Raw genomic sequence first — 144,179 nt, 5'->3', positions numbered from 1 at the left:
GGCTTGGCCTTGCGCCCTACAAATCCTATTTCCAATCCCTGTTTTTGTGTCCCTTCTGGTTGGGGCTCGCTCTTCTCTGTCTCGGATGTGCCTTCATAAAAGCCTGCATTCACAAGTTTTGTTGCCTCGGCCTACATCGCTTCACCCCCGAAGCGCATCCCCTCGTAGGTGGGAATGAAGAGTCGGACTCGGAAGTTTAGGTTTTCGGCCAAACTATTTCGGCCAGGGCACGGGGGCATGTTAGAATGGGTTCCTGTCTGCATCCTGTATCACTTGCCCATACCGGTATTGCCCTGGCCTCTTCCTTTGTCATTCAGTGTTGAACGCATTCTACAACAATATGCATTACCTCACCTTTGGGGGCAAAGCCAGACCTTTTGGCACCTGCTCCCCTATTTGGTGTAAACATTGCTTGTGCCAATCAGAGGCGAACACACACAGGTTTTGGGCCCTGTCCCCTATGACACTTCTGTGATGTCATAGTGGAGTATTTTAGGGGTTGCCCTGCCATGTGCAGGCAGAGAGAGGAAGAAAACGTGTCCCGTGTATCCCGTGTATGCCTGTGTATGCCGTAACCGAGCCTGATCAACTCGAAGCCTCTCTCTCAGCTCACGTGTTTCAAATAGAGCTTCTACGTTTGCCGGTCGTGATGCGTTGGTTTGTATTTGTAAGTATCAGTTATTACTAAATGCTGCATTTTGTTTGTAAATATTGTTAGTAGATATTTTAGGCATTGTGTGTTTTAGGTTTTGTTCTCTATTAGCTAATCATAAGCTGCTCCCTTACCCCTTGTAACTATCTCCAATAAAATTTAAAATTGATTAATTTTAGTTGTGTGTGTGTCTGCAGTTTGCCTCGTGACCCATACTCCCCTTGCATCTCTTACCTATATAGTCTGTTGCCACGTGCAGCCTGGTAAATAACAGGTCTGCATTTTCTTTTGCCCCTGCGAATACGTGGCAATCTACATATAGAAAGGCTGTAAAAAAACTGGAAAGGATCCAGAGGCAAGCGACAAAAATGACCAAAGGCAGTGGCACTGGAATAGTTTTTGGAATGGAGGTGCAGCCCTCTTACCCTTGTCTGAGCCCCCCACCACCCCAACCTGGGGCCAGGAGCAGGGCTGTGGCTCCGTAATGGAGTGATGTGGACAGGGGTAAGACAGTGGAGGCTGGGGTCACAGCTAGGGGCAGGTACAGAGCCCTGGGTGTAGGGCTGGTGGCCAGGACCCCAGATCCAGCAGCTGGGCCAGACCTAGTGGCCAGCAGTAGAAGCCCTGGGGTTGGTGGCCAAGCAGGACCCTGGGCCAGCAGCAGAGCCCTCAGACACTGGTCCAGCAGCTGAGCAGGACCCAGGGCAGGTGGCAGAGTGCCTGGGCAGCAGAGGGGCTGGCGGCCAGGACCCTAGGTGTCAAGAGCACAGGGCCAGGGGCCGGAATGCTGGGTGCAAAATCTGGAGGTGCTGTAGCACCCCCTGCACCCAGACTTCCCGCACCTATGACCAAAGGGATGGCATGCAAGTTGTATGAGCAAAGGCTGAAGGAACTGGGTATATTTAATTTGTTTGGAAAAGAGGAGGTAAAAGGGGGACACATCAGCAGTCTTCAAATACTTGTATGGTTGCCATTAGAAAGATGGAGAAAAAATGTTCACTTTTGTCACAGAGGGCTGGACAAGAGGCAATGGGTTCAATCATATCAGATTTAGATTAAAGCTCAGGAAAACCTTCCTAATTGTAAGACCAGTAGGACAATGGAACAGACTACCTAGGGAAGTTTTTGAAACCTTCAGTGAAGGAGATTCCACAAGATGCTGGGTAGCCATCTGTCCTGGATAGTTTAGACACAACAAATCCTGCATTAGGTGGTTAGACTAGATTACCTGTGTAGTCTCTTCTAACCCTGTGGTTCTATGATTCTAAGATATTACTCTTTTAAAGGACAGGCTGGATGGAGTCTAAAGCCTACAGCCTGAGGATAATCAAGGAGTACCAGCCCTACCTGGAGTCTGGGCCATATAACAGAAAATGGAGCAGAGAGAGAGAGCTCCTTGTAAGGATTCTTGAACTAAAGACTGATTAAAAAAAGATGGTATTTTTGTTAATGTGTGTCAGTTTCTTCTTGCCTCATGACAGTTAAATCTGAAATCTGTTGTTCCAGTGGGGGAAAATGAAGATGGGGCATAGCTCTAGTGTCACAAGGGGGGCATGCAGAGATTGTTCACCCATTCACAGTCTTATGACCCTAGTTTTCCTGGAAGACTCTGTGGACAACTAAAGACCTACCAGGTTTACATCATAGGCAGAGGTGAAAGTGGGCCGATACACAACCGACCATACCAGCGGAGGGCAGCTTCCCAAGGCCAGTGATGTAAAGAGCCCAGAGCTCCCCGCAGCAGCCGGAGTCCCAGGCCCTTTAAATTGCTGCCAGAGCCCCACTGCCAGAGCCCTCGGATAGCAGCCAGGAGCACCAGGGCTCCAGTGGTGATTTAAAGGGCCCGGGGCTCCTAGCCACCAGTACTGCAGTGATTTAAAGGCCTTGCCCCCTGCTGAGGACTCTGGCCCTGCGTATCAGTAAGTCCTTTAAATTACTTTATTCCTGATCATAAGTAACGAAAAAAATGGAAACTAACTGAGAGGGGAAGCATATTTTTATTCAAAATTGTTGGAAAAAAGCTGTTTTTGTTAAAGATTGATCATTTTCAATTAAGAGCTAAGGCTTTCCATCCACTTCTCTGGACCCTTTCAGGGAGACTTCCACTGAAGACAGAGTTGATATTTTTCAAGTTTTTAAAAAATACAATCCCATGCCTTTTTAATTGTCTAAACCTTCCAGGCATTCATACATTATTAAGAAACAAGAAAAGAGCATAAGCTCCATGGTTTTTAAACTTTCCAGGTCACCTTTAACATGTGTTATTATTAGAATCTCAGAGAGGAGAACGCAAATAACGTCATTAGCTACATAGTGGCAGCACTGACGTTACAGTATTGCACTACACAAATACATTAACTAACAGCAAACAATTCACTATTCTGTTTCAAGGACAGTATATTTGATTTCTAAATCTTTTGTACATGGTCCAAGCATCTGCAGAGCACACACCTTATGGGCTACACAAAGAATGTGACCTCTGTGTATTAATATATAATGTATATCCTGCAGTAATCAAGGCATGGTGTTAACATTTAACACAAGACACTCTGTGACTGCAGACAGCCTATAGTTTAATTCTAAGTTACAAGCTTCATTAGCAGCAGAGGCTAGATAATTTTCAGTCAACTCATTTTTCCAACAGCACCACCATCCTTCAGCAAGTCAGAGGGAAACAATCCAAAATAGTTTCTGACTGAAGAGTAATTCCTAGTTTAAGGACTAAAATTACTTAATTAACAAAGTGTTTAACTGAATTGTTTATATTCTGTTCTGTTTTTCATTAACAGTTTTGATATTTAGAGGAATACTCACGTTATTTTAAAGGAATGTTAAGGTAACAATCATATTTAAAATTGTTGATAACTATGTTATCAAAGCCTTAGAATAGATTAACACTGAAGGACAAATAAATTTCTATTTTTCTTTCTGGCATTTATGATACTTATTTAGTACACTTCACTCAGCTTGGGCAACAAAATTAGCATTGGTCAGTTTTACTTTTTGGACATGATTGTGGCCGTAAGCCACCATATGTGGAGATGTTTGTGCATGCATGAATGCAAGCACACACCTGGGCAGCTTAGGAGGGGCTGCAGGCATGTGGAATCTCCCAGAAGCATTGACCTGTTCAGGTAAAATGGCTCATGATGTATTGTAGAAGTGCAAACTTGTTCGGCTGCTGCTCTTCCATCTCTCTGCAAGGTATAGGATGCCAACATGATGTGTTCATTCTGAAGCCTAATGATGTCAGTATAGACATCAATCTTGTTAATTATTTCACTTCTAATTAAAAGAAAGATAATCACATTATGAATTTTTGCACAATCTATTGGGAGTGACATTTGAATTTGATATCTCATAGTGATGTCAAGAGTGTGTGCAGCATAGGTTATAGATAGAACTAGAGTTGTGGACAGAGCTTGGGAAAGTAATTTCCCCCCGCCCCTTTTTTTCCCCCTAATCTGACACTTGGTTAGTCGACCCAAAGTCTAACAAACAGAAGAAAACCACTTGATTTTACTCAACTCCATTGCCTCTATAACTGAGGCATAAGACAGCTCCTGATCCACATAGCTTGGTCATTTCAAGGTGACTAAAACAGGGAATACAAGAGTTACATTTTTTGAATTAAAAAGGCAGAAAAAAATTATTTTTGCTTGACAAAGACCTTTCAGCCCTTCTTTATGCCTCATATACATGCAAAAATGGGCACAAACCCATCCTCCCCGCCCACCCCCCTATTTGGCTTAGTGACCCAGAGAATGTGTTAAATATCATTAGCCCTCACTGAGATAACAAGAGAGCTGCAAGAATAAAAAGAGAATGCAGGCAGAAATCCAGCAACAGAGTGGGGGGTTATCCAGTTTATTGTACCCACCGAGGATACCTCTCCGGGGGAGGGAACTCAAGTTATTAGGAAGAGACAGGTAATAGTTGGGGGATTTGATCATTAGAAACAAAGATAGCTGGGTTTGCAATGACCGGAAGAACCACATGTTGACTTTCCCACCTGGTGTGAAGGTTGTAGATCTCTTGAGACATCTACATAGACTTATGTGTAGTGCTGGGGAGGAGCCAGTGGTCATGGTACACGTAGGTACCAGTGATGTAGGGAAGGATAGGAGAAAGGCCAAATGTAGGCTGCTAGGTAAGAGATTGAAGTCCTGGACCTCCACGTAGCATTCTCTGAAATGCTTCCAGTTCCACGCGCAGGGCCAGTTAGACAGCCAGAACTGCAGGGTCTCAATGCATGGATGAGACAATGAAGTAGGGAGGAGGAGGAGTTTAGATATATTAGGAACTGGGGAAACTTTTAGGAAAGGTGGAGCCTATACAGGAAGGACAGGCTCCGCTGAAACCAAAATGGAACCAGATTGCTGGCACTTAAAATGAAAAAGGTTGTAGAGCAGTTTTTAAAATAAAGGCTGAGGGAAAGCTGGTAAGTGCGAAGGAGCACGTGGTTCGGACAGAGACATCCCTTAGGGGAGGATCTAATAATGGCGATTCTCTATGTTCTAGTAAGGACGAGAGGATGGAAGATGATAAAATACAGGTAGGATCTGATCAGAAACAGTCAAATGAAAAAAAGCCCCACTCAATTACATATGTAATGGCAGACAGCTTTAAAAGTGACAAGTTACAAAGGATGAATATAAACAAACACATAACACAAGTATGTAGGGACAAAATTAGAAAGGCCAAGGCACAAAACGAGATCAAACTAGTTAGGGACATAAAAGGAAACAAAAAACATTCTACAAATACATTAGAAGCAAGAGGAAGACCAAGGACAGAGTAGGCCTGTTACTCAATGAGGGGGGAAAGACAATAACAGAAAATGTGGAAATGGCAGAGGTGCTTAATGACTCATTTGTTTCAGTTTTAACCAAGAAGGTTGGTGGCGACTGGATGTCTAACATAGTGAATGCCAGTGAAAATGAGGTAGTATTAGAGTCTAAAATAGGGAAAGAACAAGTAAAAAATCACTTAGACAAGTTAGATGTCTTCAAACCATCAGGTCTGATGAAATGCATCCTAGAATACTCAAGGAGCTGACTGAGGAGATATCTGAGCCATTAGCAATTATCTTTGAAAAGTCACAGAAGACAGGAGACATTCCAGAAGACTGGAAAAGGGCATATATAGTGCCCATCTATGAAAAGGGTAATAAGCACAACCCAGGGAATTACAGACCAGTCAGCGTAATTTCTGTACCCAGAAAGATAATGGAGCAAATAATTATGCAATCCATTTGCAAACACCTAGAATATAATAAGATGATAAGTAACAGTCAGCATGGATTTGTCAAGAACAAATCGTGTCACAGCAACTGATAGCTTTCTTTGACAGGGTAATAAGCCTAGTAGATGGGGCGAAGTAGTAGATGTGGTATATCTTGACTTTAGTAAGGCTCTTGATACTGTCTCGCATGGTCTTCTCATAAACAAACTAGGGAAATACAACCTAGATGGAGCTACTATAAGGTGGGAGTGTAACTGGTTGCAAAACAGTTCCCAGAGAGTAGTTATCAGTGGTTCACAGTCATGCTGGAAGGGCATAACGAGTGGGGTCCTGCAGCAGCCCAACACTGTAGCATTTAATTTCAAAAATGGGGACTACGCAAAAATGAGGAAGTTAGTTAAGCAGAAATTAAAAGGTACAGTGCCAAAACTGAAATCCCTGCAAGGCGCATGGAAACTTTTAAAAGACACCATTATAGAGGCTCAATTTAAATGTATGCCCCACATTAAAAAACATAGTAAGAGACCCAAAAAAGTGCCACTGTGGTTAAACAAAGTAAAAGAATCCGTGAGAGACAAAAAAGCATCCTTTAAAAAGTGGAAGTTAAATCCTAGTGAGAAAAATAGAAAGGAGCATAAACTCTGGCAAATGAAGTGTAAAATATAATTAGGAAGGCCAAAAAAGAATGTGGAGAACAGCTAGCCAAAGACTCAAAGTAATAGCAAAAAAAAAAAAAGTACATCAGAAGCAGAAACCTGCTAAACAACCAGTGGGGCAACTGGACAATTGAGATGCTAAAGGAGCACTCAAGGACAATAAGGCCACTGCAGAGAATCTAAATGAATTGTCTGCATCGGTCTTCATGGCTGAGAATGTGAGGGAGATTCTCAAACCTGAGCCATTCTTTTTAGGTGACAAATCTGAGGAACTGTCCCAAATTGAGGTGTTATTAAAGGAGGTTTTGGAACAAATTGATAAACTAAACAGTAATAAGTCACCAGGAACAGCTGGTATTCACCCCAGAGTTCTGAAGGATCTCAAATTTCAGTGAAATTTCAGAACTACTAACTGTAGTTTGTAACGTATAATTTAAATCAGCTTCTGTACCAAATGACTGGAGAATAGCTAATGCGATGCCAATTTTTAAAAACAGAGGTGATCCTAGCAATTACAGGCCTGTAAACTTGACTTCCGTATCGGGCAAACTGGTTGAAACTATAATAAAGCATAAAATTGTCAGACACATAGATGAACATAATTTGTTGGGGAAGAGTCAACATGATTTTTGTAAAGGGAAATCAGGCCTCACCAATCTACTAGAATTATTTGATCAACAAGCACATGGACAAGGCGGATCCAGTGGATATAATGTACTTAGATTTTCAGAAAGCTTTTGACAAGGTCCCACAACAAAGGCTCTTAAGCAAAGTAAGCTGTCATGGGATAAGAGGGAAGGTCCTCCCATAGATTGGTAACTGGTTAAAAGATAGGAAACAAAGGGTAGGAATAAATGGTCAGTTTTCAGAATGTAGAGAGGTACATAGTAGTGTCCCCCAGGACTCTGTACTGGGCCCAGTCCTATTCAAAATATTCATAAATAATCTGGAAAAAGGGGTAAACAGTGAGTTGGCAAAATCTGCAGATGGTACAAAACTACTCAAGATAGTTAAGTCCCAGGCAGACTGCAAAGAGCTACAAAGGAACTCACAAAACTGGGTGACTGGGGCAACAAAATGACAGATGAAATTCATTCGTGATAAATGCAAAGTAATGCACATTGGAAACCATAATCCCAACTATACATATAAAATGATGGGGTTTAAATTAGCTGTTACAAGTCAAGAAAAAGATCTTGGAGTCACTGTGGATAGTTCTCTGAAAACATTCACTCAATGTGCAGCGGCAGTCAAAAAAGTGAACAGAACGTTGGGAATCATTAAGAAAGGGATAGATAATAAAAGAGAAAATATATTGCCTCTGTATAAATCCATGGTATGCCCACATCTTGAATACTGCATGCAGATGTGGTCACCCCATTTCCAAAAAGATGTATTGGAATTGGAAAAGGTTCAGAAAAGGGCAACAAAAGTTATTAGGGGTATCGAACGGCTGTCATGTGAGGAGAGATTAATGACTGGGACTTTTCAGGTAGGAAAAGAGACAACTAAGGGGGGATATGATTGAGGTCTAGAACACCATGACTGGTGAGGAGAAAGTAATTAAGGAAGTGTTATTTACTCCTTCTCATAACACAAGAACTAAGGGTCACCGCATGAAATTAATAGGCAGCAGGTTTAAAACAAACAAAAGGAAGTATATTTTCACACAACGCACAGAGCCCCACTGACTTCAAAGGGTGTCCCTACAGGTATAATTGAAGGATCGGGCCATTAAAGTTCTGTTGTGATCCATTTGTAAGTACATTTGTAAATTATTATCAAAGGGTATGTAATTTTCTGACTAAATGCCTCTATGAAGTAAAACTACATCTCACTGATAGCAGGGGTCCTGAGCCGTGCCCTGCCAGCCCTCCTCCAGCAACAGCAGGGGTCCCAGGCTGCGTACCGCCACCCCACCCCACCCCAGAGCGCCTGCAGCACCCCCCAGCCGCACTCTGCCCTACACCACCCAAGATTTACTCAGGGGCATATAATACAAGTCATGGAGAGGTCACAGGCTGTGATTTTTTTGTTTATTGCCTGTAATTTAAGATTCCTTACCAAGAAAGTGGACTCTGTTCATAGTACAGGGAACAATTTCCAGATTAGGTAAAACAGATGCAGGCTTCTTGCCATACGGCAGCAGGGAGATCCTGGCTGCTGTGGTGTTCAGACTGCTTATTTGGTCTACCTCTGTCACCAGCAGGGCCGGCTTTAGGCCAATTCCACCAATTACCCCAAATTGGGCCCCACGCCTAAGAGGGCGCCGCGCCCAGTGAGAATCTCTTCCCTGGTTGGAGGCGCCTTTTTAATTTTTACTCACCTGGCGGCACTCCGGGTCTTTGGCGACACTTCAGGGGTGGGTCCTTCCCTTGCTCTGGGTCTTCAGCGGCACTTCGACGGCAGGTCCGTCAGTGCCACCGAAGACCTGGAGTGAGTGAAGAACCCGCCGCCAAAGTGCCGCCGAAGACTTGGAGCACTGCCTGGTGAGTACAAGCCCCATGTGTGTTTTACCTTTTTTTTTTTTTTTTTTTAATGAATAGTCATTCCTGCCGGGGCCCCATCAAAACTGTTTGAATTGGGCCCCGCAATTCCTAAAGCCGGCCCTGGTCACCAGTCACTGCTCTGAGAAAAAGACCATTGCTCCAGTCCTGCTTTTGGATCAGTGCAGACAGACCTGTGCCCCTGTGCAGAGCTTTTGGCTCTGGGGATCCAGCCTGTTTGTGACACCACCTTTGATATTCTCTCATTATTTCCATGATGCTTGAGTGCTTATAAAATTGAGCTGACTATAGCAAGCCCTTTGCCCCTTTTAACAAGTAAAGAAACATCCCACTAGCTCACTCTCTCTTTCCTCCTATATCCATCACACACACCCCGTCCTCCCCACCAAACCCCTCCATTGCTTCCCTGCAATGCTCTGAACCCTCATGATACATCCATCCCACTTTCCCCATAACATAGCCACCCTGCCTCCATCCCAGTGCTCCCCCACCATCCCTACAACAGTCACCTACCATCCCCCAACAGCCCTGTGTTCCCCAGGGCCACCCAGAGGATTCAGGGGACCTGGGGCAAAGCAATTTCAGGGGCCCCTTCCATAAAAAAAAGTTGCAATATTATAGAATACTATATTCTCATGGGGGCCCCTGTGGGGCCCAGGACAAATTGCCCCACTTGCCCCTCCCCCTCCCCCCGAGCTTGTCCCTGGGTGTTCCCCCTCCATCCCCAATAAAAAAAAGCCCCCCCCCCCCCCCAACCGCTCTGCCAGATGCCCACTATCTCCCGAAACTCCCTATCCCCACCAGTGCTCCATCCAATTCTCTCAATGCCTCCCACTTCCCCAACCCTCACTTCTTCCCAAGCTAACCTGTTCCCCCAATAATCCCACTGCTCTTTGCTATGCCCAAACTCTCCTCCCCAACAGCCCCTGCTCTCTGCAAACACTTGCACCGTCCCCTCTGACAGCCCCCTACTCTCGCGCATAATACCCACTATACCCCAATAGCTCTCTGATTTCAGCCAACGCCACACTTGTCCCCCGGACCAGCCCCTCCGCGTATTTTCAGCAACACCCCACTCATCCTCGAAGCTCCTCAACTCTCTCCCAACCCCACCCGTCCCCCACCAGCCCTCCACTCTCCCCAACCCTCACTCATCCCCCTACAACCTCCACTCACCCCACTGTCCCCCCAAGTCCCAAGCCTTCTCCCACACTTTGCAAATATCCCACACCTTCCTGAGCCCCTGCTCTCCCCAACCCCACCGCGTAAACCCACAGCCCCCTGCTTTTCCCACCGCCCTCCACAAACCTCCGCTCTCCCCTAACCCCCCACCCGCCCCCCACAGCCCCTTGCTTTCCCCATCCTCTCCCATTCCCCCACAAACCCTCATTCGTCCCAACCCCCCACCCGTTCCCCCCACAAACCCTCATTCTTCCCCAGCCCCCAAACAGCCCCTCACCCGTGCCCCGCTCTCCCCACAGGCCCCGCTCTCGGAGACACCCCCCCACAACACACACTGACACACGCACGCTCCCCCCTCCGCTGTCTCCCTTCCCAGTTCACCGCCGATTAGTTCCGATTTCCCTGGCCGGGGGGCGGGGCCGCGGCGCTCCGAGCCGGCTGGCCCCCGCTCCCGCGGCCCGGCTTATATAGAGGCAGTGGGCGTGCCGGGCTATGCCGGCTGGTGCGCTTGCTGGTGTGAGTGGCCGGCCTGAGAGGCCGAGCCGAGCCGAGCCGGCTGCTCCTTTGCGCACGGTCTGCCGCGCGGCCGGGGCCTGACTGAGTAACCCCTGTGCGCGGCCCCGGCGGCGCTCAGCGCCCTCCCTGCTGGGGCCCGCGGGCGCCGCACCGCGCAGCTGCAGGCTGGTGCTTGGAGCCGGCGCTGCTCCAGCCTGCGTGAGCCGCACCTGAGCAGCCATCCCGGAGCCGCTGCAGCGCGGAGCCCGAGAAGCGGCTCGTCACGTGGTGAGAGAGATGCGAGGAATAACCTTTGCAGCCTTTCTAATGAGCTGCCAGCCCGGGAGCGAGGGTCATGCCAGGCGCCCGCTGTGACTGCGAAGCTCGGTCCTAGAAGCGATGTCCAGAACAGGCCGTAGCATCCGTGGCAGTGACCTATGCCAGTGAAGTTGATTCAGTTGACTTGGCGCAATTCAGCCCCGTTAGAGCTGGCCGATAACTTACTGGACAACTTTGGCCCCTTCTGTTTGTGACTTGTCCGCAAAAGAGCTTGCTTCTCAGAGCAATTCCTTGTTCAGAACTGCCCGGCTTCCACCAGTAGTGCTTGGTCTGTAACTTGCAAGCAGATCGTTGTGTGTATTAGAAATTGGAGGTGTTTCAATTGAGTATATAGGTCTGAGTGCCTAATCTGAGAGTGGCCCTTAGAATTGTGCTTCTGATGTAAATAGTGGTGATTACAATTACCTAGTTTGCTTTCAGAGTGTATTCTGCAGCATTTGCTTAGAAATGTGTTCAGGCTAGAATATTCATGGAAGATAGAGATGTGCACATAACTAGTAAAAGCTTGTTTAAAAAAAAAAAAGCTGGCCTAAGTCCCCATTTAGACAGTGCTAGGTCAATGGAAGAATTCTTCTGTTTACCTAGCTACTGCCTCTTGAGGAGGTGGATTAACAACGCTGTCTGGAGAACTCCTCCTGTCACCATAATAAGTGTTTACTCTCAAGTGCTACAGTGGCACAGCTGACCTGGGGAAGCATTTTAAATGGAGTCATAGCCTAACATTCTCCCACCTTCCCCTTGTTTTATTAATGTAATGTGCATCAGTTGAATTTTTTTTTAAACTAAGCTAGTGTAGGAAAGGTTATCACCGTCTCTCTGTAAACTAACCTCTTCTACCTAAATTGAAACAGTAAAGACAACCTCGGGTTTATGCTGCTTCTCTTCTCAAAGCTTGCATTCTGACAATGAAAAAAACAAGTTCATATTGGGGTGAAGAATAAGAGCCACAGCCAAGAAATGGTACCTTTATGGCCCTTGTATTCAAATTCTACTTTGGCATTGGCCTGCTGTGTCCTTGACAAGTCAAAAGTCATGCCCTGTCTTCCGGGTCTCTGAAGTGGGGTCTTGTGGCTTAATCATTCAGTATTTGGAGAGTCCTTTGAGACCCTTGGATGGAAGACACTCAGGTCTAGGCAACAGAATTGTTAAATGTTAATTAACATCTTACCTAGATTTTTTTTTTTTGGATTTGCAGTATGAATGAGTGATTGTTGTTGTAACAATCTTTTGGTTATTTTTAGGGCACCAGTCATTTATTACTGCAAATTCAGAGAAATGTACAAGATTATAAATGGTATCAATAAACCAAGGTGGTCAATTATTTTTTTGTCAGGGCCCAAATTTCTTGGTCAAGGTACAGCGAAGGTCCAGACTTCAGAGAAATGGGGGGGGGGGGGGAGTAAAAAGATTTCAGGGTCTATTCAAAAGTGTCTGGTAGTCTGGATTTGGCCTGCAGTCTGCCTATTGACTACCTCTGCAATAAATGGTGGTTTTGATTTAATTATGTCATGTTAAATCTTGTGCTATGGCTGGGTACTTGTGTTGGTCAGGATACTTATAACTCTTTTTTCTTTGAAAAACTCTTCCTTGTTTTGCCTTCACTTTCCCAGTTTGTGATAAATCTCATCAGCAGGATGGAATGGAAATGAGCATATATTCAGTTTGTGGCTTGGTATGGTTTCCTTTACATTTAGTGCAGTGTAGCAATAATGCAAGTTGCACTGCAGTGAGAGACTCACTGCTTCATAGTGATTCCCTTCATTCAGAGACTCTGATTTTTTTTTTTCTTTTGCTCTTCTAGATCAAAGGGGCTAGATCACAAAGTGTTTTGAGGACAGTAATGACACTAATTTCAGGATAATTAAGTGCAACAATCTTGGAGCCTTTATCTTGAAATAACAGGAGCTAGTTAACTATGCTAATGGGAATAACATCTTTCAAATCTTTAAATATAATTCAGAAATACTATATGTACTTGTAATGGCTGATCTTTTTTTTTTTTTTTTTTTCATACAACTATATTCAGCCTAGTACAAGCCAGACCCTTCTAAAATGGAAAGAATCAGCACTTTCATAAGTGTAGTATCTGTTTGGCACACAATTTGTCAGCTGTCAAAATAATAAACAGGCATGTAGGAACAGACCTTTCAAAATGTTTCTTATAAACCCATGTCTCTCCATCACAGAACTTTAGAAAGGATGCGGTACAACTGTTCTTACACTTCCTTGTCCGAATTTATCCCTCCCTGCACGTTGAGTTGCTTTCCCCCTCATTTCTTTATCAGGTAGCCCCCCAAAACACTTTGGATGAAATATGTATACAGTACATATTAGGAGTAATTTAATTCCTCTGTAGATCTCCCCTTTACTTGAGGGAAAAAAAAGTAAGGAAGAGAATACTCTGGTAGTACAATTGCTCACTCTCCTTGTATCTCATTTTTAAAAAGTACAATGCTGAATATATGGCTGGCAGTATCGCTACCCCTGGATGTAGATCTCTAAATTTCAAACTAGTTTAAGTCTTTAATATTTAGTTTTTCTAACTTGGTTCTGTTGTCCAAAATAATCTTTTCCCCTCATGAAATAGCCTTTTGAATTGACCTGCAGATTTATTTTAATCAGTGGTGTTTTATTTGAAAACATTGTCCTTGTAGGGTATTTATTGTGCCAAACGCTTTCCTGAGACAAACCAAATAAAATCCACATTGGGCAGCATCCTGTAAATTAAATTTGTGGCTTCCATTAAAAAGACTTGTATTGGGAACACAAGACAACCAAACATCTTTCCAGATGTTTCCTCCGTATTCCTGTCCTTTGTGATACTGATATCTGTCTGAGGTATTTATATGGCTTCCACTCTAATACCTGAGCTCTTCACAATCTTTAGTGCAGTTATCTTAATGCATCCCTCTGAAGTAGGAAGATACCATTCTTCTCATTTGTAAAATGGGGAAGTGAGGCACAGAGGGACTAAGTAATGTGCCTGAGGTCACACTGAAAATCTTTGGTAGAGCAGGGAATTGAACCTGGGTTTCCAGGTACCAGGCTAGGGCCCTAACCATTGGACCATCCTTTCTCTGCCATAGAACTCTTGATTTAAGAGAAGATAAATAGAAGTGGCTATATGGGCATAGTGGGTGGTCTCCAGAAAGTAGTTTAGCTGAAATATGCAGGTTAACAGTAGTTTTTAATGTTTTTTTTTCTTTTCCATGTTAGGCATACATATCAGGACACCTTACCTGTCACTGGAGACTTCTTATTCCATAGCAACCAATAAGCAAGTGTGAAGCATGAGGACAAATCCTGCCATTCAAGCTGCCATCGATCTCACAGCAGGTGCAGCAGGTAATACTGGAGAAAACTCTCAAACTTTGAAAATAGAATCTGATACTCTACACTTGTGAGGAGACTTAAAAACAAGCTTGTGCTCGTAAAGACATTAATCTGATTTAGCAATCAACAGCCATTTAGCAATGATGGTGATTTGTCATGTTGGCACTGTTAATAACTGAAAATCTGTACAAGAGGCACATCTTCCACATTTGAAGAAAGATACTGAGATGAAGGAGGGAACTAACTGACCTAGCCCAGTGTTGCAAACATCTGATAGGTTGATATCACTCCACTGAAACCAATGCCAACAAGTAAATATATAACTTCTTTCAGACTAATGATTTTCTAAGAGTAGGTTTGAGTACATCTAATGTGTATTTTCATGCTCACATGAGTTTCAAAATGTCAGTCACAAGTAAAGTTTTGTAATAAAGGCAAACACCATGTGCAAGCAAAGTGATCGAGATAATGCTTCAGTCCTAGAAACTCTCTAATTGAATGGGGCAGAAAGCTATCTGAAGGGTTATCTCTTCAATCAACATTCAGAAAGTCTCTTTGGAAGATGAGGAAACATTATGGTATTCTGAATAATGTAACATAAGGTCAGCAGTTCACTCAGGTTGTTGTTCCAGTTAGTCACAAATGAAAATATCAGTTTCTCATATCACCTAAAACATGGTTAGTAAGGATGAAACATCAGGAGAAATAAATTAACTTTAAGTTGTTATACAAAAGGTTGGAAAATACATATCTATGTACAGTGCTTAACACTGCTGCTGATGCTCTGCTAATAACAAATTCAGCACATTAGCCATCTAATCCAGGGTTTCTCAAACAAGGGTTGCCGCTTGTGTAGGGAAAGCCCCTGGCAGCCAGGCCGGTGTGTTTACCTGCCCCATCCGCAGGTCCGTCCATCCTCAACTCTCAGTTTCTCAGCTTTAGATTCCCAATGCCATTTCCTATTTTCACCTCTCTCCAGGGAAGTCTTCTCCCTGGCCTCTTCCAGCAGTCATCAGCCAAGTTACTTCAAGACAACATTCCTGGCTCCCCCTCAGTGAGGAGCCACCCCCAGTCTCTCTCCAGACTCTTTGCTGCTCTTTCCCCACCCTCACCCTAGACTGCCTGAGGGGGCTTGACCAGAGCCCATCACAGGCACCTGCCCCAGCTCTCTCACCAGGGAGCCACATCTGCCCCAGTCAGCTTCTGCTGTCCTTAGTTAATCCCTCCCCTAGTGAGTGCAGGAAGTGTCATATCCTTCTTCCAAGCCTGGTTAGCTGTGTGGCCTGCAATCACCTGATCTGGGAGGAAAATGAAACAGTGTGGGAGCTCAGATTGGAGTTCCTCCGGCTCACCCTATGACACAGGAGCAGCAGTAGTGTAATACAAACTGGCTCCACTCAAAGTGTGGGTTGGTACTAATGAGAATCACCCCTTCAAAACAAAATGTACCTTCTCCCTGCCTCAAACAACTAATGGTGCTGGATTCACACATTCAGCTTCTTTAGTTTCTTGCAGTCTCTTCACATCATTCAGATCTGCTCATCCTTCATCTGATGAGGTGACTGCCTAACACACAGAGAATGTTATTTCCAACTGGTAACTCTTATTTCACCATCTATTCAATATAAGAATTGATGGCCTTCTGTTATGAACAGGTGTCTAAATGTTCTAAATCAGGCATTGATTTTTTTTTTTTTCCATTTGGTACTTCTGTAACTTAAAAAAAGTGTTGCAAGAGCCAATGTCATGGGTGTCACCAGAGTTGATTGAGTTGAGCCTAATTATGCCAGTGGTGAATTTGTCCCTCTCTGCATATAGCCTGTTTTGTGGGAAACACAAAAAAAAATGCATTCTTCATTATGTTGCATATTCTCTCACATGATCAGTAAGGGGCTGTTGAATGTTGATACTCTATTTCCTCAGGTGGGACTGCATGTGTGCTAACCGGCCAGCCCTTTGATACAGCTAAGGTGAAGATGCAGACATTTCCCAGCATGTATAAAGGACTCCTTGAATGTATTGTGAAGACATATAAACAAGTTGGATTGCGAGGCTTCTATAAAGGGACCACTCCAGCACTTGTAGCTAACATAGCAGAAAACTCAGTCCTGTTCATGTGCTATGGGTTTTGCCAGCAGATTGTGAGGCAAGTTGTTGGAGTAGACAGGAAAGCAAAACTGAGGTTAGTAACAGAAATTGTAATCTCCAGAATATTGTAAATATGAATGTGCTATATTTTAAAATGAAGTGCAGTCTCTTTCCATTATACGGGGTACCATTTTGTCACTGCAAGTGCTGACTTTATTCCACAAGACCTTGTCTCGGCAGTTGTGGTATATTCTTCATAAGAACAGATGGCTGGTCTATATGGGGTCATGTCCATTGCCAAAAAACCCAGATTGTGGGAAATGTGTTGGTTCTTTCAAACACCATGAATTGTTTTGGGAGGGAGAAGAGAATTCCATAAGCATCTTTCTTAAATCCCATGCTGTAGTATTTGTGAAGGAAAGGGGCTGAAACTACTGGAGCATTGGCAGCTGTAACTCATGCATCACTAAGAGGCTGCATCTTCATCGTCCGTGCACTGCTCCATGGATGGCTATCGATGGCTCAGGAGGTTTGAGATGACTGAGCACTGTCCCAACTATCCTTCCCTCCAGAGCAATGATTATGCTGAATAGCATTCACTTATTCGCTGTAACTCAGTGTTCCATCTTCACTAATTTGCCATCAGAAAGGGGTAGGGAGAGCTCTTGGTTATGATTCTGCAAACTGTATCCTCTTTAATACTTACAAGTTCTTGAAAGTAAAATGTGAAAAATCAGTGTCTTGTGTGTGGGTCAATGGTACCTTTTTCTTTCCTGTCAGGTTTTAGGAAATGAACCCAGACACTTGTGGATCAAATTTTGGTTTAAGGATATGAGAACATGCTTAGCTTCAGGCAGTTAAAGACAAATTTTATTACTTGCATTCCATCTGTATATACTTAAAATTAACAGAATGAGAAGGTGGAGGAAATTTACTACTCTTTAGTCCCTACTGATATAGTGTATTTAAATATTCTAGTCTTACCCCATATCTCATCTCTGAACACCAGGTCAGTTTTCTCTAGGTGATAGTCAGCATCAGTTTAGTATATAACTAGTCAGATTAGTGATTTCAAAATCCAAAGAGAACACACTATCAAGAAATTATGGGTTAATTGGAGAACAGATGACTATATGTAATATCTGATGGGGCAGGTCACTAGAGCACATAATGATACCAAAGCCAAGTGCCTCCAACAAAGTGCATTTATCAATCAGCTTTTATTTCCTGGAGTTTTGTACTAAATACAGAATGGTACTATTAACTTTAGTGGTTGTGGCTGGGTTTTTTTCACAAGTAAAGAGTGAGATTTTAGTACTGAGCAGTACACTGATACCAAAAAATGGTACAGGTTCAAACTCTCACCAGTCAGACATCTCCTTGAATTTTGCTTTTTTTTTTTTTTTTTCACATTTATAAGATGCCCCTATTACTATTATCTAGTTGCATGTACAGCCCAATCATAATACATTATTAAAGACTGCGTTAACTAATGTAATCCAAATAATGCACACCTCTGCCTTGCCAAACAAACTCAGTTAGACAGCCTCTTGGAAAAAGCCTGGTTAAACAGAGGCCTTGCAGCATGCCCTGCAGATCAGCAAATCTTCTGCTGGACCAATGTGAAGGGATTGAATTCCAGACTTGAGGGCCATCAACCAAGTTTACTTGGCCCCCAGATGTACAATTGAAGAGCTGTCCGCTTTAGTGTTCCAGCAGTCAGTCACTCAGGATCTCTTGGACTGAAGAGGGAAATATGAAGAGTAATGAACTGAGGTTAACTTGTGGCTTCTTAACCTCTGATCAGGTTCATATACCCTCCTACACATGTATTTTCTGGTCTGAGTTTCCGAAAATAAACTTCTCTGCTTCTAATTTAAGTTAATTTTTAAGTTGTGTTTTACACACAGATGCACTTTAATTTATGGGGCTTATCTAGCCCATGTGGCTAGATTAGCACCATTTAGCTTTTTGAGACATGGTTATAGTATGGATATCACAGCAGCAAAAGGAAAAATGTTTTTCCAGTTGAAAGTACGTGTGCCAAAGAGGTCTGTTTGGGGTTTGTTAGGAATGGAAGGGGATAGGAATACTTACTAAAAATCCTTAAGTCCCCCTCAACAAAGTACCTAGGTGTCAAATTCCCTCAGTGATAAATGTTTGCTAAATTATGATCCTAAAATATGTATTTGATTTAAACTAAAGAATGATTAACTGCAGACTGAAAGTTAGACACACATGCTCCCAATTTCATCTGTTTGCTACGCAACTTATAACTTGCAGAAAAGACTCTTCCTCCAAATGTTTTGTTTGCACATGTATGTAAATACACTGTATTTGTTTCTTGACCTTTCCTAGTATACTGTATACAATACCTGAAACATTAATTGAAAGGTCCTATACACTGGATTCATTGCCTCTGATTCCTATGTAATTAGCTAGGAAAATACACACCTCTACCTCAATATAGCGCTGTCCTTGGGAGCCAAAAAAAATCTTACCATGTTATAGGTGAAACCATGTTCTACTGAACTTGCTTTGATCCATTCGAGTGCGCAGTCCTGCCCACCCGAAGCACTGCTTTACTGCGTTATATCCAAATTTGTGTTATATCGAGGTAGCAGTGTACTAAGAGGGACTTCTCTGCATTTGGTATTTTTGCCTCAACATAGCTAGAAATGTGCTAGCCCTTGCTATTGACAGTGATACAATGCATAACTTTGCATTATTTTGGACTTGTAGCATCTCCCTTTTGAAGATCTCAGATCACTTTCCAAATGCTAATGCGTTAAGCTTTGCAACATTTGTGTGAGGTAGGCATTGTCCCTGTTCTGAGATAACAAAACTGAGATGAAGTTACTATTCTCTTGCTGCAGGAAGTCTTTGGCAGAGCCAACACTAGAAAGATCTGCTGATTCTCACTCTTCTGCTATGACTATTAAATCACCTTTTCCTTGCAGGAGACATAAACTCTAATGTGATATCTTTCCAAGAGTGAAGTTACACAAGAGTCAGAAAACTGAGTTATGGTTTCCATAGTAAAAGCCACACTGCATATTTAAAGAAAGTCAATCATGCAAAAATTAGGAACTCCTAAATTTAAGTTGCTTGTGCAGACTTAATTTGGGTCCTGTGAACCATAAAGCTGAGATACAGTCTTTAATTACATGACTACATACTTCCCAACCCCCCAAGATGCCTACCTCATTCAGTGCACAGGAAGCATGATGTTCAGAGTGAGCAGCTATTCATTATTTTGTTTTAGCCTCACTGTTCAATCTGTGGCCCCCTGCCTTATTTATTGCATCTACTCAAACTCTGCTCTGAAGATAGAAGGTTCTCACGGACACTTCTATTGTTCTCTACCCAAAACGTTATTGAAGCACTCACATACTCTTTGTTTAATCTTCACAACACCCTATGTGGCAAGAGGATAGTATTATCCTCATGTCACTGGTGGGGAGCTGAGGCACAGAGGTATGGTCAAAAATATCATCTAGTTTTGGGTCCCCAGTTTGAATCACCTAGGATGTGATTTTTTTTTTTCCCAAAGTTTCTAGCATTATAATAATCAGAGCTCAGCTCCTCTTGACTCAGTTGCAGCTGAGAGTGCTCAGCACTTCTGAAAGTCAGACCCAGAAAATGAGGAACACACAACTAGTGACCACTTAAGTTTCTTGCCCAGCATCATACATACAAACTCTGTGACAAAGCCAAGGATAGAAGCTAGTTCTCCAGAGTCGTATTGAACTGACTTAACCATGAGACCATCCCTTCTTTTCTTGCAATCTCCTGGCTCCTTAACCACACACCTTCCTACTTCTGCAGCATATGAAGTACGGGGCCCTACATCAAACAGCCGCCTTCACTTGACAGCCCAGAGTCATCTCCAGAACATGGTGATCCTGTGCATTGAATGAGGCAGGAAACCTCTTGGGGGGAGGGGGAGAGAAGAGCATGTAATTAGAGTCTTTCATTAAAATTTAAAATTCCCTGATAAAATTGGAAGCCTTTCATTCTAGAGGTTGACTGTGGGATCCAAAGCAAGATACTATGGGTTAAGTCACTATATTCCAAAGCTGGAAAAATCTCTCATTGAAGTGAATTTTGAGCCAAAACTGTTTACTTTTGCAGTGAACTTGCTTCCTTAAATAATTCTCAGTTCCGCCATATACTCCCATCTTAACAATAAATGAAACGATAAATACACTTGAATCTAGCACTGTTGGTTTTAAAGACTTTTTTTTAGCATGTTATTAATGCTCAGTACTAGCCCTAATGGAAGCACTTACTTTTCACAGCCTAGTTTCTTAAACAGATGCCAAAATTAAATGGAAGTAAGACTCCTCAGTATATTTAAAAATCTCATGGTCCATTTCCCAACAAAGCGCTTCTGCTCTTTTCATAGATTCAGAAAAAACTGCATCAATGCATATTTAGAAAACAGAAAAATTCTGCTTAGGCAGCACTCTGACACTTACTACATAATTTAAGATTAATATAGTCAAATTATAGTCCCTCTTCCAGTTTCCTAGGATCAAACGTTTTTTCATTTCTGGTTAGAGTACAAAGTAACAATGCTCCGGTTGTGTTCAATCAGTAGGCTCATGCAGTGTCTAATAAAAGCCATAGATGACCTAAATTATGAAGACATTGGCTTTCACAGTGTTTAAAAGTATTTGTGAAGAACCTAGATATAATGAACAGAGGTCCCAGTCTTTTAAATAGCTTCAAAATTACAATTTGTCATCATGAGACAGATGGATTTGGAGTCAGGGAAAACATGGAACTTTCAGATTTCTAAAGAATGTGTGACAATTTTGCTATTTTTAAAGATCAAAATAAAATCCTTGCAGTAATGCACAGAAAACAAGAGGTGGTAAACCCCTACTCCAGCACCTTCATGCCAGGTAAAAGGACCAGAGCGGCATAAAAGGACCCCAGAACCAACAGTTGTAATGACAGGAGGATTTCTCCCAGGGCAGGGATTGTGGGAGATAGTTGTAAGATTGCCTTCAGAGGATCCCATCGCAAGCCCTTGTGTGGGAGCATGTTGAGGACAGCCAGCCTGTGGAGGCTGCTGTAATTTACAGGCCGCAGGGAATCTGGGATTGTGTTACTCCAGGGCAGGAGTAGGCAACCTATAGCACATGTGCTTAAGACAGCACGTGAGCTGATTTTCGGTGGCGCTCACGCTGCCTGGGTCCTGGCCACCGGTTTTTAATTTAATTTTTAAATGAAGATTCTTAAACATTTTAAAAACCTTATTTACTTTACATGTCTGACAGAGTGGGTATTCACCCACAAAAGCTTATGCTCCAATACATCTGTTAGTCCATAAGGCGCCACAGGATTCTTTGTTGCTTTTTACAGATCCAGACTAACACGGCTTCCCCTCTGATACTTAACAATAGTTTAGTTATATATTATAGACTTATAAAAAGAGACCTTCTAAAATGTTGAAATGTATTACTGGCATGTGAAACCTTAAATTAGAGTGAATAAATGAAGACTTGGCACAGCACTTCTGAAAGGTTGCCGACCCCTGCTCCAGGGGATTCTCCAGCTCTGGGAGCATCCCAAGATGGGCGGGGGAAATGGGGGCGGGACATAAAGGTGGCTGAAAGCCATTATAAGTCTATCCCCCATGCCCCCGCCCTGTCTGTGAGTTCTGTACTGCACCCCATTAGAGGCTCAGCAGAGCAGCTCAGCCATGGTCTTTTACATTGTACCCAATTTCTTTGCTATGTCACTCATCTAAACTCTGGAAGGAGGGAAGAGTACCTTAGATCATCCTGCTCATTTTGCTCCACCACAGAACTCCCACTTGACGACAACACCAAAGTCTGAGGCTCTGTAGTGACATAATTTTAAACAAAAAAACAGTTACTCACCTTTCCGTGACTACTGTTATTTGAGCTGTGTTGCACATGTCCATTCAACTGCATGTGCTACAATTGTTAGAGCAGGAGCTGTTCTCTGAGCGCATGATCCTTTGTTGATCACAAGGACATATTGGTGCCAGGTATCTTTATAAAGGCACTGGTAAATAAACTAGTAAAGAATCCATGGCCTTGTGATACCATGGGTTAACAAAGCCATACAGTCTTGAATGTGAAATTACCAAAATTCACTTCAGGTTTTATTTGATTCATCTAATTGGTTGTGCTTTTTTTGTCAGCGAAATGGGAAAGATGATAATATACTTACATTTATATAGCTGTTGAAGGAGAAGCACTTATTTGAGTTGTATATGAAGATGGCTGGAGCTAGGTATTAAGTTGGTCACCTTATAAATGATTGCTTTTCCTTTTTTGCACTCTTGTTCAGTTTTTCTTTATTTGATAACACTTTCAGGAAATAGGTGAGTGCTCTTGCAGCAGGCTACCATGTGACTGAAGAGCAGTGCCTAAGTATCATCTGTAGTTTCTTTGTTACAGTGATCTGCAGAATGCAGCTGCAGGCTCTTTTGCTTCTGCATTTGCTGCCTTGGTCCTATGTCCCACAGAGCTGGTGAAGTGTCGGTTGCAGACCATGCATGAAATGCAGTTATCTGGAAAGATAATACAAGGACACAAGTAAGTATGTAACTTGCTCAATACCACTGAAATCTGTTTATGTTATGCCTATTTTAAAAGTCCATCCTAGCACACTTAAGGTCTAGCTTGTACTGTGCTATTAGTTGCACGAAGGGTGTGCTACTGATTGTCAAAATACATCCTGGGGAATACTAACTTAGGGTATGTCTTCACTGCAGAGTTAACACAGGCTGTTACTCAAGTGTTTCCCTTAACTCTCCTACCTCCTTCCCTCCCCCTGTCCACACTAACAGCCCCCTGACCTGAGTTTAGTGGTGTTTTCTAGCTGGTTCATCTGGGGCTGTAGGCTAAAAACCAAGTGAGGCTTTCACTCAGGCTAGTAACCTGCTTGCTTTCCAATGTGGACATGTGCTAAGTCACTTGAGTGGCAGTAGTCCTCCACTCCATTCCCACAATTCCATGTGTGGTGCTCAGGGGGACAGAGAAGTTCTCCCTCAATTCACTGGGAAAGAATCAGAGCAGCTCAGCTTACTGCAGCACAAAGAACCACTGGATATGCCCTCAGAAGTACTAGCCCCACAGAGTGCAGCCAGAATTGCTAGAACCAGGGTAGGACCTTGTAATGTGGCTGCTCACACTTGGGTGCCAATCACCTGGGTTAACCTTGTAGCGAAGACATACCCTTAATTGCTATCCCTGCTCCTGTCTGAGGTCTGGAAAAAACAAATGATTGGAGCTAGGAATTCCTCAGTTCTAATTCTTGCCTTGCAATTGATTCATTATTTGGCCTCTATTTCCCCATCTGTAAAATGGAGGTAATAGGATTTTGCAGATCAATATGTGTAAAGTTCTAAGTATTGTTAATTGTTTCAACCCCTCTATCAGTACAGTTTGGTCAGTAGTGAAAAGTATTATTCAAAAGGATGGCCCTCTCGGGTTCTACCATGGTCTGTCAAGCACTTTACTTCGGGAAGTCCCTGGTTATTTCTTCTTCTTTGGAGGCTATGAACTGAGTCGGACATTTTTTGCAGCGGAGAGACCAAAAGATCAACTAGGTATGTGCCAGTTTGTGGGTATGTGGAAAAGGTAGTCTCTCACTACAGAAAGTAACATACTGCTACTCTCAAAATCTCTCGTGCAATGCTAATTATACCTTATGCACTTGCTGTATATCTGCAGCCAAAAAATTGTGGTCCTTTAGAATAGCGATGTGGGAGCAAAACCAACACTATTCCTGTTTATGAGTGGTAAAGAACTGCTTAAACCAGCCATTTTCAGATTTGACATGCATCATCTTGTTTTATTCACTTATTTAGCTGATGTATGAGTTAACTGATCAGGAGAGGATAATTGTGCAAAAACTGTTGAATGTTCAAACACTCCATGATGTACCACCCAGGGCTGCCAAGAGGATTCAAGAGGCCTGGGGCAAAGTGGGGGAGCTGTGGCGCTTGTACTCACCCGGCGGCAGTCCAGGTCTTTGGTGGCAGGGGGCCCTTCAGTCGCTCAGCGTCGTCGGCAGCACTGAAGGGCTCCCCACCGTCAAAATGCTGCCGAAACCCGGTCCGCCACCAGGCCAGGGCTCGCGGGGCCCCTGGGGCAAATTACCCCACTTGCCCCCCGCCCCCCAGGCGGCCCTGGCACCACCGAACTGTTTATTGCAGCCAAGTTGTTCACTAGTTGTGCATCTTTTAAGGAATTTGAAATGCTCCCTTTGCACTGTGTTCAGTGCATGTGTCACAGATATTTCTCTCTCTCACACACCCACCCACACCACTGCATTAAAAGAACATTAATGTTGCAAAGTCAAGCACTCAAAACTTAGGAAATGACATAATTGTCTGTGCAACAGTACATTTGGTTTCCAGAAAAAAAAATCAGCTTGAGGTAGACACTGGGTATTTAAAACTTTAGCCCAAACAGTTTGGCAAATTATAAGCAACTGAAAACAGAGTCTTATCATGGAAAATGTTGAGCAACCTCAATAATAGGCAGTTCTGCCAGTCCTAGTTATAGTATGTAAGGGCCATCTGGTTGTTTAGGATTCAGACGTTAGTATTGCAGAATGTGAAATGTAATTTTCGGTATCATTCCAGTATCAACACAAACTTTTTTGGAAGTCTTGCATTCCTTATTTTGGACAAATGCTCTTTCCGTGCTCTGAAGTGTCAGCCTCTGTTTGCCAGAAGCTGGGAATGGATGACAGAGGATGGATCACTTGATGATTACCTGTTCTGTTCATTCCCTCTGGGGCACCTGGCACTGGCCACTGTTGGAAGACAGGATACTGAGGTAGTTGGACCTTTGGTCTGACCCAGTATGGCCGTTCTTACGTTTTAACTTCATATGCACTTTCAGAGAGGGATATTGAAGATAGAAAACCATTGGGTCTCTCTGGCTATTAAAATGCAAGATACAGGTCTTTGAAGGGACTTTTGGCATCAGTAGTTTGCTTTTTTTAGTATTTAAAAGTGCTTGCTTTTTCTGGCCACTATTGTTATCAAATTTTCATAAAATTCATGACATGCAAAATGTAATTGCATTCTGAAAATTGACTGGGTTTGTAACACTGCAATCTCACTCGATAGAGGCTCCCCTGTGTATATTCAGAGTCATAACTGCTGGCTTTACTCAAGAAATTTTTACAACCTTTTCACTTGTGCTAGCGCTGCAGAGTCAATCCAGCAATGGCAGCAGGAGTGAGAGGTTTTGTCTTAAGTATTAATTAAATTCTGACACGCTTTTTTTTTTTTTTTTTTTAATGGCCTGAACCATACATTTGCAGGGTACTTTCCGCCCTGGCAGGCAAGTTTCTGACTAATATTTAAATTTAGAAGGAATTGAGCAGAGCATAAGCGGTATCTCTTTCCCTATGTTACAAAATATTTAACGAAGCCTGCTTTCTAAACCAGACATTGTGTTGAAGGTTTGTGTACATAATAAATTTTAAACTCTTATTCTAAATGTGCTCGTGGAACTAGGGGCAGACTCTTTAGAAATCCTCTTGTTAAATCTTATACCTATGATAAAGTGCAAGCTTTATCGCCACAGAAAAACTGTCACCTCCTCAAACTCTGTGCATTCCGCGATTTCACATTACTCTTTACCATCAGATTTCGGGGTAGTTTGCCCTGTGTATAAAAGCTCTTTCCTGTTTTGGGCCTGTTCCTTTAATGGTGGTGTGGTTTTGGAGGTTGTGGATTTGTTTATCTCTGGACTGTGTCAAAATCTAGAATTCAGGTTCTTTCCATGTCTGGAAAACAGGCGGCTTCATGGGATTTCGCAATATTTTGCGAAATGAAGGTAAGCGTGTCCAATTACAAACTGAACCTGAAGGCTGATACGTGAAAACTTTACTCCAGTATGGAAATCCATTCTGAAACCTAGTCTGTTAAGTTATAGGGAATTAATTACGCTACTTCCTTTTTTGTAGACCAGCAAATTACTATTCTTGTGAAATTCTTCTCATTGCCACCTTTAAGACCCGCAAAATGATGTCTACTATAAAAATTTTGATGCTAACAATAATACAGAAACTAGTTTCAGAGTTTCAGGCTTATGCATCTACTACACTCAGGCCACGTCTATCGACGCGCCATATCGGCCGCGCTTACAATCGATTGCTCGGGCGATATCTTACGCGTTCATCTAGCGCGAATATATCGATCCCTGAGTGCGGCTTACTCGAGTTCCAGAACCAAAACCAACGGAGTTCCGGAATCGACATGGCGAGCCGCGCACATCAATCCCATGGCGGTGAAGACGGGTGAGTAGATCGATTTTAGATAATCGATTTCAGCTACGCTATTCTCGTAGCTGAAATTGCGTATCTAAAATCGATTTTCGCGCGTCGTGTAGACCTGGCCTCAGTTGTACTTCAGAGGGCAATCACTTAGTACTTACTGTAGTATCTTACCTGTTAAAGACAGATGAGTAAATGCACCTACTGTCCTGCAATGGCTAACTTGTAATTTAAACATTGAAACTCCAAGCAGGTACCAGAAATAGATTCACCACAATCTATGTTTGAAGAATTTATAGGGAACAGTAACTTATACATTTATAAGAGATGCTCACTTGACTAAGAAAGTAGAAATTGCCCTACTGGATCAGATCCAAGGTCCTGGATAGTGTATCTGACAGTGGCTAGCACAAGATGCTTCAGAGGAAGGTATTAGAACCTCGCAGCAGGAAGATGTGGGGCCAGCTGTCCCCCACATTAAGGCTTTTCTGAATCTAATAGTCAGATTGCCTGAAGCCCAAGGTTTAATATCCCTTCCAAAATTTTATTACAATGTCTCTGGATATTTATCCATATAGATGTCCAGTCTCTTCTTGAATCTTGAGTTGTTGGCTTCAACAACTTCCTATCTCAGTGAGTTCTACCCTCTGCTTCCTGATTCTTCTAATTAGTATCATTATTTTAAGTTCCTCTGCATGACTTCTAGAGACTAGAGCACCAGAACTATTGCCAGTTAGTCTTTTAAAGTTTAACATGCACATTTCTAATCAGTTCATGTTTCATTTTGCAGGAGTATTTGCCTTGTATTCTGGACTAAAGCCTACTTTGATTCGTGCATTCCCAGCCAATGGTGCACTCTTTCTTGCCTACGAGTACAGTCGCAAGATGATGATGGAACAGGTTGACATGTACTGACATCTTCCAGCAGCAGGTTTAGGCCAACCTTTTTAAAAAGAACTGTAAGGCTTGAACGGGTACAAAATCAGTAGCATGACATCAGAGAAACTCAGTCAGTTTAGGATTTTAAAAAAATCTTTTTAAAGTAAATGGGTTTTGTAGACCTTTGTATGTGGTTTTTACAGGTTTTTTTTTTTTTTTTTATTTTTAAGGGAGGATGGAGACGTGTTTAATGTTCTTTCCACCTATTGTGCTGCTCAAAAGATTTAATTATGTTGCCCTGGTGGAAGCGGTACTCAGTGTAAAGGGTAGTGATCTTTCACTTAAGAGAGTTAATCTCAAATTTTAAAAATCTAGTTCTGGAACAGCCATGGTATAAGTAGTCTGAATTTCCCTTTTTCATAGTTAGCAAACACAACTGACTCAAGGCCACATGGCACTGGTGCATTAGTAAAGTCGTGCTACTCTTCTCATCATCAATTTTAGGGCTTGTCTACACAGGGAGTGACTCCTGAATAGTTTCATCTGTGGATGCTCTTATTCTGGAATAAATCTCATTCCAAATTATTTTAATCCACTTTAGACAGCCTATCAGGAATAGTATCAGAGGGGTAGCTGTGTTAGTCTGGATCTGTAAAAGCAGCAAAGAATCCTGTGGCACCTTATAGACTAACAGACGTTTTGGAGCATGAGCTTTCGTGGGTGAATACCCACTTCGTCAGATGCATGTCATTTCACCCACAAAAGCTCATGCTCCAAAACGTCTGTTAATCTATAAGGTGCCACAGGATTCTTTGCTGCTTTAACTATTCCTGATAGGTAAATCTGCTATAAATTCATACCATATGTTATTTTGGATTCACTTGCATGCGTAGGTGAGCCCTTGGAAAGAGTATTCAATGGAAACAGCAAGCTGCTTGCATTTTATAGCTGTTTCACATCTTTGTAAGAGACTGTTCAACTACTTCAAGAAACAGTAGTTTAATACAAGGGAAGGTAGAAGGGGGAGGTTTAGTTTCCTGAAGTATTTAGTTTAAGCAATGCATGGCTAATACTTGCACTATTTTAATATGTTAAAGTTGTACAAATTCATAAACTTTGCCATCAATAGTTTTGCCAATAATGTGAAAACATTAAAGTAACTAGAGAAGAATGAATCTTGCAATCCTAATACCTCGTTTCTCTCTCCCCCCCGCCTTCTTCCCCTGCCCCCCCCCAAGAAAACAAAAACAAAACAAAACTTTCCTTTCTGTTTTAACTGCTGTCTCGAGGTAGCCTCCCTTCGATAGCTTTGCAAGCACAGTATGTCTGGTACTAGCCACCATCTTTGATGCTTTTAGGAAAGGGTCTACTTGTAGATGTACCCGTTTGAGAACCACTGTATTAGACAGTACCCCTGGAAGACCTCTAGGGGTAATCAGCTCACTTAGATATTTGCCTAGTTTTACAACAGGTTACATAGAAAGCACTAGTGAAGTCAGTACCAACTAAAATTTCAAACAGTGACTTGTTTATACTGCTCTATAGACCATACACTGAAATGGAAGTACAATATTTATATTCCAATTGATTTTTTTTATTATATGGTAAAGGAGAGTCAGCAATTTTTCAGTAATAGTGACTGAGACATTTTTGTATTTTTGTCTGATTTTGTAAGCAATTAGTTTTAAAGAGGTGAAATGTGGGGAAACACAAGACAAATTAGACTCCTGAAAGGGGTACAGTAGTCTGGAAAGGTTGAGTGTCACTGATTTAATATACACATCACCCTGCTGGCAACCTATTGGGCCTACATACTGTGGAGTGCAGGAGGGGGTTTAGGGCAGGGGGTTCAGGTTCCAGCCCAGCACTGCTTACCTCGAGTGACTCTGGGGTGGCAGCAGCATGCAGCGGGGCTAAGGCAGGGTCCCTGCCTTTCCTGGTCCTGCACCACTCCCAGAAGTAGCCAGCAGGTCCAGCAGTGGTTCCTGGGGGTGGGGTGGGGCAGGTGGCTCTGCCACACACTGCCTTTGCCTGTGGGTATCACCCTTTGGCCTGCTCCATACTTTGATCACAAGGATGGTTGGAGGAATGGTAATACTTCAGTCGTCATAATCCAAAAGGAACAAGATTTGGGGCCAGATGCAGTGGGTTAGGGACAGAAGTAGATACCCTTAAATATTTGCTTCCATTCTGGAAGTCAGATTCTTTGAGACTATGGCATTTAAAATAGCTGCCTGGCAGCTTTTGTGTTTACCAAACAGGAATGCTTTAGCTGCCTTGTCAAAATGCTCATAGCCACTCATATTTTCGCTAGAGTGCAGGTAGCTATAGCTCAGAGGTGGGCTATAGGTAGCCCACTGGCCAGATCCAGCTTATAAGCCACTTTAAGCTGGCCTGTGAGCTGTACCACATGGCTCAGCCCCACTGTAGCTCTTATGTGCTCCAATGGGAGCTGTAGGGGCTGTGCCTGTGGATGGGCCAGTGTGCAGACCTGCCTGGCCATGCTCCCGAATAGGAGACAGAAGGGACATGCCACTGCTTCCAGGAGGCATTTAGGTAAACGCGGTTCAGAGCCTCCCCCCCCCTGAGTCTCCTCCCACACCTCCTGCTCCAGCCTGATCCCCACACACATCTCTACAGACCCCTCAACTCCCAGCCCGAGCAACCCTCCTGCAAACCCAACCTCTCTCCCCCAAGCCTGCACCTCTCCTAACCCCTCAATCCCAACCCAGAGCTTCTTCTGGCACCCCAAACTCTTCATTCTACGCCAGTACCCAAGAGCCTGCACCACCTCCCAACACCCCACCCGTTCATGGCCAGCATACAATTTCTATTCCTTGATGTGGCCCTTAGCTATAACAGGGTGGGCAACCTTTTTAGACCATCTTGGTGATACTGCTGCTTCTTAGAGGGGGTAGAGTTTACCAGTGCTAAGGCATTCCTTCCTCTCAGTTGGTCCTAGTCACAGTTCAGGCAAGTCTTCCCTTTGCACGCTCAGAAGTAAACAAGCTTTTTTTGTAAACAAAACAAAACAAAACAACCACACACACCATTATGGCCTGATCTAACAAGATAGTTCAGGGTATTTGGAGTCACTGTTAATCTCTTGTATAGTACATGTAGGAATAATGGCAAACCATAAAAATGGTATACAGGTTACAAGATTTGACAACTTTTACATTTTTAATTTGAAAAATAGTAACAGTAGTGCAAGTCAAGTACTGAAAGCTGGGTTGGTAGAGCCTAGGTTAGTTGTATAGCAAGTGGAAGAGTGAAAAGATTTAATTCAGTGTCAGTAATGTCTTGGTTTGTAGTAATGTTTTTGTATTAGGCCAACTGAAAACATGCTTTGAAATAGCTTAGGGTCAACTTCAGGAAGTTAACTGTAGTAAAAAATTTTGAAAATCCTGATTCTGCTATAGCCAGGGCTTGATTTACATCAAGTATTCCAAATACAGCTGAAGCAGGTTTTTCAAAAACTTTTACTACAGTCAAGTTACTGAAGTTGACACTAAGCTATTTCAAAGCATATTTTCAGTTAGCTTAATACAAAATCAAAAAGTGTGAACTACTCACTACCAATGAGACTTAGTTGAAACAGCAGCACTATTCATACTGCCGCTGTTTCAACTATGTACCTGTATTTATTCATATGTAATTCTTTTGGTCTTCATCTTCCTGAATATTCCAGCAGTAGTGTTGCCAACTGTTGCTGAAAATAAAATGTTTATTTTACAAATGCTCTTACTGGAGACCTGATGAAGTTACCTATGTAGTCAGTAAAACTAAAATGTACTTAGAGCCACATGTCTAATCCATACAGCTAAAATTAAAAATTTAGTGACAAATCCTTAGTCTACCTGTGCTGTGGGTTTCTAGTGAATAATTGAGAATGTTTTCTAGGATAAATTTAAGTAGAGGCAAAGACTTGTGAATCTTCCTAGCTCTTCTACAATTCACTTAAACTAATAGGCAAAAAACCTTAAACTGCTGTGCAGTGCCCATGCTTAGTTTAATGTGGGTGAACAGGAGAGAATGTACTGGCTGGTAAGGACAATCATAACTAGAAGGTAGTTGTCCCCTTACTACAAATAGTCCTTGTGCCACTGGCACTAGGGACAAAGTTGATTTCAATTGAAAAGTGAATTACAAGTTTGTCAAAATGGTCAGGCAGAGTTTGAGTTACCATCCATGGATGAACACCACTTACAGTAGGTTTTAAAATATTAAGAGCAGAGATTAGTAAAATACTGCAGCTAGTTTAAATTTCAGTTACAGCAGTTTCACTTTCAAAGTGGCCAACAAGTGTTTTAGTTCTATTTATGTTTTCAGGAGAACAACCTATTACAAAAATCAGTTTCTCTCTTCTGGGTAGGAAAGATTCAGAATCAGTTAGCTATTCTACAGGGTAGTTTAAGCTGTGAGTGAAGCCAGCTTCTGAAGCTTTGGTAAAGTGAATGACTACTCTGCTTGTAATAGGAGGGAAGGGTAGCAGTCTGTCACTTTCTCCCCCACTGCACACATTCCTTTTTAAGTACCTCTAACATTAATGATTGTATACACATTTTGGGTTTCAGGCATAGATAGGGGGCACTTTAAGTGTCTTCCCAGTGGTGGTGATCTTTGACACTAATTCTACTTGCTACTTCCATCTTCAGTAAGTATTAGACGCTGCTTTTCAAATTGAAAAAAATATGATCTATTTTTGCCCAAAACAGTAGTTGCCTATCCTAAGTGTGGCCTACCTGGACTCTAGCCAACCAGAGCGAATTGTCAAGACATTTAAATAGCCAGTATACTAAGCTTCCTGTAGCACTCATCACTGCTGCCTGATCTGAGAGCTCACCTAATCCTCAACTTTGAGATTTAACTAGACAGCATCACTAAGCACTGGGCGCATCTGACTGCCAGATCAGGTTTGTTCACTTTGCAAGTAAAGATGGCTTATTGCAATTGCCAGCATGGTAGTCAGCTGAGAGTGGAAGTCAGGTAGGTTTGTCTCCTGCAGGCTAGCTTTTCCACTTGCCCCCTGAGACACTTCAGTGTATTTGTAGAGGCAAAAGGGCTATGCCCTTCTTCAAATAAATAGAGATCCACTCACTGTATGGGTTCTGTAGTGTTACAGGAGTATGAAAAACACTACCATTCACAATTTTGTGTGAAGTTACTTTTATTCTAGGCACTGTTCAAAGTAGAGCTGCCCTGCAAGACAGAGTTAAGATCTACATTCTTAGTACAGGCCTGCTACCATCAACCACCTAGTACATTTTCTATTATGGCTTTGACTTCAAGACACACTGAGGCCTATGAGGTTTTATAGTTGTTGGGTGTTTTCAGAAACCTTCTGAAAGTGTTTCCCTTTCTCAAAAAAACCTGTCACAATTTAACATGTAGAAGCTACAGCTACCTCATTTCCCACAAAATCCAACTAGTGGCTGGATGTGACTTGAGTTATAAATGTGAATAAAGTTTTTTTGAAGTTAATTGCAGTGTGGCAAGTTATTGCTCAAGTGTACAGGAAAGTATTGGAGAACACCAATGATTTTTACTCCTACATGTAGCTAGGACCAATCATTCTGGCTGGCACTACACCTAGAACAGAGTTTAGCATAGGCTGTAATCACAAAATCAGAATAGATGAGAATCCATTTCCTTGGCTAGTAAGTGTCAGACTACCAAGAATCTAAACCAGATTAGTGCTAGAGTTTTACTGTTAAAGCAGATTTATCCCCTAGATTGCTGTAATGTCCAGTGTTCTTGCACCAAGTATCCCAGCGAAGGCCCCTGCCTTGAACTTGTAGGCATTCAGCTGCTGTAGGCCTTCCATAAACCCTGTCCTTCCAACACTTACCGAATGTTTCATCTTCTCTTCCCCTGGGCACGTCAGTGGTTAGGTTGAGAGAAGTGGCCCTTGTTGAGTCTACCTAGCTGGATTTCACACCTCTCCTTCCAAAAGCTCTGCAGCTAGTCACATTATCAAAGACTGCTGCCATGCAAAAAGATCAGCACTACCCTTAAGTCTTAGAGCTTGCATTCATGTATTATAAATGGCACATGGTTAAAAAAAATGCATCACCTACAAGGCCCATATTGCTATGGCACAACTGAGTTAGATACAATAAGCATCACATGAAAACCGGTATTCAGCCTGACGGCTTATTAGCTCAGACAACATAAAGCTGACGCTCAAATGAAGTGAGGACTGATGCAGCAATCTTTGTAGAGGCACACAAGCAGCTCTTGAGCAGGGGAATGAGACTGTGTTTAGTTAAAGAATTAGCTAAAAATGAAAGCAGGGAATGTCTCAAACTTGAAAAGGATGGAAGCTTTTTGAACCTTTCAAACCCCAAAACCCAAACATCAGAAACAGGTAAGTTACTGTCCAAGAGAGTTTGGACATCCCACCCTGTCAGAGGGGAAGTGAGAAGTGTTTAAAAGAGCTTGGTCTGAATAGTTACATTTAACCAGCGCAGCCAGAGTTGATTTATTCCTTGTCATATCTAACCTGTCTTTGCCCTACCAGCTCTCAGGGCCTATGCCAGAAAGAGAGGCCACCATGCTCTGGGGATTGACTTGGCTTGAGACAATTCAGATTTAGTTTTTCTATCAGTGCACATTGTAGTTGCTAGCTCATTTGGTGGGAAAGAATGTATTTGAGATCCAGTGTCCCTCACTCCGCCTTAAGTTGTGAGGGCCCTTGTTCATTGTCATGTGTTCTAGTTAAAACCCTGCAGAGATCAGTTTAACAGCCTTGGGTTTTCCAACCACCTGTAGGGGACAACGTTCTCATGTTTTTGCAGGGTTCCCTAGCTATCAGGATATATCAGAGAGAGAGACAGAGAAAGAGGATGTTGTTTGTAAAGAAGTATGCATGTATAGGGTAGTGTATAGTTTGAACTCTGGATTTTGTTTTTAACTCAAATGTTGATATTGTAAAGATTGAGAATGTGGAATGTGCTTAGATCAAGAAATTCAGTTTTGGTATCATGCATAGTACAAATGTGTTTAACATTAAATTCTTCAGATAATGCCACATTAAGAAACTATACATGACAGTGCATACAAGAGGTATTTTTCCTTGTTTCAACATTTAATTGATACTGTATCTCCATACAAATACACCAAGAATTACATGACAGAGACTCTCAGAAGATGCCACCATATTGGTGAAGACCAGACATGATTCTTTGAGAGAACACTTTTTAAACAAAAGCTGACAACTTCTCATCATGGTTCTACAAAGTTCAACTCCACAGCAAATGTCTCCCTGTAGATTTTCCACATCTTGGATTTATGAGGGTTATCCAACTCATTTCTAGGAAGGTAAAGCCTGGAAAATAGAATTGTCATCTGTTTAGTTATTCTACAGACATGCTGCCCTCTTAATGTATGGTATGAAAGCAGGCTTGACAAGGAAGTGAAACATGAGCGCTAAGAACGTGTTTCATGTTTTGAATATTTTTGGTTTACTTCCAACCGCTGAAGAGTTGGCTAACCAAATGCATTACACCATTTTGACAACCATGGTGAGCTCGAAAATCAAGTTCAGCTATAAAGTGAATTATGAACATTTCTATTAGGCAAGGTGACTATCTGCTTTATGGCTAGTGCTTCATGACAAGCACCAGCCACATTTGGGGATAAAGTGGTACCAATTTTAAGTTCAGAGCCAAAAATTATTTTGCCGAAGTGCTTTGCTTTTTGGTGATCACTAAAAAACGGATACAATAAAATTTAACTCCCAACATCAGCTGCAGATACACGATTTATCCCAAATTTGGAAGATCTCTATGGGACAGTGACTTTAGGATATTTGAGGATTTGAACCTCATTTGAAAGGGCACGAGTGTCTCTTACTTCACCCATGCAGCGTTAAATCCAGACTAAGTCTCCAGCTCTGTTTCTGCAGCCACGGTAACAATGTTTAGCTTTTAATTGAATCAAGCCATGAAAGGGATTTAAAAATCCTTTTACCCAGGATCACATATCCTGATATCAACTCTTTTCATAGCTGATAATACCTCAAGGACACAGAGGCTTCCTTCCCACTGTTGTGTTTCACTAAACACTTTATTGAAGAGTGCCAAACAAGCATTTGTTTAGCTGGACAGTTGACACCACACTGCAAGTGCAATCTACTGCCAGAAATCCCTGATTAGTGACAGCACTAAGATTTAAACACACACAGGCGTTTTCACAGTACTGTACCGGAAGGAAGAAAGGAAGGAAGGGAGGGAGTGTGCCTTCCCCAGCCAAGAGAAAGGTGTTCTGGTAGGCATCTAAGTCATCTCAAGTACTTCAGGTAGCTCAAGACAACTAGAGGAGCATACCAACTCCTCAGTGGGTTTTATGGCATCTTCAATGTAGAGACAATACAAAGCACAGATTTAGGGCCATTGTCCATGAAATATTTAGGTTGTCTTTTCTTACCATTACACATTTCAGCTCACTTCACTCTTGGCAAAAGAAGAGGGGGAAAAAGGGAGCACCATTATTAAATACTTTAAAATCTGTTAACAGTAATGTATTGCCTATTGAGGGTACTGCCTAGTGCAGCTATTATTCTGAGCATCTGTCATGTTTAAGAATCACTAGTGTATATGTGGCCAGATGCAAGTCCTGATGATCATCAGCTTCCACATGCAGGGAACAGTGCCAAGACAATCTTCTCCAAAGCCTTCACTCCCAAGTTTGCAAACGTGGTGGCAAATTGTAAGTTGACCTTATGCCTCTGATTGTGCTTGCTAGAGACCCTGCCTAAGTTTGGAGCCTTAGCATGCTCTTGGCAAATGCTTCTATATATTGATGCAATACAAGTATGAAGACAAGGTCCCCACTCTATCACATGAGTGGATTAAGGAAAGCAGCAACAAAATGAGTTACAATTTTTAAGTTTTATTTTAGGCAACTAAACATTCAGCTTCAATACTTAGTCATGTGGAATGCTACAAAGATCCGTTTCCTGGATTTGTATGAGACAGACTACACTATTTAGGGTAAGGATCTCTTCAGCTCTGTATAATGCATCTTGTATTATGCAAACAAAATGCAGAGAGTTTGTTCCCAAGTCCTGGTTTAAAGCCAAACACTACAAGTTTCCAACTTATCGCATTATTACCTACCACAGGGTTAAACTCCAAGGCAGCAGTCCCCAGACTTTTGAAGGTCACCCCCCAGCCTTAACCATCTGCAGCCCCTGCCCTCTGGGGCTGGGAGCAGGGCCACAGCTGGGGGAGGGAGATGAGGAGGAGGAGAGAAGGGCACATGGCCAAGGGTAAGGGGACTGGGAGCAGGACCAAGGCCAATAGCTAGGCTGCAGTGGGGGCCAATAGTTGGGCCTGTGACCAGGTGTGGCTCCACTCCCGCCTCGCCCCTGGACTGGGAACAGAGCCACAGATGAGACTTGGGGCTGGCACAGAGCTGGGGACAAGACAGGAGGGTGCTCCTTCCTTGCCTTCTGTGGACGCTGGCCCAGGCCCTGACGTGTTCTCCTTCCTCCTCCAGACATTCCTCCACAAACCCTAAGAGGCACACCCCAGTTTGGGATCCTCTGTTCGAAGGTTTTGAAGTAGATGTTGCATTTTTCCAGATGTTTAAGATTCTCTTTAAATCTATTAAGATTTGCTCACACACAAAGTTCTGGCATTATGGATCTGCCACTCTGGTTGTCCTATTGTAATACATCTTACCTGTTATCTTCTATGAAAGAGGTGTTGAACCAGAAGAAAAACGGGCAGTCATCATAGCCTTTCGGAAGATCCTAAAGATAAGCAAAATTGTGTTTAAGACATTTCTTATATATTTGCTTCTAAAAAAAGTTTAGTACAGCACAGATTGTTCCTTGGCAGAACAGGCAAGAACTAATAGTTTAAGAATCACACAACCCTGAAAACTTGATGAGGGCCTGGTGCTTGCCCACATCAAAACAGTGTCACATAATTGATGTTAGCTAGAATTTTACAGTAGGGTCAATGAAAGAGGATCCAAGTTTGTGTCACCTTCATTACACCAAAGAAGAAAGCAACAAATGAGACAGCCAAAGTTACAACAAGAACAGGAATTGCCTATGTGCCCCTTGGCCTTGAGTAAAATTAGGAGCTACAGTACAGTCTGAGGTTACTTTGTCTGAAGTTGCTTTATGTGTCACAACACAAGGTCATGGAGAGAGAAAAGTGAAGCAGTCATGCAAGTGCTGAACTTTTGTACTCAAACATTTGCAAGTACTTGCTATGAAGTGTCTACCTTCATAAGAGGAAATACTTTTTAATCAAAGCTAAAGTTGTCCTACACAGTGGGTTTTCACATGGATGCCAATGATGTAGGATACCTATGCATCTCTTGGTATTGTACATCTCAAAGTTGGAAGTGTACCAGAAGAATGCAGTCTTTATTCCATTATACTTACACTTCGTGATTCAAATCGGACTTTCACATCACCGCATATAACAGGACAGTTTTCCAAGCCAATTACTGCAAAGTCATTTTCAGCATCAAAAAATAACTGAAGAAAAAAAGAACTGTTTGGAATAACTGTTTTCAAAATGAAAATAAAATGCACACAATCTAGTAGTGCTTATTAAGTGTTCCACTACTAAGTTACAGTGGCTCAGATGACAATACCCAATTACTTATTATTAAAGGTTCTACAGTGAAAAATAAGGAAAATGATTGACTGTTGCTCTCCTGTTGCCAAGGTACTCAGTTTTACTAAATGATCTAGAGTGACCTTTAGTTTCCTGGGAAATCCACATTCCTTTTGTCCTGTGAAAAACTTGTGAGCTTCAAGTCGCATGAAGATGTGCAGGAAATAAGACTGAAGTGTTCTATTCCTTGTACTGGTAAATTCCCTCATCAGAAAAAGGGAGAAATTTCTTATACCCAATATTTTCCCCACAAAAACCAACAGATGTAACAATTTAGTAAAATGTGCTCAAGTTCAGTATTGTGAAGACATTTTAGACAGACACCTCTGTTAGAGCCATTAGAGTTCTTACCCTACAGTTTTCTTGAGTGGCACAAACACAATGGAATACAATTTTCTTTTTCACAATTATCTGTACTTTAAGATCACTTCCATTGCCTTTTCCAACTCCTAGAAGGAATCAAAATTATATTATACCAGGGTTTTCATCTTTAAATTATAGTGCTGGAACAAAAAGCAGTTAAATGGAACAGGATACATCAAACCTATGCACTGTGTTATAATGATAATAAATGCACTCTTTAGTGTGCAAGTAGTTTATGTGGAACTTTCAGGAAGACAGTAGAAAAAAGGCAACCAAAATAAGTCTTCCTTAGTAGGCATAAGAGAATCATGCTTTGAAAAGTATCTAAATGAATCTGTTGAAGGGTCCCCAACAAACAACCCTGGAGAGCAATTCCTTTAGCCACAGAATAGCCATGGAGCAGCAGCGGCAATGTAAGGTGCCCCATGGGTGGGCAGCTGAACTTTAGTCCTTGGCTTCTCTGCAAAGACTGTTCAGATATAAAACTCAGAAGCACACTTGAAAGCATTTGATCCATGCCAGATATATCAGTCACTTATCTGTTGAAGAATTCTAGTCCCTGAATGCATGCACCTCACAGTCCCCCTCCCCATTCTAATGCCAGTTGGAGGGAATAAGCCATCACTGGAAAAAAAAGTCAGGCAGAAAGAACCCATTTAAAAGGGGGCACAGTCACAGAAGGTGTTCATTTTGCCTGCAACTGAGTTCCAAAGAACTTGAGTTTACATATATAGAATTTCATTATGTTTTACCTGGCTTCTAAGGAACAGCAAAGTTTTTTGTTTGTGGGTTTTTTTAAACTTATTCTAGTAATTCTGACCCCAGTAAGGTGTCTGTAGTGCACTCAATATATAGCTGTATGAATACAGAGTTGAAATAAAAGTGACTTGGAAAACATTCCAAAACTAGAAAAAGACTCAAGTGTCCACATAATTTGTATTCCTTCTTACCATTAATAGAGTAGATTTTGATGTTCTTTATTTTGAGCTGTCTCTCCGGTGGGAGTTTCAAGTTATACTTGTTCTTCAGGATCTCATAATACCCAACATACCTACTCTGCAATGCAAAATAAAGCTGCCTATGTTAAATATGGTCCTCACCACATTTGGTGCATATAGACTATTGCTTTCAGTGACCGATAGTTTGCCACTTCTCACTTGAGCTACCGGACAGAAATTTACAAAATTTTAATCCCATTTTTGCCACAGTTTTGCTCTGCATGGCCTTGGGGAAGTAACAGTCTGTGCCAGTTCCCCCCTACTCCTATCCATAAAATGGGATTAACACTTGTCCGACAGAAGCCTTGTTAAGGAAGTGTTGAGTAGTTGGTCAGCAGTCTTCTGATGGGAAGTGCCCTCTTCTCAGAGATCTGAGTTTGAAACAGCAGCTTACTGTCTGCCCTTCTAGAAGGCCCTTATCAATTTCCTTCATTTTTTGCCTGACTCAAAGCAAATGAAGTTGACAAAGGCCTTCCTTCTAGGAGGGAAGCTGAAAGGCAAAAATCTTCCATTTCCTTTCTTCCAAAATGGTATTTTTCCCAGAAATCCCTTCCTACTTTTTTTAAAAAATTCTATTTTGACTTTGTTCTGTTCAGCAAAAAAATAAAATTCAAAAACAATTTTTGCAGAATGTTGTTTTCCAGCTAGTTCTAGTTCTGAGCATCATTTGCTCAACACATGGTTAACATTAAGTGCTAGGTATTGAACTTTTATTTAAGTCTCTCTCTGCCTCTTCTCTCCCCCTCAACCCCCTGCCAAGCACATATGTTGGAACTACAGACGGGAAGTTTCCCCAAAGGGGAGGTCCTACTAGTAGAGGGAAGTCATTACATTCCTAAAAAGCACATTATTCAGACATATGGCAAAGAAGTTTGAAAGTTCTCAACTAAACTGCAGAAAGTACTTGAATTCTGGTTCTTCCATCCATTACATTTAAACAATTACAGTGGATTTGTGTGCGCTTTTTTGGTCTAACTCACCCTCCACAATCGTCTCACTTTGTTTAGGCTCTTACCTGGGATGGTGTTTCAACTCCTTGAAATTTGGAACTTGTACTTTTATCAGTTCTCCTCTCCCCAAAATAGTCCAAGCTCTCCTGCATACAAAGAGTCAGTTTCAAATGAAGCAACACGACAAATTTTTCAGCTGGCTCACAGTGAAGGTTGTGCTATTATATAATTATAACGGGAAACTAAAACCAAAAAGTATCAGATGTGAACAATGGTAAGAGGTTTGAAAGAGTTCAAGCCAATGCTGGAGAGCAGCTGCTTTGGAAGCTACAGTCAGTCAGTACAGTACTAGAAACACAAGGACTAGTCAATCCCTATTGTGACAGAGAAAGCTTCACGGTGGACAAAAATTTGCTAGTCAGAAAAATGACAGTATTTAAGTGGTTTTACTAAAGCACCCATCAGAAGTTCAGAAAACCCAGACCTTGTTAGAAACTCTTTACTCCCAATATGTCTCCATCACCCTCAAATAAAAACCTTGCACTCTAGAAAAATACCACAGATGTGGTTCCAGGGACCAAGATCATTCAGAACCCATTTTTGGAAGAAAAAACCCCACAATTTGAAAGTATCAGGGGGGAGCTGTGTTAGTCTGTATCCACAAAAACAAGGAGTCCCGTGGCACCTTAAAGACTAACATTTATTTGGGCATAAGCTTTCATGGGTTAAAACCACCATTTCTACCCACAAAAGCTTATGCCCAAATAAATCTGCTAGTCTTTAAGGGGCCACTGGACCCCACAATTCGGGGACATTCAAGCTACTATTGGAGAGAAGTCTGTAAAACTACCAGGTAGAAGAGAAGCTTAACCCAGTACATCAACTTTGAGGATTCTCATACAGATGCAGGTGATTCATACATATAGCATTTTTGCTATCCAAGCAGTAGGGCCACAAATCTAGCTATGCTGCATTACGGCAGCAGATGACCTGCTTTTAATTATGAGAATTGCCACTCTTAGGACGTACAGTTCATCTTCAAGAATGGCAAGTTCTAAAGGGAGATGTGCTTCCACCCTTCACACAGGTGCATGATGATAATAGGGATACGTGGGTCATTTTAAGATTTGATACTAAACTGAGGTCTTGCTTTAGAGTAAGATAAGCAGCTTAAATTCCTAGTTATAATTGTTTTAAAGGGAGAGGGTTTTTTTGAAGTCATTATTTTGACAGCTTAATCAAATGCTTCCACAGCTGGTATCATCTCAGCATAATCCAGTCAGTTTCTTCCCATTCTTCCTGGCTGCCATTTTCCATCCCATCAAGTTATGAACATTTAACTGTATGAACCACCATCACATTTGGCAAAGCTTTTTAAAAGTGGCTTATGCTCTCCATGGAGAATGAGAGATGTGTTTTGTAAAGGGCCTCTCCCTAGTCAATACACATGGTCTACTAGGAAGAGGTCTCATCTTTTTGGGGTCTAACAAGTTTTTTTTTTTTTAAAAAAAAGTGAATTTCAAATGGCTAATATTGATTTTTTCCTCATACCTTTGCACTCTCAAACTGGTCACTGTCAATAAGCCAAGTACAAACCATTGTTCCAGTCCTGCCTATTAGAAAGGCAAAAACAAAACAAAAAAATATACTACAGGTATATCACAGTATTTTGGGACATTATACATGAGTCAACATGCAAGATGAAAATTTAAAAACTCTAAACAGAGGCCGCATACATACATAAAGTAGAAACTAAAGTACAATCTTAGACAGGATTCAACACTTATTTTAATTTAGATGTGCTTTCACAAACCTGTAGAAACTGCTTTGCATTTTCCTAGTTCCTCTAAAGATTCCTTTGAGAATGTCCCCCAATAATTCCTCTGCAGCTTTACCACAAACTACAGCAAGATGGTCAGTACTTTTCAGACTCCTGTGTTTAAATTTGAGATGGTGCCAAATATACCTCAAAACCCCAGGATTACACACACAATCATTCTATTGTGTTACTGAAGATTACTTCTGCACATGGATTTCCTGACAAAGGGAGAACTGCCACATGAAGCAGGCACACATCAAAACATTGAAGCCAATGTTTTCGAAAGCAGATATCAGATTTTCACAGTGCCAAGCACCCAGGAGCTCACCGATTTCAATGAAAGCCGTTTGGTGCTCAGTTATTTTTGACAAGTTTGGGCAACTAAAAGGATAAAATTAGGCACATGCTTTTGAACAATTTTAGCCTAAAGTTGTATGAGAGAAATTTAAGTGCAGGATGCCAACAAACAGAGACTTTCAGTATGCAAACTTATTAAAACAGTTGATGTAGGAAGCATGTGGCTAGCAGCAGACTGGGGACTGATACAGAGGGAAGATCTGAGTTCTATACCTAGTGACTCTAAACTGCAGCAAGCCTCTCTGCTTCACTCGTCCCTTCTGAAAAAAATTGTGATCATAAGGCTCATAACACAAAGTTCTCCAAAAAAAGTGCCCTAATTGCTTAAGTCACTTTTGACAACAGGACTTGCGTGCTGCCACATCTCCTGGCTTGAAGTGGATTCCGTTATATCCAGGGTTTACAGTTTACTTTAATGGCTCTCAGCATTCCCACTATACAAATTATTCCAGCACCCTTGACTGGTAGGCATATTTAGGCCTCACAGAAGCCTGCTTTGGATTTTAAGAGCCTAGCCTGATAAACAGTTCTGCTTATGCTGCTAAATGTTATGTTCAGCAAACTGCAGAATCATTTGTGAGAAGAAAAAGTAACCAGAAAGCTGGGGGCGGGGGGGACAGGGGGAGAACTAGTGTGAACCCACAAAACCTGTATTGACAAGGGAGGAGTGGTAACATGGAAATGAGACTAATACATAGGATAACATAACAAGAGTTATAAATAAGTTTATGTTACAAAGGCAGGTTGAAGCTGTATTGTCCAGCACTAGAAGTGACTGATGAGAGATCGATTACTTACAAGTGGGAAGCTCATTAGGACAATCACTTATGAGTGTTTTGCTTTAATAAATATTTGTTCGAGCCATCCATCGAGTAAGTGAATCTCAATCCAACATCAAGTGCTTTTGAAAACTTTATCCATTGTAAAAGGTTTTAAGCACCTCTGATGAAAGGTATATGAAGTGCAAAGTAGTTATTAACATGCCTGTTATTTGACTGGCTAGAGATCTGAACTATCCCATGATCAAATTACACCTGCATCAGATTCTGAAATTTTGACAGATAAGACATGAACGCATTTTAAAAGTTGAAGTGTCACAGCATTTTAACTATCAGAGGGGTAGCTGTCACACCATTTTAACTATGATAATCCTATATTTTCCAATCCCTTCTTTGGTACAGTACTTGTTCTTACCTTTGCCTCCTTTACAGTGAATTGCTATGATGTTCTTTTCATCCTTTTTCATCCACTCACGCACATTGGCAGTAAATTTCAGCATGTCCCTAGATAAAAGCATATTAATTACAGCGTAGTCAGAGCTTGTTTTATTCCTAGTATTGTTGTTTGGCTTCAGAACCCCTAGCATATGACTTACTCTAGGCTGGGAACATTGTGGTCATCAATAAAGACTCTCTCCACCCTGTAATGGAAGTACACAGGGTCATAACCTTTTTCACCTACAAAAAAACCCAAACATTTCAGATTAACACTAGTTTAGAGTTCTGGTAAATAAATAAAATTGTGCCAATAGAGGTAATTTAAGTCAAGCTATTTTCTCTGCTCATGTTTTGAAGATGATGTAATAGCAGCTCAGACTATGTACTCGAGTCTGACAGTGCTACTAAATGAATAGATTCACAATTCAATTTAAGCAGATCTGGATCCAGGGCCACAGAGGATTCAGGGGGCCTGGGACAAAGCAATTTTGGGGGCCCCTTCCATAAAACAAGTTGCAATACTATAGAATACTATACTCTCATGGGACCCCCTGTGGGGTCCGGGGCAAATTGCCCCACTTGCCCCTCTGGGCTGCCCTGTCTGGATCAGGCCTTACTTTGAAGGCCAGCTTCCTATTCTGTGTCTGCAATTTTGCACCCTCAGTTCATTGTGGCCCAAAGGATACCCACCAACTGCCATCAGTTGCAACAGTGATTTGTGGAGGTAATAAGTGGGAGGCCAGTTTTCAAAGTCATGACCCTTTGAGCTTGATCTTCTCTATTTTTAAACTGGTTGACTGAATCAATGTTGGTTCTCATGATCTGACTGTCCATAACCCCCCTTTGGCCAAGCGGCTAGCCAATAAGGTTGAGGGTTATTTCCATAAGGGTTTTTTTTATTCAATCCTGTTTATTTGCAAAGAATGCATAAAGTCCTGTTTCCCTGAATACAGGAGGAACAGACAATGGGAGGCAGTTGCCTCTCTCAATTCCAAGCCTGCCATTCTAGCCAGCACTCTGCTCAAAATGCTCACAGCCACCCAACCTGTTTTTTGTTACTGTCTCCTAGTTTCATGCTTTTTGGCTGCTTCCGACTCAGTGCTGTAAGCTGAGACAAGCCCTCAGATACATAGCACCAGCAGTCACCAGCTGCCACTTTCATTGGCAGTCCCTAATGGGATGGTTTTCCATTGCTTTGGCTATCCCTAAATGAAGGGGCATTTAATTGTTCCCTCATTTAGCCTGAATGAAAGACGGCTATGAAGCCAGTCAGCTTCAATGACATCTGTGATGCACTTTGTGGGAAACACCCAAACTCCAGCATAACAATAGCTACACATACTTACTGCAAAGATTATAGATTGTATAGTGGTCTTTATGTTTTGTATCCAAGAATCTTGCGACTTCCTTAAGGAAATAAGACATAAGAAATAACCATTATTAACTCCTAACATCTGCTCTTAATTATTCTTCATTTTCACTGCCACTTCATTATACTGCCCTTACTGGAGAAGCTGGCTATATTCACAATAGACCATAAGAGAAGAAGAAATGAGTAGTTCAGGTTCTCATCTAGATACTAAGCCAATCTACCACCAGTTTTTATACAGTTATAGTTCCTAAAATGATTTAATAAAAGTTTAAGTGATCATTTAGTCTTATTCTGTATTTGACAAACAGCTTCTTTTATAAATCATTTAACACAGCCTGGGCTGCAAAAAAGTGACCTCCCCAGGAAAGCTTTAAATGAATGATGAAAGTGAGGGTAATCTCAGGACATTTATGGAACAAATCATGCAGCTAGAGGACAACCCCAAGGACAGGATGGACAGACTGCACCCTTGATTTTTATGCTCATGTGATCTAGACATAAGCCCACTAAGTACTGGCCTCAGACCTCAAGTTGGTTTCCTGGAGGCCATCAGAAGCTAGTTTAGTCAGTCATTCTCAATCTGATCCATATTCAACCTAGCAAAAAGGGATTGGAAGTGGAACACAAATTCAGTGCTGTTAAGTTTTGAAGTCACATGCATGAGGGATTTTAGGAGATTTTACCTTTATAGGATTCCTATAGAAAGACTGCTTCCCAGAGGATGGAAATGACATTGCAATAATACGATCTATGGAGGAAACATTTATGTTAGTTCACAAGAATTGGAAATAGTGGAGGATGAATCTGAAAATAGTACTATGCACTATTAAAGACAAAAAGCATAGCTTTGAGAGTGAAAGCACCATTAGTTTTATGAACAATTAGTTACAGGCCAACCCACAAACAAGTAGTCATACTGTGAATCACCAGCAGTAACCCAGATTTTAAGTTTGAATTTTTAATTACAAAGAAGTACATTTTCTGCCCTTACTTTATGATATTTATCAAATAGACAGCCCTGCAATAATAGATATTCCACCTAGAGGAAACACTAGTTCTCAATCAGCTCTCTACACAGCAAGAACTGCTTAAGACAGTAGATTAGTTTTGTACCTTTTTCTCCCAGAAAGCTGGTACTTACAGGATGTCTTCAAATTAGTTATTTAATTTTGTTTTCTGGCAGTTCAAAAAATTTTTTTACTTTTGGTTCAAATCAACCAAGTGAGGACATTTCAGCAAAATCAAAGAAATTGGAAAGAATTGTTTAAGCTGAAACTAGATGGTTTGGGCTTTTTTAAAATAAGTAACAGATTAAGGGATAGATTCACACAAACTAAGGGGGGGATAGGATGGTGATTCTGGCTTGTGGTCAGGGCACTCTCCTGGGATGTGGGTGACCCAGGTTCAGGTCCTTGCTCCACAGTAGGTCTCCCACATCCCAGAAGAGCACCCTAGTTATATAAGAAATGCAAGGGGGGCACCACCTCTTCAGTTTTTGTAAAAACAGCACCCAAACCCCTTGTGCATCTAGCCTTAAGAACTGAAGTTTCCATTTTCTTCCCTTCAACCAAAACAATTTGCCAACAGACAAACTTGTGAACAATGTTGCCCCAAATACGCATTCTTGGTGAAGAGCCTCAGCTGAAAAATTTCAGGCAGCTCTAACTTTGGAGTAACCAAGAGTTCTCTAAAATTGTACAAACCAGTAATATAAGTAAGGTCCAGGTCAAAGCCATCTTTTGTATAGCGCCTTTTGTTTTCTGAGACCTGTCAGTCAAAAAGACGAACAAATGAGTTGGAAAGGAGAGTCAAGGGAACCATAAAGATTAGAGTGTCTAGAAGGGTGAGTACTGAAGTAGTCCAGATGGTTACTGTTTCTCCTTGTAACTAAGTGAGTGGAAGAGCCTCAATCTTGCCCTATCCACTTCAGGTGGAAGTTTACATAGTTAGGCTATATACACAATGTATAGCAAGGGTTCTCAAACTGGGGGTCGGAACCCCTCAGGGGGTCATGAGGTTATTACATGGTGGGGGAGGTCACAAGCTGTCAGCCTCCACCCCAAACCCTGCTTTGCCTCCAGCATTTATAATGGCGTATATATAAAGGGGGCGGGGGTTGCACTCAGAAGCTCGCTGAGTGAAAGGGGTCACTAGTACAGTAGTTTGAGAAACACTGCTGTAGAGCTTATGTTGACATAGCCAGCATAACTCCCTAGTGTAGAGGCAGCATACATCAACAGGAGCTTTTCTGCTGGCGTAGGACCACCACCTCTCCAAAGGCCATTAGCTATGCCACCAAAAACATTTGTTGGCCTAGCTGTGTCTACACTGGGGGTTTTGTCAGTATGGCTATGTCACTAGGGTCTTTCCCCACTCCCAGCCCCCTGACTAACAGGCTACACTAATATAAGTATCAAGTGTAGATCAAGCTTAAGACTAGTAAGTGGCTCACACTAGGTAACTCAGCAGCAGCAGCATGAAACTGTTTTGTACCCAGGAATTATTTCAATACAGTAATCAGTAGCCAGCAATAGCTGTACTGGAACTGACCTTATCAAGGCCTTACTGCAGTTAGAATATCAGGCTTGAAAGGGACCTCAGGAAGTCATTTAGACCAACCCCTTGCTCAAAGCAGGACCTATCCCCAATTCCCCCACCCCCCACCCCCCCCCCCAGATCCCTAAATGGCCCTCAAGGAACAAAGCTCACAACCCTGCGGTTTTAGGCAGGCAATGCTCAAAAACACTGAGTTATCCCTCAGTTACGGACAATGCATGCAGGACCTGTCGACATGGATCACAGTTGTTGCTGCATCATATTGCCGAATTGTTAAAAGCAGCATTTAACCCAGCAGTGCATGAGCTGCCAAACACAACCACAGTTCCCTCCGATCCTACCTCATGGGGGTCATGGGCTCCCCCCACCCTCGGGATCCTAGCCCCATCCACCTCCCCAGTATTTCCTTGATTGCCACCCCCCATGGACCCCTGTCCCATCCACACACCCCCAGACCCTGTTCCCCTGACTGCCCCCTAGACTGCCCCATCCCAATCCCTCTCATTCATTCCTGATGGCCCCCCAGGACCCCTGCCCCCATTCAATCCCCCTGTTCCCTGCCCTCTGACCGCCTCGACCCCTATCCACCCACTCCCAAACTTCCCTGCCTTCTTCCAACACCCCCTCCCTGCTCCCTTACCGCACTGGAGGCAGCGCCACCCGGCCGGCCGGGACCGGGGCACGCTGACCAGGACTGAAGCTGGGGGGCCTGGCTGGGGCCGGGGCCATAGGTTGGCCACGCCACCGGGGCTGGAGCCGGAGCCGGGCCATGTCACCGGAGCCAGGCTGGGAGTGAGCAACACCACCTGGCAGGGGCCAGAGCTAGGGCTGGGGAGCACTGTCGGAGCCAGAACAGGACTGAGCCGCGCTGCCCGACAGGAGCCAGGGCTGGGGTGCCTGGCCAGAGCTGGAGCCGGGGCACGCCACCCAGCTGGGACTGAGGCCGGAGCCAGAGCCAGGGCCGGGGCGCACCACCGGAGTTCTCCTCACTCCCCCTTCCCCCCTACACACCTGCGCAAAGCGACCCTTCTCAGCCCTCCCAGGCTTCCCACATATGGGGAGGAAGCAGAGGTGAGCTGGGGGCAGGGTGGGGAGCTGCTGGAGCTTTACAGGCTGTTAAATTTAAAAGCCCCTTTGGAACCAGTTGTCCTGCATGGGACAACCGGTTCTGAAAGGGCTTCTAAATTTAACAGCCGGTTCCTGCAAACCGGTGGGAACCAGCTCCAGCTCACCACTGCACCCATGATACAATTCTCCACTAGGAGGGGGTGGGTGGGAGAATCAGCTTTTTTCTAGCTTCACCAATTGCTAAAATCAGGGCTACTCCCATGTGCAAGTGAGGCCTTCGGGGAGAAACTAGTCAGATCACAAGGGTTACTCTTCTCTTATGAAAGGATGCCAGGGAATCCTTTGAACTCCTAGTTGGATGCAATACAGCTCAACTGCATTTTAAGTGAGGTAAGGGATAGATCACACACACTCCCCTCAGCCTCCTTTAAGGTCCTGCAGTTCCCCCCACCCCCATTAACAAGTTGATGCCTCAGGGTAAACTCTAGCTATATAAATATCTTGGAAACTTCTCAGTCTACATTTGACAAGCAGGATGCCAATGGAATATTGATTTTGTTCCCTAAAACCCCAACTTGTGTGCACTTCAAATTGACCCTACATTAAGAGTCTGGAAGAGGGGAGAAGAGAAGAGAAGGAATAGTTTACCAAATACTTTGAATAAAAAGCTATGTCTAAACATGATGAAATGGAGTTTTAATATCAGATGCTACCAGGAAGCTAAAACTTGAAGGCAGTTTCTACTCTGTTTATATCTGCAGAAGATGCATTACAATAAAAGCTTTTGCCTCTGATTTTAGTTGTAGCCATTCATTTCTAGATTCACGGGATACAGCAGATTTTCTTCTTTCTGCCCTGCCATGCAAGTTTGCTCAATATAAAATAAAGTCAAGCCAGACAATGGAAGGACAGAATTGGCTGTTTGCATCAGGTAGTCATGGCATCACAGCAGTGCCATCACACTGCTGCAGTGGGACAATGGCATCTTAGAAGACGTGACCCTATATTGAGAGTGGAAACACTGCCAAGTGCAGAAATGGTTCTCAACTACCCAATGCCCTAACTCAATACCTGTTCCTAGCAATCACTAGGACAGATTGCCTTAGTGGAGGAGGCAGAATCCCATTACTAGTCTGCTGGCCTGCAGTTCTGACTTTTAGAATGAGAACTGTGCAGTGTTAGGCAAGAGGGGAGGGAAATCAGAGTGCAGAATAAACTAAGACAGAAACACATTAAAAGGAGTGAAGCAGAAGGAGATGGGAACAAAGTTAAAATCCTTATTACTACCCTTCGCTGAAGTCATTTACTGCTTTAAGAATATAAGGAGAGAGAGTTTGAAAACCATAATAGCACATTTGGACAAGCTGCTGTGAAGCTAACTTACCATCCTCCTGGTCACCTTTTCTAGTTGTTTCTTTTGTGAGGCCAGGCGAAATATTCTTATCAGAATGATAATTCTCAAAGCTCGAAGGACGATAACCATTCTAGCAAAGAGAGGATGACGTTAGCTTTTGAATGGAATAGATCTGGACAGAAGATGTAAATTATGTTTTGCCAGAAAGACTGAAATTTTGTTTTGTTCCAAATGAAGATAAAAGCCAGCGCTATTTTTGAAAAAAAGATTAAATTGTTTTGGGGCAGCACATTTTGATCTGATAACTTCAAGGTATTATGATTTCAATCTTCCTTTTCTTTTAATTCTAAAAAATTGGATTTTTCTATTCCAGAAATTGTTAAAACAGGATATTTAAATAGTCAAAATGCTTTTCTGTGCCCCCACCCAGTGAAATTGTGTCAGAGTACAAAGTGTTGCAAAATCATGTTGTTACAACAAAACTGCATTTTTCTGATGACAAACTGTTTAACTGCAAGTTTTCTGACTGGCCTTACAATGAAGCCAGCCAGGAATTCACCTACAGAGAAAGTTTTCATTGCTTCACTGCTGTGTATAGTGATGCCAGCAAGTATAGTCTCACCCTACCTATCCCCATAGCAATAGTAAGATCCACAATATTAGGCAAGCCACAACACTCCAGATCTCCTTGTTTCCCAGTTTGTATACCAGGGTGTACAAGGTCACAGTACTCATTTGAGAATGTTAATGGCTCTTGGTATTGAGAAGACAAAACATCAAATGTGCACCTTTGGCTCCTTACTCCATATATGTGTAATGTTTTATGCAAGAAGTTCAGGAAAGTGGAACAGTTCTAGAATCCCAAATGTAATCACTCATCCATTTGAGGGAACGAGGATAATGTACATTCTCAGAAGGAAGTCATAAGAGAATTTTCTGCTGACAAGTGGTTTTAGGAAAGCATGTTACTGTTTAGAAGGCATACCTTAAGGTATGCCCAATTTGCAATCATGACAGCTGTACCTAAAGCTAGCCTTCATTGAGCTAGCTTGCTAAAAACAGCATCTTAACCACAATAGCATAGGCTAGGTGCCCAGGTATGTACCTGGGGTCCCAGGCAGGATTGTAGTCAGGTCCTTAGCCCAGGCCACTGCAATTTTTAGTGAGCTAGTTCAGTCAAGGCTAACTTGGGTGTGCTGACACATGCTGCAATCACACCTCCCGACTGCTGTGTAGACATATCCTAAATGCCATCCCAGAAAATGCCCTGTCCTACATGTGATGAGATTACCTAGAGCACAATCAAAGTACACAGTTGTGTGAAGGACACAAGACTGCTCTCTTAATTTATGATTGTCCAATTACAGTAAGGGATGTGCTCTATTTGACTATATGGAGTAGAGTCAAAAGGTGACGTTAGGAAAAACAGCAGGAAATAAGAGTGGCTAGAGATAAGGGACCTGGAGGAGTGAGAAAGGAAACAGAACATTTCAGATTAAGAGAAAGACTATTAACTGGAAGAGTCTACATCTCTCTTGGCTCCAACCTCGTCAAGACTTTTTTGGCCAGGGCTGGGAGCCTTAAAAAAATAAATAAATAAATAAATAAAAATCAGGACAACATGGGGCCTTGTCTGCAGGAAAAAAGTTTTGCTGGGATAGCTATGTCAGCAAACCCTCTAGTGTAGATGCAGTTGATATCAGGATAGAATTGCTTTTGCTGGAATAGCTTAAGGTCTTCTATGCCAACATAATCTACATCTACACTAGGGCTTATAGTGGCATAGTTATGTCTATTAAAAACTCATATTCTTAACTGACATAGCTATGTCAGAGACACAAGGTGGGGGAGGTAATCTTTTATTGGCCCATCTTCTGCTGGTGAGAGCTTTGTGGCTCAAAAGCTTCTCTCACCACCAGAAGGTGGTCCAGTCAAGATATTACCTCACCTACTTTGTCTTGCTCAGATCCTGGGACCAACACAGCTATAGCTAACTGACATAGCTATATGAAGTGTAAGTTTTAAGTACAGACCAGTACTAAACAGGTAAAGAGTCTTTCTGGAAGTGGGAGGGTCAATTGTCAAGGGCTGCCAAGAGAAACAGGTTGACAGAAAGGTTCTGCAGAGAGCCTGAAGAAGATAGGCCTACCTGATTAACATGGGGGGATTTGAGGTGGGGGAGGGAGAGAAACAGTAAGCTCTAGGGAGACTGGTACAGATGGTTTTATTGTTTTAAAATCCTTATTCTTACATTATGTGGTGTTCCTACTGCTAAAACAATACCTTGTTTTAGAAAAAGCTGCATGGTCACTCTGTATATACCACTGGTCACAGCTCCCGAAGGTCAGAACTGCAGATAATGAACCTATGTTGGGCCTGCTGAAGTAATCACTGTTAGTACATAGGGGTCTGTAACCCAAGGTCCTGGTCTTAGGTTGTTTACAGAACAGAGCCCATGTTGGTGTAACTATACTAGTATAGCCCCCAGTGGACAGGGAAAAGAACTTCATAGGCTCTGTAGTGTGTAGACATAGCCTTTGCCAGAATAGCGCACTAGTGTGGATGCATCATACACCAATGTTTTTTCTGCCACTGCAGGAACATCTCCCCAAACGACATTAGCTATGCCAACGGAAGTATTTTGTCAGCCGTGCTGCATCTACACTGAGTTTTTTTCCCCTGGAATAGCTACATCCCTGACCAATGTAGCCATGTTTTAAGTCTAGGGGAAACACTGCAGCTAGCTCTGTAACCATGAGGACTTGTTTGGAGACCATAGGTTGAGATTTTCATAGCCATCCAAGGGATTTGGACACCATTTCTCAAAATTAACAGGAAGTAGGCATTCAGTTTCCTTAAAGGAAATTTAAGATGGCGTCAGAAGGTAAACAGTTTACATAGCCTGTGAAAGTTTTTGAAATTTCAGAATTTTTCTTGTTCCACCACATTGCAAAAATTTCAAAAGCACTCAGTTGTCTCAAAGACTCCTATTCCATTATAGCCAACAGCCCAATGGTTAGGGCACTCATCTGTGATGTGGGGGACCCATGTTCAAGTCCCTGCTCTGCCTGAGCAGAGCAAGACTTGAATCTGCATTTCCCATATCAGAGGCAAATCCCCTAACTACCAAGTCCATTTCTCTGGCCCAATGAGTATTTACTGTATACAAAGTAGAACAGCGAGAATCATTTTCTTCCCCTTTCCCACTGAACCCAAGAAACCTTCCCAACAAATGGTTCATTGAAACTGACCCTTTCCCACAAGTTTGATTTCCACAAATAGTTAGACAACTTTTCAACAAAAATCCCTTGCCAGCTATAGCTGGAAGTGCTGCTTTTTGATGCTGAAGTTTTCAAATCTGCCAAGTATATCACATCACACACATTCTAATGACACTTTAAAAACTAAAGTAAAAAGAAGCAGGAGTTAATCCGGCCTCCAATCAGTTGTAAACATAAGTAAGGTTTCCAGTTTATAACACTAGTTCTGAATTCTGCAGTTTACTTTTAAGAGAAGTTTGCTGAGTAAGGCTATGTCTACACTTACAGTGCCTGTACTTGACACACTGCGGTATGTGTAGCCACATGCCATGGTGAAAGGCTGCAGCATCAGTGAAAGGCTCCACTTCCTCATCACTACCAGAGCCTTTGACCACTACTGAGCATTTAAAAAAAAAAATAGCATAGACTTGGAAGGCACTGCTTGGTTATGTGGAGTATATCCTGAAGGCCCAGGCATTTAGGGCACTCTACTCACATGAGCTATGCCTCAGTCTACACTGCTATACACACATACAGCATGCCCATCCAGCATATGTACTCCACATGCCACTGTAAGGGTAAGTGTAGTGTGTTAAAAATGATTCTCTGGTATTATGCAATACCTGTTATCTCCAAAACACTGACTCCCAGAAAACAAAGCTTTAAGAATCCACAACAAATTTTTCAATGCTATAAAAAAGTCTGGGAAGAGATCAGATAATTTGTTTATAAAATGTTATACCCATTCAGGTGTTCAGGGTTCTTCCCCTATACTCCCTTCAAAAAGCAGAAGTGCTAGACACTAGCAAGTTTTAGAAAGATTTATAGAGAAATGTGAACATTATCTCTTTTCTAAGCCATTAAATCACACTTCTTACCTTGGGATCTTGTCTGCACCACTGAAGTCAGAGAAAGAATATACCATATTAATTAACAGGGTGCCCACAACAATCATTGCATCTAAAATGTTCAGTTTGGACTTGAAATAATTGCTGAAGCTGAAATACAAAAGAAGGGAAGCAGAGAAAATTAGAGGGTAGGGGGGAGAATATCTAGAAGTACTATGAGAAGTGTACTAGAGTGTATATTCCATGTTGCTACAAAGCATTGCTCATGGATGAATTGGTCCTCAATAACCTGTTTGTTACTCTATTAGATGTAAAACAGACTTATCAATCCTTTACAAACCTGATTCCACTTATCAAGTCACACAGACCAGTTTAAAAGGAAGATTGAAGAGAATTCCCCCCTTGATTCAAATCCCAATTTAAAACACTTCCTTGGAAGTCTACCAAAACTAGCCAGCCCACATACCATGCTGCAGCAGCAGCATACCCCAGTGGTACAAATGCAATGCTTTAAATCTCTTCTGGACAGCCACGGCAGTTTGTAAAAGCAGCAAAGAGTCCTGTGGCCCCTTATAGACTAACAGATGTATTGGAACATGAGCTTTCATGGGTGAATACCCACCCATGTCTACATGCATCCGATGAAGAGGGTATTCACCCACGAAAGCTCATGCTCCAATACATCTGTTAGTCTATAAGGGGCCACAGGATTCTTTGCTGCTTTTACAGATTCAGACTAACACAGCTACCCCTCTGATACTTGACAGCAGTTTGTATTTCTGTCCATTTAGGACTACCTTCTGTTATCTTCATGCAGAGGAGCACCAGAGTAATGCCTTTACTCTAATGGGCCTTTTTAAGAACTCTGGTACTACAGGATTTTGCTCTCTACACAGACTGAAATTATTATTTTACTGCAGTAGCACCTAGAAGCCCTAATCATTGGGTTATGCTCCGTTGTGCTACCAACTGTTCAAACAGAACAAAGTCCCAGCCTCAGAGAGCTTAAATTCATGCTGAGTATTCATGAACAGTGCTTCCCAGTTACCTGTACAAACCAATTAAGAGTGCTAGTCATTGCACATAACGAATGAATGAATTGCCAGTGTTAGGGACCAGCACTGGGAATGTCACAGGACTGATTCTGGTCTCACACTGAGTCAGGAGTAACTGCACTGGTTGTTACTCCAGTGTAAGTGAATTCAGAGTCAGACCTCATATAGCCACTGTGCAGATTCTTTAGAAGTCAGTGCACATTTTTAAAGTGTCCCTATACAAAAATGTCTTGCTAAACTTTCAGGCCCTTGGGCATTAATCTTACCCCTCAACAAACACTCGCAGGAGAACATCCACAAGAAAGAAGAGCGCTATTGCCAAGGAAATGCCTTCCAGGGTCTCTCTTATGCTCTTCTCCTTGTCACTAATAGCTAGGTCCACAATCACAAGAGTGATGTCCACAAAGATGAGTACAACACCAAATAATCTACAAGACAAAAAAGTCAGCTCTCAAGGAAATACAAAAGTATTATACTCATTGCTTGATGTGCACAAAGTCACACAGTTGCTCACAATTTTAAAATTGAAAGCCACTTTTGTAAACAAGTCTAGTATTCCCTTTATTTTATGCCTGTTCTGAACTCATGTTTCCCAGATTTGTTTTAATAACTTTCCCTCTGAAAAAGAAACAGGGATACATGTTCACTAAACCTGTTGGGAATGCAGCACCCTCTGAAAGCTGCACACAAGGCCAGCTCCAGGCACCAGCCAAGCAAGCTCATGCTTGGGGCAGCAGATTCTATGAGGTGGCATTCCATCCAATCTTAAGGCAGCACAGCTGCTTTTGTTTTGTTTGCCACTCCAGTCACCCTGTAGGGGGCGGCAGCAACACGGAGGGGAGCACCCTGCTGAGAGCAGGCTGCACACTGTCTGCCCCAGCTGGTGCCAGGTCTGTAGCAAGCCTGGCAGGGCAGCCCGCATCCTTCCCTCCCCACCGACCGGAGCAGCACAGAGCCCTTCTGGCAGGCAGCGTGGCAGTTGGGGCCATGTGGTGTGTGCCCCACTGAAGCCCTGGCCACCCCCCCTCTTCTCCCCCCCCTCCCACTATTTGGGGCACATCTGCAGTGCAGGGAGTCCCCCTGCACCCTGGCTCTGGTTGCCCCACAGACTTTTTTCCCCTCCCTGCTTTGCTGCTCCAGCTGCCCTTTTTGCTTGGGGCAGCAAAAAAGCCAGAGTCGGCCCTGGCTGCACAAGCCTTCATTCACATTATAGCTGCCAAGCAGGGCTGGCTTTAGGCACCGTGGGGCCCCGATTTGAAGGAGCTGCCACCAAAGTCCTGCCACTGTCTTTAGCGGCAGCTCAATTGTTGCCGCAGAGGAAGGTGTCTCTGCCGAGATGCCGCCGAAGACAGCGGCAATGGTTAAACTGCTGCCAAAGACAGTGGCGGGACTTTAGTGGCAGCTCTTTTGGGACATGGTGGGGCCCTCTTAGGGACATGGAGCTCAATTCCAGGAAATTGGCTGAATCGCCCTAAAGCCGGCCCTGCTGCCAAGAGAGCTTGGCCAGCCACTCTGTGGCAATTTAACCCATGTCAGGATGTAAGCATAACCTGTGGGACAACTCTAGCCAGTGGTGTTAGGCTAAGAACCAAGAGAACTACAAGTTCTGTGTACAGTAACCTCAAAGCTGCTTCATATTCATGTCAATATGTCAGCTTTAAACATGTATTCTATAAAGACTGCTCAAAAACAGTCATAGAATGTACCACCTTTTCTCCCAACCAGGCTGAGAAATGTCCTTGTAGTAACTACAAGAGTTGCTGTAACATAGTATATTTTCCTACATCAATACAGTTTATCTGCTAGAAACAAGCAGAGCCACTACCATGTGGCCAGCTAGCTCCCCAAGGACCACCTCTAGACCAGGTGATTAATTGGGAGCTGCTGCACCAGGGGTGGGCAAACTTTTTGGCTTGAGGGCCACATTGAGGGCCGGGTGGGGAAGGCTGTGCCTCCTGAAACAGCTTGGCCCCTGCCCCCTATCTGCCCCCCCTCCCACTTCCTACCTCCTTACTGCCCCCCTCAGAATCCCTGACGCATCCAACCCACCTGCTCCTTGTCCCCTGACTGTCCCCTCCCAGGACCTCCTGCCCCTAACTGCCCCTTGGGACCTCACCCCCTATCTAACTCCCCCACTCCCTGTCCCCTGACTGCCCCAACCCCTATTCACATCCCCACCCTGACAGGCCCCCCAGGACTCCCATGCCTATCCCCCCCTCGCTCCCCCAACATCTGCCCCTTCCAACCCCCCACCCACCACGATCCCCTGTCCCTTATCCAACCCCCTGGCTCCCTTACCATGGCCCTCAGAACAGCACATCTGGCAGCTGCGCTGCTCGGCTGGAGCCAGCCCTGCTGCCCAGAGTGCTGCCCATGGAGCAGCATGGCTGCAGGAGAGGGGACAGTGGGGGAGGCTAGCCCCCAGCCCCTCCCAAGTTGGGAGATCAAGGGCTGGGCAGGATGGTCTCATGGGCCTGATGCGGCCCACAGGCTGTAGTCTGCCCACCTCTGCTCTACACCATACCAAGACCACAAACTAGAATGTTATTTTGCTTACATTTCAGTCATCTACAGGGATACCTAGAATTGTCTCTACAAATCCCAAAAAGAGATCTGAATAAGTTGCTGTGCATTACGTTTCCCCTCACAATGCAAAGGGAGTTTGCTTTATAAAAGCTCCTCAGTGCATTCTGTAGAGTCAAGTTTGGGTTTTTTTGGTGTTCCTCTGAAAAGGAGATAGTTTGCTATAGAATAGTAATTTCCAAACTGACTAGGAAGTTTTAAATATGTTCTACTTTATTTATATTCCTTTCAATATCTATGGCTGCATACAGGTTATGTATTTATCCACACATACCTGAATCCAAATGACATCACAAATGGAGAAATCTTTTTCTTAACAGTACTGTTAAAAGTGGAACAGAGTCAAAGATCAGTGACTATCAGATGCAGTGGTAGACTTCAGTATTAAGAGTTACATTTATTAAGATTTGTTATTGCAAACTTGCCTGCACCTTTGCTGAATTTTAAGAGCTACCTGGAGAATGAGTATGAAAATAACTGTACATATGATAACAGACTCCTAGATAAACATGTAATCTTTGCATCTGAAAAAGTGGGTTGTTTTTGTTTTTTTTTTATACACACAAGCTATGCTCAAATCTGTCTTTAAGGTGCCACCGGACTTCTTACTTTTATGAAATCTGTCATCTGGTGACAAGTAACAATGGTGTCGAAGAGGATGACACCTCTTGCACCATAAAACTTAAGTGTGTTCACACACTCAGGAATGCTACATCACCCTTCTGTTTTTCTTTAACGTTCTATATGCTTTCAAGCTAGGTTTTGAAAGATGTATATACACATTTGTAATTGATATTCAGAGTTCCTACAGAATTTGATATGAGCCTTTAATTGCCGATTGTAAAGTTATTACAGATCGTAAGTTGTAAATTGAGCTGAAGATGCTACTAAGGCCATCCCATGCACATATTGAGATGAAGTGACAGCAACTGATTTGAATCTAGCCAAACCGCAGCTTAAAAGCAGCATCTTCTACTTTTAGTGCCACTGTACAAAGATATCATTTGATTAAGTTGAGCTGAATGCCATGTTATGTTCATCTCCAAACAAATATATGAGAATGTAACTTAATCTGACTAAAAGAGTGAAAATTAGTAAGCAATTGTAGTTTTCTTGCCCCCCATAACTCATTAAAACTGTAAGGTCCTGATTCTCCATTGCATTACTCTGGTTTTATGAACTGACTTATACAGGAAGCATCAGACTTGCTGCTACTTCTACAAAGTCACTAAAGAGATTGAGTTTAAATTAATTTGGGATCCATTTATGTCATAGTTAAAATACTTAACTTTTCTGAATTTCCACATTGAACAAAGCTACTAGCTGAATAAGCTTTGCTTTGTTCTTTCTACTGTACACTCTCCAAGACTGAATGCAGAATCTGTCAAGATCAGAGTATTTTATGTTTGTAATACACACTTTTGAAACTCTAGAGTCATTGATATTGTAAATCTCAGACATGGTTTGTCAGTAGGTATTGTACTTTGTATTTCAGACCAATTAGTTGCCAGAAATACTCATATTTCTTTATAAGGTGGACTCTGAGCCAGTCAAATTACATGCTTTATAAAAAGCAAGATTGTTAGGTATTTGCTCGCAAAGTCTTCTGAATCTAGGACATTAGGTTCTCTTACTAACAGGGCCAGCTCCAGGCACCAGTCCAGCAAGCAGGTGCTTGGGATGGCCAACGGAGTGAGGTAACATGTCCAGCTCTTTGGCGGCAGGTCCCTCACTCCCTCTCGGAGCGAAGGACCAGCTGCCAAATTGCCACCGAAGAGGCAGCGGTAGATCTGCAAATCACGGCCACAGCTCCCCCCCCTCCCCCTCCTTTCTTTTTGCTGCTTGGGGCAGCAAAAACCCTGGAGCTGGCTCTGCTTACTAAGCAATGACCTACTGAGCTCCTTTTCAACATTTCAGCAAACCATGCTTCCATCTCAATTTTGGCTTGGGAAACTGCACTGGACAGTTTATTTTGCCCAGCAAAGATTAGAACAACTTTAACTTACCGAGAGCAAGTGTCTGGTTCATTATCCTCAATGCAACCATCATCAATCTTTACACTGGCCTCCCCTGTCTTTTGAAAGCTGCCAAAAAAACAACAAATCAGACTAGGTCTTAGGATAGCTGCCCCCTTGAAATAAAGCATGTTCAGCTCCCATGTGCTAGAAGGGGTGCTCCACTCAGGTAAGAAGCTGGGACACCACCAGGGGTTCTCAAACTGGGGGTCATGAGGTTATTACATAGAGGTCATGAGCTGTCAGCCTCCACCCCAAAGCCCTGCTTTGCCTCCAGCATTTATAATAGTGTAAAATATATATTTTTTAAAAAGTTATTTAGGAGGGGGTCACACTCAGGCTTGCTGTGTGAAAGGGGTCACCAATACAAAGGTTTGAGAACCACTTGGTTAGAGTGTGTGCAAGACTCAGCAAGGAAGGGGTAATGTTCCAGGAGCAGGAAGTTTCCTGGGAGAGGTTCTGGGTGGAGAGGCAGCCTTGAAAAGTAGTGCTCAGAGAAGGGCTGCCCAGAGGATTCAGGGGGCCTGGGGCAAAGCAGGGAAGCAGACGTAAAAAAGGCACCACCTGCTGCAGCATTTGTACTCACCGCTCTGAGTCTTCGGCAGCGGGTCCTTCACTCGCTCCGGGTCTTCGGCAGCACTGAAGAACTCACCGAACTGCCAAAGACCCGGGAAGGGATTCTCAGCTGGGGCCCCTGCAGGGCCCAGGGCAAATTGCCTCACTTCCCCCCCACCCTCCCAGGCAGCTGTGGCTCAGAGCACAGAAGAATCCTGCCATAAGTCCTGAAGCAGGAACAACTGAGAAAGGCAAAGGGGAAATCCCCTGGGATCAGCAGGCCAGTAGGGCTGAGGATTTTTTTATTAAAAGACTACCTTAAAAAACAAAGACCAAGTGTAGCAGCTGGTCTTGTGCGCCGGGACAAGACAGCACCTTATCCTTGTTTTGGGGAAAAAGTGTATTAGCACTACACCTGCTTGAGCGCTGGTCACAGCAACAGATAAAAAGGGGCTGGCATCAGCATTTGGTGAGGTCTTGCCTCTTCACTGAGCATTGCTTCTAGCAAGGGACTTTACTAGGCTAAAGTAACAGTTTAGTATATGTGGCTGAGTTTTTCTACCCTGAAATAGTCTTTCAGATGGAACAATAGTGAAGGACCCTATAAAACATGCATTGAGATCAAAATATTCTCTTTCCTCCCCACTGAATATTTCAATTTTATTTTAATCTAGAAGTTTGACAATATGAAGTCTCAGGGAAGGTCACTAGAGACTGAGATGCCATCTAGCAGCCCATTCACTTGCCAGTATTTCAAGTCTATTCCCTAGCATATACATATCACAGGGAACAAGTACTGAAGGGCTGTGCAGACCAGGCTAGCTTCTGAACCCTAGAAGTGAGGTCTACTGCTTCTGTTTTGATCTGAGGAATCTTGCACTGTTACTATTGTATAATTTGACCCCACATCTCTGTAATATTAAGTCTACTGTAAAAGCAGCTTCAACTAAAGAGTGCAGGAAACTACTCCATCCAAACTCATTCAGCTGTGCCTACATTTTAATAGGACAAGCCTACATACCTCTACAAGTCACATGCAATGACTGAACAGCATAGACTCTGGCCTTGTCTGCAGGAGAAACTCTTACTGGTTTAACGTAACTAAACCAATTTAAGAATTGATGTTAAACCAGTTTGACACTCTCAGGTAGGCAAAGCCTTAACCCTGAATTTCCAAGTTCCTGTCGGTTTAAGGCTGGCCCTTATGTACCATTTGTGTTGCTTTTTATTTTAAGTGCATGAGACAGGTTATATCTTCAGCCCAGGAGTATTACAGAAGCAATCTACTCAACCTGCAGAGGTACACGTTCATTGGAAAGTACCCTCAGAGGAGCACTGCTAAGAAGATTTCCCTGTGTCAGCAGAAAATGGTGACCATGCTGCTAGGTCTCAAGAGCGTATGGAGTTACTCAAAGATGACAGAATTCTAGGGTACAATCCATGAACATAATTAGGCACCTAAGTCCAGTGGGTCAGGTGCCACTGCAATCCCCAGGCACCTAAATTCAATTACTGCCTACATTTTTATAGTAGACATTCACTAGGCATCTAGGTTCCTGCTGCGGGGTGACTGCACTGCCGCCTACTGGTAGGCACCTGGATGCCTATCTCCTACATAAGCCCAAGGGCAAATAATGAACTAGGGAAAATAGGTGTTTGACTGTTTGCATGCAGGGCCCAATTCAGTAGATGTGCTCAGAGGCTGCCTGCTGGATCTGTCCCCTCAGGGAAGTTTACACAAAACAGCTGGGGGTGAGAAGAGAGAAGCCTAGGAGATAAGGTACTCATGCAGGAGGTGGGAGTCCCTCAGCTCAAACCCTCCACACCTGAAGGGGAAAGGGATCGGAACAGGATCTGCTGTCTCACAGGTGAGTGCCCTAACCACTAGGTCAGAATAATTTAGCTTGTGGTCCAGTTAATATTTAAACTAGAACAACTTCAACAGGAGAGATTGAGACCCACTTCAAAGTAGTTTATAGTTTACTGAGTAGAGCACTCACCTGAGAGGCGGCCGATCCCTGTTCCAATCCCTTCTCCCCCTTAAGGGGCTGTGACTTGAACTATGGTCTTTCAGATCCTGGTGAGTACCCTAACCCCTGGACTACAGGTTAAAAGGGAGGACTGATTCCTCCTTCCCTTCCTGCCCTGCCCCAGCCCAGCTGTTTTACATGAATTTACTTGGTGCTTGATCCTCTACATGGTCTCTGAGCACACCTGCCTGAATACAACTTAGGCACCTGAACACCTACATCTCTGCTTGTGATTCACAAACTCAGGGTAACTCTGAGTTGCAAGGAGGCCCCTATCTCTGAGAGGGGCAGGACTTAGGATACAACCCCTCACAGTATTGGCAACAACAAGAGATCAAAAGTCATGAGTCAGACCCCCCCAAAATCATGAGATTTTAAAAAGATCAGTGTTTTTTAGGTCAGTCTCTTGATTTTTTAACTCCCTCAGCCCATCCCCAGGGTGTGTGCATGTGACACACAGTTAGTGGTACCCACTCTCTGACATGTACTGGATAAGGTGATTTTGGCCCCTGCTGCAGGAGCTCTCACCCCCACATATGCCCCTCCCCCACCCACCAGTTAATCTTGTCTCCCAGTCCATCAGTTCTGTCCTCACCTAACCCCACTCAATTCAGCCCCTGCCAGTGCAGTCCCCCATCCCCATTTTCCCTCACTGCACTCAATGTACCCTCCCAGCACTCACCTCATCTGCTCAGAATCCACCATCAATACAGCCCCACCACCCCATCAACCCTCAGCTCCCCCACTTCAGCCCCCCAGTACCCTTCAGGCCAGAGTACAGCATTCCCAGACTCAGGGCTGCCCAGGGGTGGAGTAATTTGCCCCAGGCTCCGCAAGCCCTGGCCCAGCAGCGGTCCAGGTCTTCAGCAGCATTTGGCAGCAGGGGGCCCTTCAATGCTGCCGAAGATGTGGAGCAACCAAAGGGCCCCCCACTGCTGAAATGCTGCCAAAGACTCGGACCACTGCTGGGTGAATACAAGTGCCACAACCCCCACCCCCGCTTTGCCCCAGGCCCCCTGAATCCTCTGGGTGGCCCTTCCCAGACTCACCTCTGCTGCTCTTAGGGCTCTAGCTGTCAGCCTGCCACCTGGGCAGTGGGTGGACAGGTTACTAAGTAAAATTAAGCCTCACCAATGATCTTGGGATAGAACTCTCAAATGTCAATTTTTTTTCCCCAGCCATGGCATTTGAGAGTTCTATTGCAAGATCAAGAGTGAGGCTTAATTTTATGTAGTAACTGTCTCTCCTGATAAATTTGCATGGAGTTGACCTGCCTCATCTCCCACTGGATAGCTTAGGTGGCTCCCAATCCAGCAGGCTGGCTTTGTGGATTGCATTCTCAGGTGCCTCTCTCCCTGCAGTGCTGTGTACAGGAGCTTAGATGGCTAACTCAAGCTTTGTGGATCCCAATATTGTTCCTGTGATTTTCTAGGTGCCTAAAATGTAGGCATTGCAATACTGAGTGTCATGATACCAAAGTCTCTTTGGGGATCCCACCCCAAGAGAACCCCTGTGGGGAGAACAGTGAAGATAGACATTTCCACTTGCAAAGAAAAAGGCATCTGCAATACTGAAGGAACCACCTCCGTACACAAGATACAAATAATGCTGACCCAGTACAATGGTAACAGATACATTATTGTAGTAAAGATTTCAAACATCCATCAGCCATGAAACCACTTAAAGTTAGCAGAATAAGTTCTTGTATATCAGTACATGCCAGGGACTAAGGGCCTTGTAAATCATAACTCCATTGACTATAAAAGAATGAGGAGTTGTTTTTGGTAACTTCAACTTATTTTATACTGGTATGTTTCCTTCACAGCCCTCCCCCAAGAAAAGTACATGTTGCCCTGTAATGACAGACCACACTTTGGTCCACTCCCCTGCTAATCCCAGAGTTGTTCCAAAAGGCCCTAAACAGGAGTTAGGCAGCGTAGAAAGCAGAGGGCTCATTCTTACTCAGGCTGCTTTACCTTGACCAACTCTGGTCCTCCCAACCCCCATTCCACTGGTCCCCACAAGTGGAGCTGGAGGAGACTCACTACATGAATAGATGTTTTATGTTTATACCATGTCTCTGCAATTTCTTACCCGAAATACAGGTCTAAAAGACACTATTTGGTACAATTTTATTTCTTTTTAAAAAGGATTCACACCAGAGTGCCCTCCCAGGCCCCACAAGAGGGGCAGCTACTAGGACTAGAGTTGGTGCAGTAATTTGCTGCAAAGACAACATATCTACCCTTTTAATTAATTACTGCCCCAATGCCTAAGGAACAGACTGCTCTGAAGAGCTTAGAATTGAGTGTTTAGAAGAAATGAGAATTAAGATCAGATCCTGATGTGCTAAAATTTCAGCCAGATGTTTAGACAATAGTAAGTGTCTATAAGTAATTTTGGAACTAAGCATATTAAAGTGACAGCCAGACCTAGTAAGAAAATGTTATCAATTTTTTTGGTGAAATTTCACAAGCATTTTCAGCTAGATCCAGAAAGGTCACTACAACATCCAAGATGTTTTCTAATGTATCACTATTTTAACACTTTACATAGAAATTAGTGTTATGGAGCAATTAAGTGATAACTCACCTATACATCATTGCAGCAGCTCACGTTACTTAAAAACACTTGATTATTAATGCCTCACAAAAAAGGGAAGCCACCATTAATCTTCAGAAGTAGCATTCCAAAAACTCCAAAAAGTGAATTCAAATAAGTCTATTTTGGTTGCTGGAGAATATGTATTTGCAAGCAATCCAGGAACCAGTTTAGAACAGTTTTAGTACTGAATACTTGCTCAGAAAGCGCAGGCACTGCCTAGATACAAAACCATTCCAGCTAGTCAAAATACCTAGTTCTTACTACAGGAAGGAACTGTAGAGTGAATGAGAAATTGCATCAGAAAAATTGTAGCAGAGAAATGTTTCTGTGCAGAACAGGATACCAAACAGGAAAAGAAAAGACAGGAAGAGCACTAATCAAACTTGTGCTAGAGTAGCACTTTTTAGCCTTCCTAAAGATTTCTGAATGGTTCATTGTATTACTTTCTTCTGAACAGAAACTTTAATAAGACAGACAGAATAGCCTTAACATTTAGTGTCCAAGTCAGGAAATTCAAAGGTTAAGAAATGCATAATTTTATGCAGAACCCAGTTCTGGCATTGTATAGTAGAGTCATGCAATTGTCAATCTCTGCTTAACTCTACATTTTTGTATAGTTCGCTGGCATATCAGAGTGCTTTGTGGCAGCATTGCCTGGAATGCAGCAGTTCAAAATATATTTGCCTCAACACATTGTGTGTTTATACACTACAAATATAAACATGGGCTTTTAAGTGTTTGCTATCAATTCATCGGCATTAGGGCACTACCTTAAACTGACTTGGCTATGGATAGAGACCTCTTTAATGTCTTTAATGAAGTAAACACTAAGGGGAAATGTGTGATCATGGGAGACTTCAACTTCCCAGATATAGACTGGAGTTTTAGTGCTTGCAAGAATAATAGGGGTCAGATTTTTCTGGATGTGATAGCGGATGGATTTCTTCACCAAGTAGTATGAATACGACAAGAGGGGATGCCATTTTAGATTTGGTTTGGTGAGCAGTGAGGCCTTGTAGAAGAAATGGTGGTAGGGACAACCTTGGTTCGAGTGATCATGAGCTGATTCAGTTCAAACTAGATGGAGGATAAACAAAGGTAGATCTGGGAATTAGGGTTTTTGATTCAGGGCTAATTTAAAGAGTTAAGGAAATTAGTTAGGGAAGTGGATTGGAACGGAGGAATTTGGATTTAATGCAGAGGAGGCTGGAATTACTTTAGTCGCAGCTGCAGAACTGTCGGAAGCCTGCATCCCAAGAAAGGGGGAAAAAACCATGGGCAGGAGTTGTAGGCCAAGCTGGATGAACAAGCATCTCAGAGAGGAGATTAGGAAAAAGCAGAAAGCTTACAGGGAGTGGAAGAAAGGCGGGATTAGCAAGGAAGCTACCTTAGTGAGGTCAGAACATGTAGGATAAAGTGAGGAAGGCTAAAAGCCATTTAGAACTGGACCTTGCAAGAGGAATTAAAACCAATAGTAAAAGGTTTAACAGCCATAATAAGATGAAAAAACAAAGAAGAAGTGGGGCCGCTATACACTGAGGAGGAATGGAGGTTAAGGATATCCTGCATGGCCCAATATCTAATATAGTACTTTGCTCAGTCTTTAATAAGACTAGCGAGGAGTTTAGGGATGATAAACGGGAAGAGGATATGGAGTGGATATTACCACATTGAGGTAGAGGCCAACTTGAACAGCTTAATGGGACAAAATGAAGGGCCCGGACAATCTCCATCCAAGAATATTAAGGAACTGGCGCATGAAATTGCGAGCCCGTTAGCAAGAATTTTAATCAATCGGTAAACCTAGGGGTTGTACGTACGACTGGAGAATTGCTAACGTAGTTCCTATTTTTAAGAAGGAAGAAAAAGTGATCGGGTAACTATAGGCTGTTAGCTTGACATCTGTAGTATGTAAGGTCTTGAAAAAATTTTAAAGGAGAAAGTAGTTAAGGACATTGAAGGTCAATGGTAATTGGGACGAACTGCAACATGGATTTACTAAGGTAGATCGTGCCAAACCAACCTGATCTCCTTCTTTGAGAAGGTGAAGATTACTTAGACAAAGGAAATGCGGTAGATCTAATTTACCTCGTTTCAGTAAGGCGTTTGACACGGTTCACATGGGAACTGTTAGTTAAATTGGAAAAGATGGGGATGAATATGAAAGCTTGTAAGGTGATAAGGAACTGGTTAAAGGGAGACTCCAGCGGGTGTACTGAGGGGGAACTGTCAGGCTGGAAGGAGGTTACTAGTGGAGTCCCTCAAGGATCGGTTTTGGGACAATCTTATTTAACTTTATTATTACTGACCTTGACAAAGAGCGGGAATGTGCTAATAAAAAGTTTGCGATGACACAAAGCTGGGGTATTGCTAACACAGAAAGGCCGGGATACTATACAGGAAGATCTGGACACCTTGTAAACTGGAGTAATAGTAATAGGATAATTATAATAGTGAAAGTGCAAGGTCATGCACTTAGGGATTATAATAAGAATTTTAGATATAATGGGGGACCCATCAGTTGGAAGCAACAGAGGAGAAGGACCTTGGGGTATTGGTTGATAGCAGGATGTATGAACCGCATGCGATATGGCGTTAAAAAAAGCAAATGCGGTTTTAGGATGCATCTGGCGAGGTATTTCCAGCAAGGATAGAGGTGTTAGTACCGTATATAAGGCGCTGGTGAGACCCACCTGGAATATTGTGTGCAGTTCTGGTGTCCCATGTTTAAGAAGGATGAATTCAAACTGGAACAGGTTCAGAGACTGGCTACTTGGATGATCCGAGGAATGGAAAACCTGCTTAATGAAGGAGACTCCAAAGCTTGGCTTGTTTAGCCTAGCCAAAGAAGGCTCCAGGGATATGCTTGCTTTATATAAATGTATCAGGGGATTAACGTTAGGGAGGGAGAGGAATTATTTAAGCTTAGTACTAATGTAGCACAAGGACAAATGGGTACAAACTGGATATTAGGAAGTTTAGACTTGAATTAGATGGTTTCTAACCATTAGGGGAGTGAAGTTCTGGAACAGCCTTCCAAGGGAAGTAGTGGGGCAAAAGATTATCTGGCTTAAGACTAAGCTTGATAAGTTTGGAAGGGATGATATGATGGGATAGTTAATTTGGGCAACTGATCTTGGATTATCAGCAGATAAGTCTGCTCAATGTCTGTGAGGGATTTGGATGGATGGGATCTGAGTTACTGCAGAGAATTCTTTCCTGGGTGCTGGCTGGTGAATCTTCCATGCTCAGGTTAGCTGATCGCCATATTTGGGTCGGGAAGGAATTTCCTCCAGGGCAGATTGGCAGGGGCCCTGAGTTTTTATCGCCTTCCTCTGCAGCGTGGGGCATGGGTCACTTGCTGGTGGATTCTCTGCAGCTTGAGGTCTTCAAACCACAATTTTGAGGACTTCAATAACTCAGTCATGGGTTAGGGGTTGTTATAAAAATGGATGGGTAGGGTTCTGTGGCCTGCTTTGTGCAGGAGGTCAGACTAGATGATCATATTGGTCCCTTCTGACCTATGAGTCTATGCCTTGAATCTGGGCCTCCTAGCCAGTAAGGGTTAAGTATCTGTTTTGTTTAAACAGTTCTTCCAATGCCCATGATTTTATTACAAGTCTAGCAGTTTCTGGCACTGTTCTCAGAGCCCCAGCTCCTGCATCATGTCATTAAACCACAGTCTCAGCATTCATTTTAAGAAGTTTGTAGCCCTCATGGTTGTGAAGACTGAAGATGTGAACCTCAATGATCAAAAGGCAAAGGCAAAAAGACCTCAATTTATCTAAAAATTATGATTTAAGTCTGATTCATGATTTTTGAGACAAGGTGGTTCCAACAGATATTTTCTCACCAACGTCTGTTGGTGAGAGCCTTTGAGCTTACACAGAGCTCTTCTTCATGTCATGATTGTTGAACTTTTAGTACCTCAACACGAAATGGGAGGATTTGTAGAGAAGGGCAGCTTATAAGCAAGGATGGCAAATATGAGTAGCCCAATGCGCAGCAAAGCACAGGATGGACTAAGAGCTACAGGGTCAGCAACACTGTTTAAGTTATTGCTATTTTCCCGCCCCCCCCATTAATAAAATTGCAATAAAATATACATGAAAGAGCTGACAATCAGAAGACATTCAGTTACAGTCAAAAACATCTTTGGCTATCATACAATTTAGTATCCAGGCAGGAATAGGTAATTTAGCCTTATGGGGGGAGGTGTTAAATTGTTTAGAGTTTTCCATTTATGAAAATTTGCACTATTAATTTAAAGTTGGTATGGGGCAGTTTGTACTCTGTTGTGGAAAGTTTGATGCATGTCTTGTGCCTATACATTTAAGCATAGGCCATATGCTTAAATACCTCATGCTTAAATACCATAGCAAAGTATGGACAAAATTTAAAAAATATTGTCTTATACTGTGACAAGATACCTGAGGTAGGCCATTAATCTTCTTACATGCCCTATTTATGTAGGTCCCAAATCAAGTCACTTCAGTATAGGGTTGCCAACTTTCTAACATCAGAAAACCATATACCCTTGCTCTGCCAACTGCCTCGTCCTTTCCTCAAAGCCCTGCCCCCTCTCACTCCATCCCCTGCTCTCCCCCACTCTTTCCTCTCATGCTCATTTTCACTGCAAGGCCCAAATAGGCATATTTACTGCTTTGACAGATGTATTATGCTAAATTCAGGTTTTATTTGTTACAGGATGCTAGAGCTGGCAGCAAAATAATCAAAAAGTGTAGTTTAAAAGAAGTGAAATTTCACTAGGTTTTTTTTTTTTTTTATCTCTTTTCCTCCCCACTTCCCTTTTTTCTTAAGCAGCTTCATGTTTTTTGTTCACTAAAGTTATTGTTATTGTATTTGTGTGTGGGGAATTAGAACCACACATTATCACAGCTTCAATGGGTCCATTAAAGCCCCACTTCCAAGCCCAAATTCAAATCCATACCGCACAATTATAGAAATGCACCTGTCCAGATACCTATAAAAAAATCTGTAGAACAGAGCTGGGCAACTTTTGGCATGGCACCCACCAGGGTAATCTGCTGGTGGGCCATGAGGCATTTTGTTTACGTTGACCATCTGCAGGCACGGTTACCCACAGTTCTCAGTTCCTTTCTCTTTTAAAAACTTGTTATGAAGTGAATACACATTTCATATCAATTTGTGTGTGCAAGCCAGCAAAAGGAATAAAAGTCAAAGAGTTAGGCTGCAAATTTTATTCACAGGTATACACGTGGCAATACATACACCTCCCTATACAAAGGCACAGTCTCTTACACACATACAGTGCATGCTTGCACACACTTGAACATAAGAACGGCCGAACCGGGTCAGACCAAAGGTCCATCTAGCCCAGTATCCTGTCTGACAGTGGCCAATGCCAGGTGCCCCAGACGGAGTGAACCAATGATCAAGTTCTCTCTCTCCTGCTATCCATCTCCATCCTCTGACAAACAGAGGCTAGGGTCACCATTCCTTACCCATCCTGGCTAATAGCCATTTATGGACTTAACCACCATGAATTTATCCAGTTCTCTTTTAAATGCTGTTATAGTCCCAGCCTTCACAACCTCTTCAGGTAAGGAGTTCACAGCTGACTGTGTGCTGCGTGAAGAAGAACTCTTTTATTTGTTTTAAACCTGCTGCCTATTAGTTTCATTTGGTGACCCCTAGTTCTTGTATTATGGAATAAGTAATTTTTCCTTACCCACTTTCTCCACATCACCTCGTGATTTTATATACCTCTTCATATCCCCCCCTAGTCTCCTCTTTTCCAAGCTGAAGAGGCCTAGCTCTTTATCTTTCTCATATGGGTGGCTCTCCAAACCCCGTAGTGACTTTAGTTGCCTTTTCTGAACATTTTAGTGCTAGTATCTCTTTTTTGAAAAAGAGGAACCACATCTGTACACAGTATTCAAATGTGGGCGTACCATGGATTTATACAAGGGCAATAATATATTCTCAGTCTATTCTCTCTCCTTTTTAATGATTCCTAATATCCTGTTTGCTTTTTGACCACCGTGCACGCTGCGTGGACATCTTCAGAGAACTATCCACGAGACTCCATCATATTGTACGTCTAGTTGGGTTATTTTTTCCCAATGTGCATTACTGTACATTTTTCCACATTAAATTTCATTGCCAAAACAATCAGTTTTGTGAGATCTTTTGAAGTTCTTCACAGTCTGCTTTGGTCTTAACTATTGAGCAGTTTAGTATCATTTGCAAACTTTGCACCTCACTGTTACCCCTTTCTCACATCATTTATGAATAAGTTGAATAGGACTGTGCTTTAGGACTGCCCTTGGGAACACACTAGTTACCCCTCGCCATTGAGAATTTACCATTAATTCCTACCCTTTGTTCCTATCTTTTAACAGTTCTCAATCCATGAAAGGACCTTCCCTTTACCCCATGACAGCTTAATTTACATAAGAGCCTTGGTGAGGGACCTTGTCAAAGGCTTTCTGGAAATTTAAGTACACTATGTCCACTGGACCCTTGTCCACATTTGTTGACCCCTTAAAGAACTCTAATAGATTAGTAAGACTATTTCCCTTTACAGAAACCATGTTGACTATTGCTCAGTTTGTTTTTCTATGTGTCCGACAATATTATTCTTAACTATTGTTTCGAATAATTTGCCCAGTACTGATGTTAAGCTTACTGGTCTGTAATTGCCAGGATCACCTCTAGAACTCTTTAAATATTGGCGTACATTAGCTAACTTCCAGTCATTGGATACAGAAGCCAATTTAAAGACAGGTTACAAACCTTAGTTAATAGTTCGCAACTTCACATTGAGTTCTTTCAGACTCTTGGGTGAATGCCATCCAGTCCGGTGATTGTTAATGTTGAGTTTATCAATTAATTCCAAAACCTCCTCTAGTGAACTTCAATCTGTGACAGTTCCTCAGATTTGTCACCTACCAGAGCCAGCTCAAGGTTTGGAATCTCCCTAACATCCTCAGCCGTGAAGACTGAAGCAAAGAATCCTTTTAGTTTCTCCGCAATGACTTTATCATCTTTAAGTGCTCCTTTTGTATCTCGATCATCAAGGGGCCCCACTGGTTGATTAGCAGGCTTCCTGCTTCTGATGTACTAAAGAACATTTTATTACCACCTTCGGAGTTTTTGGCTTGCCGTTCTTCAAACTCCTCTTTGGCTTTTCTTATTACACTCGATTTGGCAGTGTTTATGCTCCTTTCTATTTGCCTCACTAGGATTTGACTTCCACTTTTTAAACTAAGTCTTTATCTCTCACTGCTTCTTTTACATAGTTAAGCCACAGTGGCTCTTTAGTTTTTACTGTGTTTCTTAACTTGCCAACACAGACACTGTTTCATACACTTTCCCAGGGGCTGCCTAAATCCTCCCTTCCTGGCTGGGTGAGGGTGGGCTGGAGGGGAAAAGTTGGGGGATGGGGAGGGAAAGAGGCCAAGGACAAGAGCAGGGTGGAAGGTATGGGGGCAGTGAAGGAGAGGAGGGGTATGGAGGGCAGATGGGGATGCGGGGTGAGGCAGAAGGCTACAAGTGCATGAGGATGTGGGGGGACAGGGGCGTATAGGAACATAATGGGAGTGCAGCAGTATATGGAGGTGAATGGGATGGGGGATAGCAGCTCTGGAAGGTGGAAAAGATGGGTGGGAGAGCACTGTAAGGGCTACAGGGCTGGGATGGCACAGAGAGGGATGCAGTGATGGGGTGGGGGTGCAGCCCCATTACCAGCATTTGGAGACGAGGATACACATACCTCCAACTCCTGGGTGCCTGCAGTGGGGCAACAGCCCATGGTTCTCAACAGGAAACATGCCACAGCTCAAGCCCAGCCACATAGGGACAGAGGGCCAGGCAGCAGTGGGAGAGGTGTATGCCATGTAACCCCTCCACAGCTGCCTGCTTAGTGCTTGCAGTGCCAGTTGCTCCCCTGGCCTGACCCAGCCAATGGGAGCTGCACCGATGGGCAGGGCAGCATGCAGACCTACCCACCGGCAGCCCCTAAGGCTAGGAGCTGGACATGCCAGCTGCTTCTGGACTCAGGAGCCGCACAGCACTAGCAGGGAGCCTGCCAGCCCTGCTGTGGTGCCGTAAACCAGACATTCAACAGCCCAGTCAGCAGTGCTGACCAGAGCTGTCAGGATTCCTTTTTAACCAAGTATCCGGTTTGACCAGGACATCTAGTCACCCTACTTAAGCATATGCATAGCCCAAGATCCACAAAGGCACTTAGGTGCCTAAGCCCCAGACATTGGCACCTAAATTCAAGTTTTGGATCCACAAAACTCCTGCTGAACCCTGTAGATCCATAAACTTGCACAGCACCTAGTTTTGCAGTAAAAATCCCTCAGGAACCCATGTTTCTGTATCTGAGCACGTGCCCAGCTGCTCACTCTAGGCATCCAGATGCCCAACTCCTGCCTAAACCACAGAGCAACTCACAAACCAACCCAGGAGAATACAGGTATTCACCTGCCTAACTCCTGTGCGGAGCCCAATCTGGTAGGTGTGCTCAGGAACTTGCCTAGACTGGTGTGTTTCCCCTGTGATCACCATCTTCACAATATTTCACCACAGTGAGAGGGAGGCTACATGTGGTCTCTGCCAAAAGCTATTAACACAGGTTGTCATGGTATTGTGGGATGTATGGACAGACGATATTTCAAGAGTTATGTAGAATAGTATGTTCCAGAGCTGATGGAGGTGAAACTAGTCACCTGGGGCAGAGGGGGTTCTCAGAGTTAACTCAGTCAAGAGTGAGAACAATTGACATCTTCCCATCCAGCCCAGCCAAGGGTTTACAGTCTAGATGAGGTGCTGGCATGGGTCTCTCTTGGGCTCCTTTGTGCTTTGTAAAGACCTTGAAAGAGGGAACCATCAGGATGAACTGAAGGCAATAATCAGGGTGTTTTGTTAAATAGGAGTCGAACTGCATGAATAGATACCATCTTGTACCCTTTTCTCCATTACAAAGACAATATTCTGCCAATGTGAGCATCTTATGAACAGGGTGACCAGATAGAAAGTGTGAAAAATTAGGACACTTTCAGTGTGGGGAAGGAATATAGTTGCTTATATCAGGATGTCTGGTCATCCTACACACGAAAGATAGAATCTAGCTCTCGACTGGAGAAGTGCTGTATGGATTGACACTGGGTAAGACATACCTTATTAGACTGAAAAGGAAGGGACCTGTGAATAAGTATAGGCTCTGGAGTGCATTTTATGTTTGTCTTATCTGTAATCATATGTTTCCAGTCCTTACACTTGCTTCTATTTCAATCTTTATCTTAAGCTTTTTCAGTAACTTCTATTTAGTTTTACTATAAACACAATTAAGTGCTGCATGCTAAGGACATCGTTGAACTGAAGTGATGCTAGTGAATGAGGGGCACTGTTTCCACAGAGGTAGCCAATCTGTGTTCATTGCGAGGGTCCAGAAGTTGAGGGACTGGGCACTCAAGTGGGACGTACAGACAGGTTGGAGGGATCTGTGCCTGGAGCCAAAGCAGAACTATGGTGGTTAACTATTGTCATAGAGTCTCTCTGCTAGGCCCCAAAAGACTCACTGAGGGAGCTAAGTGCTGGGACATGCAAGTTGCTAGCTTGCAGAGGGAAAGAGCAAGCCCTGCAGAACCCAGAGTGGAGCACTGGTGTTGCTGGCAGCTGATAGTGTTGAGCAAGTTTCCCCCTGAGGGCACAGCCAAGGCTCCTCTGCAGTAAGCAGGAGGTAGCACTTCATCCTGAATCCGTAGGGTAGCCCCAAAAGGGTCAAAGTGCTCTAACCACTGAGCTAAGGGATATTCTGATGTGGGAGCCCCACATTTCTCCTGTTGAAGCTCTTCAATAATGGATAAATAATGAAAGTGACTGAGCAGAGGGCCTGGACCAGGGTCTCCCACATCCCAGGCAGCTGCCCCAACCACTGGATTGCAGAGTCATTGCCACATCCTCTTGCCCAGCAACTATTTCTACACACTGTAACCCCTTCAACAAGAGAGAGACTGAGGGATCCTCACAGCAGAATATCCCACAGATCAGTGGTTAGAGCACAGTCCTGAGAGGTGGAGACCCCCATTCAAGTCCTCTTCCCCCTCTCTGGCAGAGAGGCTGGACTGAACCTGGGTCTCCCACATCCCAGATGGGTGCCCTAACCACTGGGCTAAAAGTTATAATGTGGACAGTGGCAGCTGCACCACCTTGTCCCTGCTCCAAATCCGCTGTTCTGTGTGCAGCCAGGCAAGAACTCAACTCATTCCCACAAGAAATGCCCTCCAGGTGGTTGGTTCCTGTTCATGGATCCCTAAGCAGAGATAGGCCTCTATCTCAAGAGATGCAAGGTGTAACACATCCCTCATTTCCCCATTGGCTAGCTTAGGCAGCTCTCTGCCTAGCAAGCTAGTTGTTGTGGATCATGTTCTAAGACTATATACACCACACTGTATAGGGCAGGGGTGGGCAAATTACAGCCCGCAGGCCACATCTGGCCCATGGCATTGCCCCTCCATGGTGCCACAGGCCCCCCACCTCTCTCAGAAGCAGCCTGGGGGGCACAGAGGGCTCCACATGCATTGCCCTTTCCTCCAGGCACTGCCCCCCACAGCTCCCATTGGCTGAGAATGGGGAACCTTGGCCAATGGGAGCTTCGGGGGAGGTACCTGGAGGCACAGCAAGAGCAACACAGAGCCCTCCACCCCCAGGGGCCGCAGCACTTCCTGGAGCAGTGCAGGCATGCAGGGAACCTGCCATGGCCCCGGTGCGTGCCACGGCCATTCCGGATCCACTTTAGGTAAGCGGCACCAGGCCAGAGCTCAAACCTCTCCTGCCCCACAACTCCCTTCTCTAAGCCCCCTGCCTGCACCTCATACACCTCCTGTACCCCAATGCCCTGCCCTGAGCCCCATCCTGCAGTCTGCACCCCCCTGTACCTCAACCCTCTTCCTTGAGCCCCCTTGCTTTGAGCCTCTTCTTACGCACTGCACCCCCCCACACACACACACCCTGCACTCCCTCCTGCACCCCAACCCCCTGCCCCAGCCCTGCATACAATTTCCCTGCTCAGATGTGGCCCTTGGCCCAAAAAGTTCGCCCACCCCAGTATAGGGAGCCTAGGTGCCTAACTCAGCTTTGTGGTTTGCAGTGCTGTTCTTGTCCTTTTCTAGGCACCTAAAAGTTGCAACATCCAAGTCTTTGTGGATCCCATCCAAGTTTAATGCTTTGCTAAAGTCAGAGCTATAGTGCCACAGATATGCACAAGAGCATATAATCTTGTCACATCTTCACAAGTGTAGCAGAAGCAACCTTTTCATTGGTTCCACAATGGACATTGTTCTAGCATAGAGCAATTTTAAGAAGTGCAAGTAGAACTGGCTGCTTCTGAAAAGCTGCCTTTCCAGTTTTGTTTGAACTCCATCAGGGATAGGAACATCTTTGGGAATGGAAGGGTAAGGAGCAAGACCATCTCCAATGTACTGAAGCATGGAAATTCAGAGTTAAGCTTGCTGCCTATCCTAATTTACTAGGCAGTAAATTAGAAATTCCAGATCAACTGCTATCATAGCTTTAGTAAATGGCATCAGTGTTACTGGATACAAATTTAGTCTTTATGTACAATAGACTTAATTCCCCTCAAAGGAAGATTTAGTTAATTTCTCTGTAATGTTTTAGTTCAGTAGTCTGACAAATGCAAGAAAGCCACCAAGATGGAATAAGATCACCACGCCTGCCACAGACTAGATATACTATATCCTTCCCAACAGAATCTCTTAGTATACCTATATGAAGACCCTTCAGTTCTTATTCCTAAATGTTTCTTTATGTACTTATATACAACTTATAATATAGTCCTGCCACGAATACAGGGGACTGGACTAGATGACCTCTCGAAGTCCCTTCCAGTTCTGATTCTACATGTTATATAAATTGGCAATTTTAAGTATGTTTTCCCTGAACTTGCCACTCTACTCCTCATGAAACACACTTTGTATAGTAAAATTATATACTGTACATATAATGGCAGCAGCCTCCCTTTAAGTGCAGAGATTTCAAATACAAACTCATTTCCACCTGGAAGTGCTTACATACTATATTGATGAGCATTAAGGAAATCCTAAATGGACAGACAAGAGGTTATACACTGTACTTAAATTCTGTAATTACTACTGGCTAGGTTTCTGGTGGACTACTCACCCATCAGCTTCTGGCAGCTCTGACCCTTGTTCATATCTCACAGTTGTCGTCATTTTGCTCTTCCCAGTTCGGTTGCTCTTAAAGAGAATGCATCTAGAAAAGTAAACAGGTTATTTCTTCAAAACATTTTACATTACTGTATTACTTCAAATGTCAGTTATGCACTAGCATCCATTGTAGGAGTTTCACATACAAGTTTAATCTAAACATTCAGAAAAATCTCCTTCATGCCTGAATTTATATAGATTTATATCCCTAAGTCAGAAAGTACTAAGCACCTGCCTAACTTTAAGCATGAGTACTTCTACTGATGTGCTTAGAGAGTTAACCACATGCACAAGCACCTTGCTGAACTGGGGTCTAGTACAATAGAACAAGGGTCAGCAACTTCTGGCATGCGGCTCGGGCCAGTCTGTTCACCTGCTGCGTCCACAGCTAAGACCGATCACGGCTCCAGGCCAATGGGAGCAGCGGCGTGGGCAGAGGGATGTGCTGGCCCCATTGACCTGGAGCGGCGAACTGCACCCAGTGGGAGCCGCAATAGGCCAAACCTATAGATATGGCAGGTAAACTGGCCCAGCCCGCCAGGGAACGGAAGTTTTTCTAACTCTGAAATGCTCATAACTGAACAAAACATTATGGTTCTTTGAAAAGTTCAAAAGTGAACATTGACTTTGAAACTTTACTATGCAGAAGAAAAATGAAACAAGCACAGGAACAGTTTCCTTGCCCTGTCACCTAAAAAAAGCTTCCTTTTAGTAGTTTACATTTAACACAGTACAGTAATGTATTTGCTTTTTTGGTTGTCTCTGTGCTGCCTGATTTGTACTGTACTTTGGGTTCCAAATTAGATGTGGTTGACCAGTCAGTTCATAACTCTGAAGTTTGTAACTTTAGTATACAACAAACCTCGTTAAGTAATTTTTAAAGCATTCCATCAGCCTTGTATCTATCCCAATGGCAGATGTTTTATCCATCTTCTCCTTTAAACCATATAGTGCATGGGAAAAGCCAGTACAGACTTAAGTGTTTCTCATCTAAAAGTGACCCGGAAATCCTAAAAATAAGTTCAAATACATTCCAGAAGCACCAAATTTATATTAGAATTTCTGGTTTACTCCTTAAATCCATCATGGACTACCCAAGTACAACTTAAACACAGTCTCTAGTTTTCTTATCATTAATGATGTTAATATCCATGAAGTGTGCAGCTTCTTCAGGGATGTTTAAAGCAATATTAAATTGAGCATTTGTATTTCAAGAGAATGGAGGTGTAGTTTCAAACTGGACCACTGAGGACTTCCGCCCATATCCACAAAGGGACTTAGCCATTCTGATGCTGAGCATCACGGCCCCTAGCTTTTAGGTGCCAGGACGGATGACACCAATCACAGAAACAACACTGATCCACAAAGCCTGAGTTAGGCACTTAGTTTCCTGTACAACGAATGGGGGGAGAGAGGTGGCTGAGACTGATCCACAAGGCTAGGTGGGGAGCCACCTAAACTAGCCAATGCAAGACGCCAGTGAGAGGGGCATGTGTTAAGCCACACCCCTCTCAGAGAGACAGGCACCAGGGGAAGATAACACATGCAGAGCCTGAAACAGCAACAGCAGGACACCTCCCTTATAACCTTGAGCCTAGTGCATAGGGGGACTCACCCACCATATGGGAGATCCCCCTGGTTAAGTCCCCTCTCCTCCTGAGGAGGAAGGGATTAGACCAGGCACCTGCCACCTCTCAGGTGACTGCCTCAACTTCTGGGACACAGTCACTCACTTTCACTGGCCTAATGAAATATTAATTATTCAATTACTTAATTACAGTGGAACAGCTTCAGCAGGAGAGCTAGCAAGGGCCCCACATCAGAATCTCCCATAGCCTGGGTGAGTACCCTATGCACTAGGCCAAAAGTTAAAAAGGAAGGTCCTTCTCCTCCTGTTTCCTCCCACCACCAGCTGTTTTGTGTGAACTTCCTTGAGGGGGCTGATCTGGTAAGTGACCTCTGAGCACACTTACTAGATCAGGCCCTATACATGACTTAGAGGGCTGTACACCTACCTTCCCCAGTTCACAAATTGCTCAGGGATTCAGGCTGGACATCCAGATGCCTATCATTAGGCAGCAGCAGGCATGCTCAGGCAGGAGACAGGTGCCTAAAGCAAGACTGCAGTACACCTAGCCAGAGGTAAAAATATAAGCACCTACACAAGCAGCTGAGTGGGAGTTTTGTGGATCACAGTTGGGCCTAAAAATGGGCTAGGCTCCTAAGCACCTTCCTGGATTGCACCCTTTGTCACTGACTTCAGACCACACAGCACAACTTTGGCAAATGAGAACAGATGGGGACAGGCAACCTAGTCTTGGAAGAAAAAGGAGTGAGATCCAGGAGTTAATGAAGGCATAGGAACATTAGTAGCTACTTCAACACACCTGGGGCACTTTCTCCCTGCCTTCATTGGGCAAGGTATTGGGCAGACAGAGAAGCTCAATGCAAAAGGGGTGCAGAGCAAATCCAGGTTGGTGAGATTTCTGTATAGAAAGGAAAGTCCATTTTAGGAAGTTTAAGCAGCACCAGGCAACGCTGCTAGGATGGTTTTAGTCTGCTTGAACTACAGTTCTGTTTAGCTTCTTAAGCAAGTATGTGTGTCCTCTGAACCCTCCCTTCCACTGACTGCAATACAATGCAGTCTCTTTCCTAGACTGTAATGGAAGATCATGACATTTGTGTAGGCTAACAATGCTGTACCTTGTACATGACATTAGCAAGGGAGATGCAGCGTCAACATGAGATTCTAGCTGTCTCTTCTCTCATGTAAACAGCATTCTGATTTGGTTGTCAGCCAGTGAGTTCACCACATCAGCCATTTATTGAAGTGAGCTTTGTGTTACTTCACAGAACTGGCCTAACCAGGAGCCTAACGCTTGGGTAATGCATCAGCAGTAGCACGGGCAGGACCGGCGCTAGGGGTTTTAGCGCCCTAGGTGCACAGCAATAGTCGTGCCTGCGGGAGGTCCACCCGAGCAGCTGACCGTCTGGAGCCACGACTACGGCAGCTCCACTGGAGCCACCTGCCTCCCCCTCCAGCAAAACGCCACCCACCAATAATCCTGGCGCCCTAGGCAATTGCCTAGGCTGCCTAAATGCAAGCGCCAGCCCTGAGCGCAGGGAAGTTAGGCACTCTGGAGGAGGGTTAGGGGTTACTTCTCCATTCCTCCCATAGGAACAAGAGGGGAGATGTCAACAGAGAGATTTTAAATGATCAGTATATTCCCCGGATTCTCACTATACCAGAGGCCTACTCCATCCCCAGCGGGAGTTAAAGGAGCCTCGGGGCTGCCCTGCACAGCTCCCGGCCAGCCTGCAGCCCCAGAGCAGCTGTTTGTGTTTGTTACGCCACAGCTGTTTGCCTTGGACACCAGACAAGCCAAGAGAGCGGAGACGGGAGGAAGTGATGCGCGTTTCGCCACACACACAGATCCCGCGGCAGGCACATCTGCAGAGCTCTAATTCCCGCAGTGGCAGATTGAGTCAGGAACAACCCACGAGGAAATCGCTTTGATTTTCTGTATCAGGCGGCGTCTCCCCTCCCCCTAAGCCCGCTGGGGACCAGGTGTAGGGGGCTCGAAGCCCCTCTCCCGGACATCTCCCCCTTACCTAAGCTCTGCACGCGGGGCTCTGCGCTGCTGGCTCCCGGGGTGACTCAGGCGAGGAACCCGACCCCGCAGCCAGAGAGCTGAGAAGTCTCGTGACCGGCTCAAAGTTTAGCTCAGGCGCAAGCTCCTCTCCGCTCTCTGCAGACTCAGCAGGGAGGGTTTGTTCTTAAACGTCCTACGCTTTATGTTAAATATAAAAAAAAGTCCCTCGCTACAGTAATTCCAGTTCCAGCTCCCTTCGGTGCAGCTCAGCTCAGCAGCAGCAGCAACAGCTGCTTGCTGCTCCCGGCTTTATTGCATTACGGCGGGGAGCAGGCGGCGCTGAATGAGCCTTGTGCTGCTGGGGGGGAGAGCCGCCCACTCCAGCTCCACACCTGATTCCCATCAGTGCTGCTCACGCCCTGCCTGCTGCGGCTCAGCAAACTGCTGGCCGGCTTCAAGCCCAGGCAGGAGCTGAGCGGCCACTCGGGCAGTACAGAAGTCTCCTGCCAAGGGACCACCATGGCCACGTGGTAACAGGCAGGTCCCTCACCACTAATAGCAGAATAATGAGTGGTTCGTGCATGGTATTTGTCATGCCTGGGTCTCAGAGTGCTTAATACAGTGCCAATGCGTGCGGAGTGTCCCTTCCCATCTTAATGTTGTCACCGTTTGTTTATAACAACAGTTCCAGGCTCTGGCAGGCCCCTGCTCCTACAAACATTCATGAAACCTTATTTACACAAGTAGCCCTCTGAAGTCTTTTCAAGGATTATAGCCACCTGGCTCTTTTTGAAGGATTATAGCCACCTGGATAAAACTGTGTACAGTATATGCATAAAGGTTAGCAGGCGAGGGCCTATGTTAAGGGCTAGCAATGGTAAGGGCCAGGAAATGCCAAGCCTGGAATAGGATGACCAGACAGCAAAAGTGAAAAATCGGGAAAGGGGGCGAGGGGTAATAGGAGCCTATATAAGAAAAAGACCCAAAAATCAGGACTGTCCCTATAAAATCAGGACATCTGGTCACCCTAGCCTGGAAATCAGTATTGCTTAAGGACCTGTTCCAGCTCCTGCTTACTTTAATAAGAGTGAACATGTCAGGAAAACTAAGCACATGGGTACCTGCAGGATCTTGTCCTAAGTCTGTAATGATTACAATAAATGCACACCTATCACATTCAGGTTGGGGCCTTCTTCTAAACTATTGGCTTATTATAGGATTAGTTAATTAATCTAGCACAGCACTTTGAAAATGTACAGTGCTCTATAAGGCCTCAGTCCTGTAATGTGCTGTACGCAGGTGGACCCTTCCACCTGCATGAAGTCCTACTGAAGTCAGTGGGGCTTGTGGGCAGACAAGGGTCCACCCACATGCAGAACATTGCAAAATAGGGATCCACGTGCCACAGATCTAGCTTCTTTTATGGTTCCTGTCACCTTGCCATCTAAGATGATTTGGGATCACTTTGGATGCATTATTACAAGTTATCATTATCTAAGCCCTTCGTTGCTAATACATGATAGTAAAAATGCTGTAATCTTCTCTCTGATTTGTTTCTGTAAATCTATGCACTGTATAAATCTGCTCTTTGGCCATCCCAGTGCACTTTATGTCCAGTTTGTGGTGTTTGTCAATATAGGCCTCGATCCTGCAAAGCCTTGTGTAGTTACTTAGGGGTGGACTACACTGAAAACTTACATTGACACAGCTATATGAGGGGTGTGAAAAATCTACACCCCGAGAGATGTAGCTATGCCAACCTATCCCCGGTGAGCTAAGAGGTGAAAACATTATCTAAAAGTGCTAGGTGACCCTACCGCCTCTTGGTGAGGAGGATTAACTACAGTGATGGAGGAACCCCACCTGTTGCTGTAGCAAGTATCTACACTGAGGTGCTACAGTGTGCTGCTATGATGTCTTAAGCGTAGCTATACCCTTAACTTTCTGTACTGTGAGTGTGAGTCATCCCATTGAAGCCAATGGGATAATTCTTAGTGTGTACATGGAACTGACTGCTCACAATATATAACACATAGTGTGTAAAGTTAGGCACACACGTACATCTTTGCAGGTCTTGGGCCTTTGATTGTAAACTGTGAGAGGCAATGTGTTTTGGGTTATTTTGTGCCTTAACAATATTCTAATTTGAGTAGTTCAATATTTACCTCCTACTCAAGAAAAACAACCACTCTTTTGATGATCGTAAGGCCTTATCTACATGGGAAAGCTTTACCAGTTATACTGGTAAAAACTCCTGTGGACACTCTTGCCCCAGTATAGAAGTGCCTTTTTTCAGTTTATCTTAAATCCCTTCCCAAGTAACATAAAATAAACCCCCCAAAAAAGGGCAATCTTATATCGGAATAGGAGTGTCCACAGGGGTCTTATACAAGTATAACTATATTGGTTTAAATTCACATCTTAGATTATACTGGAAAACATATTTGTGTAGACAAAGTCTTAGCATTTTTAATCAGATAGGCTTGGGTGATTAGCTTTGTTAATTTGTCACTGCTTATTTTAGTTGGTACCTTTCATTAAAAGAACACCCTTGATTATATTTTTGTAGATTTTTTTCTTTTTTTCCACAGACTATAAGGGTGTCTGGCTCAGATCCCCAAAGGTATTTAGGGATCTGGGCCTCTGACACTTGAAACGTTTTCTCTACTGATTCAGCCCTTTTCCACCCGGCAACTTCTGCCTAGTTTTTAGAGAGAGACTTTCAAAGAGGGAGTTTGGCACCCAATTGTCATTTGAAAATGTCTGTATTACAAAGAGAGCTGAAATTAGCAACACTGTGTGGGTTTTCCACAACTGTAACTTTTGCAGTGATTTGTCATTTAAAAATAGCCTGCCTTTTGTGTCTCAACATCACTCATCACATCAGCACAACTCCCAAAGCAGTGTTCACTGCAGCTGCATGGCCCAGCAGAGGGAGCTCACAGTGTGCTTTAGTAAGTCCTGTCCAAGAGGTGGTCACCCTGTTTGAGTTTGTTTGTTTAGTTGTAAATTTCTCAGTGATGAAATGGCAGGAATCATTGTTTTCTAAAAACGAAACAAAGCCCCTTTGATGAATACTCAGAATTTGGAGCACTTTTATGCATGGAACTGAAACAAATGGAAGGTAAGGTATATTTTACACCTGTAACTCGTAATGATATCTTTTAAAATGTGTGTTTTCCCCCTTCCTCGACAGTTTTCCTTTTGCTTAGTCCTAGTAAAAGATCTTCATATGAAAACTGCTCTCTGCATTATAGTTACTATATTGATACCTGATAACATAAATTTCTTAAACTTGTCACAAATTCCAGTACTAAACAAACAACAAAACCTTGATTCTGTTGGGTTTCATTTGGTTTGATACACTGGATTAGGATTGTTGCAGCCACAAGTTAAAGCAGAGAAGTACGTATGAAGCTGAAGATGGGAGGGAAACAGACCAAGTCCAGGCTAAGTGTAACAAACATATGGAATACACCACTATTAAGATCAATAAGTAGTAAATTGTAACTTACGTAAAGTCAATAAAACAAATGAATTAAATAAATGTGTTGAAGAAACAGCAGGACATTTCTGGAAACTAATAAGATGATGATGAGAAGATGAGGAGGAGCTTTTACGTTTACCCTTTTGGTGATGAACATTTTTACATGTGCTAGTTTTTTGTTTTTTTTCTAAGGGCTTGATCCTACAGTACTCGGGGACGCACAATATGGATTCATTTCAGCTGGGGCTTATGTGTGTGGAATGTATTTAGGATCAGAAGGAAACTATTTAGAGGAGAGTGTGTGAATGCAGTAGCTTGATTTCCCCTGCTCTGTATTTCTTGTGTAACAAAATAGGAGTGTGATGTTTTGCGATGCATGGCTCATTTGAGATGCTGACTTTTCCCAAGAATCATTGTGCTCAGAAATACAAGTAGCAAGAGCGAGGGGACAACTTGAAAGGGCTTTGGGTCTGATTCTCTGTTGCCCTTTACACCAGTTCTGCGGGCATAAAGGAGCCATAAACCAGCCAGATATGCTTCCTACATAATAGAAGTGGACTTGAACCAAATTTTGAGATCAGAACATCTCTGACTTTTCATTGTTCAAAATATGTATCCAGGACTGACTTTTGTGGGTTGGGCCTAATTCTAATTATTAGTACTTCTATTATTACAAATTGTACAGCACTGTCTGTCCTTTACCAGTGTTGCCAGCTTTCTTCATGAGACTCAAGAGCCTTGGTGTATTTTCTTAAAGCTTCAGCTCCTGAAGGCAAGTGATTATATTAGAATCTTAGCTTTCATTTTTTTAGTACGTATCTAATTTTCACATTTGTGGAGGAAGGCTTAAAACCATGACCCGAATGTATCCTAAAGGGTCAGAAGGTTGAAGGCAGATAAATAGAACCATAAATGTTTAGTTTTGAGAGTTCTAAATGAGATTTTTATGCTGATCTTATTATTTGTGGAGGTCCAGTTTCTCCTGAGGTTGGCAGTACTGCTTTACAGCCATTTAAAAAGACATGAGTCTAGTTCTGCTCTCAAAGCCATTTTCAGCAGTGTGAATTGACAGTGGTCCATTACTAGACAGAAATGATCATGCAGAAAAGGCAGAAGCGTTCAAGAAATATTTCTGTTCTATACTTGGGAAAAAGTGGGATGATGTATTCATATTATGTGATGATGATAAAATACTTTCCACAGGCATAGTTTCACTTCTGTATTTGGGAAGGCAGTTCCAGTCAGCTCAATGGAACCATGAGGGAGGAGGGGCAAATTCTGCACCTGCCTGAGGCTTGCAGTTTGGGGAGACAGTGCCTCCGGTTCCCCAGATATACACTCATGATTCCAACAGTAACTCAGGAGAATGTTAAAAAAAACAGCTACAAATGTTCTACATTTTAAAATCAGCAGGTCAGGATAATTTGTATGTGAGAGTTTTAAAAGAACTGGCCAAGGACCTCACTGTATTATTCTTGTTAATTTTCAATGTTTTGAAACAGTGGGAAAGTTCCACGGGACTGGAAGAAAGCTAGTGTTGTGCCAGTATATAAAAAGGGTAAATGGGATGACCCAGGTAATTATAGGCATGTCAGCCTGATGTTGACCTCAGGCAAAATGGTTGAACAGCTGATACAAGAACTTGACTATTAATAAATTAATATAATTAATGTCAATCAACATGGGCTTCTAGAAAATATTTATTAATGAGGAGATACACCTATCTCATAGAACCAGAAGAGACCTTGAAAGGTTATCAAGTCTAGTCCCCTGCCTTTACTAGCAGAACCAAGTACTGATTTTGCCCTAGATCCCTAAATGGTTCCCTCAAAGACTGAGCTCACAACGCTGGGGTTAGCAAGCTAATGCACAAACCACTGAGCCATCCTCACTCTTCTACCCAAAAGAATTTGCCAAACTAATTTAGTATCTTTTTTTCATGAGCTTATAAATTTGGTTGATAAAGGCGATATGTTGATGTAATATATTTAGACATCGGTAAGGCATTTGTCTTGCTACCACACAACATTTTTATTAAGAAACAAGCAAGATTCAAAACCAGCCTGGCATGCATTAAATGGATTAGAAGCTGGCTAACTGATAAGTGCAGTGTGTAGCTCCAATGGTGCAAGTGGCACAGTTGCGCCATGGCCCACAAGATTGTGGGGGTACGCTTTACCTGCTGTGATGCCACTCATTCAATGCCACTCACTCATATTTGGCCCTGCCACATCTCTGCCAGATGGAGGAGGGCTGAGTCAAACCTGAGCAGTGCTGCGACCCATGTAATGAGTTGCAATATCATTCTCCACTTGAATTTGGCCCATTCCTTGTGCACACAGGATGGGGAATGGGAGCGAGTGGAGCCTCTGGGCAGCGAGGATCAGGCAGAGCCATCTAGCCAGGATGGGAGTGGAGCAGTTAGCTGGGGGGTGCCAGTGAGTGGCCAGGAAGGTCCAGAGGACAGTGGGTGAGGGGCTGACAGCAAGTTGTTGGTAGGCTATGGGTTGAGTAGGGAGTGTTTGGGGGACTGTGGGGTATGTGGTTGGAGTGAATGGGGCATGTTGAAGCTGGTGGGGTGAGTTGTGGGGTTTATAAGGAATATTGCGGGGAGGGTAGGTTGGAGCTGGGATTTTGGACATAAGCAAAATTTTTGATTCTGGAATCAGAAAGGGGGCCCTTAACCTATTCTTGCACCAGAGCCCTCTGGGGCCTTGTTACATCACTGGATAGGTCTCAAAATGAAACTGTAAGTGGCAAATCATAGAATCATAGAATATCAGGGTTGGAAGGGACCTCAAATCATCATTAAGCACTTGTGTTTCCAATGGGGTCCCAGAGGGATCAGTTCTTAGCCCTACACTGTTTAACATTTTTATCAGTGGCCTAGAATAAAACATAAAATCATCACTGATAAAGTTTGCAGATGATACAAAGTTTGGGGGAGTGGTGAATAGGGAGCAGAAATTTGATGATCGAGAGTTCTTCAGTGTAGACACAAAGGTATAACACAGTCCAATGGTTGTAAGTTGAAGGTAAGTAAATTCAGACTCTACATAAGGTGTACACTTTTAACAGTGAAGGTAGTTAACCATTGGAGCAACTTACCAAGGGTCATGGTGGATTCTATATCACTGGGAAGTTTTAAATCAAAGTTGGATGTTTTTTTAAAATATATGTTCTAGTTCCAAGGCCTATGGCCTGGAGGTTAGACTATATGAGCACAATGGTCCCTTATAATCTATGAATCTATTATTTCAGTGCAGCTACTCCTGATTTTCCCTGATATAAGTGAGATCAGAACCAGGTCCATGTCCTTGCCCTGAGGTACTTACACTCTAATTAAATTTGTGACAACAACCCATTAGAGTCACATATGCTACATACACAGTAGCTAAACTGTCAGAGTGATCTCTGCTTACTCTCCTTTCTCCTGCCACTACTTTTCCATTGTGCTTAAGTTATTCTGGCTATTCTTTTTTAGCAAACTAAGGGGCCTCTAATGTATACATTTTGTTTTTAATAGCTTAAAATCACAGCTTCCAATTTTTACTGATTTTTATTGATTTGATCTTTTTAAAAAAATCCTTGATCATTGGAATCAAGGGCTGAATTAAAAATGGGTTCACCAGGACTTGCTGCTGGAGCTAATTTCTCTGAAGCCTGAAATGGGGTTCTCCAATATATGCCTCAAAGAGCTTTGTGATGCCTTGGCTATATACTCCTCTGCAAATTAAGTGAATCGGTCCTAATTGCAGTGTAACACCCTGGCACCCCCTTATTCACCACTGTCATGTAATTAGGATATGCTTTGTACAAAGTGTGCCTTGTGAGGTATTATTGTAAACATCTTGATCTGCTAGACATTAATATCTTGTTGGATTGTATGTGTTACTGTCATATGTGAAGTTACGAGGTTTGGCTATGTATGTGCTACTGAAACATGTTGAGAGGTTGAGAACACCCTCAAGCTGCCTTTCAGGTACAACAATAGAAAGGCCAAACAATGATTATGGCTTATTGAGGACATACACACACGCACAAGGATTACTCCAGGAACAGTGTACAACAGAAACCTCTCAGAGATAGCACTACACAATGGGAATTGTTTGACCCAGGTCACAGCAAAAAAACTTTCCAGCAAGTTAGAAGAAGATATAAAAGGGAGATATGACTTCATGAGGGGATCTCACTCTCCCTACAAGAACACACCTGAAAGTATCAGAGGAAAAGGATTGAACTCGGTGTAGGGATGAAGTGCTGGCCGCAGACTAAAGGGATTTCTAGCCTATATATGGAAACTTGATAGACTGTTTGTATGATCAGTCAGGGTGAGAGACTATGATTCATCCTATCTAATATTGTAGGCTTAGTTTGCAATTGTTTTATTTCTTGTGGTAATCTACTTTGATCTGTTTGCTATCCCTTATAATCGCTTAAAAGCTGTCCTTCTGTAGTTAATAAATCTATTTCATATTTTATCTAAAACACTGTGTGTTGAATGAAGTGCAAAGGGGATAAATCTCAGCTCATGAGCAAGAGTTGGTGCCATGTCTACTTTCCTTTGTAGAAGTGGCAGACTGGGTAGTAAATTCATACTGGCCGGGTTTTGACCAGGGCAGGGTGGTACAGCTCTGGGGTCATAGGCTGGGGAGCTGGGAGTATTTTGTCTGTAGCTTCTGTATTATGGGTTCATGAGTGGCTGGCCAGAGCATTCATGAACACAGCTGGGTGTGGTCCCTGCCTGTGGATGTTGGTTTGAGTGTAAGCTTAGAGGACTTCGCAGCTTGTCACAATGTCACAGTGCAAGAGGGAACCAGAGCGAGACAGAGTGCTCAGCTGCACCTCAGTTCCAGATGGCACCCCGGGGAGGAACCTGTCACATGAAGTTCATGAAAATCCAGTTTACTAGCAACAAATCAAGCATGCAAGATACTGTGGATATATTTACAAGTACCAATAATTATACATACCTTCAAAAAACTGTGCAGTGCTTTATGTAGCACTTTTCAGCCATAGATCTCAAAGCACTTTACTAAAGAGGGCAGTATCATTATCCCCATTTTACAGAGGAGGAAACTGAGGCCTAGAGAGGTGAAGTGACTTATCCATGCTCACCCAGGAGGTCAGTGGCAGAGCTGGGAACACCTGGTTCTTCTGGGTCCCCCTGAAAGTGGTGTAAAAATGGGGCAATGTGTAAAACAGTTAATATTTGCAGACAGCATGACTGTAGTGCTGAACATTTTACAAAGAGTGAATCTGACTTAGTTCTAAAAAGCTGAATGGGAATTAATATTGCAGTTCATGTATCTGCCATGCATATTCCTGGAAAAGAAAATGCTTTTGCAAATGTGCTGTCAAGGGATTTCAACAACTGTGAGGAGGCATCATTAGAGAACATGCAATGTTCATATTTACTGAGGATGACTCAATTATTTTTAAGTAGAAGCCAAATGGAGCTGTACACAGAGACACTCTTCTGCAACATCTGCTTCAGATGATCTCCACACCACACCAGGTCCTTGCCTAACATCTCTGCTATCCCTAAGGTTTGGTCTAAACTAGGAAAATAAGTCATGTCTGAAAATATCTAAACAAATATGTTTTAACTAATATGATTATAAACATGACTTGAGCCCAGATCCTCAATGATATTTAGGTGCTTAGCTCCCATTGATTTCAATGAGAGAGAGATTCATAAACCTCTTTGAGATTCTGAGCCTTGGCACCTAGTGTAGGCAGGCCAGGTCATGTTTAAAAGCCTATTAGCTGATCGTGATAAACCATAGACTCCTGCATAGGGAAGAGTTAACATGTTTTCAAACATGACTTATCTACCCAGTCTCGACTAGTCTCATGCTTCTGCATGAGTTTTGCTTCTGTAAGGAGGGGGTTAAAAGTCAACAAGGAGGTCACAATTTGTCCCAGGGCTAATAAATGGCAGCTTTTAAAAACCTAATTTAGAGACCAAACCAAGAATCTGGTGGAGGCACAATAAGACCCTCTGTGGGAGCATCTGATTGTGGGTCCCCAGCCAATTGTCAGGCTAGCAAAGGTGGGAGCCCTGTGCAGATGGGGAGTAGAGAAGGGGAGTAGCAGAAGGGGAGAAAGTACAAAGATCAGAGACTTTTGGGTTCTGTGAAGGGTTTGGAGAGTCCTTCAGGAAGGGGTGGGATATTAAACCCTAATCCTGCAAGCACTTATGCACATACTGAACTTTATACACAGGAATAGTTTCATTGGCTCCAAAGGGCCTATTCACATATGTAGAGTTAAGCATTTGCTTATGTACCTGCAAGATGGTGGCCTTTATTTGTGTGTATGTTTTTAAATGGAGCTGGGTCATGTGTAACTCTTAAGATTGTGCTCTCGGTTACACCCAGGCAGCCCCATTGACATCAACAACCGATAGGCAAGAACAGCAATTGTAAGTATTGGCTGACTAGATCTAACTAAAAGAGAGATTGTTAACAGATGAAAAGTCAGGAATACTAATAATTCAACATCTGGGAACCATTAGCTTAGCTTCTTTGACCCAGATTCACAAAGGTATTTAGGCACTTAACTCCCACTGATTTCAGTGGAAGTTAGGAGTCTAAATACCTTTGAGGATCTGGGTTTTTTGAAGTCAGTGAGGGCTGGGGAAGGAAATGAAGCACTCTGCAGGGTAGAACCCAGAAAGAAAAAATGGAGGAGGAGAAGTTTTGTTCATTTAATTTCATAGTTTAAAAAACTGGCTATTAGAACAGGGCTACTTCCAAACCTGAAGGAAAAGCATTAATTTGATAATAAATAATATCTGTGGCTGAGAAATGGGTGAAGAGTGCTGATCTCTTACAGGAGAAAGGGGAACGCTATTTTTATTAATAAAATGGTATTATTACACTTTTGTAATAGAATTGTTTTCAGTAATAATATGGGGGCTATGCAGAGACTGAATGACATGTCATTTGGCATCATTAGCTATTCTCTTGAGTGACCAAACAATTGCCTTGTAAAATGGAGAATTCCTCCTATTCTCCTGAAAATAAATATTAATTATTTGGCCCTAATGCAGAGGGAGTGGCCTGTCTCTATTATTTTTTGCTCCATTTACCACAAACCTCCTTGTTTTTGTTAACTAGAAAACCCGATCTTCCCATTTTGAGGTTAATTACACAACCACAACCCTTCTGAGGCTTCAGTGTACTAGAGTCTTGCTTAATATCCTCATTTTCTACTCTCCAGTTCAGATTTCCTGTCCTTTGGCATTCAGATTTCTGTTTTCTATATTTTTAGACATAAACCAGATTAAACAACAATGCAAATAAACACTGAGTCCAAAAGACTGCATTCATACTTGCTTATGGAATTTACTGTAATTAGCACGGCTGTATTAAATTTATAGGGGAACACCCATGGGGAAAGTTAGCTTCAGTAATTCATTTAAAGGCTTACATAAATCATTCTTCGTTGCACTTTACAGTTAAATAATGTGAACAATGATGCCTGGCAATGGAACCTTTCCCTTTTAAAGAACATCATTGATATAAACATGATTTTAGTCTCCTCATACTCAGAACAAGTAGGATTAGCATTAGGTAACAATCAAGCAAAATGATTAGGTTTTGAGCAACTGTTTAATGCAAGAGATTCCAAATATATTTTTAAGCTTGGCAGAATTTTATTTATACATTTTAAAAATTTCGATGAATAATACTAATGTTTACTTTTAAGCATTTATTTTATTTAAATTTCCATAATTGTGCAAAATTATAGGTGTTAAACATTTTTCCCCAATTTTTATCAATTTAAAATTTCCACAGCTGTGGGAAACTGTGGGGTTTAAGATATTGGGGGAGGGGATAGATTTTTTGTTGTTTTTGCACATTTGCTATTTTGTTTATACAAAATATTGTTATGCAAAACACGGTGGACAGTTTTGCCATTTGACCCATATTCATTTCCATGTAGTTGACTTCAATCTGCTTACATTTATTTCAGATGAGACTTTAGTTACCACACTGTCTTGTCTGCTCAGTGTGGTAACTGAACAGCCTTGGCACATTTTGTCAGAGCTGAGGCTTCACCCTGGGTCCCTACCCAAATGTATCCCTCCCCGCACGGTTCGGCAGGAAGGTGCACCAGTCGCTTGCCTGACTGCTGTCCCCACCTCAGAGCTGAACTGCATTTCAGTGGTGGGTGAAGTGTATACGGAATATAAGGCAAAATCTTGCAGTCTTTACTCCAGCAAAAACCAGTGAAGTTAATGAAAGTTTTGCCCGACTACAAGATTTCAGCCAACTAGTTGTAAGGAACTCTATAAAGAGATTACCAGTAAAATAACATGCACTGTAAATGGTGCATGTGCCTGTCTGTGGGAGCCAGAGGGGCTTGCTAGAGTGTCATTCATCCCATCAGGGAGGCACTGAGCTAGGAACCCATGGCACTGTATCTGGACCATGAGTCCCAGCCCTTTCTAAGATGCATCTTCTTTTCATTTTGTACTCCATGTCATTTCATGTACCTTCTTTAATAAGTCCTGTCACACTTATAGAGGACTTCATTGTGGTTGTGTTTTTGGTGGAGTTAAATAAGCACATAGTACAGTAAATTCATTATTCTCCCCAGGCTACATGAAATGATTACAATGAGATCCTGGTTGCTGTTGCTACTTCTGCTTGTGAGATTGTGTTCTCCTGCACCTAGACTTCCGGTAGGTATCACTTGACTATAGTTTGTATCATCTCTGTTAGCTGATTACTATTTGTTGTTTCCAAGAGCATCCACAGTGTGCTTGGTAGGGCAAAAACACAAAAAAAGACATGGCCCCTCTCCTAAACAACTCACTTCCTAAAAAGATAAATCAGACAGAGGGATGTAGGAGTGGAGGAGGAGGTATTACAGCATGCAGGTAAAACAGTCAGGTGAGAATTGTCTGATCCAGATAATAAGAGTGTTTACATAATATAGGGGGTTGGGTTTCATTGTGGTTGGTTGGTATATATGGGGACATTGTACTGTAAGATTTATAGACTATGCCTACAACCGTGCCACAAATCAGTCAGTTAGTTTCTTGTAGGCATCACTAGTGGAAGGTGGTCTTCAGGATGTACACCTCTACCCCGATATAATGCGATCTGATATAACACAAATTTGGATATAACGCAGTAAATCAGTGCTCTGGGGGGGCGAGGCTGCACACTCCGGCAGATCAAAGCAAGTTCGATATAACGCGGTTTCACCTATAAAGCAGTAAGATTTTTTGGCTCCCGAGGACAGCGTTATATAGGGGTAGAAGTGTATTTGAAAGCAGAGGAGGGAATAATTTTGTGGATGAGATCTGCAAATAGCTCTTTTGGGGCCCAGTCATGAGAGGTGCAACTCCCATTTAGTGATTTATTTGTGGTGTTTTTCTCAGAGTGCCAAGCATTCGAATTCCATAAAGGTAGCTGGAGAGGAAGGATGGCCATAAGGTTACAGAATAGTATTGTCAGATCTGCATTCTCTTCGTGCCTGTGCCCACGGCCAGCTCCAGCACTTTTGCCGCCCAAAGCAGTGAAGAAAAAAAAAAGCTGCAATCGGCGGCACTTCGGTGGGAGCTCTAACGTCGCCGCTTTACTATTGGGCGGCAATTCGGCAGCGGGTCCTTCCCTTCAAGAGGGACTGAGGGACCCACCGCTGAACTGCTGCTGAAGACCTGGACGTGCCGCCCTTTCCCATTGGCCGCCCCAAGCACCTGCTTGGTCCGCTGGTGCCTGGAGCCGGCCCTGCCTGTGCCGTGCCTGTACTCTCCACGTGACCTCAGGCAAATCACTTCACCTCTTTGTAGCTCAATTTAACTGAGTTCAAAATTGGGATAACAATACCCCCGTACCTCGCAGACAGGCTAGTGAAGGGGACTAGTGAAGCTAACTCTTTGGAAACTGCTTTGAGATGGAAGGTGCTTTGAATGGGAAGCATTATCTGATACCAGAACATTTCTGCTAACAAAGTGCTCAATCCTGTGAGTTGCCGCGACTCCTATTGACTTTGATTTTTCCACAATAAAGAAAAATACATGTTATTTATATGGAATATACTTTCTCACCTAGTTTGTTATGATATAAATGTTGGGCCATTGATATTTTAAATGTGTTTTCTTAGAGGCACCTTTCTTGAGCTAACTTTCTATAACATTTAGGGTCAGATTCAGAATCCCTTACTCAGGCAGAATGGTATTTCATTACATGGCAGCTCAATGGCCCTGCATCTGGAGAAAAGTACTATTCAACCTGTCTAAAGCTATCAGAACTGATCCTGGAAGGTGCTATGAAGGTGCTCCAGAAAAACATCAGGCCTACTCCTGCATGCCCTTGCTCGCTTCAGTAGTCTTTACACACATAGGGAAAACAAATGCATTTAAAATAATAACTGTCAAAATTGCCATTTTTATGATAATATGAGAGAAAAATCTAAATAAGTAACACATTGTGTCTCTGTCATGCTGCCTTTCCACGTGGACACTCTTGGCTCTAGCTCATCCTTAAATCCCCATTTTGGAACTGAGGCCTGTTGGAACAGGCACAAGTAACCACAGCTTGTTTTCATAAACTAAGTTGACTTGATAGTACTGAGGATAGTGTGAAAATAGCCTTATGAAGAATAAACAACAGCTCTGTGGTCAGGGAAGAAACAGAGAAAACCAACCGGAGCAAACTGATTACTTCTTTTTTTCCCCCACTGGGGGTAAAAAGGCAGGCAGAGGAAAGCACAGCAACAGGTAGCCCAGGCAGTCTCTGGGTAAGTGTAAGGGGCAAGTTACGTTCCTACAGACCACAATAAGGAGTGACTTATTAACCCAATAGCTTTCCTTCCAAAGGTAGTATAGGGGCCTTAAGTACTCACAACCTGCTTTCAGTAAACCACAGAAAGGCTGTCCTAGACTAGCACTAAACTCATGACCCCACCTGCATTACATACTTAAGACTGGCACAAACAAACTCCTAGCTGGCAAATTAAAAATTGCTCATGCCCTTTGTCTTCCTAAACTGTTCACTGTTTGGGCCAGGTCCTTTGCCTGCTTCTATTTTTGGATGGCACCTCGCCCCTGGTGGGTGCAACTGCAAGGTGAATAATAAGGAAAACAAGAAAGCACCTGAGCGTAGCCGGCCTCTACATTTGACCTTTGTGTACAGTAAATTTCCTTACAAAATGGTAAATGTAACCTCACAGACGGTCCTGGAACAACTTGCTGTCTCTTACTCAAGGCAATGCCAACAGGGGGAGCATATTACTCTGTCGTCCAGCCCATAGTCCATATTCACATGCCTGGAATTCTCTGAAAGGACAGTTGGCCAGCAACTGTCAGTTCTTCCTGACACTGACCGGCCACTGGCTTCTCCAGTGGCAGGAGCGAGAATTTACATAGGAAACAAGAATTGCCAGACTGGATCAGACCCAAGGTCCATCAGGACCCTGTCTCAGATAGTGACCAGCAGCAGATGCTTCAGAGGAAAGTGTAAGAACCCTGCAGCAGGCAGATGTGGGGTGATCTGCCCACCCCCTCACACATATTAGGTCTCATCCTGATCTCAAATTGTTAGAGATTGGCTTACGCCTTGAAGCATGAGGTTTAATATCCCTTCCATAATGTTGTTAGCACTAACACTGAATAGCCTTAACATCCATATCAATGTCTAGTCCCTTTTTGAATCTTGTTAAATTCTTGGGCTCAATGACTTCCTGGGGCAGTGAATTCTGTAGTCTAATTACAGGAGGAAAAAAATTTCCTTTTATCAGTTTTGAATTGGTCATCTTTTAATTTCATTGAAGATTTCCTTGTTCTTGTGTTATGGGACAAACAGAGCAGAAGCTCCTGATCTACCTTCTCTAGACCATTAACTTTTTCCATAAACTTTTGTGATATCTAGATGGCACATCAGGAACTTAGTGGGTATTAATATCACTGGAGGCTTAAACCCTCTGTTTGTGCACCCAGTGAGTAGGATAAACTTCCGCACTCAGGACTGGTGCTAGTGTTTTTAGCGCCCTAGGCGCACGGCCATTTCGCCGCCCCACGCGCTGGTCCCGCGGCTCTGGTGGACCTGCCACAGTCGTGCCTGCGGAGTGGGTCCGCTGGTCTGCGGCTCCGGTGGAGCTGCCGCAGCCGTGCCTGCAGGAGGTCCACCGGAGCCGCGGGAGCAGCGGACCGTCCGCAGGAATGCCTGCAGCAGCTCCTCTGTGTTATAGCAATAAAAACTAGCAAGATCTTAAAGGGGACAAGACATTTGTCACATTTATTGTAAATACCATAATAAAATAAAAGATAACAGCAAACAATGTTGTTTGGTTACTTTTCTATATTATATATATTATATATATATATATATATATATCCATTCACACAATCATTCATACAAGTTCTGTGTAGATATTATAGTTACCAGCCTAAAGTTGCTTGTGACAGAATACTGGCCAGGTACTCTGTACACAAGAGTGGAGCCGAGTCCGGGTCAGGTGCACCTGATGCTCCTGGAGGCTGGCAGCAGAACCATAGACTCAAAGTCCTCAGTCTTCAGAGTCCAGCTTTATAGGGATTTTTCCCTATGTTAGTTCATGGGAGTTGCTTCATTCTGCTGTTGTTAAATTAATCAGCAGGTGGCTGGCTCCATGTTGGCAGCAGAATGTTACCCAAAGTCTCTTATCTCACCCTTCTTTTTTACAGGCTTTTAGTTTGGATTCAAAGTCTATAGGTCTTGCTGTGTCACGCTGCCTTTGGGTTGGATTGATCACACCCGTCAATTGCAGGCGTGACTTTCAGCCTTGAACCTGGCTTTGATCTTCCTTCTGTTGTTCTTTTGTCCTTTTCTTTTTAGGGTGGATGCTTTTTACTTTGTTTCACTGTTGTCTAGGTCTTCAGCCGTTGGTAGTTGAACTTCACCTCATCAGGACAGGCTGGGGCTGGAGGTTGATTTTATCATCCATACATGCCTCATTCACACATCTAAACTAACTAATAAGATTACAGCAGGGTTTGCAAAAATGAAGGTTGGAGGAAGCTTTTACAAAATGGAGTGAGCGTTTTAAAATGGGGTTTGAATTACAATATGGCAAACAGTGAACAGAAGTTACAATGCAGGCAAGTGTAGTGAATGGTGAACAGAAGTTACATTAATAAAGTGAACAATTAAAAAACAATTTCATGTAATTGTTTTAAGCAGAACCAACATAACAGTTAGGATTACTAATAGGACAATGAGGGATGAAAATTATGTTAGAACTGCTGAGCCAGGTGGGCTGCTTCTACAACACTTTGCCCTTGATTTATGACCATTACAGTAGTTGTTGTCATGGTAGGCACAGGTGATCTGTTGCAAACAAATCAAACAATTATAACCAGATGAATATAACTAAAAAAAACCAGTACAACTGACTAAACATCAGATATAACCTAACACAAATCCAAACAATTTATAGTTATAATAACTGGGAATACAATAAAAAACCATATACATTACAATAATTGGTACATTGACAAATAAGATGAGTCCAAGTTTGATGCTGCAATAGCCATCAAACAATAAAAGTTACTGAGGTCAGGACCTTCTCAAGCACACACAACAAATGAGACTTTCTGAGGAGTACCACAGTTGTTATGCAAGGTTAAGCTGATTTGGACTTAAAACTAACATTAGTTGCTAAAAATGTTGCAGAATCCCTATTTTTAACAGTTGTTTTAAGAGGTTTCTGGGTACCTGAAAGATGGGGCCCTACAATTATGGCCAAGGTTTACAGGTTATAGGGGCCAGGAATACCTTTAGGGCTGGGGAAGTAGAACCAGAGTGCATAGAGGAAAGTGTGGAAATTAACAATACAAGCAAATGTAACTAACAATACAAATATATTAATAAAACCTAACAAAAAAATAAACCCGATGCACTGGGGATCAAAGTCTTTGGACACAAGTGGTGAATTGATAAGTTGGATGGACATGGGGGAAGTAGACAGAGGAAAAGACATTGCCCTGTCTAGTGTAGTATTCCTCTTTTTCTGGATCCAATGCTAGCACAGGACACCACTAGAGACAGACACAGAAATGTAACACAGAACATGCAACACAGACTTTGGTCGCACACTATAACCATGGGGTATTTATAGACTTTTCAGCTGGTACCAGCTCTTCCTGAGTTCTGGTTCAGAGCCAAAAGACAGAAGCTTAGAAACAAATTAGCACAGTGCTTCCCACATGGCAGACCCTGCTCAGTCTCTGCCACAGTGTGTTCAAGTACTTGGGACTGCACAGAATGCCTAATTAAGTGGTGCATTTCTTTGTGACTTTAGATTTTAGATTTTTTTCATTTAAAATTTCCAGCCACTACTGCCATGCCTGGAGGTCCTGAGGCCAGAACAGACCTGTGTTTACTGTTGCAATGGCATTCTTGGCCCTGGGAGGGGAATCTCCCCAAATATCCCCCTTCCCCTCAGTCCAGAGGGTCCCAAAAGTTCTGCCCCTTCTGGGCCGTCTCAAATGTTCTTTTTTTTTGATATTACTGCTGCTGTAAAGATGTGAGAGTGCTGTTTTTAACTCTCTCGTACCCAGCCTTAAGGGCACTTAACTAGGTTTGAGTACTACATACATTTTTATTTGTCTGCTTTTGCAGCAGAGGTTTGTAAATCTGGGTGCAGTTTTTCATTTTTAAAATTAGCCATTGAAGGAATACCTCATTACAGGTTTTCCAACAGAAGCCAAACTGACAGCATGCTTTCCTTTTTGATTGGAGTTGAGGGTTTATTTGGTGGTTATTTTTTTATATATAAGTACCTAGGCCATTTGAAGTTTGTTTAGTTTTTAAGGGATATTTCTCTATTTAGATAGTGGTTTCTTAAAAACATTTCCCTAACAGTTTGTGAACAACCCCCAAAACCAATCATATGATAAATAAATTAATATTAAGCACTATAACCCACTAATATTTTAAAGAGCAGCATATAACGGTTATAGTTTGTACATATTTTACTTCTTTCCATGTTTCCCAGGGGTCTCCAAGCCTCTTTTTCCCAGATGTGGCCATTACTTTCCAATTTTTCTACCCCTTTTTCAATTGGAATAGTTTCTCCTGTTTAGAGATATTTTTCTTTTTACAGGCTGTTAGGGTGAGGGTAGCTGTCATTACCAAGCATCCCACAGCAGCCAGATCCTGCCCCAGCGTCTCTTTTTGTTGCATTTGGGGTTTACATATGAGGATATCAGTGGGCCAATCTATCCTCTAGGTCTGAAATGGTTGCAGATATCTGCAAGGTCTTGTTCGGTGCAAGGAACTGTCCCATATTTCTGAAGGATTTGTTTAAAAGGCATTATCTTTTTAATAAGGTGAGGTTAGAAGCTTACTTTTGACTTCATTTCTTCCTCTCGGGACTGTTTTTCCCTTAGCCTTTTCCTTAAGACATTTGTTTAATTTGTTTCAGCGAGCAGCACCCTCCACAGGCATGGACTGCGGCAGGATCCACCGGAGCGCCTGCCGCCGCCCCCCCCCCCCCCCCCAACTGGCAAAATGGCACCCCCCCAATAATCCTGGTATGCCCTTAGGCAAATGTGCCTAGTTCCGCCTTAAATGAAAAGCGCCGGCCCTCGTCCGCCACTTCTACGCTCACCCCTGACTTGTGAGCAACCATTTTTGGTAGTGGTAGGAAAGTAGTTTCTTCTCTGACTTTACTCCTGCGTTTCCTTCCTCTTACGTTCTCCTCTCTCTCCTGTCCCTGAAATTCTTTTTCTAACTTTTTCCTTACTTTCTTTTTTTTTTTTTCTTATGTCTTCTTTTTTTTTCTCTCTTCTACTTTTCTTCGCCTAATGTCTCCTCTTTCTCCTTATTTTTTTTTCTTTTTTTCCCTTATCCTCATCTTCTTCTGTTGTTTTTTCTCTTCCTTTTTTTTATTTTTTTTTTTTTCCTTCTTCTTTACCTTCTTCTGACAACTTTATTCTTCTGATACTCACTCTGTCTCGTCCTCTATACTCCAACTTCTTCTCCTCTCTTTTTTTTTTTTTCCGATGCTTCGCTCTATCCTTTCTATTTTGTTTCAGTGTTTCTTTTCTCCTCTTTTTTTTATCCAACACCTCTTTTTTTTTTTTTTTTTTTGTTTCTTTTTTTCTGCACTTTTTTTTTTCTCTTACCCTGCTTTTCTTCTTTTTTTTTTTTTTTTTCTCTTATTTTTTGTCTCTTCTTATTTCTCCTGCTTCTCTTCATTTCTTCTTTTTTTTTTTCTCCTATTTTTTCTCCTCAGAGTTTTTTTTTTTTTTCCCTTTTCTTTTTTCTATTACCTCTCTCCGTTCCTTCTCTAGTTCTTCTCTCTCTTCTCCTTGGCTTCTTACTCTCTTCTCTCTCTATCACTTGTCTTCTCCCTTCCTCCTTTCTTGCCTCCTCTTATACACTGTCTTGCTTTTTTCCCTTTTTTTTTTCTTTTCCTTCTCCTCTTCATTCCCCTTTTTTCTCTTTTTTTTTTTTCCTTTTTTTTTTTTTTCTTTCCTGTAATCCTAATCCTCTTCCTTTGTCTCTTTACTTCTCTTTCGTTTGCCTTTTTCTTTTTCCTTTTTTTTTCTTCCTTTTTGCTTTCTCCTCTTTCCCTCCCTCCTACTCTGCCTTTCTTTTTCCTTCTTCCTCTTATCTATCCCTTCTAGCCGTCCTCAACCTCATTCTCTTCTATTTCCTCTTCGCTAGTTTGACTTTTTTTTTCTTACTTTTCTTTCTTCTTACCTTTTTTCTCCTCTTGTTCTAACTTATTAGTTTATTCTGCCTCTTCTTCTTTTTTTCCTTGACTCTTCTCTTTCTTCTCACTCTCTTTTCTCTCGATTTCTCTATTCCGAACACTTCTCTTCCGCAGTTTCTCTCTCGAAGTTGTTGCTGTTACTTCTTCCTCTCCTCCCGGTCTAAGATGACTTACGCCCTCGCTCTGCTTTCCCTCCTTCGCACTGTCGTTCTCTTGCCTTTCTCTCTCCTATGTTGTGCTATTCACTTCTTTCTACTTCCTTCTGTTTCTTTCTCTCTTCCTGTTCTTCTGGTTTCTTTTTTCTGTCCCCTCCTCCTTCTTCTTTTCTTTTTTTTTTTGTGACCTCTCGTCTATCTTTTCTTTTCTGTTGCTCGCTCTCGTCCTCTCGTTGTTGACTTTCGATCTTTCTTCTCTCTTTTCTATCTCTTTCTCTCTGCTCTATATTTCACTCGCTTCCGTCGTTCTAGTTCCTAGTCTGTCCGTTATCTGTGTCTTGCACTGACTCTCGCTCTGTTTCTTCTTCTGCTTACTATCGTTACTGGCTTTTTCGTGCTCTCCTCTTCTCCCCCCCCCCCCCCGGCAAAATGCCACCCCCCAATAATCCTGGTGCCCTAGGCAATTGCCTAGGCCGCCTAAATGAAAGCGCCGGCCCTGTCCGCACTCTACCTCACCCCTGACTTGGAGCAACCATTTTTGGTAGTGGTAGGAAGGTAGTTCTGTCATTAACATCAATAGGTTTCTGTGGTGGTTTCTTGAGTCTGGGTCAAGTTGTTAGCCCACCTAAATCAATGTATGGTTTCAGAAGAAATCTAAAGGCTTGGCATAACTTTGAAGCCAAACTAGACTCAGCTTCACTTGGAATTTTTAGAGTCATTCAACCCCACTACTCCACGCAAACTTCAGGCTGTGCAAATCCATGTAATAAGACTCTGTTGCTTAGTTTGCTATAACTTTTTCTTAAGGAATACAGCAATATGAGCTTCTGGTTTGATTCTCACCGAAAATGTTTTTCCTAGTGAATTCTGCTTTTGGTGATGCCAGTGTAAATCTCAAGTAACTCTAGTGATTTAGATGGAGTTACTGCAGATTTATACCAGAGTAACTGTGAGTGGATTCTGTCCCTTTATCTTTCACTTTTACAATAAGAGGTCTCAGAATTCTGCATCCTTACAGGATCTCTGGGGCTGCAATGTGAGATCCATATTTTGCCACTCAGTACCTTACTTTGCAAATAAGTCCACTGATTTCATTAAAAGATAGCAGAGTTGAGCACCAGTTGTCCAAAGTCACTTTCTGATGGGCCAGTTAGTTAATGCTGCACTGCTGGAATCTCTTTGCCAAAATCAGCACAAAAAACCCTTCCTCATTGGGCTCAATTCATCTGCCATGTAGGCTGTGCTGTAATAATTTAGAGACAAAAATAATAGCCCTCTTTACCCAGTTAGATGTTTTAAATTTGGATCCCCTTGCCTCCTCAAGATAGATGTATGTGTTTGGATCATTAAGAGCTACAGACTTTCTCTCTATTGTTATCACTTTAATTACATCATGCCTCTTTTTTCCCCCTTAGGATAAGGACCTCTGCCTGTTAGACAACACTAAATTACAACAGAGGCTAAAACTGCTCCAAGACTTGCTTCAGTTGTGTGAATTACAGCTGAAGGACATCTTGGGGAACAACTATCATAGAACAAAGAGCAAGATCTTCTCAGCCAGGAGGAGCATACAGCCTGAAATCCTTTTACCCACAACCAGTGGAAACTTGATAGTCTACGATCAAGGTAGATGTTGCAGAAGAATATAATAGACACTATCACTTCAGCATATCGAAATATTTATTTTTTGCTGCAATGTTCCATTTATAAACAGATAGGCATATTTATATCTTATCCACTTCCCTTAACAAAATCCACAGGAAATTTATCTCTTTAAAAATGCTTAATCTAAAATATGTACTATCTATTATATGCATTGGAGGGTTAAGGGTAGATCCATGGCCCCAGGCCACTGACCTGGTGCATCATCTCGGGCAAGTCACTTTATTTCCCTGTACTTCTCTTCCTCACCTACACTCTGCCTGTCTCATTCACTTAGCTCTTTGGGGGCAAGGACTGTATTTCACTATGTTTTTGTACAGCACCTGGCACAATGGTCCATGGGCACGATTTCTGTTGGGCAACAGATCAATATTGCAGAAGCACACAATGACAGAATGATATTGTTTTGCAATTGTCACAACATCAAACCTTTTCGCCCTAGGCTAAAATTTTCAAAACTAGGGGACCTAAATTAGAGTCTGAAATCCTGATTTCAACTCTTAAATCAGTGGCCTGATATCAGGGACTTCAATGGGAGCTGAGGATTTCACAGCACAGAATAGAGGAAGAATCTAAGTTAAAGGTGACTTAGGTTGAGATGATGGTGATAAACTCTTCTGAGTCTTCTGCACTACAGCTTCTGCTGCTATTACCATTGGTGAGGCTGCAAAAGATGGGTCCTGAATTTGCTAATCTAGATGCATCCTGGCGGGCCAAACTGTGTTACAATTTTTGCTAGAACCATATTTAAACATTGTTTTACAAATTCAACTCCCAGCCCAGCCAGAGTGGGACCATACAGAAGAGCTAGAAATCATTGTCCTAAGACAAACTTCTATGGATGATTTCTCTTGACTAATGTCAGCTATTTGCTCTTCCATGACTACTGTTTTATGAAGCAATACTATTCTGCTCAGATTGCTCTGCAGTGTTTAACAGCAGAAAAATTGAAAATGGATACTACCGGATCAGGCCCAGAGCAGACCGAGAACCTTTTCTGGCGTACTGTGACATGTCTGATGGAGGGGGATGGACTGTAATACAGCGACGCAGTAATGGCAAAGAGAATTTCGACAGGTATGTGGTGTGGTTAATATTTCAGTGGGGATTTAAATTATTCCATTAAGAATTGCTGTGATTTTTAAATTCTGTCCAACCTCTGATGGCACCTTACTGTCAAAGGCTGCTATTTTAGGCTCCAATCCTACAAATATGCACTCATGCATTTAGTCATTAGCAGATATGAGGGAACAATGAGTTTTTCTGTTCAGGGGCTGAATCAAAAAATCTGGGAAAAAAATCTGGTTCGATTTGAACAAAAAAAAATTTTCATAATTTTTCATCCAATTGAAGAACACAAAAAAATGATTTTGAATTGACTGAAACATTTCAATTCAATTCAGAATGATTGTTTTCCAATTTTTCAATTTGTTTTGAGTTGATTGAAACGTTGGGGCTGTCTCCACATTAATTTTTTTCCTAGGTTTTGTTTTGATTCAGCTGTTTCAGGTGCACTTCATCCTTCTTATTGTGTTATATTTGTTTTTGAAATTGGCCAAATTTGAAATCAAAATGCTGTTTTGACTCTAAAAGTTGAAACAGAACATTTCAATTCATTCAGAAAAAGTCGTTTCAACCAAATCTATTTGTCGAATTCAACCCAAATTCAATTAATAGTTTCAGGGACCAAAAATTGCACTTTTGAATGGAAAAACAATTTGTTGAAAAAAATTCACTCAGTTCTAGTCCTTATTGATTAGAAGTATTTGCACAAATAAGGACAACCTATGGGAGTAACCATCTGCTATCAACCGATTAAACGATATATCCTCTCTCATATCATGAAAACTATTAAGGCTCAATGTACTATTTACTCCCTCTTCCAGAATGTTAACGAAGATGCTAAATAAGACTGGTCTAGATTGTCTTGGCTGAAAGCCACAGGAAGATGGCTCTTACATGGAGATTTACAAAAAGCCTCCTCCTGCCACTTTCAACCTGACAATCTGGTCCATTGATTGGTGTTTTGATCAGTCTTATTTAACATCTTCATTCATGATGTGGAAGAGGAAATAAACAGTAGAGCTAGGGATAACTGAGTTTTTGGTTCAGGCACTGAACCAAAATATCTGAAAACATTTTCATTCCGAGTTGACTCAAATTTTTTTGTTTTTTCTTGACAAAACGAAATGAAAAACTAATTTTTGAGGTGGAGAAGAGAGGGGTATGAATGAATGATTATTTTGTCCTCAAACAAAATATTTTGTTTAGGTTTGGGGTTTTTTTACCCATCTCCTTTTTAAAGACAAATCTAGTTAAATTTCAAATTAAATGTCATTTCAAAATGAAAAGTCAGAATGTTTCATATTGATAATGCAGAAATGAAACATTTTGACTTTTTCAGAATTTTTCCCTCCATTTTTATTCTGCTGAAACTATTCGCCAAATTCGACCCAAAATTGCATTTGGCAGAGAATAAATCATTGGATGAAAAAAAATTGCCCAGCTCTACTAAACAGTATGTTAATGAAATCTGAAAAGCATACTAAATTGGAAGGATCATTGAATATTAATGGGGATATAGAAATAACACAGAGGAATCTAGAGAGAAAAAAACCAGGGGCAGAACGTAACAGAAGAAGATTCATCTTGGAAAAATGCAGCCTACGTAATCTGATGAAAAATAATTCAAAAGACATATATTTGAAGGGAGGGACAGAACAGGCAAGTAGTGATGCTGCAAGACAAATAGGGGTGACAGTGGATCCAAATTACACATGGGTTTGAAATGGGATATGGATACAATACAGGCCAATGTATTCCACCTATACCCCCACCAAAGCAGAGACTTTTGCACTTTGGGGAAGGGGGGTAAAATGAGGCCCAGACAAGGCCACCTTTCCCCCAGCCAATTCCCCCTCCAGACCAAGAATTGTGCAGGGAGACACCCCACATATCCACACGCTTGGGGTACTAGGATCCAGGCAGCGCTTCCCCTCCTCCTTGTTAAGTGGCCAGAGACTCCCGCTGGTGGGACCAGAAGTAGCCAAAGCTAGGACCAATACTGTGGAATGTACTCCAACTTTCTCTGCCCTGTGCTGATTGGTTGTTGGCTCCAACATTCCCCCTTTCCCCTCTGTCTCTTCACCTGCCTCTCTTACCCTCATCTCCCCTGCCCTGTCCCCTTGACTCCCCCATCCCTTTTCTTTCCACTTAGCTGATCCACTCCTAACTCAGCCCATTTACCCCCCCACCCAAAAAGTGGAATTAACATGCCAAAAAGTGGAATTAACATGAATTTGCCACCATCACACTGATCACCCCATTTGTGTGTTCTATCTCTTCCACTACCCTGTGTCTGTCTTGTCTATTTGGATTATAAACTCTCCAGGGCAGGGCTTGTCTACTACTTTCTTTTTGTATGATGCCTAGCACAATGGAGACCTGATTTTGGGACAATGGGGACACCTGAGGCACTGCCATAATAAATGAGATTAATAATAATAACTTGAGACATTATCACTACCTTTTGTTTGCAGCTTTTTAGCCAGTTTTCAGTTCATTATTATATTGGATAGTAGTCCTGAGTTTGCAGGGTGCTTAAGAGTGCAAGGCAGAATTCTTGTAACTTGTAAGGAGACAATTTGAATTAATTACTTAAGATTTTGTGAGGTTCATTGTCAGCTGCTTTACTAAAAGACAAATCTAGGACATCTACTGCATTCCATCTGTCCAGTAACTTTTGACCGGCTTCTGCAAGCACTGTACCTGGCAGTGTTAGCAGGATTGAACCCACTGCAAGCGAGTGAGAGAGAGTAATATGTAAAGCAGTCAACATTGTTTAGTATTTATTTATAATGAGCTGCTATAAATCTGTCTTGTTTCTTATGCTTTGAATAGGATATGTAAGAAAAATGTTTCTATAGAGAAAGCCAAAGATTCACTTGTCAGGAGATTTCACAATAATAGGGTGACTGAGATTGTTAGATACAAACTCCCTAATCTCAGCATTCTACATAGAGGGCTGAAATTGGTAGTTGTATCTCGCTTCAGGAAATGGGCTGATTACAAACAAGGATTTGGACAGTTCCAGGGCAAGAATGACGAATACTGGCTGGGCAATGAGCACATTTATGATCTGCTGGTTAGAGGTAAGGGTATTATTCTATCTGCACAACTTCTTAACTAGTTGTATTGTGAAGTACTAATCTAATGAGATTCTGCATTATAATCCAGAGGAAAACTCACTAAAAATTGACCTGATGGACTGGCATGGAGAAAGACGATATGCAATCTATGAAAACTTTCAGATCAAGAATGAGCAGGTAAGAAATTGAGACAATAGTGATTTGTTTGTTATTGCAGGGAGAGGGTTCTATTTGACTTTTAGTACAGTCCTGCTGAGATCTTAATAATAAAGTTCTGCAAAACTCATCCATTTTGTTCACAGGGGTCCATATCAACTAGAGACAGGACCAAGCCACAAAGAGCCTAAATGTGAACTTTTGAAAAGTTCAGTTTCAGTTAGATTCAGTATTTTGGTTTGGCCCATTACAGAGAGAAGGGGCAGCAGAGAAGCTTGATAGCAGATCAGAAAATGAATTTTTCCAGAGCTTGGAGGTATTCAGACGTGGGGCATTGATTCATCTCAATTGTGCATCTTTGTTTAAGGTTAATTTCATATAAGTTTGTACCCTGTGAGTTTTGTTTGGGCTTCAGATTTGAATGATTGCAGAAACTCAAAGCAAAATTCAACCAAAACCGCCAAGTTTTGTCTGGTTTGGGGTCAGAATATGAAAACAACATTTTACATGGTTCACACCTGAAAACCTGAAATAGGCCAAAGTTCACTCCAAATTTGGTTCAATTTTGCTGGCATTTGATGTAGGTTTGCTTGTTACTTGGCCCAAGTTCACCAAAAGTTTTGCCACCCTCACTAGACCTTCTGGAGAACCTGTCCACATTTCAAGTTTTGTTATGAAAGTTTAGGACAAGTCCATTTCAATCAGTGGTAAAAGCAAATTTTATGAAAGAAAAAACCTACAGTTATTACACATCTATTATCAGTCTCATTCCAGGACTACTGTGTTCATCACTGTAGTATCTGAGCACTTTCCAGTGGTGCAGTATGCGACATGGCCACACATATATCATGGGTTGTTTGTTCTCCCATACTCCCCCCAGAGGGAGAAGCATGTTCAGTGGAGTGATTTGGTTTGGTAGGATGTGGGTGTTGGGTATTTTCGGGTTCTGTTTATTTTTTTATATAAATATACCTGGTTTTGTGCATTCATGTTAGAGAAGGCAAGATCAAAGAGATGTGCCTGGCAGTTGGAGTGAAAGGTAGTGAGATTTGTGATGCTCCATAGTTCCTGGGGGAGTTCATTCCACAGTCTTGGACTGGCCCACGGAGAAGGCTGTCTCTCTCACACACAAGCTTCACTCTTATTATTGAGAGCTCTGTTGTGCCAAAGGAGCATAGTTGCAGACCACAGTTTTTGTCCTGGAGCATTATCTGATCTTTTAAGTATACTGGGCCCACACCTTGGAGCACTTTGAACATAAGGATCAAGACCCTGAACTTAATTTGAACTCCTGTTAGAAGCCAGGGTAGAGAATGGAGGACAGGTTTGCTATGATCTCGGTAGTCGGTGTGCCAAGGAAATGCACTGCAGTGTTCTGAATTAATTTAAGTTTCCAAGTGCTGAAGGCTTCATGAATAGGTATATTGCATTTCTGTAATTCAGCCAAGAGGTGGTGAAGGTCTGAACAACTGAGGCCAGGTCTTTATCTGCCAGGATGGGATGGAGTGTCTACCCAAGTGGAGATGGTAGAAAGCATTATTAATGGATTTTGCTAGACTCCTATAGACTGAATTGACCAATTGTGGATGTGTATCCACCAGCATCAATCTGTCAGCTTCAGCCAACTGTTTTTCATCCAAGAGCTGATCTCATCCAAGCACTGGAGCATCTTGGTGGTGTGGTCGTATGTGGTGAAGGATAGATAGAGCTGTGAGTCATAGGCGTATTGCTGGCACTTGAGTCCATGTTGTATGACTGCATATAGATGTTGAATAGGACTTGAGAGAGAACTGATCCTTGTGGGATTGTACAAGTGAGAGGTCTAGTGATGGAGGTGCAGTAAAATGTTGAGCATACTATCAGCATAACACAAATCAATGAAGTGCAGTTTCCCATTACTACTTTTTGGTGTGTTCTCTCAGGAAAAACTCAAAGCATTTTAGCACATTACCCTGAACCCTGGCCACCTCTTGCAGGCAAGTCTGCAGAATCTCATGTGTTGAATGCTGTGCAGAGGTCCAGAAGGATGGGAATAGATATGTGTTCTATCCATTGACAGCAGGAGATTATCCATCTGTGCCACTAAGGTGGTTTTGATTCCAGGTCCTGGCCTGAAACCAGATTGTGCTGGATCTAGAATGTTAGCTTCCATTAGATGAGCTTGTAGCTGGTCTTTTGCTAGCTTAAGAGAATAAGAATGGCCATACTGGATCAGACCAGTGGTCCATCTATCCTATCTTCTGACAGCTGCCAGTGACAGATGCTTCAGAGGGAATGATCAGTACATGGCAATTATTGAGTGCATCAATCCTCTGCCTTCCAGTCCCAGTTTCTGTCAGTCAGTGGTTTAGGAATGCTCGGAGCACCTCTGACCATGTTGGCTAATAGTCATTGATGGACCTATCCTCCATGACATTATCTTATTCTTTTTTGAACCCTTCTCTGTGAGCTTGCTCAGGAATCGGAGCTTTGACACCAGGTGCGGGCTAGGACTGAAGTATCCAGGGTGAGTTTCTTCAGTGTTGGTTAGACTATCGTGTGTTTGAAGGAGGAAGAGAAGATTCTTTCTCTAAATGAGACACTGACTATTTCATTCAGGAGTGGCACCAGTTGTTCATGATTTTCTTTCACAAGCCAGAAGGGGCCTGTGTCAGATCCACAAGTCTTGGGTCAAGACTACTTTAGGGTGTCCATAACTCCTTCAGGAGAGAATGTACTGAACTCTGGGAATGCAGGAGGGCTGTTGGTTGGTGGGTATAGGCAGAGCAGATCCATACTGTTTACGATGGCTTCCTGAATATGCATGATCTTTTCAGAGAAGCAGGATGATAGATTTTTGCTATACTTGGTGCTCTGTTTTGATGCAGGCTATAGGCACTCAGGACTGACTGACTAAGAGGTTTATCACCCTGGATGACTCCTTGGGGCAGGATTTGGCAGACTCAATGGACACTGATAGGAAGATTCTCTTGGCCTGTTCTTCTTTGCATATGTGTAACGTGCCTCAGGTGGCACGTGATCAGGATTCATCACCACATTTGGTCCACTGTTTGGATCATTAGCTTCCCTGGACCGGGTACTGATGGGGAGCACAACATGTCTTAGGCTTTGAGGAATTTGTTGTTTCATCCTGTCTGAATCAGCCTTTGTTTTCCATCACTGGCACTCGAGTTTCTGCCCCTCTTCAACCACTGCAAGGTATCAGAAAACCAAGGAGATCTGTGTGGGCAATGGGGAGGAAGGGGCTGCATAGGAGCCAGCGTAACAGTGGCCAAGGCCAGTGTAGAATGGTAATGATTCACCAGGTCCTTGACACCTCATGCTGTGGGTGGGGTGCTGTTGTCCTTCAGCAAGCTTTGCAATTTGTTGGAGTCCATGAGTTTTTATGGTCAAATCAGACTCATTGGTCTTTCTTGTTGGCTAGATGCTGGAAGGTTCTCTGGCCACTGCCTTAATGAGGTGATGGGTTGTCCAAAAGAGTGGCTGGGTTATGATGTCCTCTGTCTTGACAGCTAGGCTGCAAATCAGGTCCAGAGCGTGACCAGCTGTGAGGCTGGACCAGAGATGATCTGTGAAAGTCCTAGGGAGGCAAGAGAGGAGATGAATTTTTGGACTTTTGCATCTGCAACCTTTTTCAATGTATGCGTTGATATCTTCCAAGATGACAAGTCTGGAGTATTTCACCACCATTGCCCCTCAAGCCACTCTTCTAATTTCTAGGTATTCCTGCCAGGATCAGACAATTTGTATCATGTAGGTGTTGAAAGAGAATAATACTTGTAGCCTTAGTAGCAGGAGAGCAACTTGGCAGTATATTTGGTAGATTAGATGGGGTTTTGGCCCAGGGCTAATATAAAAAAGAATAAGACCAAAATCATTTTTTACTTCAGTGGAGTTATACCTGGGATTAATTTGGCCCACAGCATATTGCAGAAAACAATTATGAACTTTAAAAAAGAAATAAAAGTCTGCTGCTAACAGAGAAATGTTTACATTTAACTCTTGCAGGACAATTACAGGTTATGGGTTGGCACTTATTCTGGTAATGCTGGTGATGCTCTGTCTGGAGGGAGTAACTTTGAAGAACAGTGGTCAGCATCACTCAGTGGGATGCCGTTCTCCACATCAGACAAGGATCATGACAGATTCCTAGCAGGCAACTGTGCACAAGAGAACAAGTGTGGCTGGTGGTTTAACAGGTATAGGAGGAAGTTGACTGTATCCAATACTCAAAGAGTGATGCACATGGGACTAAGGCTGTGGGTGGGTATGCAGCAACAGTCTGTTTTTTCATTACCATTCAAGGCAGAGAGGTTTAAACAGCTTTCACGATGACTTCCAGAATAAAAGCGTAAGAGGGCACCAAGGGCCTGAAGGAAACAATTCCTAGCCACAAACAGGCTCAACCAGCAGTTAGAGTGTATGTTAAGGGCATTTCTCTAGTTGGGGGTGATTAATTTTTGAGCTTTCTATCACAGTTGGCCATAATTATATTTCTTTTATGTTATATTTCATTGGTGGGTATTACTGGTATGTTAGCAATTACTGAGTCTGGTCTCACAGGCCCTCTCTGCAGGGAATGCACGCTGAAGTCAATAGTTCTGCATGTGGACAGTTTGCAAGACTAAGCATTTTGTTTCATATTAAGCCCTTATAAGCCAGGTCCTCATCAGGTGTAAACTGGCATAGACCCATTGAATTCAAATGCAGATTGACAAAAATACGTTGTATTTTGCTGTAATGATGCAATGCCTTCTCACTTTAAACGGAGTCTCCTTTTTCCCCCCCTTTCATCCCTACAAGATGCCACGCAGCGAATCTCAATGGACAATATTATAAAACAGGAAACTACACCGGACGCCATGACAATGGAGTGGTTTGGTCAACCTGGCATGGGTTGTGGTACTCCCTGAAATACACAGCCATGAAAATCAGGCTTCCATCTTTTGTCGACGTAGGGAGTGGAAATGGTAAAAGCAGCTAGAACAGATAGAATCCGCATCACTGGAGACAGAGAGAGTACAGGATAGAAAAATGTTTAGAAATCAAGGGCCAAACCCTCAGCTGGTGTAAATCAGCACAGCTGCACTGTAGTAATTGGCGTTTGATCAGTTTATATTAGTTGAAGATCCATCCCCAGGGTACTAGAATATGCCTATCACATGGTCTAATGGAGGACGTAAGGGTCTCTCATTCTTGTTAAAACCATTGGAAACACCACAAGTTTGTTTTCCAATGATCTTTAGTGGAGATGAGAGTACTCAGCAGTTCACAGGAAACTCTTTGCACCTTGCAGAATCAGGCCTTTACTCCTCTTAGCCATTTGTACCTTATAATGGCCAAATTCATCTCATCTTGATTTCAGTGGTCAGTGAATGTGATAAGCAATATAAGAACATGAAAACAGAACAAACAAAGGAATAAGGATTTGGCCCTTAAAGCTGTCAGCTAGATCTAGGCCCCAGATTTAGATTTTGTTTTGAAGTGGACTTTGCATAGGGTGACCCAGGGCCGGTGCAAAGATGTTTTGCACCCTAGGCAAAACTTCCACCTTGTGCCCTCCCAGCCCCCTCGCACCCCCAACCTGAGGCGCCCCCCTTTCCCCCGCGGCAGCTCTGCCCCTCCACCCTGAGGCGCCCCTCCCCCCCGTGGCAACTCCGCCCTGAGGCACCCCCTGCAGCTCACCCCTGCTCCGTGCACGAGCACCCCGAGCATGCCTTCGCTGCTTCACTTCTCCCACCTCCCAGGCTTGGGGCACCAATCAGCTTAGATGCTGCAAACCTGGGAAGCAGGAGAAGTGAAGCAGCCACGGCGTGATCAAAGAGGAGGCGGGGCACGGGTGAGCTGAGCCGGGGAGTTCCCCTGCATGCCAGTCCCCCCTTACTTGCTGCAGGTGGCCCTCCCCGCACCCCACTGCCCCAGCTTCCTCCGTCTAAATGCCAGCAGCGACTGGGGTGGCCAAAGATCCAGTTGCCACAGTCGCTGCCGTAGAAAATGGCGTCTCCCAAATCCTAACGCCCTAGGCAACCACCTAGGTCGCCTAAATGGTTGCACTGGCCCTGAAGGGACTAGACAGCAAGTGTGAAAAATTGGCACAGGGGGTGGGGGTTAATAGGAGTCTATACAAGAAAAAGACCCAAAAATCGGGACTGTCCCTATAAAATTGGGACATCTGGTCACTCTAACTTTGCAAAGCCTAATATGAATGCTAACATTCTGGGGAATTTTTTATTTCAGTCACAATTTGTTTATTTATATGTTCTTGTCATTGTTCTGTACCAGACGACTTTGTGCTAATGAAGGAGAACTAGAAAATTCTCTTCTAGTTCACTGTTCACTTCCACTTCATTATATTAGCCAAGTTAAATGAGAAAAGTGTACAGCACAAATGAATGAGAATAGAATAACAACAAGAAATATAATGCCAACAATTAAGTCTCTTCCAATAATTTAAGTTGTTAGTAACAAAAGATTTGGGCTTGACATAGATCCTTTAACATCCATGCTGTAAAATGAGCCTACATTTTGTGTATTATAAATATGCTCTTTTAAATTAGTCGTTCTTTTCAATTTATTTTACTTTTCCTTTATATTGTAATTTGTATTATATATTCCTACACATGTGAATTAAAAATCATGGAAATTTACATTGTTTCTGTTTTTAAACAATACTGGGAGATGAACAAAGATTTGGATGGAAAGTCAGAAATGGTTGTGAGAGATGATGCTCCAAGACATTTCACTCACACTTTTATCACTGGTTCTAGTAACATTTTCAGGGCCTGTAAGGCAAGCTTAATTTTCTTGACTCACACAACATTGGGAAAGTTGGATGTTCAGTGTGAAATTTTACATGCTCTGCTTCCTGATGGCTCATCTGCCCAGAGACACAAGGTTCAAATCGTGCTCTCCATTACACCTCTTTTGAGTGTAGACAGCACATTGGTTGAAATGCTGACTGATGTCTTTTGCTCCCATTGTGCCAGTGCACCAGTGGTAGCACATACCCATGAGAACCACACCTATGTCTTTGGAATAATAGTTACACTTGTCACCAAAAGGAGTGGAGTGGAGTCCAACACCAGAACTTCCTCTCATCCTACTCACTCTATCTGTACTTCACACCAGTAAGCCTTACCGCAAGGCCATAATTATCTACCTAAACCATTTTGTTAAATGAAAAGTTACCAGAAGAAATCAGTGCTAACCTGGTGGCTCCTACTAACCCTGATTTACCATATAGTACAACCCTATAACAGTGCAGCCCTTGGCACAAAATCCAGTAGCAATAAGGAAATTTCTGTCAATATATAGGCATGGAGGGTAGTTAAGAAGGAACAATTGCTTCCAATCTGCTCAGGCTGATACTGGCACTTCTTATAAACACTATTGCTTTGGCAGCATCCTGCTGGGGACATACTCCAGGACAAAGCTACCGGCAGGTGCTTGCACACACCGAGAAGCTGAAAATCAATTTCAGTGCCAAAAAGCCAGCGCTGTTCTGGCCCAGAAAGTCACAGAACATGCAACGGCCACTCTCTGACACTAGAACATTTAAATAAGGGTTTAAAACAATTTAATCAAATAGTATAAAGAAGACATTTGCTTTAGAAGAAGACCTTGCACAGGAGATGTACCTGATCACACAGAGAGACGGAGCTAGATGGAACCCTGCAGTACTTTGTGGAGGGCCCTGAAAAATCTTTTACAAGTCCCAGAATGTGTTTCAGAATATGTCTACACATCAATAAAAAATACCAAACCCAGAGCAGCATGTTTCAGAGCCCAGGTCAACTGAGTTGGGCAGGGCTAAAAATCACAGTATAGACTTTCCCGCTCAGGCTGCAGCCCAAGCTCTGAGACCCTCCTGCTCTCACTGGGTTTCAGAGCCTAGACTCCAGCCCAACCCACCCTGAACAGCTACTTGGCTGGTTTTTAGCCCTGCAGTGTGAGTCTGAGGTTATGTCTACACTACAGGATTATTCCGATTTTACAGAAACCGGTTTTGTAAAACAGGTTGTATAAAGTCGAGTGCACGCTGCCACACTAAGCACATTAATTCGGCGGTGTGCGTCCATCTATTGAGGCTAGTGTCGATTTCTGGAGCGTTGCACTGTGGGTAGCTATCCCATAGCTATCCCATAGTTCCCGCAGTCTCCCCCGCCCCTTGGAATTCTGGGTTGAGATCCCAGTGCCTGATGGGGCAAAAAACATTGTCGCGGATGGTTCTGGGTACAGCCTCACCCCTCCCTCCATGAAAGCAGTGGAAGACAACTGTTTCGCACCTTTTTTCCTGGGTGAACTGTGCAGACACCATAGCATGGCAAGCATGGACTCTGCTCAGCTCAAGACAGCAATCATGGACATTGTAAACACCTCGCCCATTTTCGTGCAGTCTATGCTGAACCAGGACCTTGCAAAGCCAGGCGAGGAGGAGGCGGCTACGGCAGCGGCGACGAGAGTGATGAGGACATGGACACAGAATTCTCTCAAACCGCGGCCCCTGCGCTTTGGAGATCCTGCTGGTAATGGGGCAGGTTCTAGCCATTGAACGCCGATTTTGGGCCCGGGAAACAAGCACAGACTGGTGGGACCGCATAGTTTTGCAGGTTTGGGACGATTCGCAGTGGCTGCGAAACTTTCGCATGCGTAAGGGCACTTTCATGGAACTTTGTGACTTGCTTTCCCCAGTGCACGTGGGAGTGCTACCCCCCGCGTTCATTACATAGGTCTGTGGTATGCGCAAGGATATGAGTAATGATTGGAGCTTGGATGGAAGGAGGCTAGTTGTGTGGTTGATGGTATTGTCCTAGCGCTCTCAGCGAAGCTGAGCGTTCTCCCTGCGTGTTATCAGGATTTGACAAATCTTGTGATGATTGAGCAGCGGCTCTACTGTGTGACTTCCCTGAGGCCTGGTGCTGTTCTCCTTGTGATATAGCTTCACTATCGAGATCGCCTCGCAGAGAAGCAGTGTATCTGCTCGCTACTGATTCGTGATACAAACTAAATTGTCCAAAGCACGCAGGCGAATTCTCTCTTGGGTCAGTCGCAACAATGGCCTTACTTGAATTCTTACTATACTGTCACCACCTCGCGACGCTAGCTACAAATCTCTCACAACTAGATCTGGAGTAACCATAGATGTGCTGTCGTGTTCCCACGGGATTCAGCTGGCTAGTTCAATGACTTTCCTGTATATATTGCTAACTACGTTGTCAAAGTGCTCTGCATGAGTCCAACCTCTCTTATCTTTCTAGCTAAAATGTATGACGTACCATGTTCATGTCTACGAATTCCACTATTCTGTGTGCAAACGTCACTTCACTCACTTTTCTTAGCCTCATGGATATATTCATTGTTATTCCAGATCTTCGTGCTCGCGGAGGTTTTTTGTGATTTTTCCTGCCGCTTTCCTCTTCGTCTGCGCTATCCATGGGCTGGTGCGCACGACGCCTTTGCCAAACCTGGATCTTTGAGATGTTACCAGGAGGTGTGGTTTATTACTCAGTAGATCTGAGGCTTGCAAAAAATCTTTGTAGTGTACGGCTGTATACTAGTCTGACTTATTCCCTCCATTGTGCTTTTAGTCCGGTATTAGTGTGGAAGACTGTCGTTAGTCTTGCGCAGCGTACTTTAACGAACGCAAAACGCACCTGGGTCTTTCCTATACCTTTGGACAATCATAATAAATCGGTTTTAGCTGGATACGTATTATATTTCCAATGTGATAGAACAACTGTTTACCTTTGTGTTTGCTATACTTCTCCCAACTGGTCCTATACACTCTATGCACAATGTGTAATAGTTTCCACTCACTATTACTCTTCATGCTTAATGATGTCTTCACTAACAGTTTTTTTCGCTTAATTGTCCCTCTTACCTGATAATGAGTGTCAGCCTGCTTCCTTTGGTGTTAGAGTCTCAAGACAAGATGGCACGTAGGAACAGACGGGCTCAGAGACATGATGTCATTCAGCATTGCATGTGGTCCGGATGCGTTTTAAAGATCGCCGAATGTGTGTCTTTTCAGCTTCTATTGGGCAGGCCCTTAAAGTGCCATGGGTGCGAATTGCGCTCTTCCCATTCTTAGTGTGGAGCCGGTCAGAAGGGGGGAAAACCACCGTTCAGTGCCTGCTTCTTTCATGGTACTTTTACACTAGATTAGAAGCCAATTGCGGCAGCTCCATCCCAGAGACCTGAATTGAACGCTCTGCACAGTGACACATAGCTAACGCACACCCACTCACGCTAGATACACAATTCTTAGCATGGTGTTCTCCTCATGGCCTGATGGAAATACTGATCTTATTATCCCTTCTCTCACTCACTATCCTCAACCCAGGCACACTGGCTAGTCGCCCTTAACAACCATAAGCTCTCTCGAATAATAGCTGCGCATGTGGTCGAGATTAAATTTACCTCCCACGTCTCTGCCTGCTGTGTGCTATTCCGTGGCAGAGATTGATAAGTGAGAAATATGATTTTTTATAATGTAAATGCTGTCAAATACAAAAACGCTTTGGAGATAGTGGTGATATGAAGGTTTTCCAGGATGTGAGAGGTGTTGTTGATGATGCCTTAAGCCACTCAGACTTGTTTCTACTTAATTAAAAATTACTCGTGGTCGATCTATGTCCACCACGCTACTACAGGAATAGCTATAGCCGATGAACATTGAGGTACTCTATCGCGAGGCATTTAACTAGCTGGTTAGGGAGTGGAGACTCGCAAGCGTGGCTGCGCAATGTTTGCATGTGTGTTAAGGATGCCAGGATAGAAAATATCGGCGTTAACCATACGCAAGGCATAGGCTATATGTTTGTGTAGATGTACTTTGAATACGGTCATGTTTTCACATGCTTCTCAGCGTACAATGCTCCATCTAGCCGATGAACTAGTGTTTCCATAGCTGTCCTTATACACTAGGTAGTGACTTGAGACACTTGTAAGCTACCCTGGCCCAGAAACCTGTCCTAGCGAAGGTCTTTCTGAGAGTACCTCCGGAGGACTTCAATAGGTGAGAGTTATAGTCAGGGAATCCTGGTACGGTATTGTCCGCTCTCCATCCTTCTCTAGACATTGGCACCATGACTATTGACTTTACCGCAATTGTTGATAATGAACTAAAACTAGGTATCACACTCCCGCGAATGCATCCCAAGTCTCATCAGGGCAAATTAATCATTAAAAACGCTTGCTTTTCGGAACTATGTTTTTATTACATAAGGTCCCAACACACTTACACACATGTAAGTCAAAACGGTCCCTTTCCATGGCTATCATTGCTGTTCGGATAGCCCCGCAGCTTCGGAGGGTCGTTGAGGTGTAGTCAACTATGCCAACAGAGAAATGCTTTCGGATTGGCATAGCTGGTAATTCACATGTCGCATAGTTGTTTGAGAGAAAGCTCCTAGGTCCTGTTGGGGGCCGTATGAGTAATGACGGATCCTGAGCTGTGGTGTGCTGCCTCTGCAAAAGCTGACGTCGTCCTCTTCCTGCCTCCTATCTTCCCCATCTGCAGAACCTCAGCCATGGCTGAGATTTATTCACCCCCTTCATGAATCCATGGAAGAGGTGGGGTTTGGTGACGGACTCCCCCTAGAATTGCCATGTTTCAGCGTCAGAAGAAACGGCATCGTTTGCGGCCTCGCCGCTGGTACCTTCTTGTTTTGCTTCGTTTGGTTTTCGTGAGTGCCTTGGCTCTCGTCTGAGCTCCTTAACTTTTCACACAGGCACAGCTTTAACCCTGATATTGCCACTGGTGGTGCACTCTCATCGGCTATCATTAGTCCCTTCGGGAAATTTTTTCAATTTGTTTTGTCATCATTTTCTTGGAAACGGGAGGTTCTGTTAGCACAGATCTTCCTCTCCCCATACAGCAATCAGATCCAGTACCTCCTGTGCAGTCCATGCTGGAGCTCTTTTTCAATTCTCAGGAGACTGCATTGTTACCTGTGCTGATGAGCTCTGCATGGTCACTTGTGCTGGTGAGCTCTCCACGCTGGCCAAACAGGAAATGAAATTCAAAAGTTCGTGGAGCTTTTCCTGTCTACCTGGCCAGTGCATCCGAGTTCAGATGACTTTCCAGAGCGGTCACAATGGTGCACTGTGGGATACCGCCCGGAGGCCAATACCATCAATTTGCGGCCACACCAACCCTAATCCAACATGGCAATACCGATTTCAGCGCTACTCCCTTCGTTGGGGAGGAGTACAGAAACCGGTTTAAAGAGCCCTTTATATCGATATAAAGGGCCTTGTTGTGTGGACGGGTGCAGGGTTAAATCTGTTTAACGCTACTAAATTCGGTTTAAACGCGTAGTGTAGACCAGGCCTGAGTCAGATGACCTAGCCTCTGCAACTCGCTGCTGTGGGGCTTTTTTTGCAGTGTTGCCATACCCTCCGGCACATTTTGCTTAATACATGTTGAAAAGTCTCACTGGCCAGGTACCTATTTGCTTTGAGCTAGACAGCTGGGCTCAGACACTTCCCAAGGTAAGTTATGCAGATTGTTGCGGCAGGGTGTTGGACTGCTGTTCACAGTGGTGCTCTGTTGTATCGCCTGCAGCATTTTCTCTGGTGCCATAGGAGCACCTGCATCGGGAGGCTCAATGAGCCAGGTGCAGGCCTTCAAATAGCTCTTGCAGCACTGCAAGCTCTAAAATCCACAGATCGCACCACTGCAGGATGTTACCAGATTTTCCCATTACTCTGGGGTACGGTCATTTATTAGGGTTACTCTTCTGGGGCCGGGGGGGGGGTCTGTAATTCTATCAATGTACTGCTTGTGTCACTTTTGTTTTCATATGGAGCTCTACTTCTCCCTTCTGCAAGTCCCCTCCCAATGGCAGTATCCTGCAGGACCTAGGTTCCCCAAGGCTGGGTTCCTCTAGCATCAGAACCAGATATGCACGCACACACACACACAGACTCTCTCTCTCTCCCCCTACCTGAGTGGACTAGGTCAATCAGCACTTTCAAGCTGACCCCTTATATGTCCCTGGACTCAGTGGGCTGGGTCAAGCCGCACTTTCAAGCTGCCCCCCATTATGTGCCACAGGAATCGCACCGGAGTAGAGTCAGTCTGAGCAGATTGGGTCGAACAGCACTTCCAGGCTGCCACTCTTATGTGCCCCTCAACTCAGCGGACTGTGTTAAGCAGCTTTTTCAAGCTGCCACCCTCATATGTCACAGATTCAGCATGTCCCTATCCCCACTGTCACGTTACAATTGTACTGGTAGTAACCCACTTGATGAGCAAACCCCACAGTATTTTTGGGCCCTACAGGGATCTTTAGCTTAGGTAAGAGAAGTGTTGCTGCACAGTAAATGGGGAAGCTAAAAACACAACAGAGTAAAGCTCGGGGGGGGAGGGGGCGAAGCAACCATCTTAACCATAAAAGTTATTTATTGAATAATAGTGATAACCACACAAGGAGAGCCTAAATAAACAGAACAGTTACATTATTAGAGGTTACAAAAGTCATATATAGAAAACTATACCTGCCTAAGGTAGAAAAGAAAACAAAGCGAGAGAGAGAGAGAGAGAGCGCGCTGGGATCTCACCAATCCATGACGCTTGAACTGGCCGGGGTTCCCAGGTGATGGTGGTAGCTCAGGGTCCTGAGTGCTGGAGACAGGCAGAGCCCCCAGCATGATCAGTCAAGAGAAGATGAAATCCCAGTGGAACTGATGCAGAGTTGGATCCATGCATCAGAACACTTACTGGAGTGTGAGTAGGGTTTTTTTTGTAGAGAAACAACAATGGTTCAAGGGAGAACACTAGATTAGTTTATGGGTAAACTGATGACTCAAGGGTTTTCTTTAGGCTAGACAATAGGCGCTGATCACTCTTGGCTATGGGCAGGGCCGCCCAGACGGGGGGGGGGGGAAAGTGGGGCAATTTGCCCCAGGCCCCAGGCTACGCAAGTGCCCCCAAGAGAATGACCGAGGCTCCCACCTCCGCCCCTCTCGGAGCCTCAGCGCAACAAGCAGCGCTCCCGCACGGCGCTGCAGTGTCCATCCAGCGGGCCTCCTGAGCTCCGCCCCGCTCAGAGCCGCGTGGTCAGGGGGCGGGACTGCGAGCTCCGGGCTGGGCGGAAGGAGTTCAGGAGGCCGGCAGGAGGCGCGCTGCAGTTGTTCGGGGGCGCGCTGAGCTCTGAGTGAGCCGGGGGCAGGGAGTCTTTGGGCCAGTCAGGGAGGGGGCAGAGGTTGGGGGGGCAGTCAGGGGACAGGGAACGGGGGGGTTGGATTGTGGGCATTCGGGGGTTTGTCAGGACTCAGTGGGGGTGGATAGAGGTTGGGGTAGTCAGGGGACAGGGAGCGGGGGTCCCGGGGTGGTGGTTGGGTGGGGTTTCTAGGGGACAGTGAGGGGACAAGGAGCAGGATGGGTTGGGGATTCTGAGGAGGGCAGTCGGGGAAGGGCAGGAAGTGGGTGGGGGTCGGATAGGGGGCATGGCCAGGTTGTTTGGGAGGCACAGCCTTCCCTCCCCTAAAGCTCATTCAGCAGTTTGAGGCTTGCAGAAGAGCCAAGCTGTTAGGTTTTCCATCAGGGCTACCATCCCTTTTACTTCTCAAATGCCAAATTATAGTCAATATTTAATTTCAGTGCCATAAGGAGATTCATGTCAGGGGAGGGTAGCTTCATTTAAAATTAGCCACTGGAGGAAGGATCACATGAGAAGAGCAATATCTGTACAGTTCCCCGAATGTGTTTCAGAATTGTCTACACATCAATAAAAATTACCAACCCCAGCGCAGCATTGCCTGTTCAGAGGCCCAGGTCAACTGAGTTGGGCAGGGCTAAAAATCACCAGTATAGACTTTCTCCGTTCAGCTTGCAGCCCAGTCTGAGACCCTCCTTGCTCTCACTGGGTTTCAGAGCCTAGACTCACCCAACCCGACCCTGAACAAAGTACTTGGCTGTTTTTAGCCCTGCGAGTGTGAGTTGGGTTATGTCTACACTACAGATTATTCCGATTTTACAGAAAACCGGTTTTGTAAAAAACAGGTTGTATAAAGTCGAGCGCACGCTGCCACACTAAAGCCATTAATTCGCGGTGTGCGTCCATCTATTGAGGGTAGTGTCGATTCTCTGTGAGCGTTGCACTTTGTGGGTAGCTATTCCCATAGCTATCCCATAGTTCCGCAGTCTCCCCCGCCCCTTGGGGATTTCTTGGTTTTGAGATCCCAGGGCCTGATGGGGCAAAAACATTGTCGGCGGATGGTCTGGGTACGCATCACCCTCCTTCCATGGAAAGCCAGCAGACAACCGTTTTGCCACCTTTTTTCCTGGGTGAACTGTGCAAATGCCCATAGCAAGCAAGCATGGACCCTGCTCAGCTCAGACGGAAATCATGGACTTTGTAAAACCGTTTCCCACGATTATCATGCAGTCTATTGCTGAAACAGGACCTGTAAAACCAGGCAAGGGGAGGCAGCTCGACAGTGCGGCGACGAGAGTGATCGAGGACATGGACAGAGAATCTCTCAAACCGCAAGGCCCCTGCGCTTTGGAGATTATGATGGTAATGGGGCAGGCTGTAGCTAGTGAACGCCGACTTTTGGACCAGGGAAACAAGCACAGACTGGTTGGGACTGCATAGTGTTGCAGGTTTGGACGATTCCCGCGTGGCGCGCGAACTTTTTGCATGCGTAAGCACTTTTCAGGAACTTTACTTGCTTTCCCCTGCCCTGAAACGCCAGAATACCAAGATTGAGAGCAGCCCTCACAGTGAGAAGCGAGTTGGCAATAACCTCTGGAAGGGCTTGCAAACACCAACAGCTACGGTCAGTCGGAATCAAATTTGGAAGTGGGAAAATCTTCTGTGGGGGCGGCTGTGAGCAAATAGCCAAAGCAATCATTAACGCTGCTGCATAAAAAGTTTAGTGACTCTGGAAATGTGCAGGTCATACGTGGAGGCTTGCTTCAATGGGATTCCCTAATGTGGTTGGCGATAGATGGAACACTATGTTCCTATCTTGCAGCCGGGAGCACCAGGGCACCAGTACATAACGCAAGTGGTACTTTTCAATGGTCTGCAAAGCCCTGGTGGATCACAAGGGACAATTTCACGTGGGTGGCCAGGAAGGGTTCATGACGCTCGCGTTCTTCAGGAACACTACTCTATTTAAAATGCTGAGCAAGGGATTACTTCCCAGGACCAGAAAATAACAGTTGGGGATTTGAGATGCCTTTAGTTCTCCTGGGGACAGGCTACCCTGATTCCATGGCCATGAAGCCATACACAGGCAGCTGGACAGTATCAGGTTTGTTCAGCTTACAGGCTGACGGCAAGCGCAGCCAGAATGTGGTAGTTAGAAGTGTGCATTGCGTTAAAAGGCCGCTGGTGAAAGTCGACTCGCTCAGACTCGCCAGACCAAATATCCCCTTGTTATTTGCTGCTAGCTGTGTGCCTCCACAATTCAGTGGAGAGTAAGGGAGGACCTTTTATGCGGGGTGGCGGGCTGAGGCCAAATCACCTGCCACTGATTACCACGGCACAGACACAGGGCGATTAGAAGAGCACACCAGGAAACGGATTCTCTGTGCTCACAGAAGCTTTGAAAATGAGTTTCATCACAGGCAGGGTACGGGTTGACTGTTGTGTTTGTTTCCCCTGATTGAACCCCCTCGCCTTTGATTGACTCATTCCTGTAAGAAAACCCACCTTCCCGCTTCGATTACAGCTTGCTAAGGAAATAAAGTCACTATCGTTTAAAATCATGTATTCTTTATTAATTCATTATAAAAGAGAAAGGAACTGACAAGGTAGCCCAGTGTGGTTTGGAGGAGGTAGGAGGGTAAGGAAAAGGCCAACTAAAAAAATTTCAAAAGTAATGACGCTTTGGTTGGGCTGTCCACTGGCGTGGAGTGCCGGAGCCTCCCCCACGCTAACGTTCTACATTCTGGGTGCGAAGGATTTATGGAACATGGTGAGGAGTGAGGTAGTTACCAGAGGTGCGGCGGCACTCTGCTATCCTTGCTGCTGTCCTGAAGCTTCCAACCAGACGCCGGAGCTGTCAGTTTGATCACCACAGCAGCCCCAGAGTTCGTCATGCCTCCTCTGATCTTCCTGCCGCCACTCTCATCTCGAGTGTCCCCTCCTGTCTCAAGTTCACTGCATCTTCCTTTATTTGGATTACTACGTCCTCCACTCATTCATATGAAGCTCTTCATTGCGAGTCACTTCCATGAATTTCTGAGGAACCATTTCGTCTCGCGTTTTTTTTTCCGCCGCTTATCTGAGATAGCCTTCGGGGTTTATGAAGAGGGGCTTGAAAAATTTGCAGCTGCCATGAAGGGAGGGAAAAAAGGGAGAGAATGTATTTAAAAATACATTTTACAGACAATGGTTATACTCTTTCAAAGTGAAACAAACACTATTCACCTTACATAGCACATTTGATTCACTACAAGGTCGCGATTTTGCATCTTAACATTGAGTGCCTGCAGCTCTGGTGTTAGAGATCTCACAGATGCAGGTCCGGCAGCAGAATTCAGCTTGCATGTGTCCATGGAAGCCCCATTGTCTTTCAGCTTCTGCAGCCTTCATATATACAGTGCCTTCCTTTCCCATACCAGGCAAAACCCGTTCAGTGCTTGCTTTCTTTCCTGTTACAATTGCAGCAGCCGAAACACACACCCCCATCACCAATTCTCTGGGATGATCGCTTTACCTCTCCCCATCACTGCGCTAGCCAACGCGAAAAAGCTCGTCCAATCACCCTCCCCACCCTCGCCCTGCTTGGCTACCTGCCAGGAATGGATTTCTTTTAAGCAACAGCAGGCAAACAGACCCAGCAGGAATGACCATCTCTTCCCCTTAATAAAATCCTGAATTTCAACTAGGTTACCATGAAACAATATCAGTCTCCTGAGTAAACAGCGAGTAAGAAACGGATGTTGCTTGAAGCCAGCAAACATCGGGACCCATACGCAGCTAGGCTTTGTCATGCCAATGAACCAAATTACTTGCTACATGCATGCATGGTCAAGTGTTCTACCATGGAGATGGAATAAAGCGGACCCTGCAGAACTTCTGCAAGGCTTTTGGAGGACCTCCAGAGAGCTTCAATGGAGATGTCCCTGAGATTTCGCTCCATCCTCAGACATGTCAACAGATTTTCCAAAACTTGTACTGGCCGCGAATTGCATCCAAGTCCTCAGGCAATTATCATTAAAAAAACGCTTGATTTGTTGAACTATGTTTATATTTACAAAGGTACACCACAGAGGTCCCTTCCCTGGCTTCATTGTGTGGGATAGTGGCTTGGGAGCTGGGAGGGTAATTCCGTCAGGGTGAAAAAAAGCTCCTGGCTGTGTGGGGAGAAATGGTATGCTGTATGTGCTCTTGCAAGCTGCTCCTCCTCTTGCCTCCTCCTTCATCTTCCCCATCTGCAGAATCCTCAGCCATGGCTGAGTTTATCACCCCCACTTCAGAATCCATGGACAGGTGGGGTAATGTGACGACCCCCTAGAATTGCATTTGCGCTCAGCGTAGAAACGGCATGTTTGCGGCCTTGCCCCGGACCTTCTGTTTGCTTCTTTGGTTTTGTAGGCTTGTCTGAGCTCCTTAACTTTCACACGGCCTGGTACGAGTTCCTGGTGTGGCCTCTCTGCATCTATAGCCTTGAAAATTTTTCAAATGTTTTTATTCATCTTTTGGAACGGAGTTCTGTTAGCACGAATCCTCTCCCATAAGCAATCAGATCAGTACCTCCTGTGCAGTCCATGCTGGCTCTTTTTTCAATTCTCAGGAGATGCATTGGTTACCTGTGCTATGAGCTTCTGCATGTCACTTGTGCTGGTGAGTCTCCACGCTGGCCAAACAGGAAATGAAATTTCAAAAGTCGTGGAGCTTTTCTGTCTTACCTGGCACCAGTGCATCCCGAGTTCAAGATGACTTCACAGTAGCCAGGTTGCTCCGCGGGCGAACAAATGTTGTGTCTCACTGGTGTGGGGAGATACTCTACGGAGGCCCTAATCCACCATCAATTTGCGCCTTGCTGGGCCACACCAACCCATAACCACATGCAAATACATCAGCGCTACTCCTCTCGTCGGGTAGCTAAAAATAAAGTTAATGAGGACGTAAGGTGCTCTCATTCTTTGTTAAAACCTTGAAACACACAGTTTGTTTTCCAATGATCTTAGTGGCGATGAGATTATCAGCAGTTCCAGGACACTCTTTCACCTGCAGAATCAGGCCTTTACTCCTTCTTAGCCATTATGTACCTTATAATGGCCAAATTCATCTCATCTTGATTTCAGTGGTCAGTGAATGTTGATAAGCATATAGACATTGAACAGAACAAACACAGGAATAAGGATTTGGCCTTAAAGCTGTTCATGTAGATCTAAGCCCGAATTTAATTTTGTTTGAAGTGGACTTTGCATAGGTGACCCTAGGGCCGCTGCAAAGAGATCTCTTTGCCACCGAGAGCAACTTCACCTTGTGCCCCCCATGCCCCTCGACACCCCCACCATTTGAGGCTCCCGCCTTTCCCCGCGGCCGCTCTGCCCTCGCACCCTGAGGCGCCCCTCCCCCCCTGGCAACTGCGCGCCTGAGGCACCCCTGCAGCTTCACCCCTGCTCCGTGCACGAGACCCCGAGCATGCTTCCTGCTCACTTCTCCCACCTCCCAGGCTTCGGGCACACCATCAGCCTTAGATGCTGCAACCTGGGAAGCAGGAGAGTGAAGCAGCACGGCGTGCTCAAAGAGGAGGCGGGGCACGTGAGGCTGAGCCGGGAGTTCCCCTGCATGCCAGGTTCCCCCCTTACTTGTCTGCCGGTGGCCCTCCCCGTCACCCCACTGCACCCAGCTTCCTCCGTTAAACTGCGAGCAGCGACTGGTGTGGCAAAGATCCAGTTGCCCACAGTCGCTTGCCGTGAAAATGGGTCTCCCAAATCCTAACGCCCTAGGCAACCACCTAGGTCGCCTATGTTGCACTGGCCTCAAGCGACTAGACGCAAGTGTGAAAATTGGCACGAGGTAGGTGCCGCGGGTTAATGGAGTCTATACAGAAAGACCAACAAAATCGGATTGTCCTATTAAAAAATTGGGACATTTCGTCACTACTAACTTCAAAGCCTATCATGCTCGCCCTAACTTTCTGGGAAATTTTATATTCAGTCACAATGTCTGATTATTTAACTATGATTCTTGTCACTTGTTCATTTACCAGACGACTTTGTGCTAATGAAGGCATGAACTATGAAATTCTCTTTATTCACTGTTCACTTCATTCTTATATTAGCAAGTTAAATGAGAAAGTGTAGCAGCACAAATGAATGAGAATAGAATACAACAAAGAAATTATAATGCCAACAATAGTCTCTTCCAATAATTTACGTTGTTGTAACAACAGATTTGGCGCATTGACATAGATCTTTAATCCATGGCCTGTAAATGAGCCTACATTTTGTGTATTATATAATACTCTTTGATAAAATTAGTCGTTTCTTTTCAAATTTATTTACTTTTTCCTTGTATATTTAATTGTATATATTTCCTACACATGTGATGTAAAATCATCGGGAAATTTACATTGGTTCTGTTTTTAAACATACTGGGGAGATGAACAATTGGATGGAAAGTCCGAATGGTTGTGAGGATGATGCTCCACGACATTTCACTCCACACTTTATTCACTGGTTTCTGATACTTTCATGGCCTAAGGCAAGCGTAATTTCTTGACTCACACAACATTGGGAAAGTTTGGATGTCAGTGGAAATTTTACAATGCTCTGCCTCCTGATGGCTCACTGCCAGAGACAAGGTTCAAATCGTGCTCTCCATTACACCTCTTTGAGTGTAGGACAGCACATTGGTTGAAATGCTGACTGTGTCTTTTGCTCCATGTGCCAGTGCACAGTTGGTCAGCACCATACCCATGAGAAACCCACCTATTCTTTGAATAATAGTTACCGTTGTCACCAAAAGGGTGGAGTTGGAGTTCACACACAATTTCCTCTCATCCTACTCACTCTATCTGTATTCACACCAGTAGCCTTACCGCAAGGCCATAATTATCTACTAACCTTTGTTAAATGTGAAAAGTTACCGAAGCAATCAGTGCTTAACCTGGTGCTCCTACTAACCCTGAGTTTACCAATATAGTACAACCTATAACAGTGTACAGCCCTTGGCACAAAATCCAGTAAGCAATAAGGAAATTCTGTCAATATATAGCATTGGAGGGTATTAAGAAGAGAACAATTGCTTCCAATCTGCTCAGGCTTGATACTGGCACTTCTTATAAACACTATTGCATTTGGCGCATCCTGCTGTGGACATACTCCAGGACAAACGCTTACCGGCGGGTCTTGCACACACCGAGAAGCTGAAAATCAATTTCAGTGCAAAAAGCCAGCGCTGTTCTGGCCAGAAAGTCACAGACATGCAACGGCCACTCTCTGACACGTAGAACATTTTAATAAGGGTTTAAACATTAATCAAATAGTTATAAGAAAGACATTATGCTTTGAGAGACGCTTGCACAGAGAGTACCTGTCACAAGAGAGACGGGCTAGATGGAACCCTGCTACTTTTGTGGAGGGCCCTGAAACTCTTTACAAGTCCCCAGAAATGTGTTTCAGAATTGTCTACACATCAATAAAAATTACCACACCAGCAGCAGCATGTGTTCAGAGCCCAGAGTCAACTGAGTTGGCAGGGCTAAAATCACCAGTATAGACTTTCTCCGTTCAGGCTTGCAGCCCAGTCTGGAGACCCTCCTTGCTCTCCTGGGTTTCAGAGCCTAGACTCCACCGCAACCCGACCCTGAACAGCTACTTGGCTGTTTTTAGCCCTGCGAGTGTGAGTCTGGGTTATGTCTAGCCACTACAGAGCTTATTCCGATTTACAGAAACCGGTTTTGTAAACAGGTTGATAACAGTCGGCGCACGCTGCCACACTAAGCACGATTATTCGCGGTGTGCGTTCCAATCTATTGAGGGCTAGTGTCGATTCTCATGGAGCGTTGCACTTTGGGTAGCTATCATAGCTATCCCATAGTTTCCGCAGTCTCCCCCGCCCCTTGGGGATCTGGTGTTGAGATCCCAGGCACTGATGGGGCAAAACATTGTCGCGGATGGTCTGTGGTACGCATCACCCTCCTTCCATGAAAGCCAGCAGACAACGTTTTGCCACCTTTTTTCCTGGGTCAACTGTGCAAATGCCCATAGCAGCAAGCATGGACCCTGCTCAGCTCAGACAGAAATCATGGTCTTTGTATAACACCTTCCCAGCGCATTATCATGCAGGGGGGTCTATGCTGAAACAGACCTAACCAGGCAAGGGGAGGCAGCTCGCAGTGCGCGACGAGAGTGATGAGACATGGACGAGAATCTCTCAAACCGCAAGGCCCCTGCGCTTTGGAGATTATGATGGTAATGGGGCAGGCTGTAGCTAGTTGAACGCCGATTTTGGACCAGGGAAACCATAGCACAGACTGTTGGACTTGCATAGTGTTGCAGGTTTGGAGCGATTCCCGCGTGGCGGCGAAACTTTTGCATGCGTAGGGCACTTTCATGGAACTTTTTACTGCTTTCCCCTGCCCTGAAACGCCAGAATACCAAGATGAGAGCAAGCCCTACAGATTGAGAAGCGAGTATGGCAATAACCTCGTGGAAGGCTTGCAAACACCAACAGCTACGGTCAGTCGAATCAATTTGGAAGTGGGAAAATCTTCTGTGTGGGCGGCTGTTGATAAATAGCCAAGAATCATTACGCTGCTGCCTAAAAGTTTAGTGACTCTGGAAATGTGCAGGTTCATAGTGAGTGCTTGCTGAATGGGATTCCCTAACTTCGTGGTTAGGCGATAGAGGAACACATTATCCTATCTTGGCAGCCGGGACGCACCAGGGCACCCAGTACATAACCGCAGTGCGTACTTTTCAATGGTCTGCAAGCCCTGGTGGCATCACAAGGGACAATTTCACGTGGATGCCCAGGAGGGTTCATGACGCTCGCGTTCTTCAGGAACCACTACTCTATTTAAATGGCTGACGCAGGATTACTTCCAGGACCAGAAAATAAAGTTGGGGATTTGAGATGCCTTTAGTTCATCCTGGGGGACCAGGCTCCCCCTTGATTCCATTGGCTCATGAAGCCTACACAGCAGCTGGACAGTAGTCAGGTTTGTTCAGCTACAGGCTGCGGCAAGCGCCAGAATTGGTGTAGAAGTGTTTGCATTGCCGTTTAAAAGGCCGCTGGTGCACAGTACTGACTCGCTTCAGACTCGCCAGACCAAATATCCCCTTGTTATTTGCTGCTAGCTGTGTGCCTCCACAATTCAGTGAGAGTAAGGGAGGACCTTATGCGGGGTGGCGGAGCTGGCAAATCACCTGCCACTGATTACCCGGCAGCCAGACCAGGGCGCATTAGAAGAGACACCAGGAAACGCGATTCTCTGTGCTCACAGAAGCTTTGAAAATGAGTTTCATCACAGGCAGGGTACGGTCTGCCTGTTGTGGTTTGTTTCCCCTTGTGAACCCTCCCGCCTTTGCATTGACTCATTCCTGTAAGACACCCACCTTCCGCTTCGATTCCGCTTGCTATAGGAAAATAAGTCACCTATCGTTTTAAATCATGTATTCTTTATTAATTCATTATAAAAGAGATAGGAACTGACAAGTAGGCCCAGTGTGGTTTGGAGGAAGGTATGGGGGTAAGGAAAAGGCCACTAAAAAATTTCAAAGTAATGACGCTTTGGTTGGGCTGTCCCTGGCTGTAGGATGGAGTGCCGGAGCCTCCCCCACGCTACGTTCTACATTCTGGGTGCGCAAGGATTATGGAACATGGTGAGGTGAGGTGTACACAGAGGTGCGGCGGCACTTCTGCTATCTTGCTGCTGTTCCTGAAGCTCCACCAGACGCCGGAGCTGTCAGTTTGATCACACAGCAGGCCCCAGAGTTGCTCATGCCTCCTCTGTCTTGCCTTGCGCACCTCTCTCTCGAGTGGTCCTCCTGTCTCAACGTTCACTGCTCTTCCTGTTATTTGATTACTCGTCCGTCCACTATTTCGTATAAGCTCTTTATAGATGTGGCCGTAGTTCATGCCTCATCACCAATCTTATCCTCGCAGAAACATGGATTCTCTCTCTCGCGTGTTTATTACTTTGTCTTTCCTGTCCTCCGTCACTTATGCGCTCCTTCCCCACTTTCGTGATGCCTCGAGCACGATTAGATTTACGGACTATATGTGTAAATTTTACCCAGGTGGCCTGTTCTGTAGTTGGGGGGTATGGGATAATATAAAGGGTTGAGATGATATTATATAAAGTTATAATATTTTCATACACTGACTTTATCGCTCATAATGTCCTCTTTCAATATTGTATGCTTTTCTTCACAGTCCACGCTGTAATTGATCGAACTTAGTAGTGCTTATGCAGCGGTACTCCAGACCTGGTCCGTCATAGTTTTGTTTTCGATTAACTCCTTTAGATTGTAGCTCATGCTTGACTATCTGGCTTTATAGCTCGTTCTAAGCGAAGTTAATGCAATGATTGTAGACAGTTTCCTGTTATTAGTGTCATGCATGAAATTCAGGCTTGCTTGTGCTCCATGTAGCTTGTCTATTCAGCTCTCTGCAGGCTCGCATTGCATTATACAAGATGCCCTTCCTTTCACAATAGTACCAGGCTCCGTTCATGGCTGGCTGTGCCTTCCATTGTTGAACAGTGCATGACACGCGACGTGAAAGCTCACACCCCGTTCGGAATGTCTCGTGGTGGATTGAAATCGGGTCTTGTCGTTGTAACCCTCGTTCCTCTCCCCATTGTGATTGATAGTTGCGAAACAGACGAAAAACCTCTCAGTGCCTATCCCTATACCCACCCTCGCCCTGCTTGAAGCTAACCTGCAAAGGAAAAGATTTCTTTGTAGCAGCGGGCAAGGGACAGGCCCGAGGGCAGGGAGTGAGCGGATCTCAGTCACCACTTAACTTAGATCTTCTCATCTCAGGAGTATTATCACTATCCTACTAGGCTGTTGTTGAGCTACGGTGTTAACTATTGTATAGTGGATCCATATCTCTCGATCGTGATCGTTCTGTGAGTGTTCGGTTGACCCTGTATTGTCATGGTTGATGTCAGATGCTCGGCGGTGTAGATTTCGCAGCGGATGTGTATGCCTTTTCGTATTGGCCTATCAGGATATCACTTCGGACCATTACGTAGTGGTCGCTTGCTTATGAGATGCATCATTTCATCTTCTCAGCATAGCTTAACTGAAGTTGTATGACAGTCTTCGATCTGTGGTGTGATTATCACTGGACCACATTTCCTCTACTTCTCTTGTGGGATAGGATTCAATTCCTTATCTCGCTGCCTCAGAATACCTTCATTGCAAGGCTTTTGAAGAAGTACCTCGGGAGAACTTCTTTAGAAGATGTCCCTGGAGGATTTCCGCTCCATCCTCAGAGGCATGTTGTTCTACAGACTTTATCTATTGAATTCTCATGTCTCTTCGTTTACCAAATAATGCCTGCATGCTCCGCAAGTCCTCGGGGGCTAATACATAGCATTAATATCTCTGATGAAGATAGACTGCCATTGTCTGCTGACACTATGTTTTATATATTACAAGTTTACACTCTACCCTGTAGCGATCGCGTGTGCTATGGCTTCATTGTGTGGGCAAGATAGTAGGCTTGAGATCTGGAGGTATTACGATCTTAGGATTTGTGAGTCAAGAGGATACCTTGAAGTCTGCTTTAGTGTAGATGTGTACTGAAATGATATTCTTAACGGTTCTTGTTACATGCTTAACTCAAATATCCTTTATCCTGTTGTCTCTTGTCTCTTATGCCATAGGCAATCGTTGTCATTCCTCCTTCTTCGCTTCTCTCGATCTTTCTCTGCTATCTGGTGGCTCTCCTTCAGCCTGGCTTGAAAGTAGTGACTTTCCTTCCCCATTCGCTATCCTTCTGATGCTTAGGTGGTTGTTATTTAGAAACAAGAAACTATAAGGCTCTAATTTTGCGCTCGAACCAGAGACCTCCTCCGTACGAATTTGCTCCGCAGCTCAGCCGAGAAACGGCATTGTTTCGCGGCCCTGCCCCCGACCTTCTGTTTGCTTCTTGGCTCTTTTTTGCGTTATCGCTGGGTTTCAATATATATCTGAGTCTCATTCTTAACTTCAACGAACTGGATCAAGTTTCACAATTCTGGATCCAAACACCTCCATAGATAGATTGCCGAAAGTCCTGTTGGTGTGTGCCTTCTTCTGCAATTTAGCCTTGCGCATTTCTCTCAAAGTGTTTTCGTTTCTCCAATTTCTCTTTATGGGAACGTTGAGTTTCTGTTAGCACGATTCCTCTCCCCTGAACTCACAGCAATTTTAGTGCCGGTACACTCTGTGCAGTCCTGCTGGAGCTCTCTTGTTCTCTTCTTTCCATGAATCTTAGATTGACTGCATTGATTACCTGTGCTGTTTATGAGCTCTAGTGCAGATGGTCACATGTAGCTAGGATGTCGCGTCTCTCTCCTTCTGCGACCCAAACTTGGAAAATGAATATTACCTAAAATTGGTGTCTGGTGGAGCCTTTGCCTCTCATGCAATCCTTTATCTTCTCAGGCGCTTGTGTGCATTCCGTTTGTTGGCACGCTGGCTTTCCAGAAACAAGTGTTTTCCAGAGGCAGGTTTGCCAATATGCGTGTGCACTGATGGTACGGAGAGGGGTTGATGGACCGCCCAGAGAGGCCCCAAATGACCCATTCATTTGCGGGCTGGATCCGGCACCTGACGGGCCATCTTCAAACATTTGCGCACTTAGCTTGGATGGCCCCATCATGGTCTCTAGTCACCAGTTCTCGCGCCGCTCAACCTCCTTCTCCCTTGCAGTCGGCCCTGTGTAACTTTCCGCTACTTGGCGTTAAAACCCCTTGCCTGGTATCTCCTGGCGCCCTTTATCACTCCATAATAAAGGCCTTCTTTGCGTAGGACTGCTGCACCGCGCGTTACTATGCTGCTTTAATTGCTACTGGATCTCCCCCCGCGGGTTCTAAGTCACGCGGTTCTTCTTTAGTGTTAGACCCGGCTGCGTCAGATGCGAACTAGCCCTCTGCCACTCGCCTTCTTTTGTGGGTCCCTTTGTATTTTCTCTCCACACGATCTGGCACCCTGTCTCTTTTCTCGACCTCCCGGCACCTCTATTCTCGCCACGTTACTATGCATGCTGAAAAGTTCTCCACTGGTTCTCCCTAGGCCACCTCTCCTCTTACACCTCTCTATGCTCAGATACCCTTATTTTGCTCTTGCGCTTCAGATCCGCTGCGCTGCCGCATCGCGACCATACTATCCATGTATAGATCATGGCTGCGTCTGTGTGTCATGCACATGGTATCCCCCACATGTGCGGGCACAGGGTGTTCTTTTGGCCTGCTGATTGCAGTGGTATGCTCCTGTCCTTTGGTGTCGCAACATGGAGTTTTGTTTTTCCTCATCGGTTTTGCGCATAGGTCACCCCCTCGATATCGGGCAGGTCTCCACATAGTAGCTCGTGCTCAAAGCATATTTGTACACTCGTCGAGCTCTGTGCTGGGTCTCGTGTGGCACAGCACTCCTTCAAGTCCACCATGATTGCGACAGCACTGACAGGATGTAACAGATTTGCCAGTTACTCGGCTGGGTGTCGGCCTATTTATCTTAGTGGCTGTGCTACTCTTCTGGGGCGGGGGGGGGGGTCTGTAATTCTATCAAGTTGCCCTGGATCTTGTGAGGGCAGTCTACTGCTCTTTGTTTCTTTGCACTTGGTTTATGGTTGGGTCTATTCTGCCGGCTTCGATGCACATGTCCCTACAATAGCATGAGGCGGTATCACCTGAACCTAGGTGTTCAGCCAGGTCTGATGATTTCGCCATCTATCTGGACGGTCCATGACGACGCTTAGAAGCTACGAGGACACATTCAACGCCCTGACTCTGCCTGTCGCCTACCTCTCCCTCCCTCCCTATTCTGCAACGTCTCTGGATGTGACTCTATGCATCAGCACATTTTTCGAGATACGGGCCCTCCGCAGGTGATAATAGGCATAGTGGCCCTCTGGGCAATCAGATGAAGTGCATGGGCTGTTCTAGGTGCCGGGACCATCTCTCTCTGCTCGCCCCCTCCCCCCCAAACTCTCATTATGATGCCAACCAAGATAAGTCGTCGGCCTTGTTGGAGGCAGGCCTGGAGTAGGTCAGTTGAGTGGCAGAATTGTACGGTGCTTTGGGTCATTACCGCAACGGTATCCCATGACTGTCCTCATTCCTACCTTATCACTGTGCCTCTCTTCACTCCTCTGGGGTGTGACTCTCGTAAGACTATTCATAGTCATCTTAGTTATATCAACAGTTGTCACCTTATTAATATTGTCTACAGATTTTGTCTTTGTGCTCTCCATCTCCCTAACTTGTCACTTGCTCACAATAGCCATGTGCCAGTCTGAGTATGGTACGCCCATCTTGCTATACACTTAGATCGCAGTAATGCCCACAGAGTATCTTATGGGCCCGTACAGGTTTTCTCTTTGTGATATTCTTCGGCTTATTTGATTAGATGGTCGTATGATAGCACAGTCAATGTGTGAAGTGTCTAAACACAAAACAGACGTTGACAACTCAACACCTGTTGTTCATAAGCCCATTGCTGTCATTACAGATTAGACTTCTCTGAAACAGATTGGTTCTAAAAAGAAGACAGCAACTCTATCTTCTGATTGTTATATCGCATATGGGGGGCGGACCGCATCTTAACTTCCAATATATCCAAACGATTACCTTTTGACTTGACTAATTGGTGCTACTCCATCGCCAAAGGTCGCAGTCACAAAGATACAGACTCTGCTTATACCAATTTATTTATGGAGTGTTAAGATTCATTATTTATTAGCAGAACGTAATTCCTGACCTCAGACTAGTTGTAGTAATTAAGGAGAATAATCAAGTGTGCTAAGAGATGCTGTTGCGAGCGAGAGACGATGATAAGACTCAGCACGCCTTGCTATGTTTGCTCTTGGGATTCTATCTTATGCATTCTCCATGGCCTACGCCAACTTAGAATAACCATTCGCGCCGGTAAGTGTATCTTTTGTTCGGTAAGGTGTAGGTGGCCTCTATTGGTCCAGTGTCTCACTGATGTGGCTAGTAGTTAGCTCAGAGGCGCACCCTAGCATGGAATAGATTCAGTCAAGAGAAGATGAAATTCTCCAGAAGATACTCTGTGCAGAGTGCGATGCATGCCTACAATCACTATATATAGAGTTGTGCGTAGGTTTTTTTTGTGTTGGCTATGCCTCATGAATTGCAACGCTCTACTGGCTGCACAAGTGCATACACTCTCGATGTGCGTTTTATTAGGTGCCTTCATTCATGTATGACTTCATAGTTGTTTGTGTGTGTGGCTTAGACATAGGCGTTAGAATCACGTTGTTGCTTAATGGCGGTTCTCGTGCCGCAGACCGGCAAGTGGAGGTGAGAGGGGGCATTTAACTGTATGGCATAGTTTAGACTGCCATGGCCAAGGACTACGCATAAGTGTGAGTTCGTCCGCAAGAGACTAGAATCGGATAATCGAGGTCTCCCCCACATCGGGACTTCCTCGAGGACATCGAGTCGTCACACATCTAGCTGGGTGCTCGTCACTTGCATCTTTGGCTCGTTGTCAATTAATTGTGTGCTCTATACCTAGCGGGGCGCTGCTGAAGCTACAGGCCCGTAGTGTACAAGCTAATCGTATCAAGCCGTGGCTATTCAAATGTCTTACAGTAAGTAGTGACATTCAACGAGTAAGCGTGGACATGCTAAGTCTCCGGGGGATGACTTTGCTATGTGGACGGAGCAGGAGTGATTCCTGAGGGCTCAGGCGGTTTGACGCGCAGACTTTTGTCAAGTTGCTTCGGTAGGCGCCGTGACTCTAGTGGGGCAGTGGGTGCAGTGGAGTATCAATCTGGTATGAGGCCTATTAGGTTGAGGGGGCAGCAGGTGTTAGTTTTCTTTTAGATGTGATAATTCTCATCCGTTATGACGTTGGGGGGCAAGTCTCATGTCTTGGGTAGTCGAGTCGGAACGGGTTGGGGGTTCGGAGGCTTTGTGTAGGTTATATTCGAGCGTGGCCATTAGTCTTATGAGATCGTATTGCTCGTGGGTATGATGTATATAGAATTTTGTGTTGAACATGGTAGTCATGTGTATCATGGCACGCTGAGGTGTACATCTTTTAAAATTGGTTCCAGTTGAGCATTACTTTTGCAGAGAGGAACGTTGTTGTGTCTCTCGAGGGAATGTTGATTTTCCAGGATCTCAGCAGCTGGGGTATCAAGAGCGGTCTCGATGTTGGAAGAGTGTGGAGATTTGTGCGGGGCCCAACCCCGTTCGCCGGCAAGGGCATCCCGTGAACGCTTTGTCAAGTAGTCACGCTAATGCTTGAGGTATTTGCTCAGTGTGGTGGTGTTGCTTATCGGCCGTGTGTTTGCGGAGGGCACGGGCCTTACTGCCTTCCCCTAAATCCGTCATTCTTTTGAAGTCCTGCACTTTCGGTGCTTTGCCGAAGAGTCTCAATGGTATTAAAGTGCTATATATCCTCTCGGGCCTCTGAGCATCCTTTTTGTTCTTAGCTGCGAATATGTCGATATTATAGGTGTCAGATATTTCATATCATCCTATAATTATTCGCTCTTATGATGAGATTCAGTCGTCAAGGGAGTATGGGCTCTTCGATTTAATTCAGTCCCCTCGGCTTCAATCCTACAGTGGAAGATCCTCATTAGCAGATAAAAGGCTGATGAATAATTCCCTCGCTGAACAGCAGCTCATTTACTCAAACTGGTGCCGATCTATCTCTCTCGCCGTGGCTTCTCGCCCTGGCGATGTCCTCCTTGAGCATCGCTAGCAATGGTCCATCTACATCGTATACACTATATTCTATGTTCCTGGTGACCCAACTTTACACGTAGCCTACAATCCTGAGTAGCGTTTACCCTCATTATCGTATAATCCAACTTAGTATACCACTTTTTCTCATAATATTTTACAACTAAATCTGTGTGATGTGTGTGCATTAGCGCGGTGTTTGAGGTGGAAGGGGGGGCTGGACAGCTCGCGCACCCGAGTAATCAGCCTCATTGACCCCCGATGAGGGGTCCAACTCCATTTTGATGAACCTGGGTTAGTCTTAATTTTGCACCGTGTGTCCATTCGGCCATCGCATGTGCTATTTTGAGATTTCAGTTTTCACTAACTGTCTCATCCCAGATTCTGGTCAGGCTAAGCTCAGTCGTGGCAGTATGTGCAGTAAGCTATGCTAGGATCAAACCCACGTAACATCTCCAGTTTTTGGGGACCCCATGGAGCCAGTCTCTAGGAAACAGATAAATGCATGGGAGGTTAAGAGTCCATTATGGCTATTAGCCAGGGATGGGTTGAAGGAATGGTGTCTCCTGCCCTGTTTAGTGCAGCAAGAGTATGGATTGGATGGCAAGACGAGAGATCACTTGATCCCTCATTACCTCGTTAGGTTTCATCTCTGGGCACTTGGCATTGGCCCTTGTCAGTAGACCGATTCTGGCTTTGAGATGAGGCCTTATGGTTTTGACCACATATAGCAGTTCTTATGTTCTAACCTTAAACGAGCCAAATTATGATATGAGTCAAGGAACCAGCAGTGTTCAGAACCTGGAACAATCTCTGACTGGATGGCTCGGCATTTGGTTCTCACACGTTGAGGTGTTCAAAGTTTTTGGATTTTTTTTAAGCAGAATTTTTTTATTGTTCTTAAACAAATCAACCAGCAGAGCAAAATTTAGCCCCCGTTCTGAAACCTCAAACATGCTCAGGTTTTGGTAGCGAATTTAGCTTACTTCATTAAAAAACACACAAATTTTGATGGAAAGCGGACATTGTCCATGTTTTTTTTTGCTTTTTTAAAACGGCCTAGTTTTCGGATACCAAAAAGTTTCAATGGAAATATTTGTCAACCCTTTCAATGAGCTTTGTGCCTTTTCGCGCTAGCTTTGATGCTGAGAGACCAGTGATACCTTGTAAAGAGTTTCTCAAAACTGGGTTTGTTGAGATGTGGAAGGTTTACGTTTATTTTTCCCAGGTCTGCCCGTGGAGGGGAGCAAGTGGGGCAATTTGCCCTGGGCCCCACAGGGGCCCCCACGAGAATATAGTATTGCAATTTTTTTATGGAAGGGGCCCCCGAAATTTCTTTGCCCCAGGCCCCCTGAATCCTCTGGGTGGCCCTGGCTATGGGCGGGGTTCCTTCCAAGGAGCTCACAATGCAATTAGGCTGCTTTAGAATTTTGGATATCAACCAAGGATTCATTACTAGAATTGGTCTGTTAACTGCTAAGCTGGGTGTGTGCAGGCGTAGATTCATTAACATCTGAAGCAGAGATCCCCCAGGCTGCAGTGCTTCCCTGCTTTTCTAGTCCCAGAGTTCAGTGCGGTTCTTGCCTTGGAATCTCTGTTCTCCAGTCTGTATGTTAATGGAGATGCCTCCCTGTCCCATCTTTGATTTAGATGAGGCTAGGGGAATTGCCTTAATCTTGTCACCCTTGTCAGGAGGGTCTCGGTGTGTCTCCCACCGCCCTTCACTGCTCTCTGATCCATTTTGGTTCAAGCAGATGCTGGGGAGGGTGTCCTTCATGAGTCAGACAGGCTGGATACTGCACCTGGTTCCCCAAGAACACAGAGGTGACTGGTATCAAGGGACAATGATTTACATTGATACACAACTGGTAAATAGCTGAAGCAGAAAACACGTTAAAAGCCTGATCTTGAGCCCAGTGAAGTCAGTGGAAAGCCTTTCATTATTAATGTTAATGAGTTTTGGATTGGGCCTGAATATTGGGTGTGTTTTAAAACACTTTACACTCTGTAATCAATCTAGGCTGGCCATTTACAGTGGCAAGTTAATATAAAAACTGGTCCTAACACTATGTTACACAGATTAACTCACCAAAGCCCACTCCTGAACTGGCAGAACATTTACAATACAGCGTGGTGGAACAGGCCCAGAGCAACTGGTGACTCACCACCTCCCATAAGTCAGACCTGCCCTCACTGCAGCTGGCTGAGGTAACAGCCAAAAGATGCTATTTGAGTAAGCAGGGAAAGTTTAATCACCTACAACTAAATCCTGAACAACACCCTCACTATACTATAGCAATGAGCCACACAAGGCCGTGTGTTAGCAGGCTATATGTGCATGCCATGGGTGTGTCTGCCTCATGCCTTCGACAACCCACTGCTCTACTAATGCACACCTGATGTGCCTTACTGTGCTATCCTTTTAAATTGTTTTCTTTAAAAAAAATACCAATGCCTTAAAACATTATGTCTCCTCGCATGCTGAAAAATAGCTCCTAGTAAAAGTCTCAGCTAAACTAGGCTAGAGAAGGATATAAATATAATTTTCCCCTCCTAATTGGAACATACTGCTTGTGAGTTCATTTTCTCTCACTCTCTCTTTCTCTAGCCCTTTTTCAGGCAGACTCTTTGAAGTCTTTGGATCATTGTCCCTCCTCCTGCCCCCCCATCCCCGGATCCTGGCTGACACTTCCTCAGAAATTTGTTGCCATGCCATGCCATGTTGCCATAACTCACATTTTAGTGTACAAATGATGGTCCTGATTCTGCAATGCACATAAGAACACAAGAATAGCCGTACTGGGTCAGACCAAAGGTCCATTCAGCCCAGTATCCTGTCTACCGACAGTGGCCAATGACAGGTGCCCTAGAGGGAGTGAATCTAACAGGTAATGATCAAGTGATCGCTCTCCTGCTGTCCATCACCACCCTCTGACAAACAGAGGCTAGGGACACTATTCCTTACCCATCCTGGCTAATAGCCATTAATGGACTTAACCTCCATGAAATTATACAGTTCTCTCTTAACCTCTGGTGTGATAGTCCTTAGCCATCACAACCTCTTCAGCAAGTGAGTTCGCACAAATTGACGTGCAACTGTCATGAAGAAATCCTTTTATTTGTTTTTACACTTGCTCTGCCCATTTAATTTCATTTGTGATCCCTAGTTCTTTTTTAATGGAACAAGTAAAAACTTCTCTTATTACTCTCCTCCACATCATCATGTTTTATATACCTCTCTATCATCCCCCCTTAGTTTCCTCTTTTCCAGCTTGTGAAAGTCCTTTGCCTGCGGTTTAGTCTTCTCATCATGGGATTTCCACATTCCAAGCCCATATATCATTTACCGTTGCTCCTCCTCTCCTGCCAACTTTTTTTTAGGTGCCAGTAATTTCTTTTTGTGAGATGGAGGTGCCGGTCATCTGTATCACATTGCTGCAGATGTTCGCCACATACCATAGGATTTATTATAATGAGGTTTTATAGGACTATTCTCCTACCATCTTTATTCTTTATCACCCTTTCCAATGTTAATGGCTTCCTACACCTTGGTTTGTTTTTTTCATTGCCACTATGCACACTGTGTGGACGCTTTCAGAGAACTATTCCAGAGCTTCATGATGCTTCTTAATGATGTGTTCCCTGATTAGATGTATTGCCTAAAATCAGCGCCCCATCCTGGATTGTATGTATATGTGTATCGGTTTTTGCACCCAATGCTGGCAATTACTTCAGTACTTTTCCACATTCCATTTCATTTGCCACTTGTTGCTGCTACCATAACTCACTTATATTCGTGAGGATCTTTTGTTGAATGTTCTGTCACAGTCTGCCCTCTTAGGTCTTAACTATCTTGAAGTAGTTATATCCATCAGCAAACTTTTCACCTCACTTTATTTTACCCCTTTCGCTCCAGATCATTATAATGATAGTTGATAGGATTTGGTCCTACGGACTGACCACTTGTACGGAAGAACACCACTTCGTTTCCCTCTCCATTGGCTGAATTTACGCATTATATACTCTTTGTTCCCATGGTCTTTTAAACAGTTCTCAATCCATGTAAGATCTTCCCTACTCTATCGCCCAGATAAATTATTTACGTTAAGAGCCTTGGGAGTGACCTTAGTCAAGGCGTTCTTGGGAAATCTATACCAGTGTGGACATCTCTTGATCCCACTGCGGTGCGTAGTCTGAATAGGTACATACTTGGTCTCCGTACTGATATCGCTTGGACCCTTGACAAAGAATCTCTAATGACTGAGCAGATTTAGTAGACTTATTTCCTTTAGCAGAGCAAACAGACTCCTTGCGATTTTGTCCCAACAATTGTTGTTCTCTGTGGCTCTTGAGACACAACTACTCTCTTACTTGTTAGCTGTCTATTTTTGCTGACTAACTTGTCCGCGAGACCGGTACTGTAGCGAGATCTCGGTAGTTGACGTAGCTTTCGCGTGTCACATGCCTGGATGACGCATCATCTACCAGCCCCGTTTTGTGCAGCTCTTGGTTATCGCACTGTACACGCATAAGTTTGTGCTCGCGTCATCACTAGAGGTTCATCAGAGTGCCGATATTTACAGGACAGGGTGTACACACACCTGACGCACTCCGAGTCAGGTACGCATTTTGGTTCGCTCTAGCTAATTGTCACCTATGAACGGTCATTTCTCACGTCTACTCGCCACTCTTGTGGTCTGTGGACTCTCGCGTTCTCCGGGTGCCGCAGCGCCTATGTGGTTTACGGTGTTTACGGTTTCTACTTCATTCGAATACGAGGAGACACGGTCGTATATCTGTGATATTTTCATAGTTAGTTTGTTGACCCCTTCAAAGAACTCTAATAGATTAGTAAGACATTATTTCCCTTTACAGAAACCATGTTGACTTTTGCCCAACAATTTATGTTCTTCTATGTGTCTGACAATTTTATTCTTTACGATTATTTCAACTAATTTGCCAGGTACTGAGATTAAACTTAGTGGTCTGTAATTGCCGAGAACACCTCTAAAACCCTTTTTAAATATTGGTGTTACATTAGCTATCTTTCAGTCACTGGGTACAGAAGGCGATTTAAAGGACAGGTTACAAACCACAGTAGTTCCGCAATTTCACATTTGAGTTCTTTCAGAACCCTTGGGTGACTGCCATCTGGTCCCAGTGACTTATTACTGTTAAGTTTATCAATTAATTCAAAAAAAGTGACACCTCAATCTGTGACATTTCCTCAGATTTGTCACCTATAAAAGCTGGCTCAGGTTTGGGAATCTCCCTAACATCCCCAGCTGTGAAGACTGAAGCAAATAATTCAATTATTTTCTCCGCAATGACTTTATCAACTTTAAATGCTTCTTTTGTATCTCGATTGTCCAGGGGCCCCACTGGTTGTTAAGCAGGCTTCCTGCTTCTGATGTACTTAAAAAACATTTTGTTATTACCTTTGGAGTTTTTGGCTAGCAGTTCTTCAAACTCCTTTTTCTTATTACATTTTTACACTTCATTTGGCAGTGTTTATGCTCCTTTCTATTTACCTCACTAGGCTCTGAATTCCACTTTTTCAAAGATGCCTTTTTATCTCCCACTGCTTCTTTTACATGCTTGTTAAGCCACAGTGGCTCTTTTTTAGTTCTTTTACTGTGTTTCTTAATTTGGGGTATACATTTAAGTTAGTCTTCTATTATAGTGTCTTTGAAAAGTGTCCATGCAGCTTGTAGGTATTTCACTCTAGTCACTGTACCTTTTAATTTTTGTTTAACTAACCCCCCTCATTTTTGCATAGTTCCCCTTTCTGAAGTTAAATGCCACAGTGCTGGGCTGTTGAGATGTTCTTCCCACCACAGGAATGTTAAAAGT

General features: G+C 43.7%; 3 protein-coding genes across 5 annotated transcripts; 2 read left to right on the top strand and 1 right to left on the bottom strand.

Annotated features, from left to right (window-relative positions):
* Window positions 1-10,777: 10,777 nt before the first annotated feature.
* On the top strand, window positions 10,778-27,862 carry SLC25A15 (solute carrier family 25 member 15). The gene is given in 9 exon segments (XM_075061611.1): window positions 10,778-11,024; window positions 14,292-14,420; window positions 16,332-16,590; window positions 22,937-23,074; window positions 23,921-24,094; window positions 25,710-25,741; window positions 26,229-26,297; window positions 26,300-26,338; window positions 27,568-27,862. Coding segments are annotated over 8 exon segments (891 nt in total). The 5' UTR covers window positions 10,778-11,024; window positions 14,292-14,365; the 3' UTR covers window positions 27,693-27,862.
* Window positions 27,863-34,738: 6,876 nt separating this feature from the next.
* Window positions 34,739-81,384, bottom strand: LOC116833574 (phosphatidylinositol 3,4,5-trisphosphate 3-phosphatase TPTE2-like). Of its 3 annotated transcripts, none has more exons than XM_032795164.2 (19): window positions 81,155-81,384; window positions 77,496-77,588; window positions 60,106-60,183; window positions 58,374-58,421; window positions 55,783-55,944; window positions 54,492-54,611; window positions 50,384-50,483; window positions 47,079-47,142; window positions 46,059-46,123; window positions 45,350-45,410; window positions 44,162-44,243; window positions 43,981-44,069; window positions 42,162-42,223; window positions 40,676-40,756; window positions 39,613-39,718; window positions 38,651-38,748; window positions 38,062-38,157; window positions 37,346-37,416; window positions 34,739-34,986 (listed from the first exon to the last, which is right to left on the bottom strand). In XM_032795164.2, exons 2-19 carry the CDS (start codon window positions 77,546-77,548, stop codon window positions 34,884-34,886), a joined length of 1,539 nt encoding a protein of 512 aa, XP_032651055.1. In that variant the 5' UTR covers window positions 77,549-77,588; window positions 81,155-81,384; the 3' UTR covers window positions 34,739-34,883. The 3 variants fall into 3 exon arrangements, with proteins under 3 accessions (XP_032651055.1, XP_074917713.1, XP_032651056.1); XM_075061612.1 differs by having other exon boundaries at window positions 77,496-77,570; XM_032795165.2 differs by lacking the exons at window positions 77,496-77,588; window positions 81,155-81,384 and adding an exon at window positions 65,292-65,427.
* A 2,752-nt stretch (window positions 81,385-84,136) lies between these two features.
* Window positions 84,137-114,112, top strand: LOC116833556 (fibrinogen-like protein 1). Its single transcript, XM_032795146.2, has 8 exons — window positions 84,137-84,259; window positions 93,233-93,317; window positions 102,915-103,125; window positions 104,079-104,238; window positions 107,215-107,312; window positions 107,398-107,486; window positions 111,474-111,664; window positions 112,269-114,112. Exons 1-8 carry the CDS (start codon window positions 84,234-84,236, stop codon window positions 112,447-112,449), a joined length of 1,041 nt encoding a protein of 346 aa, XP_032651037.1. The 5' UTR covers window positions 84,137-84,233; the 3' UTR covers window positions 112,450-114,112.
* The last annotated feature ends 30,067 nt before the right edge of the window (window positions 114,113-144,179 follow it).

The sequence above is a fragment of the Chelonoidis abingdonii genome, chromosome 1, assembly GCF_003597395.2.
Source record: "Chelonoidis abingdonii isolate Lonesome George chromosome 1, CheloAbing_2.0, whole genome shotgun sequence".
Taxonomy (NCBI): Eukaryota; Metazoa; Chordata; order Testudines; family Testudinidae; genus Chelonoidis; species Chelonoidis abingdonii.
The sequence above is the reverse complement of the archived record's forward strand: the minus strand, read 5'-3'. Positions and strand labels throughout refer to the sequence as shown.

What these genes read in the sequence shown, in the direction of transcription:
- LOC116833574 (XM_032795164.2), bottom strand. Translation starts at nt 77,548, where the DNA reads ATGACGACAACTGTGAGATATGAACAAGGGTCAGAGCTGCCAGAAGCT. An exon ending in GAGTTGAAACACCATCCCAG is followed by an intron (nt 39,719 to 40,675) that starts GTAAGAGCCTAA and finishes TTTGCATTGCAG; the next exon opens with AGTAGGTATGTTGGGTATTA. An exon ending in CCACTCAAGAAAACTGTAGG is followed by an intron (nt 38,158 to 38,650) that starts GTAAGAACTCTA and finishes TTTTTTCTTCAG; the next exon opens with TTATTTTTTGATGCTGAAAA.
- LOC116833556 (XM_032795146.2), top strand. Translation starts at nt 84,234, where the DNA reads ATGCATGGAACTGAAACAAATGGAAG. An exon ending in TTCAGATCAAGAATGAGCAG is followed by an intron (nt 107,487 to 111,473) that starts GTAAGAAATTGA and finishes TAACTCTTGCAG; the next exon opens with GACAATTACAGGTTATGGGT. An exon ending in TGTGGCTGGTGGTTTAACAG is followed by an intron (nt 111,665 to 112,268) that starts GTATAGGAGGAA and finishes CATCCCTACAAG; the next exon opens with ATGCCACGCAGCGAATCTCA.